General features: G+C 46.7%; 8 protein-coding genes and 1 long non-coding RNA gene across 12 annotated transcripts; 6 read left to right on the top strand and 3 right to left on the bottom strand.

The window, feature by feature from the left end:
- Positions 1-2,755: 2,755 nt before the first annotated feature.
- Positions 2,756-10,178, bottom strand: CSN7 (COP9 signalosome subunit 7). Its single transcript, XM_001360258.4, has 5 exons — positions 9,879-10,178; positions 9,559-9,811; positions 3,392-3,612; positions 3,170-3,323; positions 2,756-3,024 (listed from the first exon to the last, which is right to left on the bottom strand). The coding sequence occupies exons 1-5, from the start codon at positions 10,062-10,064 to the stop codon at positions 3,002-3,004; spliced, it is 837 nt and encodes a 278-aa protein (XP_001360295.2). The 5' UTR covers positions 10,065-10,178; the 3' UTR covers positions 2,756-3,001.
- Positions 10,179-21,274: 11,096 nt separating this feature from the next.
- On the top strand, positions 21,275-32,461 carry LOC4803598 (UNC93-like protein). Its single transcript, XM_015183713.2, has 6 exons — positions 21,275-21,456; positions 29,221-29,596; positions 30,384-30,926; positions 30,993-31,420; positions 31,478-31,640; positions 31,718-32,461. Exons 2-6 carry the CDS (start codon positions 29,238-29,240, stop codon positions 31,782-31,784), a joined length of 1,560 nt encoding a protein of 519 aa, XP_015039199.1. The 5' UTR covers positions 21,275-21,456; positions 29,221-29,237; the 3' UTR covers positions 31,785-32,461.
- A 661-nt stretch (positions 32,462-33,122) lies between these two features.
- On the top strand, positions 33,123-35,203 carry LOC117183492 (uncharacterized). The gene is made up of 2 exons (XR_004468579.1): positions 33,123-33,584; positions 34,975-35,203. It is a non-coding gene; the product is annotated as an uncharacterized lncRNA (long non-coding RNA).
- A 150-nt stretch (positions 35,204-35,353) lies between these two features.
- pdm3 (pou domain motif 3) lies at positions 35,354-100,077 on the bottom strand. 4 transcript variants are annotated; one of them, XM_033377318.1, is made up of 11 exons: positions 99,523-100,077; positions 79,595-80,497; positions 43,011-43,479; positions 41,966-42,610; positions 40,408-41,719; positions 40,113-40,348; positions 37,824-38,004; positions 37,176-37,232; positions 36,638-36,721; positions 36,395-36,543; positions 35,354-36,313 (listed from the first exon to the last, which is right to left on the bottom strand). In XM_033377318.1, the coding sequence occupies exons 2-11, from the start codon at positions 80,459-80,461 to the stop codon at positions 36,189-36,191; spliced, it is 4,125 nt and encodes a 1,374-aa protein (XP_033233209.1). In that variant the 5' UTR covers positions 80,462-80,497; positions 99,523-100,077; the 3' UTR covers positions 35,354-36,188. The 4 variants fall into 4 exon arrangements, with proteins under 4 accessions (XP_033233209.1, XP_033233210.1, XP_002138223.3 ...); XM_002138187.3 differs by having other exon boundaries at positions 35,395-36,313; positions 37,176-37,229; positions 99,523-100,076; XM_033377319.1 differs by lacking the exon at positions 37,176-37,232.
- Positions 59,331-60,310, bottom strand: LOC4803594 (uncharacterized). The gene has a single exon (XM_001360256.4). It carries the CDS (start codon positions 60,164-60,166, stop codon positions 59,435-59,437), a length of 732 nt encoding a protein of 243 aa, XP_001360293.2. The 5' UTR covers positions 60,167-60,310; the 3' UTR covers positions 59,331-59,434.
- On the top strand, positions 60,448-61,428 carry LOC4803591 (uncharacterized). The gene has a single exon (XM_001360255.4). The coding sequence runs from the start codon at positions 60,571-60,573 to the stop codon at positions 61,348-61,350; it is 780 nt and encodes a 259-aa protein (XP_001360292.2). The 5' UTR covers positions 60,448-60,570; the 3' UTR covers positions 61,351-61,428.
- Positions 63,403-64,448, top strand: boly (borrelly). Its single transcript, XM_001360254.4, has one exon. It carries the CDS (start codon positions 63,575-63,577, stop codon positions 64,379-64,381), a length of 807 nt encoding a protein of 268 aa, XP_001360291.3. The 5' UTR covers positions 63,403-63,574; the 3' UTR covers positions 64,382-64,448.
- hubl (hug-bell) lies at positions 66,290-67,164 on the top strand. The gene has a single exon (XM_001360253.4). The coding sequence runs from the start codon at positions 66,326-66,328 to the stop codon at positions 67,025-67,027; it is 702 nt and encodes a 233-aa protein (XP_001360290.4). The 5' UTR covers positions 66,290-66,325; the 3' UTR covers positions 67,028-67,164.
- Positions 67,248-69,144, top strand: spaw (spacewatch). The gene has a single exon (XM_033377321.1). It carries the CDS (start codon positions 67,352-67,354, stop codon positions 69,044-69,046), a length of 1,695 nt encoding a protein of 564 aa, XP_033233212.1. The 5' UTR covers positions 67,248-67,351; the 3' UTR covers positions 69,047-69,144.
- Positions 100,078-129,896: the final 29,819 nt, after the last annotated feature.

The raw sequence follows: 129,896 nt of genomic DNA, 5'->3' as shown, positions 1-129,896 counted from the left end.
CGAGTCGATTGAGCCCTGTCTGTCTGTCCGTCCGTCCGTTCGTCCGTCTGTACGTCTGTCCGTCCCCTTCAGCGCTTAGTGCTCAAAGACTATAAGAGCTGGAGCAACGATGTTTCGGATCCAGACTTCTGTGATATGTCACTGCTACAAAAATATTTCAAAACTTCGCCCCGCCCACTTCCGACCCCGCAAAAGACGAAAATCTGTGGCATTCACATTTTTAAAGAAACGATAAAACCAAAAACGCAGAATCGTAGAGTATGGCTATATCTTCTATCGTGCAAAATCTGAACCAGATCATGTAATTATTATAGCCAGAATCAAGAAATCAATTTTATTCTTTCTCGCTCTGTCTCTCTCTAACACACAGGTTTCATGGTCGGTTTTGGCAATTGCAAAATATGAGTTCAAGGATCTCAGAACCCATAAGAGGTAGAGCAATTAAATTTGGGTTCCACACTCCTGTGATATCGGACCTTGACCGTTTTGTGTCAAAATTTCGCCACACCCCCTTCCGCCCCCGCAAAGGACGAAAATCTAGGGTATCCACAAATCTTAGAGACTATTAACGCTAGAGTAACCAAATTTGGTATCCGCACTTCTGTTAGATCTCACTATAAAACGTATATCTCAAAATTTCGCCCCACCCCCTTCCACCCCCACAAAGGACGAAAATCAGTTGCATCCACAATATTGCAGATTCGAGAAAACAAAAAACAGAGAATCATAGATAACGACCATATCTATCAGATATGTCGTTTTTACTATTGCAACGAGAGGGCGAATACCAAATCTTTGCCTTTTGATAAATATGATTCCAAAGTTTTCTTTTCATAGTATAATTGTGGTAGAAAATTGAAAAACATATATTATTGTGCAAAAGTGTAAACCCTAGCGGTATTGGACAGAAATGTACATGAAGATGAAGAGGTTAACATCGTGTTTGAGGATATTTCTTTTAGAGAGAGAGAGGGAGTCTGAGAGGTTAGATGGAGGGATATAATACAGCGATGTACTCAGGAGAGTACCGCTTAGAGTCTTGGCTCATTTCTGTTCGTCTGATGGCAAAATCATTCTCGTAGGCCGTATTTCTCTCTTAAATCCTTAGGATAAAGGGTAGCACCTGCAAAGTGTTTCAACTAATAAGGCAAAAGAGAAGCGTTATCAGCTTCTCATTCGATATTTGAAAGTGTCAAGAAACTACCTTGACCTTTTTGGGAATTATTATTAGCCAAATTTGTATAATTCATATTTATCTTCTCAATAGGGGCTAGAAGCAAGCTGGTCTGGGTGGAAAGTTTGATTCTGAGAAACGAGTTCACCTTATACAGCTTAAATTGAATATGCCCTAGATTTGAATAGAGCATGTTGTGGACGCAATTTTGAGCAATTTATCTCCTAACAAACCAGATTTGTTGTGCAGCTTAAAAGAGAAAAGAAATTAAGAATTGAATGCCAAAGGCGCCAAGATGCAAATTTAAAATCCATAAACTCGGCATTTGTCGTCATGCTGTTAGTACTACATTAATTTAACTGTTCTTATTTCGTTTCATGATAAAAACAATGAAACCAGTTATGGCCAAGAAACCGAATATTATGTGAACATGATGCCCCAGAGTCCCGTAAGTTTAAAAAGGGAGCTACTCTCTGGGTCAAAGAACTAGGGCCAACCTATAGTGTTATATAGTCATATTTATGAGACAGTTATCTACCATTACCATTGAAAATCTGTCAATCGAATGCATCGAGCTTATTGGAATAAGCTGAATGCAGATACATGCCTTCGAGCTGTTTTCATATTCATAAGAGATGTAGAGCCCAGAGAAAATTCCATTTAAAGTTTGTAAGGTTTCACAATTCATGTGGTGCATACACATACATATATGTACATACATCTATGTACATGTTGTTTACTCATAAAATGCAATTAAGTAAATGTGGGCAAATGGGAATCCTGATGAGATGAGAAATTGTTGGGGAATTGTGTTCGTGCTCTGCTTTTTGGAGTGCAAGTGAATGTGGTCTGGGGTGGTTCTAGAAGGGTTTTAGGGTGCATCTAGATGGGTTTGGGGGAGCAAATGCAAAACGAACTCGCTGAAGTTTGAATAGTCGAAGATATGTTCAAGTTCTGCTTAGGATTAATGAGCAAAGCTCTTCTGTTTGCAGCTTGTACATACTCGTATGTTGGTTTTAGTCAGAAATACTGTCAATACTTGTTGAAATATATATTCTAGCTTGATTCTGAAATGTTCTAAGTAAATATGACCATGTATGCATAAATTTTTGGGAGCGTGGAGATTCGTAGGCTATAAATTTAAAAATCTTTTCCATTACTAGAGAACATACATATTAAAATAAAGAAACATTTATAACAATGCTAATCAATGTTTAATACAAATTAGAGTCTGAAATAGAGAGAACAATAGTCGGATAAACAGAGCATAAAATAGGAAAAAGAATGGCATTCAGAGGTATCAGAAAATAATTCAACTCGCCTCAGTTAATTAGCCCACAAATAACGTCAAAGGTAAAATGTGCTGGCCAAGTGCGAGGATACCGCAAACACGCACAATTTAGATTTGTATTGATGTGATGGATAAACATTTGTCTAAAATCGAATTTGGACATTAATTAAATGCCCATTTGCGGCGGAATAGATAGATGGCACTGATGGATAAACGAATTACATGGAAACGAGCCTGGAAGCACGCAGATGAGTGTGAATTTCCGCACTAATTAACGTGCGCTTTGATACGTTTGGTTATTATTATATTTTATTGGTACGTTTGATGCTAAATGATGGTTTCCAGACCGCGGACAGCCCACTGTTATGTGAATCAAAATGAGTTCTGTTTAGGTTTTGGTTTCGTCCTTCTGCTTGCCGAGTGGTATCCGGTTCTCAAGTGCTGCGCGGCGTTGCATCCGACCTTGAGCTGGTGCTGCCCACTCCCCCGAGGCTTAGCTCCGAGTCCACACCAACACCCCCTCGGCTGGCCTGCACTCACTTGCTGAACTTCAGACCAACTGCAAGGAAAGGGGGTAAAAGTGTGACAAAATAATTAATGGCAAAGTTCCTACTTAATGAGAAAGTCATTAAAGTTGTGCCATGGAAAGTAGGCGTTCTGTAAAGCGATTTCGCTGAGAATTTGCATTTGTTTGAATTACCAACCTCCAGCATTTCGCTGGGCCTTCATCTTGGAGGGCTTCTTGCGAAGGTCCGCCAAACTCAAGCCGCCGCTGCCGCTGGGTCCATGAGTGTCGATCTGCATGTTCTCATCACTGTCCGAGGCCTGACTCTTCAGCATTTTCTTCAAATTAATCAGCTGGAAATGAGGGAGTAAGCATAAGCCTCGGATCAATAGGAGGTTCCAATCTGAGATAGTGTACTCACATCTTGCTCTACACGATCCTTGTTGAACAGTCGCTTGGATTTCTCGGAATTGGCGTACTTAATCTGGTTTTCAATGCAGCTGGAGACGCCGTCGCAGGAGTTGACCCAGGCCTGGAGAGTCTCGACAATCTTGCCAGTGTTTCCGGGTGGTATGTCCCGACCCTGGGCGTACTCCACCTCAAGAATGCGTGTGTTCTGGAACAGTTTGCCATGAATGATGTCTGAAAACGGAACATAAAAACGGAAATTTAATAAGTTTTCCTCGGCTTTTCCGTCGCATATATAAGTAGTCCCCTAAGCGTCTTGTCAACTTTTCTCTGACTAATTGCCCAGAACGAACACTGTCTGAAGTTGGCAAGAGTGTGAAGCCTGAAGTGGCAGCATTAGAGTGCAGTGAAAACGCCCAGCGACAAGCCAACGCCATGGCCAGGATTACAGAGTCCCTTCGACATTCACAACAAGTGGGCACTCGTTGACGCGCCCCAGCCCCAGTCGAAGAGTTGTTTGGTGAAACCGGAACTGCAAACTTTTTCATTCAACTGGAACTTTAACTACCTATCCACCTGCCTGTCGAGCCTGTTGAGTGCTCAAAACCAGCGTTTCACAAACGCATTTGAGACTTGTTCGTTTAAAAACCATAGGGGGATTTATTCGTAAAGGCGATTTTTGGTTTGGGTAAACCTTTTAGAAATGCCTTTTACAGATGACATTGCAGATGGAAATTCGGTGAAAAATGTTCTCGGACTGGATGGTTGTAGTTTTTGTTTACCAGCCACACATAGAGCCCTTCATATACTGTACAAATTCGGTTACAAATAAAACTCTTCGTGCAAGGTCTCGAATTTCCAAAAAGTGTTATTTAAGCTGTCACAGAATCCTTAACTAATTAAACAATGGGATTAGCCCGAGTGCTCCCATATTTGCCAAGCACTCAATCAATCTCTCCTCTCCTTCCCAAATGGGAGGAATCCCACCAGGCTACCCCAAATCAATTATACTGATTAGGAAGCTGCTTCCACAGACTGCAGCCCCCATATAATAAATAATCAAACAACGGCATTGAATCCAAACCGAAGCGAAAATGCCGAATACTGGAAAGTGGAGACACGTATTCAATATACGTTATCCGGGCAATCAAATACAAGTGCTTTCACTTTTCCTTTGGATATTTTAAGGCTACGTCTAGTGTAGCGATTAGCTGTGTCAAATTACTGTTTCTGTTGGTCAACTCTATTGCCAAACACCACTCCAGGGGACGAAATCCGGCAAATGCACTCTGAGGCATTGCAACAAGAGTGTAATTAATTTGAAATTGAAATTGTTTGCTGCCTGTTTCAAATTTGTTTTAAAGAGGAAATTAAGTTTATATCTGGCAGATTAGGCGGAGATCTTCGTCAGTCAAGCTCACAGGATTCGGTGATTGTGCTTTGTGAACCGATTCATAAAACTACAGCATCAACTTCCCAAGTCATGGAAAATGGTTGGCTTTCCTTCTATAACTGTTTCCTGTTTCGGCCATATCTAAGCCGAAGCTAAGCCCTTAAGCGCTTTTTCCCCCAGCTGACTTTACGACCACTTGTCCTGGAACGGGTACACAGGACCAGAACTTGCACTCGGACCAGGACCAAGTTTTTGTCTTTATGGCCGAGACTTGTGACATAAATATTCAATGAAATATGCTAAAAATTCGCACGCTGATTCAATTCAATTTCGCTTACACTCTTTAAGTGATTTGGTTTGACAAATTGTCAAACATATTTTTAATTAGCTTGAGAGCAAATTTAATTTGATGCCACAAGTAGGCGACGAATAATTGAAAAACATGAGCAGACGAGCAGATGGAAGTCGGATTGGATATGATTGGAATGAAGATGGGAATGGGGATGGGTTGGACTGCGCTGTATGGGGGAAGGGGGAATGGGAGCCACAAAAGCTGTAAAATTTTTGAGTCATTTTCGCGTTGACATGTGTCTTGTCTCGCCTGCTGGCGCCTCTCCCTAGCCAGCGCCGGAGGCTCCGTGCATGTCACAGAATGCGGGCTGTAGGCTGTGGGCTGCGGCCTGCGAATTTGCGGTTTTTTTCCTGTTGCGTGGCACGAAACGCGAAGCGAATACAATCAATCATGCTTACTGCTGGGCCCACAAATTCTGGAAAAAAACCGTTGACGGACAGCGAAATGAATCGCCTGAGTGGGCCGTCGACGGCTGTCGTTGTGGCTGGGGCTGTAGCTGCCGTTGCGGTTGCGGCTGTTGATACAGTTTTGAGGGATATAAAATTGTTAAAGCCTCCACCCTTATACGAGTATTGTATTCATAATTGGCAGCAGGCCCGTGCAGGCCTATGTACTATAGTCAAAACCTCTCTCTGTGTCTCTGGCTAAGGCCACGTTAAATAACAGTGCAATCTCCGGAGTGCGCAAATATCTCTCAGGTCGCGCACCTGTCGCCGACAGCTTTGCATTCTCCTCGGGTGCGCCGTCGTCTCCGCACCTGGCGCAATAAAACAGAACTTATTAATTGAAATTTTACACAAAGACCAGGAGCGGGTGGCAGTGTCAGTAGGGCGTAGGACAAAGTCGACAGATAAATTTAACAACGCCTAACCTCAAGGCGGGAGCTAACGGGAAACTTCTGCCATCAATATGAAGTCGCGGGAACTATGGCAAAGTTTTCACCTAAAACTGACTGAAAGTGCTCGGCGATGACGACGACGACCTCACAGAGAGCTTAGCATCCTCCGAAAAAAGTTTCGCCCGTCAAGTAACAGGCATATGCCGGAGGCATCCGAAACTAAGAAATTCAGGAATGGAGTAATCAGAAACAGCTGCGCAATCAAAGTACACCACTTTTAAGAAGGGGCGGTGCCAGGAGAATGGGTAAGGGGATGTAGCCGCCAAATGGAGCCTGTAACGAGGGACAAACTTGCAATCAGCAGGAAGACAGCTTGGATCTGGGAATAGACAATGCACTTTGGGAAACACCCAGAAACTCTTGCAGATCCTAAACGGATCCGAGTCCTTCATTGGGTTTTTGTGTTTCATGGATATGTTTTCCCTTCGATAGACTCGAATTAATAATCCGTTTTTGCATTCAATTTTCATTGAATGCAGGTGAAATTTGAATTGCTTTTTCGACAGATAATATACAGATTACGAAACGGTGCAAGCCGATTGAAATTTGTTGGTTGAAACAAGTGTAAAGTGCTCTCTTGCGTCAGTAAAACATATGAATGTTTTCAGGGTTTCTATTTTTTTGTTTTGTTTCTTTTCTGCTTTTCTGAATTGCAAATCCCTATAGAACCACAAAGCACAAGAAAACAACAAAAATAGAGGTAGAACTTGAGGCCATCTCAAATAGACGCTCTTGAGCACCTAGAATTATGCGGAACTTTTCTTTGACATAAAGGCTTTCAAAAGAAATTAAAGCCTGCGCCCCACCAAGAGGAGAACCATGCCCGAAAACTACTCACAGGCCCAAGGCTCAGGCCCAGACCATTCCACACAGTAGACTGCAGACTGCAGCCACACACGCAATACTCGTATGTCAGAAACAGCGCGCAGTGCTCTGAGCAAAGGATGATGCCGGAGGCGGAAACCACTTTTGTGGCATGTAGCACGGTGCAATGGAATTCCCGAGTTTACAAGCATTTTCGCCTATTTTAGAGCCGCTGTTCGGATTCTGATGCAGCTGATGCAGGCGGTATTGCGCCATGATGAGTTATTCTTCGCTGGGAAAACATTTTCAAATTTGCGCGGATATTAAAAACCGCTCAACTGTCTGCTGATGCTGATACCCTAAAGCGTTGGCATGCTGCATATTCCTTAATGGAGTGTTTCTAGAGCAGTCGTAGTGTTCTGCTACAAATCGAAGTCGATTTCTGAATTAGATTTCTTGTGAAGCGATTTTCACATGTACTCTTTCGCTTTGAGACGAAAAATTAATGTTTAAATCAGGAGCCAACCAAACAAAGTCCACTAATAGATCAAGGACCAACGGTCCAACGGCTTTCAAGTGAATTTCAATTATAGAAAGCATTTAGTTACCATATTCTCCTCCTGCCCCTGCCCCTGCCCCCTGCCCATCCAGCATTCCAGGCCTCCCTCCCCAAGATAAATGCTTCGCTAATGCCAGACGGAGCAGCATTAATGAGAACGCAAACAAAGAGCCACCTGCCCTGCAGCCAGGGGCGGGCCGCTTCCCGTTCTCCATTCTCTCCAACTACATTAAATTGCGATGTCAGATTACAACGTCTAATGCTATGGCACTGATTTCGCATTTGGAATTTCAGCTAGCATCTTCCCCTTGCCCTGCCCTGGTGGATGGCTGATGGCCCAATGATGGCTATCATATTATAAATCTCAGACGCCCACTCACACTGCGTCCATTCAGGTCGAGGGGCCCGACCAGATCGAGATACAGATTCAGATACCTGGGAAATGTTATTTATGAGACAGTTGGCCTTGAGGGATAAGGCGTTGATTTGTCACTTTGTTTGCTCGGATAATGGACAGCGAAAGATTCCATTAAAAATTTTTAGCATGTTATTTGCTTTGCTTTGACCACCCTCTGGGCAGGCAGTGCTCTCCGGCGCTCTCTCCTCACTCTGGCTTACCCGGATTCTATTACGAGTATTTGGCAACGTTTTCATAGTTCTGGTCAGGCACCCATGGCTCTGGCCATGCTCGAATTCCGGCGGCAAATCAACTGCACTAGCCATCGTGTCGAAGACCGAAGTGCTTGAAACACAGCACTTGCCACAAGCCTCTTCCCCATTCCGATGCAGTCCATTCCGACGCTTCGACTGACCAACATTGCTGCAGCTTAGACTAGTGTCGGTTTATTTTTGTTTCGGTACACATACTCTATGGTCGCCAAGCTGAAAGATCAACACCACCAACAAGTTTTGCAACAGAGCTTGCATGGCGCATTATGTATGTAAATATGAATGTGTGGGGTCCGGGACTCGAGGGCTTTACAACTAACCATCCAACAGTTTGGTTGTTGTTTTTGATTTACGGCCTTTAGCAAACAGTTGCAGTGTGGTAGAAAACAAAGTGGCAACTATGTAAACTGCGGATTTTTGAGAGGCGCAAAGATTTATTGAAGCTGTCATGTGGAGGAGCACAGCCCAACCACCGCACATTCAGTTTAATAAATGTAGAAAACAGGAAAACAAAATAAAAAATTGCACTGAGGGAATTCGAAGTTGATAGTTGAATCGGATGCGAATTTGGAGCTGTATAGATGACACATACATTCAATCTCAATTAGAGCTGGTACAACAAACCCTTGGCTGTTCCATAGTAAATTCATCAAACTTAAATATTCTGCTTTCCGGTTTGAATACCTTTCAAAATACAAATTCTACAAATACGAAACATGAACATCAATTGACTGTAGTTTAAATCCATTCGTTTTTGAACAAAACAGATTGAATCACCATCAGTACCGACATGCTGCGAGGCATAAGCTCCAACGAGCAATCATTGAGGCAAAAGTGTTCATCCAGCTGTCGTTGCTGAAACGTCGTAAAAACTTCTCTGCATAGTGGGAGGATGAAGCGAGGAGCCAGCAACTGGTGTCAGGTGGCTGCGGCCTATCTCTCCACGTCACTTAATGAATCCGGCAAAAGAAAGCACCCGCCACAGCCCAGTCGACGGCAGAGCCATCTATTTTTTTAAACTGGGGCGCCAGGACGCGTCAGCTGTCCGGCTAATCAAGCGCACTGCTCCTGGGAGCAGGGGCGGACTGGAAATTTATGTGATGATTGCCTTCAAAAATGCTAACTAAGGCTCCTCCGCCATTTGTTAGTTACTGTGTTTCTCGTGAAAAAATTAGCATTTGATTCAATTATGCAAAATATGAAGAGAAAATATACTGCCAGCCACCAGACAAGGTTGCCATTGAGAAGGAGAATTTCTCGTCTGTGCGTCAGGTTTCCGTGAACTATGAGAGCAGTTAAGACAATAGCCCGCCCGCATAAACGTGACCAAGGTTAAGAACAAGTTGAAGGCTCCTAATTGCACCTGATGTCTAGGCAGACAAGCCAAATGTCTGCTGCCGCCGTCTGAGCTAATGTTTGCGTAAACTTTTTCAATTAACTTTCAACTGAAAGCGTCTCTGCAGAAGTTCTGCTGTTGACCGACTCGACGGCAAGCCTTTGCTTACCCGCATAAATTGCCTCGATGATGATGTCTTCCAGATGACGCACATTATCGATTTCCAGTTCGCTCTGGAGCAGGGCGTACGGAATGCTCTTCGTCTTGATGGCCAGCGACACGATGGTCAGGTGCTGCAGCTTCTTCTGCATGGCTGGGTTCAGTTCGATGTAATCTCCGGGGTTGGCGCGATATTCCTTGTATGTGCCATAGGCGAACAGGTTCAGAGTGTTGTAGTATTTTGCGTCGGGACCATCTTTAAGCTGTGCAAGCAAACAAAGTTATCAAAGGTCAGAGATACTTTCCGCAAGGTGCAAATCAATCACAAACCTCCGCCACATTGGGCTCCACGAGCAGCTCCCCGAAAACGAAGACATTCGGTGCCTCCAGCACCTGCTTGAGCACGTCCAGCAGCGCGGGGCCAGTGGCGTTCTTGGCCAGCACGCAGAACTTCTCCAGGAAAGTCTCCTTGCTCTTGCTCGGTTCCTCAGTTCCAAGAAGCATGTCTTGCGTCATTTTAATGGTTTAATTCTATGGTTTTTTAGGTAAAACAAACCCGGGATATTTGTGTTTTATTTTAGTTAGAGAAGTGCGGGATATCGATAGGTCTGACTGTCAAAAATATACTGAAATATACCATATAATTTTCGAAATATACTGTAAACATACCGATGAAAAAACGAACTTAGCCCACCTAAGCCCCCTATATTAAAGCAGTTCAACGACTTGACGTAAATGTCGGAAAATATTACTGTTTGTAAATTCTTCTTGTAGCTCCATGCCATCTTTCCTCTGAACTTACAAAAACTACGATAATTTTCACCATATCTGCGCTAAAGTTGTTAAATTTTTATAATTTTCGGTGATATATGAAACTACCCCTTGGTCTACAATGGGTTAATCGTTCTCCGTCAAGAATCTTACGATTTTTTCGTCGATGTTGCTATTTAATTTGAGATTTCTAGCTAGCTAGGGCTTCCATTCCTGAAAACAAAATTGTATGCAATTGATAGATAAACTTTCTTCATGAAATGCTAATTTTAACTAATATCAAAAAAAGTTATAGAAAAAAAGGTCAAACAAATACACATCCTTTGACCTGACCATGACTACAGTAACCAAGGAAAGTGCTACGCGAGCTATTGGATAGATTTCAATTTCAACTTTAAAATATACAGAAAAGAATACATATAATCACTAACCATACAGTATTACCGTATATAATCCTCCTGAGTTTTATCTCGCGAATAAAAAATTTAAAAAAGCAGCGTAGTTCTCAGAACTCTTAACTGAAATAAAAGCAAATACTTTCTGGCCTACTTTCCATTTATATTTTATATTTTTATGTGATTTTCCCTCTCTTGTAGCCCTTTTTATAATATCCTGAGCACATTTGGTCTCATTATTTCCCCTACTTTCATTCCATTATGTTTAAAGCTTAGCCTCTTTATTTGAAAACACTTTGCATACAATTCGGCCCACTCACAGACAAACACGCCCCTTGGGGAGCTATAAGGAAGGTGGACGAGAGGTTGGGAGGGGAAAAAAATATTCTTTAGGCCACTTTCGGCTGCCAAAACTTTGCTCCTGCCGCCACACTTGTTATTATTGTAAAGGGGATGGAGAATATGAAAAAAGGTGCAGGGTTAAAGTTGAAAACCCTTTATTTTGTCTCCCAGGAGGGGATGCGGGGAAGCGGCTTTTCTATATGGGATTTGCCTGCTCATCGATTATGAAAAGTTAACTAAAGGTCAGGGCCCCTTAGGACAACACGCAGAGATCATGACCAAACAAAGAGAAGAACAAAAACTTTAAAATGCTACAACAAAATACGAGTATCCATCCATTAGTTAAACATATTGTCTGCCATTCTCTCTGCTCTCGGCTCTGTGTACCTTTCACCATCCCGTCTCCCATACTCGAATAAGTACATATACTGGTCTGGTCTGGTCGATTGAAAGTACCAACGGGTACGGACACAACACTTGACCAGAAATTGACCAGGCTGTTTCCAATTTTTCCAATTGGATTGGCACGTCTGCCCAGTGTCCAGTGCCCACTGCCAGCCCCTCACCAGCCAGCGGTCATGGGTAGCTCTCGTTGGTGGTACATTTTTATTCGATTTTCCGAGTTTTGGATTTGCGCTGCCATTACAAAATTGTAACTGTAACTGCCTCTGTTACGGCCTCTCTCGGCATTTTCTGCTCTGTGGTGTGGTTGAGCAAAGTGCAGCCGTGATTAGTTTCCCGTGTGTGCGTTGGAAATGTTTTTGAAATAATTTGGAAATGTTTCACTTTGGCATTCTGTGGGGAAAAAGTTAGTTCCGGTGCGGAGTTTTTGCTACCAACCACAGTGATGTGTAATCAGATAGTTTCGGCACAGAGCAAATCAAGTATCTATATAGAAGACCAATGGATAAAAACTGGACAAAACCAGTGCTATAAAGGACACAGGGTACCAAATAGTTGTGCACTTTTTCTCGCCTTTTCTCAATGCTATTTCATGCTGGAAAACTTTCTTCGTTCCGTATTTGTTCTTTTCTTCATTTTTGTTGTTGTTGAGATTTTACTTTGTCATTAATTTGACACACAATGAATCGGCAGTTGGAAGTTTGTTTCGGTTTTTCCGTTGAGTTCAATTGTTTCGGCTTGCTTTCGAGATTATAGAACGAAGGCTTTCAATTTAATTTGCGATTTGCGGCAAGGCAAGCCATTTCGTCATTTGCCACACGACATCTCGAGAAGAGAATGCCACGCCACGCCATGCCAGTTGACAACTAAGCTCTAAAATTAATTACACTTTTTCACTTTCGAATCCATCATCAGGATTCAAATCTTCAGTACTGAATGCCCCCTCGAGTCGGCTCTAATCTCTGCTACGCCCCCAATGCTGTTTTCGTATTAGCCACGCGCCCAACAATTTGCTTACCAGGCCATAAAAATATATGAAAACAAAATATCAAAACAGTTTCATGCCGCCTCAATGGCCGCATAAAAAATGCGAGCACTGCGAACGCGTTCGGCATGCAAATCGCGGAGTTAGCATTAACAGAGACTTATTAGACAGGCTGCTGTACAGGATAACAGTGGATAACGTAGTATAACAGTGTTCTAAAAGCAGACTTCAACTTCCCCTGCGTATCCTTTCGGGTAGCAGCTGCTTTCCCTGTCGTCTTGGGCTTATCATTTTTTTTTATCAGCCAGCCGGACAAGGAATTGACCTTGCTCGCAGTTTTACGCTCTGCTCATTAGAACCTAAATTGCTTTCCCCGGCTCTCAGTGTGTGCTTCTGTGCTTGTGTGCCCGCGATTATTTGGCTTACTTTGTGTATTGTTATGGTTATGGTTGTTGGCGGACTTATCGATGGAAATGACAGGAAAACCAGAAAAGTTATATTCAGACTTTTCCGTCGTGAACTTTTTCAAGAGTGGATTATTGTGGGATTCACCAGAAAACGAGCCAAAAGTGAATAAAGAACTCGACTCGGGAATTAAATTTGCAATAAGTGGACAGCGGAAATTTCAAATATGCAACAAAAGGTTGTACAAAGGGCCTTGATGAAAATTCTCATCCGCTTGCCCTTTATGACAATTTATCAGGCATTTCGTTTTTTATTATTTTTTTGGTGTTGTTTAGCAGCAAACTATGTAGCCGATGGCGAAGTGAACGAAAAAATAAAAGAACGACATTAATTAAAATGCCATTTGTTTCTCGTATCGCAGACGGAGAATGAGAGAAAGAGAGAGAGAGAGACAAAAAAAAATAGTCGTTCTCTGTTCGTGGGAATTCTCAGGCATTCATATTTGCCAAAACTAGACAAAGACTTCGTTCAAAACCAATCGAAAAACCTCAATTAGTTGTGACAATACACACGGGGTGTGAGGGTTGTGCTTCTGCGAGAGCGGTAACAACGTCAAATCCAATTTTGGTAGGGTCCCAGCCACTGCCACCCACCCAAACAGACCCCCAGGCCACGCCACTAAGAACCCACCTACTCCGACACACACACACACACATGATGGGAAATATTCGGATATGGAAATGCTTCATCCACATGGAACCTAGTCAAGCATTGCATATTATTATAACGATTTTTTGTTGTTTTTGTTGTTTGCACTGTTGGCGGGCAGAATCAAGGCGAAACTACTCGTATCGCATGGGGTGGGGTCACACCCGGGGCTATAACAAATGTTGACATGTGCAGGATTCCAAGGATAACACGCCAGTAGTGGGGGAAACAATCAGGGAGACAATTTGAGCCATTCCGGATTTGGTTGCCACTTGTTGACATCGGAATAGGATCAATAGATTAGAGAGAAATGGAATGGATTGGATTGGATTGATGGGTCTTCATTCCGTAACAAAAAGTCATTTCAAAAAAAATGTACGACTTAAATACCATTCTCCATGCACCATGCATCTAAACAGACATCAGGAATTCTTTGTGCAGAAATAATTGAAATGTTGACAACTTTAATGGCTCTCACAGACACTCGAAAATCACAGAAACTAGCCCGAGGTAAATCAATGAAGGCATCTCAAAGCCATGTGCCACAATACAAGTCAATCCTTAATCTTCTAAACTACTAATTGAAGTGTCCTTGAGCATTTTACCCTCCAATCAATTGCTGTCATTCCTTTAGCTATTCTCCTTTTTAAAGTTTAGACCAGGAACTGGCCCTACCGACATTTCGACTAAGCATAGGTGGAGGAGGGACTTTCCCTGCGTGCCTCGCTCTTTGCCATCCTTTCTTGCCCTCCTTCTGTTGCCTTCGAGCTAAATGGTGAAAAGCGGCTTTTGTCTTGTAATCGAGAACTTAAACATTTAACAAGTGGCTAGGGGTCTAAGCCGTCATCCGACATCCGACAGCAGGGGCCATCAATTTCAATCTGCATTTGTCTATTCTTAGCCCCATGTAAGCACCTGCGAATGGGTGCCGGAATGGGTGCTTTACTTGGATCCCACATACTGGAATGTTGTACGGAGCTGTTGTACGGAGTAGTCAGGGATAACAAAATTGATGAATGTTTTTAGCATGACTCGTTTCCAGTTACCCAAAACAACAAACAGCAAACAGAAAACAACAACTCGACTTTAGAAAAAACAGCAAAAAAAATGGTGCGAGGATGGAGGGCACAAGGCAAAAAGCCAGCGTGTGTGGAGTATTATCGCCATCATCCCATCGAGGGGAAGCACAGAAAAAACCTATCAAAACAAACGATAATGTGGTCCCTCTGCTGGCAGGGTCGCCTGATGATGTGCAGGATGGATAATCAGGATGTCGATGCCATTAAGCGATGCGAGGGCGACTGGCCCCCAGCCCCGCTCCCTCTAGCTCCCTGTGCGATGATGTGCTGATTGCCCCGAGGCGAGCCAAGTCAATTGGTCAGTCAGCAATAAAATCAAGAAGAAATAAGAATCAGCGCAATTCCGGCTACTTGCTACTGTCTGTGGGTACCGGTGTCCCCTCGTACTCGACTATAAATCGAATTAAATCACGTTTAAATAGGGCAGCGAAATGGCGTGTCGGGTGTTTAGTGGGGGCCATCGCTTGAATGGCATAATGAATCGGCAGTAAAGTGAGTTTTTCTTAAGTCTCGAGAAGCGAAGGATTCACTCGAATTTGTTTGCGGAATCGGATAAGGCGAGAGCGATCAATTTCCCTGCCAACCTTCATTATTCCGATATTGCTGGATAGAATATACCCATTAACGTTAATTAGTCGAAATTGTATATTTGTTGTCGAAGTTTTAAGCTTCCGGGCATTCCGAGTGTCATTTCATTATTCAGGATGTTGGGCCAGCAGCAGCAGCGGGAGAATGAGCAGGAGCAGCAGCAGCAGCAGCAGCCCTTTGGCAGTTCCTGTTTTAGTACCAGCTTTGACTCGACTGCTGCTCAGAGAATTTGCCCTGGTTAATTTCCATTCATCGCAGCTCATTAGGCCACGCCCGCAATATGTTGCCTTCGCTTGGGGGTCGGTCGCCGGCAAATTAAACTGGCCAACAATGAGCCCAGCAGACCGCAATTCATCTTCGTTTTATTATGTTCCTCTGTGGTAGTCATTGGTGGTAAAGCTAAAGCTTTGAGGCAGCCACTATCTTGCCACTTTCCATTTTCATTGACGAATTTATTTATTAACATTCGAGTTCATTAAACCAAAAATTCAGTCCGCTGGAGGAGCTCAATTCAGCTCGGCACCGCTCCATCCAGAGACCATCGGGGTTTCACACGCCTCGATGGAAGCTTTTGGCCAAACGCATAAATCACTGCCCCGTCGATGTCGATGCTGCTGGGTGTCTAGTCCAACCACCAACAACACCGACACCAACACCGACCCCTCCCATCCACACTCAAGCTTCTGTGCACCATCTCATCCTGAGTTCCTATCAATTCGGGTTTCCTTCGCATTGCGCGCCGCCCTTGTCGCTGGAAAAGTTTCCCGGCGGTCTGGGCAACAAAGTAGTTTTTAAAGCTTTTCCAAAATATCTTTTGTTAAGCCGTAATGGGGAGGAGGCTGTGCTGGGGCAGGGGCGGAAGTATGGACTGTGGCACAACAATATCAACACAAGGAGCGCGCTTAATCCATAAAGATTTATTTGCAAACAAATTTCCCCCTTGTTCTCCCTGATTGGCCAAAAGTTTTTTAATTAATTTTCCCCAAAATGCTGTATACATAAGCGAAATATGTTAAAGTTTCTGCCACATTTAAGAGGCTCTTAATTATCTAATTAAAGAAGAATGCCCTTGTCAACCTATCGGGATGATTTTCGGTGGGAGCTGAATGCAACGATTGCCAAAAACGTTTCGGTCCTAATGGAATTTGTAATTAGTTTTGGGACCACTTAATTGCATTTAGCGTGTAGGGCTAAAAATGCATCAGACACAGGACTAAAAGCAAAATGCTGTAACGCAACGCAACGCAACCGATACTGCAGTTTAAATTAAATATTTCTCCATAGCTGCATGCGAATTCAATTTTAATATGGATACGGGATGCAGGTGTGTCCAATAATCGAGTCGCCTGCGGTACGGTATTAAATCAACCAAATTAATTAATTGGTTATAATTCCATTGTAGTTAGCTTCCTGTCGGGAATAATTACACCATATACGAGTATTTGCCTCTCAGAAGGAAAGGCTGTAAGTTGTGGGCTAATAAGTTATGCGTGGGAAGTGGCAGCTTGCATGTTGCATGTTGCATGTGGCACATTGCGTAGTCCAGGAGAGACAGAAGCTCAACCAGGGATGCTATCTCTGTTCTGCTCACAGAAATTAGTATTGTATAAATTAGTATGCTGTTGAGTATACAGTTATATACAGTTACATGAATAGACAAATTGGGGATGGACATTTTAATAGATGTATGAATGCCCAGGTTAATGGACCTTATGGCCGATGGAAACTGAAGAAGTGGTAGATGGCTAAGTGAAGTAATTGATATACTTGAACTATGCTAATTGTTATCCAAACCTGAAATTTATTCAATGGCTTTCCATCTCTTAGTGAATATTTTGCCAGTACTTGCTTGCTTTGTTGCTTGAATTATTCTGAAAAGCCCACATAATGCGATTCCAATTAAACTGATTGTGAAAATATTTATTTTACCCATAATTCACGTAATATTTCTAGCTGCCTATGAAATTTTCCCCGCACTCGATTTTCTGATAGTTCGCACGTTTAGTTTGTGTTTGTTAGCCGCTCTGATATTTGTTGTTTTGGCTTTGAATTTGAATAACATGCGAATACATTATTACCTAAGTGATTCATTTACCAACAGCATCAGAAGCTTGTATTTATATTTTCTGACGGTCTTTGTGTGGAATTTAAATATTTTGTGGCTCAGTTTACAAGAATACAGATACAACGAGGGGGAACGTTGTGAGTTGCTGCGGACACCGCAACTCTACATTTATACCCGATAATAAGTCAGTATGGCTCTCCTCCAGCAGACGCCGCTAATATTAAACGACACGACAAAGAGTGCGTGCAAGAGAGACAGAAAATCAGTCTGAGCGTGACGTCGGGCGCTGCGTAGCCAGTGCAAATTGATTTGTTCCTTTTGGCTATAAAAATGATCCGATCTGATCCAGATTTAGCAATCTGATAGATGTGGTCATTATCTATGATTCTGCGTTTTTAGTTTTCTCGTATCCTCGATATTGTGGATGAAACAGTTCTTCGTCCTTTGTGGGGGCGTAAGGGGGTGGGGCGAAATTTTGAGATATACGTTTTATAGTGAGATCTAACAGGAGTGCGGATACTAAATTTGGTTACTCTGGAGGTGTGGCAAAATTTTGAAACAAACTCGTCTCGGTCCAAAATCTTAGGAGTGTGGATACCAAATTTGGTTGCTCTAGCTTTTATAGTCTCTGAGATCTAGGCGCTAATGTTTTACTCTAAGCAAAGCCGCCTATGCTACCTGTGTGTTAGAGAGAGACAGGGCGAGAAAAAATGAAATTGTTTTCTCAATGCTGGCTATAATAATAATACGATCCAATTCAGATTCTGCAGATTCTAAAAGATATGGCCATTCTCTACGATTCTGCGTTTTTGGTTTTATCGTATCTTTAAAAATGTGGATGCCACAGATTTTCGTCTTTTGCGGGGTCGGAAGTGGGCGGGGCGAAGTTTTGAAATATTTTTGTAGCAGTGACATATCACAGAAGTCTGGATACAAAACATCGTTGCTCTAGCTCTTATAGTCTTTGAGCACTAGGCGCTGAAGGGGATGGACAGACGGACGGACGGACGGACGGACAGACAGACATGGCTCAATCGACTCGGCAATTGATGCTGATCATGAATATATATACTTTATGGGGTCGGAAACGATTCCTTCTGGACGTTACACACATCCACTTTTACCACAAATCTAATATACCCCAATACTCATTTTGAGTATCGGGTATAAAAATATATTTCTACTCGTTTGTCATTACTATATAAACATGATACGATTATTGTCACTATATTGCATTCAATAAAAACGTTGGCTATTTTGTTGTGATTTCATTAAAATTTTTTTAATTACTTGAAAATATTTTCTGTTGTATTTGGCAACGAATATGAAAAATAACAAAGGTAATTGAGATTAATTGGTATTCATTAAAGACAGTAAATGTGTCTGGTTGCAACGCAGAAATAAATGTTAAAAATAAATCAATTTTATTTCATTAAATTAAAGCACTGATTATTATTATCATTAATAAATTGAAGAGGGTGTTGATTGTGTTTAAAATTTTGTGCATTGTACGATCGATAGAACTGTTGGACTAATAAAAACATGTAATACAAAAAAGCGGTATTTCGTGATTATGTTTAATAATAAACGATCAGATTTCATTTATCTCAACATTTCAGACCACATTTCTGCCGATAGCCTGAGATATTTGTCGTATATTTATCAAAATCAACCAGGCGGATTCTCAATTAAATTTTCATTTTGGGGTGAAGAGCTTTTTTAGCTTTGTTTTTAACAATTTATTCATACAATTTAAAAACAATTCTCTATAAGAAAGGAAACATTTTCATTGTAAGGGAATGACTACCGATCAATCAGCTCCGCATGATCTTGGGATTCTTTTCGATGAATTTATGTACTTACATGTATTTTACATGTTTATCTGTTAAATAGCATGCCATTTGCTAAATATTATGTTATTGAGTTTGAACAATAGGCTGGTTCGTGTATTGGCTAAAGTAAAGCTCTGCTAGAGTGGAAGCTATGTTAAGGCCTTGTTTAACATTAAACTGTTACGGTTACCCTTGATGGTTGCTCTTAAAAAACAAAAAGCTAAAGGTCCACCGTCAATGCGGACTACAAAAAGAGTGCTGAGAAGGGTATATAAAATGCAATACACTAGTTTTCTAATAAACTAAATTACAATTCAAATCTAATTAAAATTATCTCCTTTAGCAATCCGTTTGTGTCCAGCAAATTACTTGAAAAAAAGACAAACAAATAAATAATAAGCTAATTAGTTTCCTCGCTCCTTGCCTTATTATCCACAACAGTCCAACAATGCCCTGATGTGTATTAATAAGATAATAATCTTTATTGAAATGTCAATATGTTGAGTTAAGTTAGCATTAAGTTCTTTGTTTCTATCGATGCCACCACAGATTGTAAAGCATGTATGTATGTATGTCCGTAGAGGAGGCACTGATTGCATTGCAGGAATTCAATGTCCTTGCTTTATGTGTACTGCAAAATGCCTTTAATGGGAAAAGTTCAGCCCTAAATGTTGCATTTCTTGTTGAAGCAGTCTAGCACATCATCAATGCCGAATGCCAAGCGAATCTCAATCTCGTATTAGGTGTCCGGGCTTTGGCCTCTCACGCGCGGACAGCTAATGACGTGAGACACATATTCGAGTGGCAAAATTGTCAAGCGAAATAAGAGCAAACCTGCATGACCCTGGGCCAGATTTATGGCCAAAGATCCAGAGAGCCAGCAGCTGAAATCGAGTGAAAGGCGTCAGCAGCTGAATTCCAAGTACTTGGTACTTCACGAAATCGCCACAGGCGCCACAGTCCACATTGATGTTTGGATTTCGGCTTCGCTCTCCTGCTCTCCGGAGCGTAACTCATAAGCGGATTATGCAAAATGCTGGACAGGCGGGATGGAGAGGATCGGAGCTTTTGGTAATAGCCAATTTGAGTGCCCCCGACTGGTGGTATGTAACGCCAATGCCAAGAACAGAACCAACAAAAGCACACTCAAGACCTGTTTCCACAGCTGACGCATCGAGGGAATTACCTGCTGAACTTCCCCCGATCCGCCTGGCTGATGCGCGATGTGATTCCGATGTCATTTTGGGAATCAACTAATTGTTGTGTGTAATTAGCACCGCTTAGAGAGCTGCACTAGAGTCGTGAATAATAACAAAAGTACATACATACAAAGGTGCGAGCATTGTCATTTATCAGTCCCAATTGCTTTCCATGTCTGACATCGTCATATCTCGGGTCCCTCTTACGACATTGCGTTTTGTTATCTAACCTTATCTAATGAACAAATTCAACGTAATTGCCCATCTATCTATCCAGAGAAAGGTTCATTGCATCCCCCAATGACTTCGAGTCAACTTTGGAGCGGAACGTTGTTCATTTCGCCTGTCAGTCGCACTTGTTCAACGTTTGTCACAATTGCACTCAACAAGTCGAGTCGCTGTCTGGTAATGAATGTTCCTGCTTAAATGCGACCGACCTCCCACTATCGAGCAATCTAAATCAGCTGACAGCGTTCATTACACTTCCTCGACGGGTTCGGAACGTGTTGGCAAGTGTTTGTGCGTCAGGTAATGTGGTTAGCAGCACTCTGGGCTCTAGATGAATCAGTGGGTAAAGGTGGGAGGAGCGCAGCATCGCAGCATGATTGCTAAAGTTGCCATCAACTGGCGCACCTGACGGTCAACCGCAGATTTGTGGTAAATTAGAGCCTTGACACGCCTTCGTCTTCGTCTCCGTCTCCGTCGCCGTCTCCGCTGGAGTCACGTTTCTTGTAAGTTCTCTCAAGGGAATGGAATGAAATGTCAGACAAATCAATATTTGCATCGGAATACACGTTTGAATTATGCAAATGAATCGGCAATAATCGAAGAGCGGAGAGCTGAAACCTGTTGCCTCTACGGTCGCTGCTGGTGCTGGTGCTGGTGCTGGTGCTGGTGCTGCTGTCGCATTCAGTTCATTTCCATTCCACTTCATATTTAGAAGTCGACGATCGAGATATTAGTTTAGTTTTAATTGCGCTCGAAAACGGTTCAGTTCGCTTCGATTTGGTTTGGGAATCGTATCGTCTCGCCCTTCGCAGAACAGATCCGGGACGCAACTCTCGTCGGACGGTCACCTTTTTGGGGCATCGATAGAAGGAGTGGAATTTTAATTGTAAAACCAATTCCCATCCACAGGTAATTTTAGTAGAATCACGTTGGCTGAAATAATTTAATTAACTTCGGACTATTTCCATGGAATATCATCAGAATGTGTCGCAGATATTTTCACAATTTCATTACTTGTGTTACTCACATTTCAATGTTTAATTTACATACAAATCTGCAGCTGACACTTCAGTAAAGATAATAAAAACTTAACGATAGGCCTTAATTAAAAACCATCAAGTGAACTATTAAACAAATTTAAAAAATCGTCATTCTCGTATATCAACACCAGAAAACAAACATCAGCAATCGTAAATATTGTTAAATGAACAGAAACTTCTAGCGTTCAATAGTCGACTAGACAGATACTCACAGATGCAAAAACAATTCACCTTTCGTTGTTCGGACAGTCCTTTCATCATTTCTGACTTACATGGTTTTTGGTACCTTTTTTTAGCTTCCGAGAGGGGTCTGTGGCCCCCATCCACATTTACGAAAACGAAAAGATATAACATACCAAAGATGCGGGCGAAACAATGGGCACGTGTCCTTGTGGTTCAGGTGCAGACTTCAATCTCACATACCTCGATGACAACAATGTGAACGAATGGGTGGAAAAAAGATGGAGCTCCGAACTTAATTGAATTATTCTCTTTCTTTGTGGCTGTCAGTCTGGTGGTGGCTGCTCAATAATGAAGTGCATATGGGCCTGCATACGAATACGTAATCACATTCCTTGTTCGAGTAGCATATCCTGGCCCAATCCCAATGCCATCATTTACTATCCGAGTCTTGGTTCCGCTTCTCCGCTGAAGCCACTGAAAAGTTGCGCCCGGACAGAAGAAATGGGAAATGGAAACGGATTTTATGCTAATTAAAATGTACTTGGGTACGCCTTCGTCGATGCCTCGACCTTCCGCCAGCGTAAAGTTTATTTGACTTCGCAGCAACTATGTAGCCACAAGGAAAAAGTAAAGTTTTTATTTTACAGAGCGAAAAGTGACCGAGAGAGAAAACTCTTTCGATTTTCAAGGGGCCAAAGTGTGCAAAATTGCACTTGATCACTCCAATTTCACTTTTCACTTTAATCAAGCGAACTATTGATTGAAAGCCACTCCGATCAGTTAATGGAGCGGTTCTTTATATGTATAAAGAGAGCTTGTAGGCCTACCCATCCGTGGCAACTACCGTACGGACTGGAACACTACAAATCCAATAAATACAGTCAACGCTAGTCCTCTTTGTATCATGCCGAATAAAGAGGTCATCGCCACAACGCATCCCACCCACCGAACCCGAACCACACAGCACACATATTCAAATTGCCCCGCCATGGCTTTTGTGCCTGCTCCGGACACGAGGTCGGAAAAACTTATTAAAAAGCGAAGCGGAAACGCGAAATTGTAGGGCCATCAAACCACGCACACGTGAGTGGGTGAGCGGTGAGTGGGCGAGTGGGTGACTGCCGAGTGCCCATACCATTCATTGCTGCAGTTGATTGTCAGCGTAAGCAGACCCTGTCGCTTGTCTCATCAACATTTTTCGCGTGCAGCATGTGGCAAATGTTTTCGTTGCTTTTTTTTGTATATTAAATAAGTTATTATGATAGCGAGGCGAGAGACCCTCCGTGTTTGTGGCTGCTGCTCATTTGGCATAAATTACATTTGCAAGCACGATGGAGACATAATTTTGTATTTAACTTGCGACAACAGAGAGACGGAGAGAGACAGAGAGAGAGCGAGAGAGATAGTGAGATAGAGAGAAGAGAGTGGGTTGGAAATTGTTGGGGAAATTGCATCAGCCATAACGAACAGTTTCCACACTTTATTGCATATTTCACAATTAATGTTCAACAAAGCCCTGAGCCGTGGGTATGGCTATTCGGAGTCTGAATGGAATTTGCATTCTCAATCCCTTCACTCGATTAAGTTAAAGGTGTGGGGCATGACTCTACCAAAGGGCATGACTCTCTAAAAAGGGCAAAGCATAGGCACTGAAAAGTGGCAGTGATTTACAAGATCTAAAAGATGGAATGCATTCAGCAGGATGAAAGGAAATGTTCACCATGCTAACTGACGCCAATCCAAGTAATCTGTAAGCTCACTCATTTCCTGGGAAAGTGTCAACCGTGCACAGTGTGTGCATTCAATCGAGGGAGTCAAGTATTTGTCCTTCTGTCCTCCAATGTTTCTGTGCTTATAGCTGCCGAGTTGTAGAGTAAATGGAGACGACAACAAGTACATAAAATGCAGTAAGCAAATGAAAACCAAACCGAAATTCCATTGAATTTTCCGCACTCACTCACGCACTCACCCACAAACACTCACTGGCAGCCATACACCCACGCTCCCACATTCAGTAGTCTAACGTTCAACGTCAACGAGACCGACGAGTAGGAGGTCGCCGTGTTGAAAATAAGCAGCATAAAGGGCGGCAAAGCGGAAGTACTCGGCAAATACACAACTGCAAGAGTGGCTTCTTCCCCTGTCTGTTTTCGGGAGCGGACTGAGAGAATGGCAGTGAAAAGTGAATAAATATTTAAAGATTCGCTCGGGTTCGAGGTGGAGGATGTGCTATTTCAAGGCGTTCTCATGCAACGATTTTTTCTGGTGTTCTCCCTCCCAGGAGATGTCGATTCAGATTCTGCAGCAGGAACCTTATTGGCCATTTGGAAGTCGGAGCATCTGTGTGTGTTTGCCACTTTCATTTCCGTTTCCGTGAATTTCAGCTTTGCATTGGAGTCCACAGTTCATAGCTAACTTGGATTAAGGCTTACCTTAGCTTTTGCACTGCTACCCTTTGGGTTTCCTCAAATATAGTGCAGCATTGTTGCTCCGTTTGATGGAGTCTGGCAGTAAAACGTGCAAATTAGTTGGGGGCATCGACAGCCAGGGTGAGTTTCGCCCATGTGCATAAACGTAGCCACAATGTTGCACGTAAGCCGAAGGATGTGGATGTGTGGGAATCAAGTTTAAAGAGAACAGCTTTATTTCCGAAAATTTTGGGAAAATTTGAGAGATCTAACCAAAGGTTAAACTCTATAACATTCATGTGCTTTTCCATTCTATCAAAATATTTCAAATGATATTTCTGCATTATTTTTTCCAATTATTTCCTTCATATTTATATCGCCGATTGATTTGCGTATCCCCAGCAGAAATGTATGTAGATAACAGACTCTGTTAAATAAAAACTCTCTTAAGCTGTTCGTTTTAGCAGAGAGGGAAATTTCAACAGCCACCTGTTAACAGTAACAGAGAAGAGCAGCTGACTGTTGACTGGACAAATAACAGCGGGAAAATGTTATGTTCAGACATTAAAGTGCCAGTTGAAATGATTTGATTGAACAGGCTTTGATATACGAGGGCCGGCTGATAAGTAATTAGCCTTGACAGAGGAACACATGTCTAACCAACTAATAAATATTTGATTCGATTAGTGTTTTCTATCAGCTATCTAAAAATTAGAAAAAATCGTGTTTTCTTTGGTAGCTCAACTATTTATCAGCCCACCCTCGTACTTATGGGGGAATAAACATCGCCGCGCCGTATTCGGCGGGACTCACATTCATCCCCCTCCATTCATATTATTGTCATTTTTATTGGCCTTGAGCTTCCGCGGGAGTAATGAAAACGTTTACGTTTGCATTACGCTTCTGCGCTTTTTTTTTATATGGCCCAATTTTAGGCCAAACTTTTGACGCACCCGTCCACATAAAACCCAATGTCGCGTCAAAATAACTGGGGCAACCGGAAGTGGTGTCAGGGAGGGGCAAACATTTTGACATCCAAAATAAAACTCGTATTGCTTCTGATGACATTATAAATTTATGATTGGCTGCGTGACGAGGCCTTCTTCGAATTGATTTCTGTCTTAATCAAATTTAAATAAAACTCTGGGACCACAGCTTGCTCTGCATTTTGTTCGAACTCAGACGCAAAGCCCATGGGCCATTAGACAAGAGCTTAAAAAGACATTATCTTAATTCCGGCAAAGTCGAAATCCGGTGTGCGGACCGTGAGGGGGGGCACCGACAGGTACTGCAGGCTTTCATGCAAAGTGCTCCCACAATCGGCTCGGTCCATTCTACACAGTGCAGGGGAACAATGAAGAGATCAACTGAATCATGTGAACAATGGGAAGCAATTGGGGAACCCACCGCAGAGAACAAAGACAGAGAGGGGTCAAGGAAGGATTAGGAAGTGATTGCTTTATGGGAAAAAGCATGCGTAATTTTCCAGATAGTGCGGATACATAATTTTCTGCGTCGGTATGCAAATCGGTTACACATACTATACATACCTTCATATATGACCATGGATTTTATTGAGTTTCCCTGCTTTGTAAGGCATGAGAACCCAACATATTCCATAATACTTCCTTGGATTAGGAAATGAGAAACCTCTTCTTGTGCAGCTTCTGTCGCACTTAAATCCTTAAATATAGTTCGAGTTAGAGCTCGCGTGCTGGGCTCCATAAAGTAAGCTTATTCGCCACCCCTGAGTGTCCAATAAAAATATTTCCTGGCTCTAGGCGCTGCAGAGGCGCCTATGATTTACGAGTGTACGAGTATACCGTCCGCTGTCTAGGCCTTAAAAATGTATTTCGTTTTCGGTAAAAGGGAAATATGCTTTGTGTCGTGTTCTTCTATTCCATTTTTTTGTTTTTTTTTAACTTTCCCCTATGCTATTATTTGTTGTGTTCTTTGTTGCCAACTGCAGGGGGCAAGTGATGTGACATGAAACACAGTTCTTTTCACACAAAGGACGATGGCAGACATTCATGCGCTTTCGGGGACGCTGTGTTTCGGGGCTTTGATACATTTGCAATCACAGAGTAATCGAAATCCACACAGTTCAACATCGAATCAAAGACTGAAACGCCGCCAGATACCCACATGCCCCCCAGTTCATTTGTCTCTGTTGCAGGATGCTCCTGTCCTCCCACAGTCATTTCCTTTGCGGAACGCTTACATTGTCATTCGGCTGAGCTGGTTCCTTTAGCAAAATCTCGGCTTGCGGCACGGAATCGTTAAGTTAATGTGGATTCAATTGGGTGCAACATCTACAGCTACTGGCCGCCCAGTAACTCCGACCAATATTTGCCATCGTCTGCATGCAAATACCGTTAAACACATACACAAACAAATCTCCATGCAAAGCGTTTCGGTTTCCAAACTTGTTGCACTTCAAAAAAACGTTTCAAATGAATAGAGAATCCATGGAAAAGGGGAAATTATGAGGATAAGCCTCTTTTAAGATATTTTTACAGATAAAGATTCCTCTAAATCTGCATACAGAAACTGGATACCCAATGTGGTCTTGTTTCTCTCAGTGTTCCTGCGGTGGTGCTCTTTGACCTCGATTGGCTCCCCACTCATTTGTGTGTTTTGCCTGGTTTGTTGGCTAATTAACGGCCAGATGCTGAGGTCCAGCCTTGGTCGCCGATATAATTGATCTAAAGTTAATTGTAGGACATTAATGCCTGCCGTTCGCCACATGTGCCGCCAGGAGCCAAGTTGTTCCGCCCAATAGGGCATCCAGAATCCAGCATCCAGCATCAAGTGCGAATGTTGAAAGTATTTGCCTTCTGTCAGCGCCATAAGTCAATGTTTTTGCGTGCCTCACTTTTTATTTGGCAGTGATTGATTAGAGTGTGTGTCTGTGCGCGTGGGGGCGATGGTTGGTTTAGGATGGCTGTTGCTCCTTTTTCTGGCCTACAGCCAAATGTGTAAACAAGCATCTCAACATATGCCGAAGTCCATTTATCAAATCCAAACAAATGTAAAACAAAGTTGAAGGAATACAAATTGAAGTTTTGAGTGAGAGATTTATTACAATACACATTCGTATATGTTCCTCAAAACATTCCCACAAAGCAAACACCAAACCTCACAGATTGGTAAAGTTTCACATTCTCTGACAGACAGACTGACGGACTAACGGACTGACAAAAGGACGGACAATAATTTAACTAAATTACTGGTCAACCAGTGTGAGGCACATAGCACATAAAACCAGAAGTCCAGCCCCAGTTGAATCATTGTTATCAGTTCCTCGCCAGTAGACTCTCTCGTATTTTATATAAAGCCAAAATGTTCTTTAACGAGCCAACGTTGTGTCGAGCCTCGGGCTCTGCTTTGTTTAATGCCCGGGAAGTGGCCGAGGCAGAGACAGGGCACGGCATGGATGGGGAAAAGGGTATGTGAGTGTGGGTGGTGGCTGGTGGGTGGTTTTTTGTACATAAAAAACAAATGGTTGGCCATTTGGGTTTCGCCCATTCTGATGATTATGCCAGATTTTCATTTAGATGATGAACGATGATGCTCCCAACTGCTGACCCAACATTACACTGAATTTTCTATCGGAACAAACACCTCCTGTGCTACTCCCCCCCCGCCCATCCATCCCTTATACTTGTCGCTTTATATGGGCTGTCAACTATCCATTACAGGATATCCTTTTGTGGTCAAACATGCTTCAAAGTTGAAGACTGCCCAACGTACGTATTCGAGTTAAACTTGATGATATTTCTCATGCGGGTCTCTCGGCATATTTGAAGCGTTCCCATTGATGAATGTGGCTGCATTTGACGCCATCTAATTAGTTGAATTCCCACAATATACAATATACATGCATACACCACTGCGTATGATGAATGTTGGTACCAGGTAATAGCCAATAAAATTGATTTACAGCTTTGATTTTAATGCAATTAATTGCCCATAAGCATCCACACGGCAGGTTGGCTAGAGGCTTTGACGGCGAATCGCTGACGAATCCCTGTTAATGAGGAATTCTACTTTTTGGGCAATTAATTCCACAGCGCTTAATGTAACGCCTCCAGGTATTCAGAATCAATTTTCAACTTTAACCCTCCCGGAGAACGGCGGGAACTGGCAGGGCCAACATTTCAATTCAATCAGGTTGTATATAGCCAGCGATTTACATTAAATCAAGACAACAGAGGAAAAAGGCTTTATAAGGGAAATAAGGGGGATGGAAAGGGGGAGGAGCTGTGAAGCCACTCAGAAGATGGTAAACAGGCCTTTAACATTTTATCAAAGGTGTAAAATTTCATAAAGTGTCGTTGGCACGGCCCAAAATCAAATGCAAACAGAGTTGAGCAAACGTTTTTAGGCCAGAGCCCACGATACACACCCCTACAACTCCCCCCTCAACTCTCCCTCTCTCACCACTCTGAGCCACTGAGCATGGTGTAGACAGGCATAAATTGTAGGCTGCCAGACGGAGTTCGTGCTGTGAGGCTGCCTAAAGGATTATAAGTTGGCGACAATGTGCTTGAGACTGAAGCAGGACCAAAGCCTATATCTTTCGGGATATGTGTGCGTGTATGTATGTGTGTGGGCGTGGCATTGGAGGCGAGCTTATTCTCAAAAGCGAAAGCGAAATATACCCCGAAACCCCATGGATAGTGTCTGTGGCTTGGGCTTAGGGCCGGGAATGTAGGAAGGTAGGAAGCCACATGAATAACTTAAAGCTGCTCTTGTGATGTTCATGGCCAATAAACAGCACGAAACGGAACCTTTTAATGCTGCAAATTTTAGATTAAAAAAAATCTATTTTGACTGTCCAACAACTGTGTTTTTCCTATCTCAGCCACACGACACCTGCTTTAACTACGACTGAGTTTTTTTTCTTGCAACCGAGGAAACTCCATTTTAATTAAATCACACCGGCTACAGCTGCAGCTGCCGTTTGGCCTGTGCATTCACAGAGATTACATTATAGGTAAAGCAAATAAAAGCAAGCAAAATGTATTCCGTATTTACAGAGCTCTCTTCTATCGGCATGGCACCGCCGAACAGCACATCGGACAGCAACAACGAGGAACTCGCTTTGGACACAAGTGCTGCACATGGCAATGGCACAATCACAGCTCCAACGGGAGCGCCTGCCACTGGGTCGACACTGGCCACCGGCGACAACAAAGTCAATCAGTGGCGGTACGAGCCACGAGAACGTTTCATTATCACCCGAAATGTCGTTGTGATTGGCCTCGCGTTTATGATACATTTCACGGCCTTCCATGGCACATCGAACCTCCAGAGCTCGGTGAATGCGGACAAGGCCCTGGGCACCACCACACTGGCCGTCATCTACGGCTCCCTGATTTTGTCGAATGTGTTTCTGCCCATGACTGTGATTAGGTAAGTGTCTGTTTAGTGCCTATAAGTTTAGAACTGGGATATAAATGTGCAGAACCTTTAGATTGATCAGAAATCCGAAAGCTATCCTTTCTTTGATTTCTTTCCTGTTCAAGTCAAATTGAAACCAGACAGAGACACAGGTCGCATCATTTTCATTGGCATACCCAAGTCTTGCCACTCAAAAATAATTGCCAATTTATGTTGGTCTGCCGCTCTGCTGTCTCTCCTGAGGGAGGCCACATTCTTCCATGTGGGGCATTCCATAAAAGTTTCGGTAATTGTCTGGTGGCATTTTTTATGTGGGATTTATGTAGATGTGACATGGCCAAAAGCGCAGTCAGAATAATGGGCTGCGAGCGCATTTGACTGTTAAAATGTCAACAGGAAGTCCCAGGATTAGAGTCGATGCGGAACCCCTCCCATAGCCAATGGAAAGGTCTGTCCCCACATCATGGCAGCCGGCCGCCAGCGTCCACGCCCGCTATGCCATTTTGTTTGGTCTGACATTTAAACAAATCGCTAATTTATAGCAACCCTAGCTGCCGCCGCCCCGCCTCGCTTGACTTATTCGGGGCACGCGCGATGGCTAGAACGGGTCTCTGTTGTGCTGGCTTGGCCAACTTTAATCAGTTAACTCGATTTATTTAGATTTATGGCCCCCAGGCACGGTGTCCTTGGCACGTCATTGGGGCCCCAAAATAAATGACCGCCTGCTAAGCATGTGCCATGTCCCACTTGCCACTTGCCACTTGCCAAAACACTCTCCACATTCCACTATAATCAACAGTTGGTTCGGCTGCCGCTTGACCATGGCCCTCGCTCTGTTCGCCTACATGCCCTACATCGCCGCCCAGTTCTATCCCCGGTTCGAGACACTGATTCCCGCAGCTCTAATGGTGGGCTTCGGCGGCGGACCTCTGTGGTGCTCCAAGTGCACGTACCTATCCACCGTATCGGAGGCGCTGACTCAAGTGCGCGGCAACAAGTCACGGAAGGATGTCAACACGGTCAAGTTCTTCGGTCTGTTCTTCATCTTCTACCAGATGGCTCAGGTCTGGGGTAACCTTATCTCCTCCTCGGTGCTCACCCTGAGTGGTCCGGCCAAGACCGCGAGCAATGGCAGCCTGGAAATGGAAGAGGATAGCAGCCCAAGCCTCAGCAAAGTGGGCGAGTTGTGTGGCGCACGCTTTTGTCCGGGTGTGGGGGCCGAGGCCAATCCCAATCTGGTGCCTCCGGCTCCGGAGCAGATTCAGCTGCTGAACTCGATTTTCCTGGCTTGCATGGCTGCTGCCGTCGTCATGATGATCTTTGGCGTAAGTTCCCTAAAGCGGTAAGTAGAAGGATGGCTACAAATATTATTGTTGATATCACATTACATATATATACTCTTCCACAGCTATGGCGTCAAGCGTGGCGACACAGGAGACGGAATTTCTGGCCTAAAGTTGCTGACGGTGACCATTAACCTGCTGCGCAAGCGCCGCCAGATCCTGATGCTGCCCATTACCATGTTCATTGGACTGGAGGAGGCTTTCCTGGCCGTGGATTTCACCCGCTCGTTTGTGGCCTGCGGCTGGGGCATTTCGAAGATCGGTTTCGCCATGATTTGCTTTGGCATCGCCAATGCCATAGCAGCTGGCATTGCGGGTGCTCTGGTGGAGCGCATTGGACGCATCACCTTGGCCGGACTCTGTGCTGTCCTGAATCTCTGCCTCCTGGCGTACATGTACACGTGGGAGGCGCGAGAGGGCGACTACATCCGGTATTGCGCCTTTGCCGCCGTTTGGGGCATCTGCGATGGCGTCTGGTTGGTTGTGGTAAACGGTAAGTGAGAGCTTTGTTAGCTACTAACTAATTAAACTGAAGCTTTTCTGCTTGCAGCTTTTTATGGAATCTTGTTCCCGAACCATTTGATTGCGGCTTATAGCAACTTTCGGCTGTGGGAAAGCACGGGTTCGGTTATTGGATACGTGATAAGCTCGCAGCTTTGCACCTCCACCAAATTGGTGATTCTGATGTGCGTCATGCTGGTGGGTTGTGTGGGGTGAGTTTCCAATTTGAATTTCGATTTGAATTTGATTCTTTGAACCGTTTATTCATGATTGACGTTTCTCCTTCTAGCTACGGTCTCATCGAATACCGCGTCTGGCAAAAACAAAAGAATCTCGAGATCATGCTGAGCGATTGACCAGTAGATGATTGATTGATGGAGTCATTCCCTTGCCATGAAATTGTTGCCTTTTGTGATATTGCCAATAATAGATTTTAAGATACCATAGTTTAATAAATAATAGCTTAACAAAAAGTACTATTTACACCAGATCCAGTGTTGAAGAAAATATTAATATTGCGGAAAATTCTCAAAATTGAAAGCGACGCGCATCTGTTCACTTAACTATTTAGCCTTATATTTTTTTTGGGGTTCATTTGGGTCCACATGTGTGGCCTGACTGATTCTACCAAAGGTCTGACTTCTGACCATAAATGCGACAAGACAACATTAAAATAAATTATAAATATAAATTTCATTATATTGTACACTGCTGTGACGCTTATCAGCTTATCAGCTCGGAATGCTATAAAAACCCAGCTGCATTTTGTGTACTGACAACAGATCCTAGTTTGCGGTAAACAGCATGCAAACTCTAATTAATTTATGTCTAGCAGTTAGCCGAAAGCTGCAAAAATTACGGAAACTGGCAGAATAGAGACCTGCCTATGAGAAGAGGCTGCTTCTTCATCAGACTTTTTGCCGGAACGATCAGAGCAGGATAAATAACAGCACCTGGTTCTGTTGGATACTAAAATTACTGGAGATATTTATGCTTAATGTGATGCCAAATATAATAATAATAATATAATAAATATTAAACTTGCTTTCTAATTTGCTCTTTCATTTATTCTTTGGTTTGTTTGTTTAAAAAAAATCAATGCAAATCAAATTCCAAAGACTTGGCGGTAAATCGATACTCAATCGATAAGTCCGTTACGTTACATTACGATTCAGTCGATGCTATCGCTATCCAATATTCAATATTCAACAGGAATGCGCCACATTTTGGACACGACTTTTTTTGTACTGCATGGTAATTTGGAGACCCTGTGAGTGTGTGTGCCAGTGCAGGCATTATCGAGTATCGCGCCCTTGCCCTTTCCACCCGCCACCCGCAACCCGCAAATCGTCCACCGATTACCGATCTAATCCGGCCGACCGTAACGTTCTGGAAGCTTTCGACAAGCGATCCGATCGGTAACCAAAAAACGCGTGGTCTCCGTCAAACTGTATGAAATAATCAGCAGCAAAAAATACAGCGAAGCAAAAAAAGGTAACACGAAAAAAAGTGAAATTGAAATTCAAAGTTAAAATCAAAATCAAAAGTTTTTGGAGTTTTCTCTCTTTCTCTGTGTGCATGAGTGTGTGTACGTGTGTGAGATTGCAACGGTAATCAGAGAGAAGAAGAAGAGTATCGGCTCAAAGCGAGTGGGGGATTTACTTTGACAGTAGCTGTTTTTTACGTTCACGTAATATTCCAAAAATAAACACATATTTTATATGTAGAAAGATACAAAACTGGGCAGCATCAATTCCCATTATCGCCATCGCCATTAAGTTATAGTTGTTTCGGATAACTACCACCATCCATCCACTGCCACTCGACAGTATTCGCTATCCGATTCAAAGAAAGTGCTCCCCCCTTTTTATGTCGATCAGTTTTGCTGTTTTACTTTTAATAGAAATTGTTTCGCTTCTGTGTGATCAAATCGTTTCGGCTATATACAAAATAGACTCTAAAGCTGTATGAAAACAAATACATAGACATTTACAAGCTATGTATATAGACGACAGAGACGGCCGTGATTGCACTCATTGGGCTCGTTCTCTTCTTCGGTGCCACCCCCACGGTCTACGTGAGTCTGGCCCATGCAGTGCGAATTGCGTGGATTTTGGATAAAGACCACCCAAGCACGATCTGTCCGAATTTTACAGGTAAATAGGGTCAGCATGATTGATAATAGTTACATACATATGTATGGAGATACATACATAGGTGAGACCTACATACATATGTACATATGTATGTATGTATATGGCTACGTGACTGCTTTGCAATCTGGTGATCTAGCGCATCGTCTCGTGTTTTGGGTGTCGGATAGGTTGCTAGTATAAATGAAAAGCAAACCAGAAATGCGGATAAGGTCTACACGCAGATGAATCCACCACCCAGTCTCCCTCCCTCTTCTCACTCTTTCCCACTCACACGGTCATTTAGCTTTGGCATTTGGTATTTCCGGTTTTTGTTTTCGGTCGGGTTTATGGGCGATATTGTAGATAGCAACAGAAACACCTTCAAATACTTTATTCCCTGGCACATTGGATCTCGTGCTAGATTTCGTCAGCTTCCTTTGCAGCGATCCGATCCTCTGGGAACTGTAGAATATGCTCTATATTGCTCTATTATGTCAGTCACTTATCGTGGGCCAAACTAATAGACTTGCTCATTAGGATCATTAGCGCGAACTGCTGCCTCTATCATCTATCATATGCGGTTCAAGATCGGTTAATGTTCGACAGTAATTAGCGCTTAAAACGTTGCTTTAAAGGAAAGGAAGATCATGCAAAGCTGGAGTAAATTCATAGCAATGATTTCTTCTATTCTTTTAAAGGGTTTTTAGGGAGTCTCGCCGCTTGATTCATCTATGTTTTAATATTAATAATTTCAAGGAATTCGTAAAACGAAAATGTCCCTAACCTATTAAATATGCACGTATGTACATTAATGGAAAGTTTCTGAATATAAAATAACTAACTTGTTTTACGAATTCTCAAATACACTAAATCGTGTGCAATAATAAAGAGACTTAATCAACAAATTAACGAAGGCATTTTACGAGACTCCCCAACAAGATCAATAACAGTTTCTGTTCGCACACACACACACACACAATCGAATGTATAGGATGGCAAAAAAGTGTACAAAATAATGAAAACATTCCTATACAAAAACTTACATCATCGTATTAAGCAGAGAGGAATAAAGAGAGAAGAGGGAGAGAGAAAAGTGCCCGCCAAATGGCAGCCCACACAAACATCCATACATATGTATGTATGACATACATACACACACTACAATGTATGTACATGTATATGTTCTTGTTTTTTTTTTGGGTAAACGCAAAAAAGTAACGCAAATTGCGCGTTTCACAACGGTACTAATTCTTCGCAGTTCCTTTAAACGCACCACAGGGGAGACACAGAAAGAAAAAAGCGCGCAACTCAATGTGCAAAATGAAATGTTTAAAAAAAACTAAGCAAAGACCAAGGTGCATGAATCTACATATGTACATAAGGTGCGGTGTTTCTGCACGCACCGAAACAGCTCTCTCTTTTCAGAAATTTGCATAGCTTAAGGGCTTTCAGAGAGAGCAAGAGAGCGAAAGAGGGAGAGCAAGAGAGCGAGAGAGAGAGAGAGAAAGAAAGACTAATGGACTAATAGCGATCAAAATGAGAGAGAGAAGGAGAGCGCAGCGGTCGAAGTCGTGTTCATATTTTTGACAAAATTTTCTACCAAAAACAACCAATAAAATACATAATTTTGTTTCCTGGCATTTCTTCTCTTTTTGCATGTGTGTGGCGTCGGGCGACTGACTGTTTTAAGCCTTTTAAGTCGATCGCGAGGCTTTCTCAGAATCCATCCATGAACAATGATTCGTAAATCAAATAAATTTATAAACCTTTTTATAATAATTTTTCTTTTATTACAATCATTTAAATATTTGTTCAGTTGTGGTTGTTGTTGTTTTTTTTTTGCTGTGTACCATTTTAATTTCGTAGTTGAAATATGTTTTTTCTCGTTATTTTTTTGTTTCTTTTCATTCATAATTTTAGATCGCTAGACGAATTTTCTTAGTCTAAACTGTTGCTGGGTTTCCTTCTAGTAAACTGCCATTAAATTTTCATAGTGTTTTTCTTTTTGGGACTGAGTTGACTAATTGCTAGGATCTATAATTTTCTTATGAATGGTTATCGAAATAAAATGGACTTCGTATACGATATTTCTGTAGATAACGCATTAAATGCAAGTATTTTACTCATCTAAAGAGTTCTTTATGTAGATCCATTCAATTTTGGTTGAAATTGTTCAAACATTTAATATCTAATTGAATCTTTTATGCGTACGATCGTGTCTTTTTTGTATGTTTTGTTGTTTGTGGTTTGTTCTGTTTTCTGGAATGGCACATCAATAAAATTTGGCCTAAAAACTGCGCAAGTCTGTTCGGGGACTTTCGACTACCTTTAGGCTATTTGGGATATGATTAAGATTAGATTATAGTATGCTTAAATATTCAATTCGATTGGGTTCTCGGGTGTGGTGAGGGGTGGGGTGTGTGGGATCGTATGGTAAATGCGATGACACATCATTACTTTACATGGCCTATGCTAAAGTCTAAGGGGTATGTAAGGTTTACAACTATCACGCACACATTTTCACACAATTAAACACATACAAACAGTCGTACGCATATACATATACATATAGCTATATACAGGGGCCTCCTATTTACACGGGCCTCTCCTTCTCCCACTCTCCGCCTAGACCATGCCCTTGGACATCATGCGCACGGTGTTCTTGAGGGCCTGTCGCTTGTTGCAGAACCAGATGCGGATAACCTCACGCTCGTAGCCGAGCTGATGGGCCAGGCCGGTGATCTCCGTGCCTATTGATGGATGGATATACATATCGTTAGTGAACGCTCGACAGTGGCAAATGGTCTTCTGCAATGAAAGTTACCACTCACCCGATGGATGCGTGTTGCGCTCAAAGTGCGCATTGAGCAGCTCCAGGGCCTGGGGCGTGAAGGAGGTGCGCCTCTTCCGCTTCTTCGACGGCTCCACGCCGATGTAGTCCGTGAGGTGGTTCTGGCCGGACTTGTAGCGGTTCCAGTGACTGCTTGAGGGCGAAACAAGAGAGAAATGCTGTTTAGTTGGGCCTCGTCCATCGTGGGCGTTAACGGCGCGTGGAACTGCCTCCATACTCTCACCTCTCTTCGGCCTCCTTCATCCAGCGCTCCAGCACAGGCTTGATCTTCTGCGCGCTCTTTGGTGTGATGTCCAGCTTCTCGAACCTGCGTGGTGGTTGAATTAGTAGGGATGTCAGGGCGAGCGGCTCTCGTGCGTGCTCGATCGGTGTGCGCATTGCGCAAGTACAAATAACGTAAAAGAAACGTAACTAAAGTGCCAGGACATTGTCAATTAGCATTCTTTTGGTTTGGGAGAGGCTCTGCTCTCCCTCCCGATCTTTAGCTTTGTTCAATTCAATTCTGAAACTCATTTCAGCTGCTCGAATACCCTGCTCGTTGGCAATGCCCTGGGCCAATTTCGAAGCGCACTCTTTTTGCAAATTAAGCGGTAATCAAACGAAATGCAATATATGGCAAAATGAATAGATAATAATGAGCGCCTGGGCACTTCGATGCTGCTCGGGCACTTTAGTTAGGTTTCTCTTTACACACACACACACACGCTCAGCACACACTCAGCACACACACACTCAGAGCGCTCAGGGGGCATCACACATACATGTTCTGTTGCTGCGTCGATAGTTGGGCGGCGTACATCTGCGCAGCGAGTGCACTGCTTGCATTTGATAGTTGACATTCGATAGGCGGCAGGCGACAATCGACATTCGATTTAAGTCGCGTCGTTTTGGTGGCGGTGAGAGAGAGAGAGTTAGATAGAGTTGGGTTGGCGTTTGATTCAGAAAAAAATAAACAAATAAAATAATGAAAATTAATTTAGCGTTAAATTTGTCTTGGTTCTGTTTTACTTCAATTTTTTTTAGTTAATTTCGCATTTAATTATGTTAGCCTTTTCGCTCGCTGTTAGCTCGCTCGGTTAGAAAATGTCCTGGCACTCTGAGAAAAATTTTTCCAGAAAAAATTACAAAAAAACAATAACGGTAACAGATAATCGTTTTGAATAAAATGATAAACAACTATATTGATACAGGGGAAGAAAGTGTTCCAAAAATAGTATTGACTCGTCGGTCTCTTCACTCATTTCTGATCTGATCTCTTCTTTAAGTACACTTAAAATAAATTAACCTTGACAGAAACAATTGAAACAACAGATCACTTTTGTAAATGTTGGGTACTTGAAAAACTTCATGTTTTGGGTAAATCTGTGTGAAATGCTACTTGGCATTCTCCTCGTCCTTGCATAGCTCACCTGCATATGGCACTCTGACTGTAGGCGGGTCCCTCGGTCACCGACAGCGCCTGTCCCACCTGGGTCTGGGTGAGGCCCAGCGACAGGCGCCGCAGCTTGAAGGCCTTGGCGAACTCCTTGATTTCGTCCAGGTCGATGCCGTCGACCACATTGGTGGTGGCCTGGTTGATGGTCGGCTCATCTGGGGAGTAGCACGAAAAGAGACACCAATTAGAGCATCTGCATTCGACCAGCACCCGTCGTGGGTGGGAGAGGTGAGTGCACTTAGGTCTAGCTACTAAACGGGAAATCTACAGCTACGTCCTCCTCCTTGGCTGGGTAGAGGTGGAGGGGAATGCAAATGACAGCATAAATTGCTGCCGTGTCGGGGGTCGGGGGTCGGGTCTTACGAGTAATTACAGTTAATTGCGGTAATTGCAAAATATTATTACACTGAAATTGGCCCCTGCCAGGCCAGGACCAGGCTCTCGGCGACAGGTAAATTGATAAAACTCATTTTCCTTTTCCCCTTGCCAAGGGTGAGCAAACGTACACTCTTGCCAGGTTGTTCTTGTCTATTAGGAAAGTGCGAAACTTATTGCCTTTATCTGCTTAATTTGTTTGCCGGGAGAACGGGTAGCACGATGGCAACGGGAGCAGTACTGGAGGCGACTCCAGCGAACAAACTACTCGACTAGAATTTTGATTTATTTATTAATGATATGCAAGAAGCAAGAGACAACGATGCCATGTGTCTGAAAGAGCTAGGAAGGGACGACAACGGCAGCAGTAGCAGCAGAAGCGGCAGCAGCAGCCGGTTGCAACGAGAGCCTGGTGCTTTAGCGGTAATTAAGATGCGAGAATGGATTGAAGGAGGAGGCAGCATTGGAGGCAGCAGCCAGGAAGCATCCTTCGCCGGGCGGGCGGGTCGTAACTCAAGCTGTCGTCGCAGCTTTGTTGCTTTGTTTGCCCCGGCTCTGTGCTCCTTGTTGTTTGGCTTCGAGAGTGAAATATGTCATTAAATGCGGAAAACATCTTAAGTTTTTGTATGCATCAATTAGTAGTAATTAAGCCGCATATTGTCTGCAATTTGTATGCGCAAACGATCCGTTGTAGCAATCGAGACAGCTCTAGGTAGTAGCTATTCCAGTCCATCCCCCCCCCCATCGCACCATCCTGATGGCTTGTCTCTAATGGGTGCCTGGGGTTTGACTTGTTTCTTGTTGTTTCTACTGATGCTGCCTCTGATGCCTCTGACGCTTGTGCCGATTGCATTTTTAATGCAGCCAAAAGTTTCAATTAAGGCTTGCCGAGCAGGGGGAGCCTCCGACGAGGCTTGGATTGGTTTGCTGATGGGGCTCCAATCTAATCAATTCAATATTCTCAGCACCAAGAGACTCTCCTTTTTCTTGCTAGCCATAATCCTTGCCCAATCTAATCCCATCATTCTGGCCCAAATGCATCCTGACAGGAGCCTGACTCAACCAGCGTCTCCGTCCCCATCCCCATCTCCGTCTCCGTCTCAGTGTCAGTCTCAGCCTTTGTCTCAGTGTTCGTATCAACCTAATCCAATGCCAGATACAGAGCGTGACAACGTCAACGCTGCTGCTAATTTGCCTAACACTTCCGGCTGACATCTCCCAACTTTGGGCCATGCCATGCTTTCACGCAAGTTTTGTTTAGTCGCTCACCTAATCCCCGGCTCCAGTCTCCAGTCTCCCGGCTGCCGTCTCCCAGCTCCCAGCTCCCAGCTCCCTGCTGCATCAATTATGAATCCCGACCGTCTTGAGAAGTCGTGTAAATGCACAGCAAAACTTTTGCACTCACACGCGGAAAAGGGGGTGGTGCGGCAATTGAAGTTGATTTTCTTTTGGAAAATTACATAATATTCAGTCAACTTGTTAGGGCTTTTCGCCACCGCCTGAAACTCAGCTACAAAGTTCGCCTTTTTCCCCGAAATTTCGTTAATTAATGTTGGCCAACAATTTGGCTCTGCTCATATCACCCATACGCAACGTTGCACACAGCGAGTGCAGCTCTTCAAACGTCAAATCATCTCAGCCCGATTCCGACCCCAATTATACGGACTGCAGGACCTGACCTCCAATTCATTCCAACTTCAACACTCGAATTTCTGGAAATGTTTAGGGCCATTCACGAGAGCAATGGTAGCTGAAGGATGCAGACATGGAACAGCCGACCGCATGATTAATTGGTTCTGGGCCTGGCCCAAATTATTGCTAAGCTAACTTATGAATACATTTGAATGCATGCAGCAGGATTGCAAAGAAAGAGTCGATCTTTACTCACTCGGTGAATCCATCAGCAGGTCGTTGTCGTTGTCGTTGCCATTGGGCGACAGTTGTGGCGGCTCGCTGCGCGACGATGGACTCAGCTTGAGGGGCTGCATCAGAGAGGCACTCGACGTGGATGGACCCGGACCGGGCGAATCCTCTCGGGGCGAGGCCGACGAGGCTCGCGTGGCCGTGGCCGTGGGCGGACCCAGCGACTTGGTGATGGTCAGCTCTCCATTGGAGGCATTGAGTCTGCATTGGATGGAAATGTTTTAGCTATGGAACTCCTTTGAAGCGGTCCGTTCTCTCACCTGCTGATGCTGCTAAGTACGTTGCCCGTGGAGCTCGAGGCGGCCGCGGATGCAGCCGGCCCACAGGTGGTCGAGGTGGCTCCAACAGAGCCAGCACTCAGGCTTGGTCCGTTGCCCAGATAGTCCCGCTCCAGGCGCGGCGAGGTGCCCATGTTTAGGGCGTGTCCGGGCGGCGAATGCGTCCGGAACAGTGGTGATGTGTAGCCTCTATCGTTGGTGCTGTTTGCGGAGCTCGCCGATGTGGAGGTCGGCGGCGTCAGTCTGCCCGGGGGCATGCTCCCACCGCCCCTCTCGTGCGGCAGATGATGCACTGCACCCGAGCTGGATGAGACGCTGGCCCGCGTGGCCGTAGCCGTGGGCGTGTGCGAGCGCCTCTCATGTCTGCCTTCGTGTCTGTCGTGGCGGTCGTGTCGGTCGTGCCGATCTTGCCTCTCGTGTCGATCGTGCCTCTCGTGGTGGTGGCTGAGATTCATGCCGCTCGAAGATGCGCCACTGGCGGACATACGACCCGGACTGTGCTTGGGGGAGACTACGCGCAGACTGTGGCCGAAATGATGACGTGCCAGGGCGGCGGTTGGCGGTGGTATCGGCGGCGAGGTGCTGCTACTCAGCTCCAGGGGCTTCAGATCCATCTGAGGGGCAGTCAACTCGTCCGGATGCCTCAGGCTGATCTGCGGATGCGTAGATGAGACCGCTGCTGATCCCTGCGGCGGCAGGTGATGATGCAGATGCGTCTGCGTCTCCGGTTTTATGTGGAGCTGCTGCTGCAGCAGGAACGCGGCGCCTGGCGGTGGTGGAGGCGGACCCTTTGAAGGCAGCCCCGGACTTCCGCCGCCTGGCGATCCTGCTGGGGGTGTACGCTCCGCTGATCGTCGCAGATCGGCGGCGAGATGGGAATGTGGCAGGTGACCAATGGCCGCCGCAGCCATCTGGTGTTCCCGCTCCCTCTCCCTTTCTCTCTCCCTTTCCCGATGCTGTTGTGCCTGCTGTTGCTGCTGCTGATGATTGGCGGCCGCTGCGGCAAAGAGCTCCGGATGCAGGGCCGTCAGCAGCTGCTGGACGCCGGTCGAAAAGAGATTGGGCTTGAGTAAATTCGTGGGTGTCTGGGCCAGTTGGGGCAGCGCTGTGGCATGCTGCAGGGCAGCCAGCGACGGCGGCAACAAGTCCCTCTGTTGCTGTTGTTGCTGCTGCTGCTGCTGCTGTTGTTGCTGCTGGTAGGTCGCATAGGCTCCAAATGCATTGGGCAGGAACTGCTCTGTGGTGGGTATCTGCGGACTCACGGGAATCGTGAGAATGGTCTGCACGGCGATGCCTGTGGATGGGGATAATGTATTAGATATTGTGCAATGTAAATGTTTCCCGGCTTATGTCGGAGCCCAAATGAGAGGAAATTGAAAGTTTCCCTAATCGCTTTACAAGCTTTGGTGTCCCGCCAAGAGTCAAATCAAGTCAACTATGATATTGATAGCCACACCGATGGATAGACCGACGGGCGGACAGACAGACGGACTGACTGACTGACTGACAACTATAACTAATCCCAGACAAAAGTCCTTACCTTGCGCCGTTGGGATGAGCAGCTGGGCCCCCTGTACGCCCTGCACCAGCTGCCCGGAGGCGAGTATGAGTTGCGGCATCTGGGCGCTTGCTGGTGGCGCCTGAAGGGCTGGCGGTGGCGATGCGGTCGCCGCAGCCAGAACATTGGCCAGCGATGTGGCATTGAGGGCGTGGGGGGAGCTGCTGCTGCTAGGATTATCCGGATGCTGGCTGGAGGAGGCGTTGCCGCCGCCGGAGCCAGAGCCCGAACCCGAAACGGAGCCACACCCGGAGTTGGAGCTATTGTGTGCATTGGTGTTGCCGCCGCCGTTAGCCTTTGACGTCTTGTTCTTGCTGCCAGTGTGGCAACTGCTGTGGGGTGGTGAGACTCTCGCAGCCGATGTGGATGCCGCACCAACTGCTGCCGCAGGCTCAGCACCGACGCTTAGATTCAACGGCGAATTGAATACGGAGGCAGCTAAGCCCTGAAGACTTGCCAGTGCAGCGGCCGTGGCAGGATGGTGATGATGATGCCCGTGATGTGGATGTGTATGTGGATGAGGATGCGGATGTGGATGCGGATGCGGATGTTGCTGCTGCTGTTGCTGCTGCTGCTGCTGCAGCGTGGCCAAATTTTGTAATTTTTGCAAATTTATCATGTCTTGCACTGTGGAGGGATTTAAGCAAAAGTCACACAAAATGTTGTCATTAGTTTTTGCAGCCAAAACTCTTTGCCAAATTAGTGGAACTGGCGCAGGGGAAGGGTTGGGGGCTGGGGGCTGTGGGTTGTGGGTTGTGGGCTGGGGTGAACACTAATTGCCAGTTTACTCTTGGTTGGCTTTTTCGGGTTTAGAGGGGATATAAATGATTGCGTCAGGGGATGGAAAGCAGCTTTTCAGGGGTCTTGGATAAATTACTAGTACAATAGCAGAAACAAGAATAAATTGTCTAAACAAAAATGTCAAAGGAGAACTGAAAGTGTCTTCGCAGCTCAGAATTCTATAAGTATCCGATGTGCATTCCATTCCCGACTGGTGGTTCTGTTTTGGCTTTCGATATGTACTCACTAGTTCCGTTCAGATGCGCTGCAAAGGCCTTGGCCTGGGCCTGCTCCTCCTGCCGGAGACGCAGTGCCTCCGCTGCATCGTCGCCATCGGCCTCGTCCTCGTCCGCATCCGCATCCGCGTCCGCGTCGATCTGCATGGGCATCGGCATGGGCAGAGGCATGGCCAACGGCGAAGCGGGCTGCTGGTTGGCCAGGGAGGCAGCCTTGGCAGCCAGATTCTTGTAGAACTCCAGCTCCTTGACGTGGTCCTTGGTGTCGTAGGGGGAGTGCGAGTGCGAGTGGGAGTGGGAGCGGGAGTGTGGCGGGGGCGAGAGCAGGCCGTGAACGTCCGTGATTTCCATATCATCATCGATATTGTTGTTGTTGTTGGTGTGGTTGCTGCCACTGTTGCTGTGGTGGTGCAGGGAGTGGGCGAGGCTGCTGCCGCTCGGCGAGTGGATCTTGTGGCCACTGATCTCCTTGTCAAAGTCCTGCAATCGAGCGAAAAATATGTGTTAATACACTTGACACCTTCTGGAATGGCATTTAATATGTTTCACATTTCCATCCCAGATTCCATTGAGCAACTGAAACTGCAAATCACGAAAATTCCCCACTGGCTAAAATTCAATTATATATTTTCCACAATTAATGCATTGTCAATTGTTTGCCACGCCCCCTCCGAATGAGTCCTGAGTCCTGAATCCCCGCTCATTGTTTGCTGATTGGATTATACGAGTACATACAGTATTTAAGCGCCAGTGGATGGCATATTCGGAATCGGAATCGGACTCCAACTCGCAGTCGTATTACATTTCATTTGTGTCAATTGGGGGGACAATTACATGTTTGTGCAACAGCAACACACACACACACTGCACTGTGAGAGACGGGAGACGGGAGACGAGAGACGTTAATAAGTTAATTTAATTTCTGTTGTAATTGTCAGCGCACATTTATTGTTTGGCATTCTGATCCCCTCCACGGGGATGAGCTGGGCAATTTATGCAAATTTAATTGGTTGCAACTGCTCGCTCCAAGGGAATTATCAAGTATTTGGCCACAACTGACATCAATATTAGAATGGTTAGTCCTTTCCGGTGTCCTCCTCCAAGTGAAATGTCTCTGCTATACAGACTCGCGAGCTTAAACCCTCTGCTGCACTTTCCATTTAAAGAATCGTTGGGCTGTTGGGTAAACAGTGAAAAAAGGGAAGATACTCGTACTCGTACTCGGACAAAAAAAATACGTGGAAAGGTAAACCAATATAATTATTGGCAATTAATGCTGGCGACGGCCAATGTGCTTAGCGCGGAGTGGAGGAAACGAGCCACATTAATGCCAGGACGAGCCCAGCTGTCCCAGCGGCGGTCCTTGGACTAGGACCCTGGTTCCTCGCACCGTGGCTGAGCTTCAATTAAATTTTATTTGCATAGGAAATTAACATAATTGTAGTGCAAAATACCAACCCAAAAAAAATGGAAGGGAAAAAACAGGAAAATGGAAAAATCGGAAATAGAAAGAACCGAAGAAAAGCAATAAAAGTAAGCAGCAAACGTGTCAGCAGCGCAGGAAAAGTGTTGAAAAAGTATTTATGCAAATAAATATAAATGTTTGGTGGGTGTTTCGAGTGCGGTAATTAAATGGAATTCCGAAAGGGCAGACAACGAGGATGGCATCGCATCGAAAACCTACGGCAATTACTCCGCCATCTACCGCATCGATTCCTGGGGCAAATCATTCACACTCTCACACACGACACTCAATCATCACCGCTACATCTAGTCACTGTCTAACATACATATCTGCCGACACGGGAGACAAGCAGCCACATTAATTAAAGCACTTGATTAATTTCATTTGCAACGTGCAGTAAATACATTAAAAATTGACATTTACTGGCGCCGTCAGGTGCACAACAGCCACTACTTAAACAGTGGTCACTCGGCCACTACGTGGGAGGGGGGGGGGGATGAGAAATAGGAGCAGGACCATGGCAGGACTCGAGGCTAGCTGCTCCTGCTGCCGGTGAAGCAAGTTAATGTCATTGCACAGCAAATCGAACTAAATTTATGACACGCCGAGAACGAAAGAGTGCATAAAAAATGGAAAAAGAAAAGAAAGCCACGTTAATGTCCTCTGTGGCAGTGACTGTGCATGTGTGTGGGTCTGTGTGTGTGTGTGTGTGTGCATGTCCTTTATGCAAACAGGCGGCAAACAGACGGCCGCTGACAGTCACTATATGTGGCACATCCATAGTTGCCGCCAAGTGGAGTGGAGAGTGTAGTGCAGTGGCGCCCACTGATGTGCAATGAATTAACTTTTCAACATATTTACCCACGCTCAATTGAATGGGACTTTCCAGGCTTTCCCCCATGGGGAGATGGGGCTGTGTGTTTCCTACGGCAGCAGCAACAGTGGCAGCACTGCCGCTAAAAGTTGAGAAACAAAACGTTGCAACCATAATGAGGCGCTGACGCTGTCGCTTGGCTTTTGTCTCTCAGTGCCGTCCTCCTTCTGTAGACTCGCAAATGAGCGGAAATTAAAAACTGATTTGGCATTGAGGAAGCTCTGCCGAGGAGGGTTGGGTATTGGGTATTCGGTATTGGGTGTGTGCAGAGGAATGAGGTAGTTTTTATAAAATTGATTCTTTACTCCAATGGGAGGGCAAACAAAGAAGCAAAAACTTTCAAAAAGTCAGGGAATATGTATACAAAAACTGTTACCAATTAGAAGCAGAAAGCAAATACATTTTAGAATTCCACGATTGGTTTTATTGCCATGAAATCATTCGATCCACATATCTGCCCTTCAGTTTTGCCGCTTCAAGTACAGTTTTTGACTGCATATCATTATTTCCTCAGCGGCATCCGATGCGCAGATCAATACAAAAACTGCTGCCCCAAAAGGGTGGCATGCACTGGCAGTCGTGGTCAGCCTGCACAATTGTATGCATGCCACATACCAAACACTCCGGGGCACCCCTTGCCACCCAAACGGACAGTCGAACGGACAGCAAGGCTTCTTACTTCGTTTTTTACTCGATTTGCGCCGCGCCGTCAAATAAAAATGAGCCAAAAAATAGAAAATGAATTGAATTATTGCACGGAGCAGGAGGATGCCCACCAATGCCGTGGGAGGTAGTGTCGGGGGTGGCACTTGACAGCCTCGAATGTGATAAGCAAAAGCCCCTGCACGAAATGGAAAATGCGATGGCAGCTTTTGCTTTCTTCTTATTATGCTTCAGCAGCTCTGTCCGCTCTCTGCCCCATTCGTTACTCTTTTACTCTCGCGCTTCCCCCGTGGATCCACCACCCTCCATCGTGCTGCTGCTGCTGCTGCTGCTACTCCTGTGTCTGTGTTTTTATGTAGCATGCTTTTGAGTGCGACGCGAAATTATAATTCACACATGTGCCATACCACAGGGGAGTGGGACCTGCCACTGCTCCAGCTCCTGCTCCTGCTCCTGCTCCTGCCCGTGCCCGTGCCACTGGGGTGCTTGGCCATTTGCATGGATGGCATGGAGGGGGGACTGGGTATGGGGCGACTGTAAAAAAATGCAATTGCCAAAAAGTAGCCGGCAAAAAGAAAGCGAAAACGGCAACGACGACGGCGTCGGCCTCGGCATCGGCATCGGCGAACGGTTGCGCTGCTTGTTTGCTTTAATTGCAAATGGCATTTTTTCCAACGGGACTCGCGGCATGGAGGCTACGGGAAGGACATCCACGTTACAAGCTGACCAGCAGCACCCCACCGGCAGGAGCACCACCACCGATTCCAGGCAGGCAGGCGGGCAGGAGGAGGCAAGCAAGGCTCATAAATTGTCGAAAAATATTTGTCTTGTTCTATTTTTGGTCAACCAACGGTCGGGCGGCAAGCAGTGCCTGCTGCAGCCAGCAATATGCTTTTTGTGCCCCCACCAGCCCGGCCCGTGCCACGCCCCAGCCGCCTTTTCTGTTCGTTGTGTTGCAAGCAAACATTTATGAGTGGGGCGTGCAGGAAAGGGGCTCGATGGGGAAGGCTCTGGCTCCCTGCTTGCACTTTTGCATATTTAATGTTTTGTTTAACGCAAATGCACATAATTTCATCACTGACTGTGTGCGTGTGCGTGTGCGTGGGTGTTGTTCTGGGTGTGGGTGTAGTTTTCGTTTTTCCGCCCGACCCCTTCTGCAACTGGTCGTAGCCGTAGTCGTAGAGATGTGAAAATGAATTTCAATTAATATTTATGTTGCTTTATGCGAATTCTCGCAAGCCTGAATTGATAATGTCCCCTTGGTCTATGCTCTACGAAGTATAACCAAATTTCTAGGCTCATAATGCTTGGTAGTTGAGCGTGTTTGCAGATAGATTGGTCTGATCTGATCTGATCTCTGGCAGTTAACAATTAGCGACTCTGCCATCGATCCATCCACTTACCGTCCATCCCTCGGTCCACATTCTGAATAGAAATCATTGTGTAACGATGCAATTTCTTGCGCCATTTCATCGGCACAGCCGGACACACAGTGTCGATAAAAACGTAAGCATCAGTTTCAGTCGATGCCCGAAAAGTGAGCGTCCAGCCCGCCCAATATGCCACCCAATGCACCACCCAGTAGTGACAAACAAAAGCTGAAAGCTGCAGACGTTGCAATTTCGACGAGAATATATAGCAGTAAATCTATATACGCATACGCCGTATATGTATGTGGGCGCATGTATGTACCATATACTGCCACCGATATATAGAAGGAGGAGACGCAGCTGACAGCCGCATGGCGAATGAGCGAATGAAAACAAAAAACGAAACAAAACAACAGCGAAGCACAAAAACCAAAACAAAAATGTGTAAAAAATGAAAGAGAAGCAGAAGGGGCAAAAATACATTACATTAAAGCGTGAGGATGGGTGGACGGGGAGACGGGGGGAGTTGAACGGCTATAAAGAGAGCGAAGCGAATTGGAACAAAACCAAAAAAAAAGGAAAAGGAAAACGAAATACGAAAGGACACAAGGAGAAAGGAGAAAAGGGACAGGGGACAGGCATGGTCCATCAGCGGCAGCAGAGGCAGAGCCAGAGCCCGACATCAATGGGCGCGCCACTCAATCAACCCCACTTGGGTGGCGGGGTGGCGGGGTGGACGGAGTGGGTGGTGTGGGTGGTGTGGGTGGCCCAGCGAGCCGCTGCTTGACAACAATGAAGGCCAAGCATTGTCCAGGACTCCCAGGCCTCTTCTCTCTTCAACCCCCACTGGTGGTCGCCTCACTCTCCTCGTTCTGCATTGTGTGTGTGTGTGTGTGTGTGTGTGCCTGAGCCTGTCCCAATTTTTTTACGTTTTTCCCGCTTACTCTATTTTTTTCACTTTTTATGCCTTTAATTTTGCTGTTCGGGCTTTCTCCTCCTCTTCGGCTCTCTCTTACTCTCTCTGTCTCTTTCTCTCTTTCTCTCTCTGTCTCTCTGTTTGGTGCTGCTTGGGTGGGCATCTTTTTTATGGAAGCATCGCCTGCTGCAGCTTTCTGACTGCTTGGTCGCTGGTCAGCCGCAGTTATTCTTTGGGGGCGACCTGCCTGGACGTGGCCCCCGATGCGGGGCCACTGGTCACTTCTCTGGTCAAATAAATGCAATTTTAACCCCCTTCTATTCAGCATCCTACAAGCCATCGGGAGTGCCTACCATTTCCTCTCTCAACATAAATCCTGAAACCTCTCAGAAGCCAACGCCATCCTGGACAACGCCCACTTTCACGCCCACCTCACGGAGGTGGGCACCTCCCATCGCCTCGTGGCGTGGTCTTGCTTTTCACTTTTGGCGGCACACTTCTTTTTTTGCCGTTTCTCGGCGCCCAAAAATAAAAAGTAAAAGTTGCGCTTCACCTCACCTCACCTCACCACACCTCAGCACCCACCACCCAATCTCACACATCCCTCATCCCCTGCCCTCATTTCCCTCCCTGCTACCTCCTTCGGCTGGTCAGTCCTTTGGCTACGTACGGGATGGGTGTCTGTCGCAGCATTTATTGCCGCACTGTAGCCCCGGGGAGCTGATTCCTTTCGTGCCTCTCCGCTGCTCATTTGCATCAGTATTTTTAATTGGAATTGGCGCTGGAGCTGGAGCTGGAGATGGAGATGGACAACATCGAGTGGTCGAGGGTTATGGAAACAAAGAAAACGAGAGAGAATCAGCTTAGAATCCCTGTCAATTGATGGGTCGATTCTGGAACAGCCGATCGATTTGATAGCAAAACAGAATCTCTGATTGAGAACGTAGCAAAAAAGCAATTATACTCGTATCTCATTGGGTAATTATTATTTGAGCAGAAGCGATAGAAAAGTCAAACGATACAATAAAAGAAATCAGTTGCCTTATCTGTTTGCTGTCGCTCTATCCTTGGGGTTTTTTCAAAACACTACCTTGTCGTGGCTCAGTCGGGGCTTTGTTTTTGTCTCCTTCCTCTAGTCCTTTTTTTCCCCAGAGAGTTACTGATGCTTCTGCCTTTTCACCTTTGGCGGCACATTCGGTTGCTCCCTTTGAGCGCCCCGATTCCCCTCGATTCAACGCACCAACCCACTCAGAACATGGCCATTACGCACCTCCTGCCACCCCCTACAGCAGACCCGGACGCCGCTTTTGCCAGTTGCCTTCTTCTGCTATTTTTAACAATTTTTTCATGTTCAGATCGTTGTGTTGTTGTCTTTTTAGTTTTGCCCCTTTGTGCCCCATCTGCCACCTCCCACCCTCTTCGTTTGTTGTTTGTCGGCTGCTGCTGCCGCCGCTGCTGCAGCTCCTGTTGTCTTATTTCCTGGCCTTCTTATTGGTTGCCTCTGCCCCTGTCTCTGCCTCATGCTGCCGCCAGCTCGTGTTATTCTTATTTTAGGCAACCGTCGTGGCAACACACACAAGTTATCCACTTTTATGGCAACTCTTCTTTTTTTGGCGGCGCACACACGGTCGCGAGCAAACACCCACGAATCCTGCCACGTCCGTCTCTGGGTCTACGCTTTTCCTCTACATTTCTCATTCGTTGCCGTTGCTGTCGCTGTGTTCTCATCAAGAAAACGAAAAAGTAACATTTTTTCGGCTCTCGCTGATTGGTTGCACCCCTCGGCCCATGTGTGTGCCCCGGTTGCTGCCCCAACTGCTGTTGCAACAATAAGAATTTTTGTTTTAGCCGTAGACCAACACACCCATTTTATTGTGTCCTCTCGCTGTTGGCGGCTGGTTGGGGATGGGCTGCCGAGGGCTGAGGGCCGGCGATGGGCCCTTGGAATGTTTGATGCAGCAGCGGAGAGAGCCACTCAGCGACAGGTCCCTAGTGTGTATCCAACGATTGGGGCGATCGAATGCGTGCTTCAGTAATGGGGACACGAGTTTTTCCAGTTGTGAAAGTAATTCATTTCGTATAGAATGGCTTTGCATTCGAGCTTTTTAGAAAGATCGCAACACATGGTTACATTTGGCGAAGTAATTAAGCCCCTGCCTGACAAATGTCTGGCAACAACTTTATGGCCACAGTTTGTGTCTCCGTCGAAGGTAACTGAGAACTACTGGACATGGCCCGTTCGAGTGCCAAAATGTAATTACTTTACATATGTGCAGCGTGCCTCATGCCACACTCTCGTTATTAGCACTTTGAAATTAATATTCGTATTTTTCAATTACCGCTGACACTTGTCTGTGGCAGCCGAGCCCAAAGCCCCTTGCCCCTTGCCCGTTGCCCGTTGCCCCTGCCACTTGTCCATGACTCTGCCACTCCCACTCCCACTCCCATTGAGAGCCTACCAACATTGTTGTGGCTAGAGGACATGGCATACCATACCCGATAGCCCAGTTACATGGCCCATGCCCATCTCTCCATCCCAGTGCAGAATGTTAAATGTCATTGCCGCTGACATAAATGAATAGGTGCATCTATTGCATTTGACACTCGTCTGCCACACACTGAGCGAGAAAGAGAGAGGCAGACGAAGAGAAAGGAATGGCGAGTACAAAGTTGTGCCTTGGCTTCCATCTTAGTCAGAGGTAATACTGCATTATTGTTAATAAAAGCCAAGTAGCTATATACACACTCGACTGAGTAAAGCTCCACGTGAATGAATGCCACTAGCTGTGGCCCCAGAAAGGGAAGTTATCGATGGTCCTGCGAATGGTAGGTGAATGAATGCACATCTCTGTTTGAATCCAAGAGAAGAGTTTTTTTTATCGTGGTGTTCCTATCTTTTGCTCCGAGATTAGCATAATTTTTGGATTATAATACTTGTTAAGGTCTGCTCCCAACTTCTGAAAAATTAGCCCCATTCAACTGGAAAATGAGCACACCCTGATGGCTGGCTCATCTTCCAGCTTCCTCCTCCTGCCCATCTGGCCTCTGGTCCTCTGGCCGAGCGTTGCCATGCCTGCCATATGGATAGTCCGGGGAACGTGCAACTCGTATAACATTTCTAATTAAAATTTCGTACAGATCCCCAGCCTAAACCCCCGACAGAAGAAAGGTTATTAACATATTTACCATAACCAGAGGGAGACGAAAAGGAGGAGGAAGCACTACTCCCCCCCACATGTGTGTGTGTGTATGTTTGTGTGTTATTTGTCCAAGCTGTTGGCCATTAGTTTGGCATGCAATCGGGCAAGTTGTCCGAAAAAGTAAGTTGGAAATCGTTGCCGCAATCAGGGGGGCCCTCCCCCCGGCCAGAGAGGCGACATATACATATGCATGCACGGGTGCCGGTCCGGTGCCTAAGTAGCTGCGCTGTCTTCATTAAAAATTGTGCCACACACCCTGGCACCCTTGCCCCGTGTACCCTTCTACCCACACCCCATTTGCACCAGCGGTAACGTTAGAAGTTGCACTGGCTCTGGCACTGACGCTGGCGCTGGGTCTGGGTCTGGGTCTGGCCTCAGCAGTAGCTGTAACAACAACAAATCGGGCTTCATTCCTAATTTAAATGCAAATGAGATTCATTTGACGACGACGTCGTCCAGGCTGCAACCATGGCCCTGCTTCTGCTTGGGCCACCCCCACAAGCCACTCCCCACTCATGCACTTGGTCAATGCCACACACATACACACAGACCGCCCAGGCCCAAGCACATTAACACAGAGTCAGACACATGAGTCTGCCGAGCAAGGAACTCTCTCTCTCTCTCTCTTTCGCCATCTCTGTCCAAATCTCTACCTCCAGCGAGTGTGTTTCTTTTGGGTGTGCGCCTACATTATGCAAGTAGCTTAAATGGCTACAAAATGCGTTGCTTTGGCGAGATTTGTAGCATACATTAGGGCCGGCTCTGCAGGAGTGCGATTGCAATTGCTGCCTACGTTTAGGCGCAGCCTTAAGCTCAACAATGGCCGCCATGTCTGGCTCGGAGTTTCTCATTCTACCCCCACTCTTTCTCTCTCTCTCTCGCTTTCAGAGGGTGTCAGGTTGTCTGGACTGCAAATATAATCAGACTGGAAATATGCCATGCTTTTTGGATTTCTTGATTAGTGCTGTTCTCCGTGTGTGTGTGTATGTGTATGCTGTTAGGACACTCACCGACGCCACTAGGTAGGCAATGGATTCGGACATTGTGCAAGAAGGAGAGAAAACAGAGTGAGCGAGAGAGAGCGACAGAGAGGATAGAAGACTCTTATAATTTCAGAAACTTAAGCAATCCAATCAAACCGTCATCAATGTAAATATTTCCCCGCATCTGCTGTACATAGAAAAAGAAAAAACTTATTACTCATGCGCCACGTTGCACCGAGCACCAATCAATATGCAGGCCATCAAATATTTAAACTAAAACTACAAAATAACAAAAATGGCTACGAAAACTTAACACACACATCGACGTGTGTGAGCGAGGGAGACAGGGATAGAGAGTAAATGGGATAGCAAGATATAGCTAGAGAGAGAGCGAGAGAGCAGAGCCTCACAAAAGGATTTTAATTGAGTGCAATGGCATGTGAGCGATATGCAGAGCGAAGGCAATGCAGCAATGCAGAACGAGACAGCCGATAGGGGAAGACAAGGACAAAATCCAAGCAACAAATTCACCTCAACATCACGCCACCCCTCCCCGCCCCCCCACAGTCAGCCGCCCACTCACTCATCGTACTCGTCTACAGCCAATTCTTGTGGTCAAAATGCATTTTGAAGTTATGCACATATCCTGTTGATTTTTCAAATTATCAAGTCTTAAAACACACACACAACTGCATCGCATACATTTAGTCTGAAACTGAAGCAGGAGCTGGCGGAAGGGGATGGGGGGGGGAGGGGCAATAGCTCTAGGCAGGGGCTGGCTGTGGGGCCGACCCTTCTCTTTGCCATTTGTTTCCGACCGTTTTTGCATGAATTATTAAATGCTATGTAATTTATTTGATTGTGTTTGTGCCAGTGTTGGCCCATGCACTTCCTTCTCTGTGTCTGTGTCTGTGGCTGTGTCCGTGCCTCTGTGTGTGTGAGTGCTTGTTGGTATTTATTGCACTTAACTGCTTTTGGGGTTACATGTAACAAGGCCTCCCCCTCCTGCGGCCTCCTTCGGCCTGTCTCCAGACCCTCCTTCCTCCCCTTCGTATTGTTGAAATCTTATGCATTTGTCATGAATCTGAAATATTTTCGGTTCGTTTGGTTTCTGTTCATGTATGTGTACTGTGAGAGATGCGTTTCTATGTATTATATTATCCTTTTCGTGTGTTTGTGTGTATATTATGGGCGGGTGTCCATCAACCCACCTACCAACTGCATCTACTGCTTGCCACAGACACAAACACACACACACACACAAGCAGACATTAGTTTGTGGTTTAAGCTATTTTCGTTGCAGCAATTTATTGATCAATATTTCAGCTTAGGCGTTGGTCATTAGTTAGTCTGCAGAGGACATCAAGGAACAATCGAAAGAAGAGTGTTGAGGGAACGGAACGAATGGCACCCAAAGTGGGCATTATACTCGAAAGTTATCCATATCGCTTCCTTCGATAATAATCTAGTATGCATAGCCCATAGGATATGTACCATGCGGTTAGCCTGCTGCGACTCGAAATGATGAAATTCCCATCAATCTAAGCTGCAATTTTAAAGGTTAACGAGAGACAGCTGAAGCACCATCCCGCACCCCATGCACCACTACCCACATTATCGAAGATATCGATCGTTGGTATCGTATAGTATATCCCAGTATTCAGAGCAACAGAGACCCAGTCAATTAGACAAACTTCTAATATTTGCCGCAGCAACTATCACACCTGAATATTATGCTCGCCTTTCCCACCCTATCTATGGCCCTATCCATATCCCTTCTGCAATCTAATTAACTGTCACTGTGTTAAAAAGACGCCAAACTGGCAACCAAAACTCGCGTCTACACCGCCCTCAGCGCTCTCCTGTGGCCTGCCAGTTGAACAATGACAGCAGCTCCTTGCCCCTCCCTGTGGCACTCTTGGCTTGCGTGTCGGGCCAACACCACGCCACCCTCACCACTTTCCCCTCACCATCCGCGACTTTGGTGGCGCGCAAACACTAATGCGTTGGCAATAACAAAGGTTGCACATGCCTGCCTCCACACACATCCTCGTAACAGCAACGCGGCCGCGAAGAGTCGAGTTCTTGGCAACTAATCAATAGAGCAGAATTTTACGTTTAATTAAAAATGTCTGCGTGTGTAAACCAGGGCAGGTGGCATGTGGCAGGTGGGAGATAGAGAGCCATGCAAAATGGAGGCCTGCTCGGGCTGGTTAGTTCTTCGCGGCCTGGCATTAACCCAACTGTCGGAATGGTAATTGCCATTGCTTAATATGCAATTAGTCCGACGCAGCCGACGCAAAACAGAATCAATTGAAACGCACCTTCGGGAGGTTATCCAGAGATGGTTGACCAACCATCTAAGATCTTTTCATCTTTCCCGCCATTCGTTCTTCCTGCTTCCCTATTTCCAAGGAGATATTATAATTTATCGGCATTGAAATGTTTTACATACTGCTTTGGACTCCCCCTTCCACTCCCACTCCCACTCCCATTCGTTCTTCAGTCTTCCCGGGGGGCACCGAAGACAAGTCCGAATGATGCCGAATGTAATTAGAAATCCTTAGCAAATATACACAGATTTCTACATACAAATATAGACGTACACATAGGATAGACATGGGCAATGGGTGGCTGCGGCTGCATTTGGTTTGATGTGCAAAATGAAGACATTTGAGAGTTTGCGGCTTGGGGTTCGAGCACCGTAGGCTATAGATTTTCTTACGACACACAGACATTTCCATCTACATATACACACATGTAGTATATGCAGGTGCTGTACCTGGGGTTGGAGTGGACTTAGGGGGGACTTAGGTCTATATAATGCACACACACACACACACACACATATCTACACACGCCAACACCTGCTTTTGGTCTTTGTCTGCCCGCTGGCCATGCAAAGGGGGAGGCATCTCAATATAAACTGCCTTCAACATTTAATTAGTGTGTTTTCCCAGACCCGTGTTCTATGTGTACGGGTCTCCGTGTGTGTATGCAAATGTCGAATGGGCGCAACTGTACATGCTCACATACATGCTCTCTCACTCGCTCTCTCTCTCACTCTCTCTCGCTCTCTGGCCGAAGACATTGACGTTTCGTTGGTTATGCAAATTCCATGCCAACACCTTTTCGGCCAAAGACTAAGACAAACTTAAGTGGGGAATTGCTTGTGGGGGGGGGTAACTATAAGACCCCCACATATACACACATATGCACACACACACACACACAGGCATATACACAATTGCCTTTTATAATTAATTTTACAGTTAAGTGTATTTCAAGAAAGTTAAATTTACGTAAATTCGAAAATTTTGAAAGGCCATTGCCTTGGCCAGAAAACTTCACACACACACACACAGACACACATTTAGTCATAAGGGTTAAGGCGGAGAAGTGGGTGGGGGTGTGGAATGGCTTATGAGAACGTATGCCTGTGTGTCTGCGTCTGTGTCTGTGTCTGTGTGTGCGTTGGCCCGAGACGTTGCTGTGGCTTGGGCCCTGAGACATTTGACTGCTTTTTCGGGCGGCTAAAGCCTCCTCTTCCTGCTTCCATGGCTAGCACAAATTTTATTGAAATTGCCTGGGTCTGGGGGGACACTGAGGTCTGGGCTGGGCAACACTTACATTATGCAATCTAATTATCTCTTATGTTTCTCCGTATGTGTTTGCATGTATGTGTGCAAGACAAAATGGCGTCTCAGCTCTAATGATAAGAGGGGGGAAGAGGCAGGTCCATTCAAGTTATCTTGGGACAAAGTTCTGTTGCAAGTGCAGGATGGAAAATGCAAAGAAAATGGAATAAAAGTTGTAAATATTTAATTGCAAAATAATTGCCACATTTTCTGTATACTCTGACACAAAGAATCCTCAGAGATGAGACCCACTAAATGGGCTCTTCTTCTGAGATCAATTTTCAAATGAACAACAGCCCCAAAACCCCCAAAAAGGTTCATTCTCTTCGACTCTTCCATGTCCGATATCTCTTCTATTCGTTTTAATGGAAAATCAATCTAAAATTTTCCTCATTAAACTGCCCGTTGTTCGACTAATGAAATCATTAAAATTGTTTAAAAGCAAATTTTGCGTTGGGCAAGCCAGAGGACACAAGTGGGGAGGGGGGCATGCAAAATTTATGTGGCAACTCGAAACTATGTTTTGGCAACACACACGCACACAGAGAGGTACATACATACATGTATACCAGCTAGGGTACACGACCAAAGGACATTGCCTTGAGCCGGGATCGAGACCGAGACCGAGGACGAGGACGGGGACGAGGACGCGGACGAGAGGAAAGCAGACGGACAGACAGCAAAAGTTGCCAGTTGAAGGCAGAGGCAAATCCTTAGCAGAGACACCGAGCAACCCCCTCTGACCAGAAACCACTGCCACCCCTTCCCCCATTCCGCAACTGTCAGCCGCGTGTGCTACTTAAACCCTTGCCCAAAAACTATCCTCGCAGAGGAGAGGAAGAGGACGAGGGGAATGGGGCTTTGGACTTTGGGCTTTGGGTGAGGAAGGGTGGCCAGACATCGAAAACATGATTTTAGTGTTTCCAAATTTGAATTTTAAACAAGTCATAATATAATTTGGCTAAGCAGCAACAGTAACCGGCGAAAACCAGCCGGATAGGCAAAGACCCGTCCCATCCCATGCCTTATCCTTGGGCCAGGCAGGCACTTGGCCCATGTCTGTGTCCACTTGCCGGGCTTTAATCCGGCCAACCATTCCCCGGGATCCGATCCGATTCGAAGCCCCAGTCCCAGCCCATTCGAGGCGGCATCTAGGAAATTAGTTCAAGCAGAAGGCGGCCCGAGCTCATTTTTCTCTCATTTTCCACTGTTTGGCGTTTTTCTTTGCCAGCCAAAATTGTGAAATTCAAATTAGACACAAAGTATCTATGGCCCGCCGAAGGGGTGTGGGTGTGGATGTGTGCGTGCAAACTATCTCACACGAAATATTGTAATTTTCTTGCAACTAAAGACGTAAACGGATATTAGCAGCAAATTAAGCTCCTTCAATCCCCCGCCCTGTTCCCTCACGCTCTATCGTCGTCCTCTCTTCGGCTTATGTACCGCTTTGATATACCTAGAGATGGGAAAAAGTGCGCTAACGATAGCTAACGGTGTGTACTTATACTAGGCTCACTCGCCACTCGCTACGTTAGAGAGATACTTCGAGAGACTTCGTTCGAGACTTCTTAAGACTCTATTTGACTATTTAATCTCGCTAATCGACTAATCGACTAATCGATAGTTGGGAATCAGCACATCTGTCATCACCAGCGGTACCGAGCAGCAGATGGAAACCCCACCAACCCGGGGAGCCACTTCGATTCGGGTTGCGTTGCTGCTGCTGTCGTCTTGGGCTGTGGTCTGCTAAGGGGACGAAGCAAATAGCTTAAATCATACTCCTGTGCTGCTACATTTTAAATATGCTCCTTTGACCCTCTCTTCGACAAGGGGTTGTAAGGAAGTTCACTTGGGTTCAGTCTGTATGTGTGTGTGTGGGTGGGCAGGAGGAGGCGGGCATTTCTAGGTCGTTGTTATCGTCAACTTGGCTGGCAAGCATTTTCCATTCTAATTTCTAATTATTTCCATGCGAGGGTGTGAGTGTGGGAGAGTGTGCACTATATGTGTGTGTGTGTGTGTGTCTGACCAACTAGGTGGGCGGACTGCCCCGGACCCTGCCCCGCCCGGACGTCCACCCTTGTGTCTATCTGTCTGTCTATGCGAATTAATTAAGTGTTTTCGTGCGCGGGCAAAATCCTTTTGCGGTTCAACTCCGCTCTGCTCCGTGCTGTTGTTCTCGATTCGGCCCTGAATATGGGTTGGGCTTAGAACTTTTGAGGTTTAGCCAAGGCGCATACACATATCGTTGGGGTGGGGGAGAAAATCAATTATAAATTAAACATTTATTAAAGAAAGCGCACACATTGCCTGGAGGCAGCCGTAGAAGGCTTACCCTCGCCCCCTCCCCTCCCCACCCCCCCTCTGCTTAACCTTTCTGCATTTGCCTATGCAAATCAGCAGCGGCATAAATAATGCGACATCATTATTTAGGCAGAGGTAAGCCATGGAATATGCGACATGCTCCTCCATGCTCCCTACTCCATATCCGTACTCTCCAGAGAACATTTTTGTCGTCAACTGCCAGCCAGGCTTCGATCCATTCCATCCATCCATCCATCAATTATGTCTGCAGCTGAAGAAACGCTCCATCAGGGCACCGGCCCCGGGCCCGGCCCCGGCCCCGGCTTTGTCTCATTTCGATTGTCTTCAGAGAGAGGGAGAGACAGACTGGGGATCGATCCTCCGCTCCCCTTTTGATTATGCAGGCGGGAAGGGGACATCAAACTCGAAACCCGAATAAATGTGACGGCCTGCATGTATACTATACGACTGTACGACAGTACGACTATAGGACTATAAGACCGCGTATATGTATGTGTATACGACTTGCTTGGAATATGCTGATAGATGCGCCGGGTATAACTGATTTGTGTGTACTCGTACTCGTATATATCTGAATTGGTAATTTGCTATAAAGCGACTTTAATATGGCACGCAGTCCCGCAGCCTCCTTCTCTCTCCCTTTGGAAGACACTTTGCATACTCATCGCCGGGTATCGGGGAATATGTTTCGAATCTGCATGGCTAAGTGGGCAGGGCTGCGGACAGGCCGCTTAAAGATACAAATTTATACGCAGAGTGCAGATGTCTAGCAGCGTCGACTGGTAGGTGCCACATCGGTGGAGATCGGTGGTCATGCATGGAGCACTTCAAACTATCAGACTATCGTCTGAAATATCTGTCAAAATTCACTTTTAAAAATGAAAGAGACAAACGAAAATGTATTTGTATTTTTTTAATTTGTTTTTCGACTCTTTGGATTCATTAGATGACATCGGCGGTATGGGCTGAAGGATGACAGAATCTGGCCGAGATCTGCATGGGAATCATTTCTTTGGCGGCGGGCAATCTCCAGCCGTTTTGCCCTGCCTCTCGAGCTTGGCCATTTCCTTGAAGACTATGCACATGGGCGGAACGTCCAGGCAGTGGCACTCGACTCTGGGCCTGCGACGCGGCTTGGGTCGTCGGCACTCGGAGTAGGCCGGATAGGGGGCCTTCACCTTGACGCAGTCTGTTTTGACGCGTGTGAGTTCGCAGCGCGTGGGATTCCTAACCGGCCGACATCCGGGACTTTCTATCTTTGGGCACGGTCCCTCCGAGGGGCAGGGCTTGTCCTCGACGCACTCGTCCTTCACCTTGCGCTTGCGACGGGCAATGGGCGGCCGCTTCCCCGGCTCGTAGCAGCAGATCTTCTTGGGCTTGATCTGAATGGGGGGGCACTCTACCCAGGTGACCTGGTAGTTGCGCTTGGCCTTGTCCGACTCCTTGTAGAGGCACTCGTCGAAGCGCGGAAAGGCGCCGATGCACTCATTCAGACAGCACTCCGGCGGCAGCTTGATGAGATGGTGGAACTGAAACTTGCTTTTCGCCGGTGCCTTGTCGCTCTTCACGAAGTTTGAGTTGTCGCAGTCCTTGATCTGCGAGCAGGGATCCGCCCCCTCGCACTTCGGCGTCGGCCTGTGGTCCTTCGAGTACAGGCGGTGCTTGTTCAGGACGCCCAGGAACCTGGGCCAATGCTGGGCCCTGGTCCTGCTCCCAACACAGTGCCACACGGACATTTTAGTTGATTTCAAAACAAAACCGGAATATCACGAATTTGTTGAGAAATTTTGAGAAACTTACAACCAAAAAACAACTGAAAATATTCAACCCAAACCGAAACCGAAGTGCCTCCAATGAATTCCTAAGCCAGACTGAATTTCCTAGACGCCGACATTTCTCGAGCCCAGCGCAAAACTTTTGTCGAGGCCTCCTGTATAAGCAAAAAAGTTTTACATTTCCGTCTGATCCAGGTAGTCCTTGATCCTTCAGTTGGGCGCCTAGGCTTGGCCTCGTCTCCATTTCGTCAGTCTCAAACACACTCTCGGCCTAGTCGTACCAAAATTGTCGGTTCTTTTTTGGAAAAAAAACAATCCAATTTTTTATCTTTGGCTGTGGAAAAAATTCAAAACAGAGATCCAAAATGTTCCGGCTTTTGAGGCAACCGATGCAGCAGGTCGCAAAAGGCGGACTAATGTGCTTGCAGCGGGCTACGGCGCTGAGAGCTCCAGTGCGCAGCTTCGGGGATGACGATTGCAAGCCGGACGTCTGTGTGGATAAGCCGGTGGAAACCAGGTGCGGACCCCCATCCCTGCGGAAGCCGTGTGGGATCACGCCGAAAAAGAAGGAGGAGCCGAAGGATCTTCCCAAGCCGCCCAAGCCCTTTAAGTCGATGTGGGATATTGAGGGCTGCCCACCGATTGTCTGCCTGCTTCCTGCCCGATACGACATCAAGTACTATCGAGTATCGGACAAGGAAAAACGCAAGTACCAGGTCACCTGGAACGACTGCCCCCGCATGGTGGTGAAGCCCAGGAAGGTCTGTCTCTACGAGACGATGGTCCGCCCGAAGCCCTGTCGGCGCAAGCGCAAGGTGAATCCCAAGGACGGTGCACCCCCGATGCAGAACCCCATGGAGTGCATCAAGAAGGCGGACAGCAACTGCCGCCGAATTACGATGCCCTGCTGCAAGCCAGCCCGCATTCCGCCCACATGCAAGGCCGCATTCAAGGGGCTGTCCGGCTGCAAGAAGCGAAATGCTCCGTACCCCAGCTTCTCCGAGTGCAAGAAGGGCGATCTGCTTGAACTACCTCCCACCGAGTGCAAATGCCTCGAGTCCTTCGCCATGTGCGAGGCCTGGGCCGTTCTGAGGCGTCGCCTAGCCCTTGGTAAAGGACCTGCTAAGAAGTGCGGGGAGGCCTAACCACTGAGGAGTGTGGCTTGAGACTAGGACAACTTTTTCGAACTATAGCTGAAATAAATACAAACTCAGCCTCATTGACATTTCACTCATTCAGGGCGGAGAGGGGGCTCAAAATCTCAAAAAATGCTGCAATTATTCGGGGCAAATCTGAGCAGGAAACTGCCCCCTCTAGCGGTACTCTCGTGCCGCCTGCTGGCCAAGAGTGCGGGCAGCTGCGGAGGCGACGATGACTCCGCCGCATCAAAGTGCGGCAACTCCAAGGCCAAGGCAGAGCCCAGCTGCAAGCGCAGTCGCAAGAAGGCGCAGTGCTCCAAGCAACCGACACCCTTTCCCAGCTACTCGGAGTGCAAGAGGAAGCCCACCGCCGCGAAGCCAGCCAAAGAATGCGACTGCTGGCAAGTGGATAAGTGAGACCAGGGCACTTGATCTTGGAATAGCTTGTCAAAATTCAAAATCATAACCAAAACCAAAATCCCAAGCACATTTTCGGCCCACATCAAAATGCTGAGGTCGGTACTCAGGCTGCGGCCCAAGATGCAGTCCAACCAACGGAGACAACGCCTCTACGATGTGGCCTTGTGGCGGCATTCTAGCTGCCACCTTCCGGTGGTAAGGCGAGCGAGGAAGCGCCGCATGGAGGACCTGCAGAGGCTGCCAGTACCGACCAGATGCGGAAAACTATCCAGACCGCTCGACATGGAGCCCGTACCGCCATTGCCGGCCATGCCCAACCCGAGGGCCCAACGAGGGGGAATCGGTGCCTCGGATTGGCTGTACAGCGAACAATGGCAGGCTGGGTTCCACGATCTGGTCATCGAGGATAACAAAATGTTCATAGTCCACACTGCTTTTCATTAAATAAACTTTAGAGCACAGCTTTATTGAATATGAGTAGATCTAGTAGTCCTGGAGTCTAAATTCCCAAGAATTTGCTGTAACCTAGAAAACTTTATCGAAATTTCTCATAAGTAAATCAGTTGCAATCCAAGCGGTACGGATTGTTTTTTAGTCTAAATTTTATCGGAATTTTCACATTTTCATATTTGGATTTTAGTATCTAAATTAAAAGCAATCAGAATGCATTCTTCGTGGGCAGCTCTTAGAGCCAAGGTCGTTGGACCTGGCATGGCCACCGGGACGAAAGTGCCGGGATTCGTGAGGGCCATGCACATGTCGGACAACCCTGGGCTGGTGAACCACAGGACTAGGATGCTGAAGAGCCAGCCCCGGGAGACGTCCCAGTCGCAGGCGCTGAACCGTCCAGCCCGATACGATGATACATTCTACAAGCCTGTTTGCTACCGGAAGCGGGTCTACGAGCGGACTTGGCCCGAGTACGAGCTAGAGGAAGAGATCGAAGAGCCCCCAAAGCCGGCCACGGACCGTCGCGACATCGAGGGACTCGACCGGAAGGAGCAGCATCGTCGGACCAATTCTTCGTTGAACCATCCAGGCCAGCAACGATTTGACGATACCAAATACACTCCACGCCGCTGGTCCGAGCAATCCTATCAAGCCACCTGGCAGGAGCCTCAGCAGCCAAAGGCCCCCAAGCGCCACCACAGTCAGCGCCGTGGAGAAGGATGGACCGAGACTCGCAATTGGAGCCGCTAGGAAAGGACTCGCCTAAGAATACGCACAGGCGTACGCTAAGCGATCGCTGAAGAGTTATAGAAAATCCCTTAAATTCCGAAATTAAATCTCTATTAAACAAAAAAAGTTTTGGGTCACGAGAGAAGCGAGTGTGCAGGGGGGCTGTCCTCAGTATATTTATATATATTTTTGACAGTTTCCTGCATCACGTAAGGGATTCTTCAGGCGGGGAGACTTGTGAGAAAATCTTTGTCAAATCTTTGGACAAAAGATCTCTTAAGATCGAAATGATTAGGGAGGTTTCCTATAGCAGACATCTCTACTAAGGGATCTTTCTAAGGCGCCTGTGTTATTCAACCTCTCCCACGTCCGGGCGTGTCGAAATACAAAATTTCGGAAAGCAAAAGACAAGGCCTCATTTGCTTTCGAAAATTTTCGTATTGCTTGGAAACTAGAAAGAATCTCCATTCTGTCTCTGCCTTCACCCCGTCCGGACGAAATCAAAATTGCGTTCCGAAATAAATTTCTCGAAAAAAAAAACAGTAAATTTTTGTTCAAACATTTTCGATTGATAAAAAATTATACAAATCGGCTTTAAACTTGTGCAACCAATTCGACACGGGCTACGACCATGTTTCTCTTAAAGAATACCATGAGGAGGGCGACAACGGTGATGCAGGTCCTGAGCAGGCCGACCCCCGGCTTGTTCTCGGTTTGCAACGCCATTAGGAAAATGGACACACTGTACGGGCGCGAAGGCTGCGAGGATTGCGTGGATAGCTACCCCGTGCTGTCGGTGCGGAAGGACCTCAAGCGGATGGATCCCCCCGACAACACGAGGGTGCCCGAGGCCTGCTGGCAGTCTCTGCGCCGCACCGAGTACAAGTGTCGTACCGATCCGGAGTTCACAGTCGACTCTTTCATCACCGAGAGAATGAAGTGCCTGGCGGACCGGTGTGCCTTTGCCTTTCCCCCCAGGGACCTGAAGTACTACCGGCCTGGCGACAAGCTGCGTCGCAAGTACCAGCGCACTTGGGTCGAGTGTGTGCTGAAGCGTCGCAAGCGTAAGGCCAAGTGCATCCTGAAGCCAATGAACATCAAGCGGCGCAAGCGCAGGAAGCCCAAGTCCTCGACCGTTTGCAAAATGGTTCCCTGCAACGCCGGGGCGCCCAAGCTGGACCTGATGACCTGCACCAAGTCGATGGGCGGGCCGTGCCCGAAAATAACGATGCCCTTCTGCAAGGAGGTACATAGTTCAACCAGGTGCAAGATTGGCGCACGCGGCCCGAGCAAGTGCCGCAAGCGTTTGACCAAGTATCCGAGCTTCTCCGAGTGCTTGATCGATCCCTTGCCGGAGGCGCCACCCACCGAGTGCAACTGCCTTAAGCGACCGTCCATGTGCTCCGTCTGGGAGTACTATCGTCACAGGAAGTCCTAGGCTGTCGATTCTATCGCTGATTAAACAATAGCCCAAACTAGTGCAATTACAGAGCAAACAAACAAAAGTCCATCGTCTTTTTTGTCAGATTCCTTTTGGGACTGAACTTTCCTGGCTCTCATTCCATTTGTCAAAGAATCGTCGTTCGAAGTCCTTTGCTTTTTAAAATTCAATGTTGTAAAATCTACCACCAAAAGGGAACCCACCGGAGCCATGCAGATGAAGCAGTTCAGTCCGCTCTTAAAGCTTCGATCGGTCTACAGACAGGCTCGCTCCATGGCGAGGCTTCCCGATCCGCCATGTGAGTCTGTGCTCTGCTGCTCTACACCCCAGAGGCAGTTTCCATACCAACTGCCTTACGAGAAGCTGATGGCCGTGTACCGTGAGCTGGAGACAAAGTGCAGCGTCCTGCGCGAGGCCCTCCACCAAACCGGCAACAAATGGCAGACCCAGAGGCCCGGCCCCAAGCCGCCGAGTCCGGAGAAGTGCCGCTACCATCAGTGGACCACGGTGGAGTGTCCGCCGGGGAAACTGCGCATGAAGAAGATTCAGCCGCCAGGGTATCGGGCAACCCTTAAAGAGTCTCACCACCGTTACACAGTTTTCCTGTCCAAAGATCTGTCAAAAGGGCTGCGGCAAGGAAACTGTGGACTGGACAGCACTAGGTTCTGTTTTCCGGGGCCAACCAATGAAACATTTCCAAATTGCGTCCGTTGCGGGCCTCGGAAAACAGAATTTTTGCAATCCATGATTCTTTTGAAGAAATAAAGATATTTCGAAGCAACCTTAGAAAATATAGCCAGAACTTGTGTAGCTCCCGTTGGGAGGATCCAGTTGGCATTGACTTTCGATTCACATTCACAGACACATCACATATCAAAGTACATTTTATTTTTTGCTCAAACCGTCTTCCAAATCGCTTGTTCGCATTACTCGTATATAGTTCTTCGCTTTAGTGTTCACAATCGAGACCAAGAAAACGCCGAAAATAGTCATGGCAGGAACCTCTATTTTGGCCTCCATTTGCGCGGGTCGTTTGACAAAATTCTTCGTTAACCAGTCGAAATCCCAGTCGCATCTCATCAGGAGCAAGGCTCAGTGGACTGCCCAGGTGCTGTCCCCGCAGCCGAAGGCCGCTGAGCGATTTGACTACTTGAGGCCCTACGCCGCCTCGCACCAGATCCCGGCATCCCGTAGAATGGCGAAGGCGATGAACTACGATTTTACCTCGACGTGGACCTCATTCATATCCGGCTGCCAGCGATCGCCGATGAAGAAACAGCCCAACGACTTCAGTCCGACGCTGCCGAAGGGTGCATCGGGGGACAAGATGCTGCCGGTCCCGGCCACGGTCCCTGTCCTCGGAGAAATGGCCCCCAAGTTGCAGACTCTCCGGATGTTTGAGCTATTGGAAGCCTCCCGCAAGGGCCTCAGCTTGTTCAAGGCGCCGCCCACACCAAAGCTGCCCCTCCATCTGGGCAAGATGTCGGGGGGAATGGCCCAGATGTCTCCCACTCTGCTCATGGGCAGACAATACGCCATGGGACGCGGCCTGGGCTCCTGCGTCAATAACCAGAGTCTTTGATCGCATCAAAATGACACGTAAATGTTTCTAAATTGACACATAGTGGTCTGTGATGGGTGCAGTCCTGGCCATCTGCCGCCCCATTCAGCTACAGCTAGAACACAACACTACCGCAGGGATATTGTGCTGTGGCCGAGTTGTACTTGATGGTGGCTCCGGTTCTCCATGGCTACTCTCTCAAAACCAAACTATTAAAGTTATTAAAGCTATTAAAGTTAAGTTATTAATGTTTCGGATCAAAAGTAGTCTTTTTTCATTGGAGTATGGGGCAGGCAATGCCGTTTCCTTCCAACTTTTGGCCTAAAATCCCCTAAAAATTCATATAAGCCCACTTAAGTGCCCCTTGAAAGAATCGTACCATGATGCTAATGGGTTCGGCCTGGCAGATGCTCCAAATGATCTCCACTTCCAGCAGATGCTTCCATCGAGTCGCTGAGATCAAAAAAATCAACCCCCTTGACCATCGCAGTTCAATCGATTGCAGATCCAAGCCATTCATGGAGCACATTTGCAGTCGACCCTCCAACGAGTTCTGTGTAGGGAGGAGCATCTCCGCGTTTGTGTGTGACCAATTCAAGAAGATGTCGGGGGTCGAGTCACCGCCACCGAAGTGCCGCACAGAGCTCATGTGGAAAACTCTGCCCAAGTCCTGCAAAAAGTGCGACGACCGCTTCGACGTATTGTTCTACCAGGCGTCGGATAAGTTCCGCCCTTTCCAGCGCACCTGGTGGGAGTGTTGTCCCCGCCTGGTGCCCAAGCTAGTCTGCGGCTGGTCCGATGCCATTCCGCCACAAGTGAAGCGCCGCAAGAACAAGGCGTCTAAGAGCTGTAGCAGCCTAGCGATGCCAAGCTGTAGGGCGCGACTGGTGCCGCCCAAGTGCTCGTCTTGGAGGCCGTGCAAGAAGATCAAATGTCCGTTTCCCAGTTACTCAGAGTGCGTACGCGATGGTCTCATACCGGAGCGTCCACACGAGTGCCGCTGCCTGGAGCGTTACCCGATCTGCTTTGATAATCTGTTCGACAGGAAGCCAAAGAGCATCTATCCGTGCCAGCGATCGTAACCGAAGATGGTGTACACATGTGTCCTGTGAGCTCTGACAGAAGCTGTGCACTCTAGCTGCAGAGATCCTGTCAGAGCCCACGGGACCATCAGAAAACATCAAAGAAATAATCATAAATAGAATGGGGACGAAAGTGAGTTGCTCTTCTTTTTGCCCAACTCCCTGACCCTTTACACCTACGGAGCACTCTCAGACCAATCTGTCTTGTTCCTGCCTGGGAATAGACTTTAGTTTGGACAGTCCATTACACAGTTCCCAAGCTAGAACACATATCGAAATTTCTCTTTTCAAAAATACAAATTCTGTTTAGCTTTCGCCGGCACTATGATCTCTCGTTCGTCCACGATGCTGATATGTGCGCGAATGGCCAATCGCTGCGTCACGCACTGCCTGGCCGCCAAGCCCTCGGAGGCGAGGCTCGAGCTGAGTCGACGATTCAGTCAGGCGTGTCTCTTGTGCCCGGAGAGGGACGCCAAAAAGACGCAATCCCTGTGTGAGATCCGTACGATTGGCACCGTGGAGCCGACTTCCGAAGACGAATTTTTCAGCGAGGACTCGGAGATCGATGCCAGCTCTGCGGCTGAAGGGCTGCATGGACAGGCGCTGGACATGGACAGCAGCGCCAGACTCATGGCAGACAATGATGATCAGTGGGATCAGCTGAAGAAGCTGGCACCAGAAGAAATCAATCAGAACACTTGTCAGGCGGAGGACACTATTAGTGTGAAGACCTTAACTGCTCGCGACAAGGGCGCGTCATCGATTGCGTATCAATCGAGGAAAGGTTACCACGACATCCGTCGAAGAAGGTTTAGCAGAAGATCCAGCGGTAGATTTGGTGAGGATAAGGACTCTACGAGTGCCCCTGGAACCACAGATGACTACGACCATTGCATTAGTCTAGCAGTGGACGATATCCTCGCTGGCTGCCCCGTCTCCGAAGCTGGCTGGTTCCACGAAAGCTGGATCACCAATGAAGCAAACAGTCCATTGGCAGAGGATGAGAGAACGGGTCCAGCGGTGCGGTATAACAATGAGTCATACGATCTAGCCGACTTCACGGACTTCTTGGAATCAATTGAGGAAACAAAGAGCTTCGCAGCGTCCGAAATAGAGGCCTTGTTCAAGGAATATGTGGCCAGCACTAATACTCAATTGGAAGCGGATCGAACTGTCTACGACGAGTGCATGAATCAGGCCGTACAGGCGGCAAATATCTTTAATGATGCAGAGGACCCGGAGTTCAGGGCAAACACACTCTCTCCAAATCTATCTGTCTACAAGGCGTGCATGAGGTGGAAAGTAAGGGGGAAAGGGGGGCTCAGAACGAGGTCCAAAGAGGAGCGGGTTCCGGCACCAACGAATCTATCGGGATCGAAAAAGGGTGCCAACCAGGTCTACCTCGACGAAATGCAGAGCGTGTGGTACCGTGACCGCGTGGCCACATCCACAGACGCATTGAACGCAGACCAGGAGACAGACATGGCCGATGCGTTCAACACTGAGATTGCCAGCAAGATCTTCTTTGACAAAATGCAAAGTATGTGGGACCATAACCGAGCGGATTCCTCCACCTCCACCTCCAGGAAAGACCAGGACTTGGCCAGCACAACCGATGCCGACTCGGACTTTGGCGAGTTCCTTCGCTGCGAGTCCGAGGCTCCAGAGGCCAATAATACCATAAAGCCCTACAGGCCCTTCAAAACCATACAAGTTCCAGCTGATTCGAAGGCCACCCGAAGTAAGATTTCCACAGGACTTGACAAATCTCTGAAGAGTCTGCGCCCTGCAGCGCCAAAGGCACCTGCCAAACCGGGAAAGGGTATTCGGAAACTGCCAGCGGATAAGCTCGCTGTAAGCAAGGGGGACGCCAAGGGGCGCCGCCTCCACACCAACCTAACGGAGACGCAGTCACACACACAAGTGGTTCTTGCCGTTCTGCAGCAGGCCCTTGACGAACTGAAGTCCGGAAAAAGCCGTCTCAAGACCACGATCAAAATTACCAAGCCTGAAAAGTAGTAGACGGAGCAGCTGGGCATTTATTTAATTTGTTTGGATAATCAAAATTATTATATTGAAAAGCAATAATGGAATAATTATTTTAAATATGAGTTACACGCAGATATTGTTTACTGATTTCTATATATTCCACCCTCACCCACCCTCAAGGGGATTGGAGTTGGGTTTCGTAGGAGGAGGGTCGTCCGATTGCACATTCACTTTGCCATCGATGCCAGTGCGGAAAAGCTCATCGCAACGACAGCAAACACACAAAATGCGAACAGCAGACTGCGCATGTTTAAATTTAATTGAACATTTAGCCAAATTAAAATGCATTTTATTACGCAGACTCGGCCGGACTGGACTGACTTTGGCATGGAAATGGCAATGGAAATGGAAATGGAAATGCAAAACAACGCGCGCCCAATCAGCCAGGCGGAGGCAGAGTCAGAGTCAGAGTCAGTTGCAGTTGCAGACAGACTCCCAGATAGATAGAGAGACTGGAGACAGAAGACAAAGTCTCTGGCGGAGTGCAGGCTGTTGGCTCTGACTGGGCCTAGGCACGCAACGGTTATTCGGTTTGCTTGGTTTTGTTGGCTTTGTTGGTGTTGTATTTCGGCTTTGAATTGTTGGCAGTGTTTATGCGAAATTTGGCACAGATTCGCCAGGCAAAGATTCGATCTTGAGGCGGAACTGGGCGAGAGGAGCGACACAGGCACAAGCACACAGGCAAACTGGTTGGCTAACATGCGTTCCAGCAATTGTTTAATAGCCTAATTAAAATTTGCGAGGGAACAGGTTGGTTGGGAAAGTCGGGCATTGGCTCGTATGCAAAAACCATGGCCTGAGCCGTGGCCAGCAGCAGCAGCAGCAGCTGGCATGACTGTCATGCATCACCATCTGTGCTGTGACGTGATGTGACATGACTGCGGTGCAGGACGAGGACGAGGACGAGGACAGGACAGGACCGTGCTGTACTGTCATGCGGGTGGTTTGTCAGCAGCTAATGCTCGACTACTCTCTGCTTTCTGCTCTCCGTCTCTCCATCTCTCACTCTTCCATCTTCCCATCTCCCCATCGCCCTGATTTTTCTCTGTTTTTTCTTATTTCTTGCAATTACATTTGGCTGTTAATTGCATTATGCATATTTATGGAAACACCCCAGCAGCAGCAGCAGCAACAGCCTCCACCTCCTAACTCCTACTGCTACTCCTACTCCTGTCCAGCAGTTGAGTCAGCAGAGGGTACAATGCCGGCTCATTAGCATACATCAGCGCGTTAAGCTCGTCCAGAGTCTGAACGAGTTATGAGCATAACAGGCATAACGCTTGTCAGACAGCGTCAGACCCATCCCCATCCCAATCCACATCCACATCCACGCCCATCCACTGAACAGCAGCCCTGAGTAGCCCTGGCATGGCTTCCCCCTCTAATTTAAATTAAAATGTGAAAAACACTCTCGCCGGACAGGGAAAGGGACTGGGACTGGGACTGGGATAAAAAACAACACAACGAGGGAAAACTGAAAACTGAAAATGTGCATGGAAAATCAAATCTAAAATAGCTGCCGGACATGGCATAATCAAATTGTAGGGCCGAAACACTAGCCAGCACAGCGCAGTAGTGGACGTTTCAGGGAGCAGAGAAAATATGATTCTGTGGCCATGTGAGAGCGGTGCGATGCGGTGAGTAAATTTCAAGATTCCAAATGAAATGTAGTTTTATATTTTTATAGAATTTTCTCGAGTGAGCTGCAATGCCCACAGCTGGGACTATCTCTCGTTTGAAAACCTCTTAAGTTCCGTCGTACTCTCTCCTCTCTTCTAGCTGCTGAGCAAACTCGCCTCCTGGCACACTCTCTTTTCGAGGCACAAGCAAACACCTAAGAAATGTCCAGCTCTCTGCTTGAGGCTCTTTTTTGTTCTTAGGGGTTCCATTCACACTCCTCTCCGAGAAAGGCTGCTGCTGCTGCTGCTGCTGCTGCCCTTGCTGTGCGCCTGTTAAGCTCAGCCATGGATTTCCAGAGAAGAGAGGAAGACAGGCATATACAGGGAAAGAGAGAGAGAGAGTAAGAGAGGCATTCATGCCACCAAATGGCTGCAATAAATAATTGTGCCCACTCTCTCCATCCCTCCCGCACTCCGAAAACGTTGCATGCACAGGCATGAAATATGCCAGAGAAATATCAATAAGAGAGCGGACGAAAACTTTCTAATCGCACTATAATTGCAGGAGAAAAAAGATACAGAAATTAAGAAGAAAAGAGGAAACGTTGGCAACAAAAATGGCCAACAGTAAACTATATGTTTGGCCAGCAACAATGTTGTTGCAATTGAATGTCGTACATCCATAATTCACAATCAAATTTGCATCCATTCGGAATTGAGAGACAAACAGCGACTAATAAGTACACGCCATTAACACCGCCAAGTGCTGGCTGTATTGGGCCATAAGCCAGTGTACGAGTATGTGCCGTGATTAGGCCAGATCGACGGAATACAATTTACGGCAATGACACTCGCACGACACTTTCATAATTAAGTGGGGCCCGCAGCAAGAAGAGTGGAACTGGTTTCTGCATGATCTGCTGATTTGCTGATCTGCAGATGGATGTGCCCTACTACTAGTATATTGCGATCCCGTCTCACATAGATTCAGGGTATCAATGATCGGGCAGGCGAAATGCCAATTAGGCCGAACTTAATTCCGCTCCTGCCCCACCCAATTAAGCGAAAGAGAACGAGAAGGCACAACTCAGGACCCCGCATCGGTGGAATACATATCGTTTAATTGAAATAATTACACATTAAGTGCATTAATTATTTTCACTTGCATGCAAACTGGGGACGACAGCGCCGAGGACAGAGCCGGAGCCGGAGTTGGAGTTGGAGCCAGAGCCAGCCCGAAAGGCGCCTGAGACGAGGCTTCGTGGCTTCGTGGCCTGCGCCTTCTGCCTTTTCGCGTAATTATTAATTTAAACCATTCGACGACTCCGCTGGGTATCGTAGGCTATTACGGCTTGCAACAGCAAACAGCAACAACTTGCAACAACTCGTTTTGTTGCTGCCGTTAGCTTAGGTCATAATTATTAACGCAAAATCATAATTAAAAATGTATTTAGCCAGACTTTGAAATATGTTTTGGACGCGCCCAAAGCCTGTCCGCACTGTCCAGGGCGAGACGCGTGCAAAGGACGATGGTCCGAACGGAGTCAGTGCGGAGCGTGTATAATTAGCTGGAAATAAAGCGTCTAATGTTGGGGGTGTGCTATCGTCTATGCCCCAAGGGGACTGGGATTAGTTGTGGCATGAATTGCAACCCTTGGCATCGATTAGAAGTCACTCCACTTTGCTTGTCGGGCAGCGAGAAACGGAAAAGTGTCTTTGAATGGTTCCAAAATTCAAACTCAGTTTCCATCGAGAACTGTTGATTAGGCGACTCCAAGGCGGGATATATGTATTCTCTTTGGCGACACAAAGTACATAGTCGCGACTGGCTGCCATCAGACGCCCCTCTTTTGACGCTGTTTCCAGTGCTCTATGGCTGCTGTTGTCTCTCTTAAACTAATTAAAACGTACAATACCCAAATTAATTACTAAAACAGGTTAAGTTGGGCGCAATAATAGCCTTCTATCCCCGGTATCCCAGTGTGTGCTGCTGCTGCTGTTGCTGCTGCTGTTCCTGTCGATGAGAATGAGGATGATGTCGCTCCTGCACCTGCACCTGCACCTGCTGTGGCAGTGTCTGTGTCTATGGATGGTGTTGTGGCCCTTAGTGTTTGGCGCTTGAATAATTATTGCAGTCAACTACGGTTCGGTTCAGTTCGGTTCGGATATCAACTGGCTTTCGGGCGCCCTTACAGCACGTCAATTGTTTTATTAGTGGCCCTCGGGCCGAAGTTTGTGCCGTGGACACCGCGGCGTATGTGCGATGTGTGGTGTGTTTTTGGCCGTGCGATGTGTGGTGTGTGGGAGGGGATATCTATGCAAATATAGTGCTGAATATATTTACTAATAACTATTTTACCTTAGCGACATGTGTCGCGCTTACCCACCAACTAAAAGCCACTTTTCCGTCGTGTTGTCCTTTTTGGCCAAAAGTTTTGCCCCGCATTGGCCACGGCGTCCGTTGCTCCTCCTTCTTCTTTTTTGTGACTATTTTTTCTGTGTACTCTGTAGCATCTGTCAGCTGCGGCACTCATAATTTATTGAAGCACATAAATTTCACTTAATTGGCACTGCCAATAATGCAGCAGCAACAACAACCGCCACAAAGGCCACTAACGATGACACAAGCAAACTATTGAAAGGTCCTTTGGCCTCCTTCCCACCCCACACGTATCTCCTTGTCACACACCATCCCACACACTCATGGACATGCACATTAGTTGCAATTAGTCAGCAGACTAATTACTCTCTTTAGACGATGGTCGCTGTTCGTCGTACTATTTTTGCTCTCATTTTGGACGGCACTCGTGTGTATCATATGGGTGTTTGGGGGATACTGGTATCTTTTGACAAATTCAATGCTGTCTTAATGTTCCCCTGCTCCTAAGCTCACCTGAGTCTGAGTCTTTCTTTTAATCCAGTCCTCAGGCTTCTCTCCATCAACTCCATCGTGTGGTCTCTATTTTCTTCCAGTACAGTCGTAACCTTTCTTGCCAACAGTTTTCCTCGTCTTGCTCCAATATCATGTTTCGTTCCTCCCACTCTCTTGAACTCATTAAGCAAACAAAATCGGCCTGCAAACTTGTTCTTGCCATTGTTATTTCTCTTCCTTTATTATTTGTGCCACACCCAACGCAAAAGACGGAAAAATTATGCATTTTTCTTGAGCATTTTCCATGCCATCTGCGGAGTGGCTCTGGCCGCATACTTTATCCTCCTGCCGGTGTCCCCCTCTCCTCCTTCTCCACCCCTCAGAGCTCATAATAAACGAATTAGCGCCTTTGGCTAAATGGAAGTAGAATGCAATTTCATTGCAATTATCGAGTGGAGGAGAGCTCCAGTCTGACCCTCTTGGACCCCGGTCCCAGGTCCCAGGTCCCAGTACCGTATAGCCTCCTTTGCATGGCTTGGCTAAATAAACAACTGACTCAGAGACAGAGCTACAGCCAGAGTTCCTCTGCGACTTGGTCTTCGGCTTGGACTTGGTCTTGGTCTTGGACTTGGCCCCCACAATGAGCACATAAAAAAATTAATGCTCTCTCGCTCGCTTTAAGCCATAAAGGTATGTCGGTCTCTGCCTCATGGCCAATTTCTTTTGGGGCCAAAACGCAATGCTAACAAATAGAAAAATTATCGCAATTGTGGCATCTCTTTTTTATGCCTTTTCGCTTTTCGCTTTCCTCTTTCCTCTGCGGTGGGTTTTTCCTGAAGCCAGAGCGAATGTGCATTTAATTTGTGACGCACTCAAACAAATGCACTGAGAGAAATGGGATTAACGATCGAATGAAGTGTGGATAGTTGTGGCTTCTACAGAGCATACAAGCATTCCCCACAGAATTCCACAATAAAGTGATTGGAGAATGTACAATTTTAAACGATATCCCATAATCCTTGCATTGGGCTGTGTCAGTGTAAGCCGAATTGTCCCGCTGATGCATAAAACATCAACAATGCGAGGCGATGCGATGGCCAAAACCAAAACACAGACCCCGATCCCGACCCCTTCCCCCTGGGTAAGGCCCGCAAAAGAAGCGCAAAATAAATGCCAAAAAACAACAGCAATAACAGCAAGAGGTAACAAGAATAAAAGCAACAAATATTATGCCTTTTGGCAACGTTTTTCATACTCGAACTCGAACTCCACTTTCAGCCGGCAGCGGCAGGCGGCAGCGGCAGGCGGCAGCGGCAGGCAGCAGGCAGCGGCAGGCAGAAACGACGCCACGAACTCATAGTCGGAGTGCGGTACGAGTGCGCTTACAAACATGGTCATAATCACGCGTTAAATTAATGAGTTTAAATGCTATTTTTGGCCTTAACTATTGCAGCCACACACAAGCACACAGACACGTTTAATTGAAGCCAAGCGGAGGCAGCCACAGCCGCAGCCACAGCCACACAACGTCTGTGCCTCAGTTGCAGCCACTCCGATTCCGATTCCGAATCCGACTACGACTACGACTTCAACTGCAACTTGGCCAAGCGACTTCGTCTCTTTTCGCAAATTATGAGAGACTCGACTCGGCAGCCAAGTTCAGGCTCAGTCTCAGGCTCAGGCTCAGGCTCTGACTCGGGCTTTGGGCCAACCGGCTCAGAGCTTGGCTATATTAAATTTATTTTAATGCCAAACTCCAGCTCCAACTGCAGTCCTCGCACATGGCCAGTGGGCATGGATTTTCTCTCCCATGGAGGCCAGACCTGGCCCAAATCGCGTTTCGCTAATTATTAACCCATCTGCCATCCGCTACCCCGCCACCCCCCCTCCATAACCGATCCTCATCGAGTGGTATCCATCGATGGTCTGTGCGGTCAATCCAGATGTGGAAGGAACCGTTTCTGGTGGGAAGGAAGCCATGTGGCATATGGCATGTGGCCTATGACTAAGGAAAGGTCAACAGAGCCTACAATGGGCCTCGGCTTAGGTGTTGCACTGTGATTCACACGAGTATGTGGCATACCGACCAGATAAATATTATATGGGCAACCAGATAAATGATTCAGATGCAGATTGAAAGAGATAGATACAAATGGTAGCCGGCCAGGCGCACTTCAAATTATGAATAATGGCTGCCAATTATTGGCTTGTCATAATACAGTTGTCTAGTCCAGTCCAGTCTAGTCTAGTCTAGTCTATTCTAGTGGGAGAAGTATGGAAGTGGCCAACAGATGGTGCCATGTCGCTGCTGCCACTTCTCATGTCGATTATCACGCAATAGAAAATTTCCTCTAATTTATGATATCGAAAAACTGCAACCCCAAGAGGACGCCTGATCTGGACACGGCCACAACCAGTTCATGTTATTGTCGGCAACATTGTTAATAATTTTTTAATGCCACCATAATTAAGACGAAGGCAATTTGCCATTTTGCAGTCTGTTGTTGCTGTTTTTTTTTTGCCGGCTTTGCGTAAATGAAATGAAATTAAGGCAAGTAGCACGAGGAGGAAGGTGCAAGGGGGATGTCGGGTAGTTAGAGCCAGTCCCAGATGATTATTGGCATTACGTGGACGTGCATAAGTCGTACTTACTCGGCGATACAATTAATTTATACTTAAACACACACACACACACAGACACACAGACACATGCAACAGCACACACCGACAATTTCAATGTTGCATGCAGCTGGTGCGGGTCTCTCTCGCCATCTCGACACACAAATTGCTTGGTAATTTATTTGCAATTAATTTTGAATTAATATCAACGAAATGTCTGCAAAGGAATTTGGGTCTTGTCTCGGGTCTGGGAATACTTTTGGAGTATACAAAAAGGAAAAGCTGAATACAGAATGTAGAAGGGCGCCCGTGGCACAGAAAAAAAGGAATATACGAATATGGAACCTGTAAAAGGATCAAAACATAATATTATAAATATTCTTTCACTTACGGCCTTTCTCATCACGAAAGTTCTGGCAAGTAATTTATCAATTTGTTCACCATTTAAATTACCCTCTCGTGGGGCCTCTCCAGGCCCCCCTTTTGTGGCCGACAATGGGCCGTCTTCATCTTTTGGCTCATTTGCAGTCAATTTAGCACTCACGTGGTTAGTCATAAAAATATCTGCACAGAACATTCATTTAATAAGCAATTATTGTCTGCTCCTCTTTTAAAATCTTTCTGCCGGCCTGCCTGCCTGCCCGCCTGCTGCCTGTTGCTGTTGCACATACGCGTCAAGACTTTCAACTAATTACAAACGATTTACATGCAACACAGCTGGGAGTGCGAGTACGCTAACCAGGGCCACAAAGAACATTGGTAACAAGAACCAGGCCACGGGACGGGGATTGAGACGGGACGGGACGGGACGGGACACGGACACCGGCGCAGAGCAGGCATCGTAGCATGGATAATCCCGCTTAAATATTTGCAACATTTAAAGTAAAATGCAGAAACCGGTTCGGGCAAACGCCACGATCATGATGATGATGACACTGCAGATGCGAGTCCATACTCATACACTCACTCACGCACTCATTCACTCACTCACTCACTCACTCACTCAAACACTCACTCACACACCCACGAGCACAGCTGAACAGGCAAATCAAATCCGCTTGGCACGCACGTAGAACCACCTCCTTCCTCTGGCCAGGCCACAGACTGATTGCCCCAGTCCATTGCGCATGCGTGGCATGTTCGTCTCCAACAGCAGCAGCGGCAGCAGCAACAAGGAGACTCGTAGCCGTACAAGACCAACAGAAGGAGTACAATTTGCGATCAGCTTATAATTAGTAAGACTAAATTAGAGTACAAAACGGGTGGCGGTGGCGGTGGCGGTGGCGGTGTCGGTGGTGCACACCCCGTACTTTCACCGGCCACAGCCAGAGCCGGCCAAAAGGCTTGGCCAACAGCGGCAGCCGCCGACAGCAGACTGTGGCTCATTAGACGCCTATGACTCACACAGCGGGTTGGCAGCTTTCAAGTGCTGCCGCCTTGGCCCCAAAATACTGCTGTACAGCTGCGTAGTCAATGGGTCCGTGCGCCACTCAGTCCCCTCATAATTAGCTGTAATATATCTTTAGAGTCAAGTCAAGTCAGCCTCTCCTTCAACCTACTCTACCTCCTGCTAGAGCCAGTGCTAGTGCTTCTGGTTAGGGTATTCTGGTGGGTATCACAGCTTATTCGTCGAGGGATCTTAGGTACTCGCTTCCTCCATATTCGATTCCCTCCTGCCTAGAAATATCCTCCACTTGGCATCGCACTTCTGCGAGTATCTGCCCATCCAGAAAGTGTATCACTGCCTCCCGCTTAGCACATTAATTTTCCTATGGATTATAGTTGTATCTTTATTTTATTTTATTTTTTCTATGGCCTCTAATTCGATTTTTATTGCACCTGGATTTTCTTGTTTTCCACTGCGCCAATATACAATTTATTTCTCAGTTAGACATATTTCTCCCTCAACCGCTCGTATCCGCTCTCTGTTGTTGTGTGTGTGTGTGTGTGTGTGTGTGCTGATTATTTTGCGCTTATTATTTGTTGCCTTTGGAGCCGTTGGTGCCCGGTTTTGTCTTTATTTTTTTTTTTACTTAATTTTCAATAAATGTTGCGGCTTTGTTGCTGCTTGTCTCCCCGTTGCAGTCGATTACTCATTTGACTGCATGCACACATAAATTGTATGCACTTTTTACTATTTTTTCCTTATTTTTTTGTGTATATTTTGATTGCTTTATTTTTTTATTAATTGCTTTTTACAACAGCTTTGCCAGTGCCTCCAAAGAGGGGGAGTCCGAGTGCGTGCTGCTGTGTCGTGTGAGCTGATTGTGTCATTACTTATAGAGTGGATCGGATCCGATCGGACAGAGACAAAGCGCCCAAAAAAAACCAAACCACAGAATGCCAACGAGGAGATACTTGAGACCAGAAATGGACCTGAATTGATTTGCAGCTAGAATTGGGTCAACAATTTGCAACTGTTGGGATCCCGGGGTTTCACTGAGAATTTGAATGGGAATCGAGAGACCATTGAGACTGCTGCGAGTTCTTTAGATTTTCCAAATATTTCACAACTTTTTGTAAATTTATTCAATTGAAAAGTTTACCATAATATGCCTGTATTGGTTTAGATATCGTAGACACGCTTCTTCGGCCTCTTGCCTCGTCTGCTGATCCCGAATTTGTCAGACCCATAATTTAGGCATTTTTACGAGCAACGACAACAATCGCCCAAAGCCCAAAGACCAAGTCCGAAAGACCAATGCCAGCCAGAAATTAAACCAAAATAAACTTGAAAATAGAAGTCGCCTTGATCAGCAGATCAGAGTCTGTGCTGGAGCTGGAGCTGGAGCTGCAGCAGGCTGATTCGCTGCTTAACTATGTGCCTGCCACAAGGCAACAAGCTGCCGCAACAAAAAAGAACCAACGAAAATACCACGAGAACCAGAGGACATGCGAAATTTTTATTTATTGCTGACAATTGCACAAAAGTTCGGCCCCCCCGTCCCATGTCCCCCGTCTGTCCGTCTTCGATCAGTATTTTTATGGTCATTAAAATTGGGACAAAAATATTTTGACCGAACTCTGGGTCTCAGTTTGTTTCTGGTTTTTGTGTGTGCCCGCTGAGCGATTCTAGAGCACGACTCCAACGGAGAGACGACGGCCCGGGGCAAGAGCTTGAGCTGTGCCCTTGATTGGCGGAGTTGCAACATTCTGCTGGCCTGCTGGCAGATTGAACTGATTAGGCGACTCCAAAGCGGCGTCTAATTAATGATCCGTCGCCCGGGCACTGTGCATGCTAATTAAATGTAAGCGCAACAATGTCGCCTTAGCCGCAGCGGTGGCCGTGCAACACGTGAGTGCACCTATGAGAGAGATATATCCCAAATCTGGGGCAAATCTCGGGAGTACTCTACCAAACAGTTGCTCAATTCGGGAAGGTGGAAATGCAAATTCTCAGCGACTCACCGACTCGGTCTTGATGTTGAGGGTCAGCACATGCGACGAGCTGTTCGACGAGGCCGATGGCGGGGAGCCGGGCGCCACCGCACCGCCGCTGCAGGGCGATTGGGCGGCTGCTGTGGCATGCATCAATGGCGATCGACTGCGGCTGGCAAGCGGACTGGCCTCCCGCAGCGGACTCGCACCAGTGCCGCTCCCGCTCCCGACACCGATGCCGATGCCGATGTCCATGCCGATGCCCATGCCGATGCCCATCTGGGAGTAGGGCGATCCGGGCGACTTGTTGGCATTTGTGGAGCAGTTCGATGGCACTACGGCGGCGGTGGTTGTGCAGCTGGTGTGGGTGCTGGCGGCAGAGGCGGAGGCAGAGCTGGAGGAGGATGAGCTCGAGGAGCACGACGACGATGACGAGGATGAGCTGCTGCTGTTGTTCTTTTTGCTATTGCTATTGCTACTGCTATTGTTGTTGTTGTTGTTGCTTCCAGTGCAAATCAGTGACTGAATTTTGGTATTGTTTTTGTTGTTATTGTTGCTGTTGTTGTTGTTGTTATTGTTGTTGTTGTTGGTTGTACTATTGTTGTTGTTAGCACTTTCCCCAGCACCTGGCATCAAGCTGCCATCGCAAAACTCCCGCTTCACGATATTGTTTGCATTGCTGATGCTGCCGCTGCCACTGCTGCTGCCACCGCCGCTGGTGTTTGAGTTGACACTGCCACCACTGCCACTGGCACTGGCACTGCCACTGCCACCAGGAGTGGCACCGATTGCCGCCTCGCACGGCAACACCGTACCCAGCATCTTGTCTAGCGTCGTTGTGTACTGTGACGTTGTCGATTCAGCGGCGCCGGCAGAGTCCTCGCAGCCCTCGGCCATGTCACTGCTGCACCGCTCGCATCATGGGCGCCACGCCTGCAACAACAAGAAGGTGTCACACGACATAAAAGATGGGGCATAAGCATAAACGTAAAGGTTCTTCTAGACAGAAAGCACACACATATCCCATGGACTACGCCTATCTGCCGCCTGACTGTACTTATTACCCTGTACCCGGTGCTCCTTCAATACATACAGCGACATAATTCATTCAATTGTAATAGATTGCAATTTGAGGGCACTACCCCGCCTCTCTGCTGCCTCCTTTCCCTGGCGCATCGCTCCTGCTGTGCCCCTCATAATTTAGAATTTACATTTATCGAATATATTTCGTGCACTTAAAACCCCCACCAACCGTCGCATTAATTTCATTAATTATCCCTGTTGCACCACACTCACACACACACACACAAAAACAAACAACAACAATGGCGGGCAACTTTGGCAGGGGTTTGGGGTATGCCACACATGCCACATAATTTTGCAAATGCAAAACGCAACCCGAGTCTGAAGCTGAAGCTGAGGCGGAGGCGGAGACGGAGGCCGTGGCCGAGAGCCTGCAGTCCAGGCATGTCCGTGTCCATGTCCCTGTCCCTGCCAGGCCACGACGACGACGACGTCGACGCTCTGCTCTGGACATGGAACGACTCCTGCCCAAAGTAGCATGATAAAGGGGGCCCAATGGTATGATGGACACAAAAGCCCAAGCATACGGGTGGCTGCAGCAGCGAGAAGAGCAGGATGCGGGGCCAGGATGTGGGGGCAGTCTGCACAGTCGTAATCGAACATTTTACACCTACTCTGCATTATAATTTATACGCCGGGCGGCACAACTGGCCAAAGAAGGAGTCGGCTCTTGTATGGTGGCCGGTGGCTGTCTGGCAAGAAAGTTTTCCTTATGTACAAGAAGAACCAGAAGGAAATGAGCAGGGAGAGAGCATTTATACATGGAAAGCTTTGTCCAGACTGGAAAATTAATCGAGAGAAGATAAAGACTAGCAGAAAGAGTAATGTTTTCGGCATAGATAGGCACGAGCCAAAAGCTTGAGCAATCGGCTTTAAAGATTTGTGCCCAACTCAAAAATGCAATGCAAAATCATCTCTCGGCTCGAACACATTCCATTAACTGTCAGCTCTATTACCTTCCAAAGGCAGAGCTGGAGCCCAGGGAAGAACCGGTTCTAAGCCCAGCCCAAAGGCGCCTAAATTGTGCCAACAATTCGTACCAAAGGGCTCCTAGAATACCTGCACGGACTGCATCGAATCCCCTGTAAGCCCGTCTTCCACCTCCCGTCTCCCGTCTCCCATCTGGCATCTGGAAACAAAGGACACATCAATGGCCATGCCTTGACATTACACACAGAAGCCAGCCCGAAAATTGGGCCTCCACGTGTGTTTTTGTGTTTTTGTGTTTCCTTGCCGACGAGATGGGATTGGAAAGGAAAAGTCCTGGCTGTGTCTTCGGCTCTCCGTTGCATTGTCTGCAGGTCTACACAAAACGGGCGTTGATTTTAATGCATAATGCATATGGGCTCTGGCTTATTGCTGCTGCTCTCGGCTCCTCTCCTGTCAGGAGCCAGGGCCAGCGTGTGGCTGTGTGTTGCATACGCAGTACTGTTACTGAGATCCTGTCTGCAGTTGTAATAATGCAAGCCACTGCATTCGGAACTGAGTTGGACTCGGCCTCGGACTTGGACTCAGGGTCCTAGTCCCCGTCCCCGTCACCGTCCCCGTCCGAGTCCGAGGCAGCGTCGTACCCAAAGTTCCGTAGCTCGGATTCGCACTCTCTGTTTGGGGGTGGGGTGGTGGCAGTGGGTGGCAGTGGGTGGCTTTGCATGTGTCGACGACGACACTGGCCAGCCGGCAGCAGTCAACGAACGCACTTTTCCGGCCACACTGCCGCACAGCCATCGCCGTAATGAGCCGGGAAGCATTCGGGGTGGCGGGCGAGGAATGTCAGGACTGTGCCTTGAAAGTTGGAATGTTGCACTACTCGTACATGCAATGCCAATGCCACTGTCTGAGGCAGAGGCAGAAGCAGAGTCACAGGCAGAGTAGTGGCCAAAGCCAGAGGCAAATCCATAGCCATAGCCGCAGCCCAAGCTACGCTTCGTGTTGTGGATTTTGGCCAGGAAGCAGCAGGCCGAGGGGGAGGGTGGGGGGGAGTGTAATAATTAATTTTGTACGTTGCATGCAAATGTCTGGCCATGGCTGGTTCTGGGCTCTTCCCTCCACCATGAGGCATATGCATAAGCAGCAAGAACAATTCATGAAAACAGCAAACAGACAACACCCCAAACACAGGGCTCCCGTCAATGCAACAAACAAAATTATTTCAAGTATGCATCAACAGCAAATGCCAAGCCCACGTGTGGCAGCCGGAGAACGACATGGCTTAGAGACGCTCCCAAAAGACAGCTGCCGCTGCTGCTGCTGCTGCTGCTGCTGCTGCTGCAACATGTTGTGAAAGTTTAGACGGGGGCCACATGGGCTGCCTGGCAACACACACGGCAAATTGCAGCGACAAAATGTGCAACCAAATTAAGTACAATTTGCGCATATTAAAAGTCTGGCAAAATTGCACAGGCACAGGCACATGCACTGGCAGCAGCAACATTTTGTCGCTTCCTGCGCTTGCAGCAGCATCGACTATGAAATCTAATCAATAACTAGGAAACTAGTAGAATTTCATGTAGCACACTAAATAGCACGATTAATTATCGCCATGCCGGCGACTATAATTCAAATCAAGCTCGCTTCATTTCCAGTGCAGCGTGCCCCATCCGCAACATGCGGCACGGCGCACGGCGCACACACACTGCAGCAGAACACACTGCAAACCGGTCTAATTATACTCATTTTCTTGGTGGCTGCAACATGTGGCACCACTGCCAGACCGCTGCCGGGCTATAAATTGCAATTTCCATGCAACTTTCTACTGGCCTGCGCGCCACAGAGAAGCGATCGCAAAAATTTATCATTCAAAGTCGCCTCGGATCGCCTTGGATCGCCACGGATCGGCACGGATCGCCGTGGATCCACGCCTGGGATCGTCCCAGAGATCGAGTTGCATGGCAGGCGTTTTGTCTTCGACAGCAATTCGTTGGCAATATTCAAATTAATAAAATCATCAATAATTTTTGCCTGGCATGGCCTGGGCAAACATGTAGAACATGTTGCTGCTACCGCTGCTGCCGCTGCCGCTGCTGCTGTTGCAACTTGTTGTAATTAATAGTCAAACTAAATTGTAGCACACTTGCCATCATTTAGAGTTAGGAGAGCCAAATGTGGCACAAAGCAATTTTTGATTAGAAACCAGTGCCCCGGCCACCGTCCGGACGCCGGACCCCGGACGCCGGACCCCGTCCGGACACCAAACAACTTCATTTTTATGGCCAACTCTTTGGCTATTAAATTTTTCCTTTGATTTGTAATTAGCGCAAAATGCATATTAAATAGCCAAACGACACAAAAACCGAATCTCCCGAGTGCCGCACAGCTGTGCCGTGGAGGAAGTGAATGGCGCAGATCTCTCTGTGTGTGTGTGTGTGTGTGTGGCGGTGGCAGTGGCAGAGACAGTGGGGCAAGGCTCGTTTTTCGGCTACTTTGGCAAAGCAAAAATAATCAATAATGCGGGTGGCAGCGGGGCAGAGTAGCCCCTGAAACATTAAGTCATTGAGTTGAAATTATTTATGCAACATTTATTACGCACACAAACACAAACACACACCACAGCACAGCACAGCACACTCTGCCGTGTTTGAAAACTTTTGCAAGTTGGTTGTTGCATTGTTTTAGGGTTGTTGCTGCTGCCTCCAGACTGACTCCTGCTGCCCCTTCTGCTTCCCCTTCTGCTGGGGGTGGTGTGCTGCAGAACGTGCAATTTTCTTAAAAATAACACACGATTACACATGAAAGTACAATGGCTGATATATTATGCACAGACCAAGGGTTAGGCCAGAGATAGAGAGAGAGGGAGTTGGGTGGGTGCCGGAGAGAGTACACCCGTACGCACAGAACTTTTAAGTTCTCGAGCTGCAGAGGCTCCCAACTACTTACCACGATTGCAGGGCCGCCTCCGATGGCACACAGAAGGACTGTCTTCAAGGAACGAAGCCTTTGATACACTTACAGATCGATCCAGCAATGGCATTTGCTCTACCGATCCGATCTTGGCAGTTTGGCAGCTTCGAAACGGAGAGACTGGTCCCAAGACGTCAGTTTCTGCACTTCCAAAATCAGATATACCCTCCCGAAAGGGTATAATGAGTTCTCGGAAGGCACTCAGCCAGTGCAGGGCTGAGAGCTAACTCGTCCCTGGTCCCTGGGCCACCGCCCACCTCCCCACCGAAGCCCTGTCCGTCCGCGAACAATGAGGCACTTGCAGTCCGGTCAGCGGACTATGGCCAACAGTCTTTTATGCTATTCGATTACTCGATTACTCACGTACGGCAGCCGGTTACGACCATTCAGTCGTCTGTATGTGTGTTTTCCACTCAAATCATTAAAAATATAATAATAATAATGAAATTTGCGTGATTCAAGCAGAGCACGCACTAGGCGATGCCAATAACAACAACAATTGCCATTGGCATGCCAGGGGCAACAACAATAAACATGTGCAACCAAACGCCCCCAGAGGATGAGAGCAAAGCAAAAAAAAAACCGGAAAGGAAGTCAAAGTCATGCCCACAGTCTGGAGCTGAAAAATCAACCCTCTCATAGCGTGAGTCCTGCGACCAGCACACACACACACACACACACACACACACACTCGCAGACATTGTCCTTAATGCGCCGCGTAATGAGTTATTCGCATTTTTTCCCCGTTGTGATGCCCCCCCTGCAACCCGCGAACCCTCCGCGATTTGGCGATTTTAATTCATTTAGAAAAGGAAATAATAACGAAGGCTGGACTTTTGCTGCTGAGTGAATGGAGAACCTCGAATGTGCTACCATCGTGCCATCGTATGGTATAAGTATCATGGATCTTTTTACAGACGTTACAGAATAGTCGTAGAGCCCGCTTCCCGAATCGCTCGAATATTGCATGACCCGCTCCGTGTTGCAGTTGTATAATCTAGCAGGAGGCAAGCACTAAATGGACTGGAGGACTGGCAAGGAGAGTGCAGCACGAACCGCACACGACATCTAGACATGAGAGAGCACAGAACATAATTTCGCTAAATTAGCGAAAAACAAAAGAAATGCTGTCCAATGAGGGAAGGGCAGTCAGTCCTGGGCCTGGGCCTGGGTTCGGCTTGAAAACTCCCCAATTGAGCACGCACCAAAATCATTTGCAATCCTCGCTCTGGGGTGACGCGGCGGCCTCAGCGCCCCATAATCAACGTCTAAATATTTGGTGGAAAAAACGTAGGAAAAGAGCGAATACAATTTTTGAATTGAAAACCTGCACTTTGGTGCCGGGCAACGGCCAACTAATTATAAAAAAATGCTTTCCAACCCCCGGGAATGGAAGGGTATGGAATGGAATGGAATGGAATTATGCGAGAAACCCTTTTTGCCAATTGCATGTTGGACTCGATGCAAGAGTTTGGGTCCTTGGCCATGTCCGGGGTAAGTGATTGTGTACGTGCTCATTATGGAAATTTCTTTGCTTCGTTTTTCGTGGCACTGCAGAAATTAATGCAAAGCTTAAAGCCGGGCAGCGTGGGTTGTTAATGACACGGCATAGGGGGATCGGCAGAGGGCAGGGCAGAGCAGGGCAGGGCACGGCAGGGCAGGGGTTACGGAGAGCTTAGCGAGGGAATCGCTTGACAAAGGTTTATTGGAGCTTTGGCACATGCGATACGCGATTATAATTAGAATTTGGCTGCGGGGTTTTTGCATTCAAAGCGCACAGACGGACGGACGGAAGGACGGACGGACGGACAGACCTCGCGGCATGACATGACCATTCAAGGGTGGTTCTTGCCTTATCTGGGGTTGCAAAGTGCTTTATATATTATTTGGGCACCGCGGGGAGGCAGTGCTAAAGTTTTGTGGTAATCGAATTTTGAATCGATTAACTGTGTGTTGGCTCTCAAGTTACCAGGACAGAGCCCTCCCCCCCACCTTCGTGATAGTTCTCCAAAGATGAAGTACGATCGAATCAAAGCTTTTTTTTATTAGTCAGTGGAATCAAGGCTCGCCGTAAAAACGATTTGAGCACTATAAAAAATCTTTGCCATAAATCGATTGATCAGTGATAATTATCGAATGCCATAACGATTTGCATACACGTACCCACACACACATGTGTACACTGTACATTGTACAGTCAGCGCTTGGCCGTGCCTCTAATGAGCTGCAAACTATGAAAATGCAACTAAATGGCCAGCAATCGCTGAATGCCAGACAGCCAGACAATCAGCCAATCCGTCAGCTAAGTTGCATTCAAATTGAGTCTTTAAAACGCTTAATTAACTCTCGATAAAGTAGGGCAGCGCGGAGGCAGGCGGAAGGGAAGGGAATCAAAAGTTGCACTTTGCATGCGCCCTTTTGTGGCAGAGCGGGGAGAATCGCTGGTGGGGGGAGGTAATTAGGGAGAGCGCGAAGGCAGTGGCATGCAGCGGGCACACATTGTATGGGACGATGACTGTACCTCGGCAGCAGTTTATAATTTATTTATTTATTATAATTATTTATTTGCCTGACGCGCGGGCGCTTATTAAAAGCTACTTAACTGCTCGGCAAACAGTATAGCTCCCTCGTTGGACTCCGCACTGCGAGAACGAACAATGACTAGGCCATTAGGCACCCCATCTCGAGGTGCCACCCACATACACATGTAAAAACGCCACATATGCCACAGAGCTCGTCATAATTACCACAAGTTTCAGCTTGCTTACGGCGACGGCGACGGCGAATAAGTACTACATTTCACTCGATATGCAGTCCACGTAGTGGCACGCACTGCACAACGCTGAATGGTGGGCGAGGGGGGCGGGGGGATGGCCTGGCGCTTGGTGGCATGGCATAACCCACGGCATAATCAAGAGAGGTTATAAATTTACTAGAATATAAGCTGATTATAAGCCGATTGTTTGTGTGTGTGTGTGTGTGGGGCTTTTTAATTAACCTGAGTTTAGGGGGAAAGTCAATGACTGGATAATGGTCGAGTGCAACTTAGATAAGGAACGTATGCACTTGGTCGTAAGGAAGGTTGGCCCTCAAAGGGCTCTTACAGCAGCACACACAAGGCCATATGGACAGCGAGAGTACTCGCGTTTCAGCCATTTCATGGCATTCAGCCGTTTGGAAGTGAAATTTTTGATTTCAATTGAAATAAATTCCCATTAATATTTGTTAATTGTTAGTTTAAGTGAAAGCGAGAGGGAGCGGGAGCGGGAGCGGGAGAGAGGGGCAGCCAGGGAGAGAGAAAGAAAGCAACAATCGTAATATTTGTTAATTGAGATTTGACCTGATGATATGATGGCGAAATGAGCACAAACAACAACAACAACAGCAACAAAAACAACAACAACAATAATAATTGCAAATGGCAAACGATGCGCAAAATTGACGTCAACGAAAAATGTTGCTGTTAGAAAGAAATTCTGTGAAAGTATGTTAATTAATGGAAGAAGCAAAAGCAGAACAGAACAGAGCAGAAAAATAATAAACGCGACTGTACTTGAACGTTTTGTGCACAGTGTTGTACAGCACTTAATGCATAAAAAGTGTTGCTAAATATGAAAAAAGCAAGAAACAAATTAACATAAAGGGGGAAAACAGTGTTGGATAATGTAATTATAATAAATGGCAGAGAAATTGCCAAAAGGAAAATCAGAGCAGCTGAAGGCATGATTGTGAGTTTTCAGTGCTGTAAAGAAAATAAAGTACATATATTTACAGTGTTGAACAGCCTCAGAACAGTTAAGCAGGGGCAGTGTTGGTAATTGAATTTGTATGCCCTCATTTCGGCGCCTAAGGGCCGCATGTCTAATGGCGTTATGGCAATCTGCGCTAAACGGCAAGTGATTGTCCCGAGATTTGCAGACAAGACGCCTTTCTATTATGCAAAGACCCATAACCAGGTGCCCACAAATCTGCGTAAGTATTGGAGCCTTGCGGCGCACGACACTTCACTCGGGAATGGAGTATGCGTCCCGTGGCAGCCCACAAAATCTACACAACGCCCAGCACTTGCAGCAATCTCAGGCACGATGCAGCCTTAGGACCGTCACACTTGCCTATAATTTGTGCCCAGAGTGGCAACAAAAATCAAATGGCACGCATGAAATTAAAGTTTAAGCGCGCAAACAATTTATATGTACGACGCCGTGTGCCAATTAATGTAAATTACGCGACGGCGACGACGGCGGCAACACGACACCAGCTACAACAGCAAGAGACCAGCAAGCGGCAAGCGGCAACCGGCAACAGCGTGTGGCAGCGATATGGCAACGCTGTCGGGCATCAAATGAGGCCCCCAAGGGGCTGCCGCACCACCACGCACCGTTTTTTGAAAGTGCGCACAATAACGCCTGCAAGAAATTAGCAAACTGCAAACACACATTGTAAAATATTATTAAATGCGTCAATTTGTTGCCGTCGCACGAATCCAGCTTCAGCTTCAACTGCAGCTCGAGCCCCCGAGCCCCCAGCCCCCAGCCATCAGCCTCCATCGCCGACTCAATCTCAGGCTCATTAAGTGCGTGACGGCCCCAACTTATGCATAAATGCATGAGACATGAGACAAACTAAGCCTGTCAGAGGCAACTGTACCTCGCAACGCGCCTGCGCAGCGGTATAGCGGGGACTTTCTATCTGGCATATCTGACGATATATGTATCTGCTACGAACGAAGAGGAATTTTTGGGCAGGAAAAGGAGCAGATGGCACTCGGGCAACTGTACTGCGGAAACTGTACCTCCCAGTCGATAATTTTCTATGGAGCACCGAGACGATTATCTAACATTCAGCTTATTAAAAGGTTAAATAACTTTGCATTGAACTCGTTATCGCAATTGCCGATGATAGACAGACCGAGAGACAGGGAGACAGGCCGATGGATAGAGGGATAGAGTAATAATGCAAAAGGCCAATCAACAAAAGAACGAGTATATTTATTTAAATGAGTCTAAATTACGGCTCATTGAAAACGAATTGTGAGGAGGCACGGCATCCATCTATGATTGGAAATCAATACGAAAACACAAGCGGAACCAATACGTAAATTAATAAAATCACTGAAATCAGTGAAAAACCGCCAGTAAATGTTCAATTTATGTGTCAATAATTGAAAGAGAGAGAACGAGAGAGAGAGAGTCGGGCATCGTGTGACGACAATGAGGCAAAGGCAAAGAAAAAGCAAAGAAAATAACCAATCAGGGCCATATTAATCAATTTTTAATGAAAGTCATTTAAATGTGTTAATTTTTTATGCAACGCTCAGCTATTCTGGGGGATACTCGAATTCTTTCTTCAACTGTTTGGCTGTGGTGTTGATTTTCTTGGAAATGGGGGCCCCGCCCCTCTAAATGCAAATGATCTCCAGTGACGCAATGAGGCCTCACTTTTGGTCTTCATTTATTCCAATTAATCGACCATAACAGCGCACAATGCATATTTATTAATAATCAGTGAAAATACGAGTAATTCAGCCAATTAACAGCCAACAGCCAACAGCATTCCAGCACAGCACAGAAATCACAGAAAACCCCAACTCGACTCGAATTGAAATCATAATTCTCTACACTTCAGTGTTTTTTTTTTTCGTTCGAGTGGCGGCACTTCAATGGAAAGACATTTCTGATGTCTGATTTAATTATTGTAAATAACAAAATAATAATAACAAAGTGGAAAAAGGGATGGGGAACGCCCATAAAATTCATTGGTTCTTTGATGGGACCACTGCCAATGGGTCTTGGCTTTGCGTTTCTGCCAAGAGGAAAGAAATGCAGAAGAATCTGTGCCATATTCAACGAAACGGTGAAAGGGTGAAACGGTAAAACGGTGAAGCGGTGTGCTTTTTTTTTTCCTATTTTCCACCTTTTAAATGCAGTTTTCTTCATCTGTTTATTTCGTTTATCCGTTTATCTAAAACTCTATAATTCATGGCCTTTATCTGACTGGGGAAATCCACGGTGAATTCCTATCTGACACATGTCCCCACTCCATGGGCCCCACTGTACCACTATTCTGTCGCGTCGCTCCGTTTGTTGCTGTTGTTCTGTTTTTGTCAGTCAATGGAAAATTGATCAGAAATTATTGCCAATTGAGCGCCAAAATCGCTCACATACGACTCACAGCTGTCCGTGTGTTGGTCGTGTAGCCGTGTATCTGTGTGTGAACACTGAAATTTGCGCTCATTTAGGCTCATAAATTGCAGTCAAGACATGGATATATGTATGTACCATATGTACGGACAGACAACGCGCGATAGGGGAACAGAGAGAGAGAGAGAGAGAGAGACAAAAGAGAATTGAGCCAACAAAAAGCGCTGGCTGCCTTTGGCATTCCTTTGCCAATAGAAATCTCGGCTTTGTTTGGCGCTTGGTTTTACCTACAGAATGTATCTGTATCTGTGGCTGTTACCATTTATTAATTATACCAGTTACCGGTGGGGGGCCGGTGGGGACCTGCTGCTGGCCTGGGTCGTGCCTCTCTGTGGCAGCTATTCTGTGGCGCTGCCTTGCATTTCAAATTATGCTAAATTACATATGCAAGTGTTGATGCAGGTAATGAAAAGTCGGTCGGAAAAGGCTTCGGATTGGCTCCAATCGCATTGCAATTACACACACACACACACACACAAGCACACGCACATAGACCGATCTATAATTGCCGGCAATAAAGTCGGGGCTCATTTAGATAACTTCTTATTCCTAGGCCATAATCTGCAAGAGTCCCTGCCCGAATGGCCTGAATGGGGGCATGATGGGGCAAGGCGGAATCGCAGCACACACACACTCGCGGCGAAAGAGAGAGAGAGTGGAGTCGACGCGTAACAGAAGCTCAGCAAGTGGCAGCCAGCCGCAGACCCAAAACACCCCGCCACACGCCACACCGCGCGCACCCCGCGCACCGGCTGGCTCTGCCTCTGACGTCACAGACACATGTATCTCCGAAATGATGCGAGAAGCAAAAACGTGGCAACAACAACCACAACAATCATGACGCTGCCAACTTATAAAGTTGTAAAAGTCGCAGCCTCCGCGGAGCGTCGTCTTGGCCATGGCCGAGGCATTGGCAGCACACAAACACCAGGAGTGGCGGCAGAGGCCATACTTGAGCCAAAACAGAAAACACAAAAGCCCAAACAAAAAACGACTGAATCAACAGGCGGCGACAGCCACAACGACACCGACAGGCGGCGCCTCCGTTCTGGCTAACAGCAGCAGGCGCTCAGCACTCGAAGAGCAGCTGCCACGCGCCGCAAAGCGTGCGCGTCGTCTCAGGGCTAGAAAAAAGCTCACACAAAGAAAAGCCCAACAGAGAAACCGCCTCCCCCTCCCACGGAGACAATGCGAAATGGGTAGTAGATGGGGGGAGGAGGAGGAGGGCCCACAGATTTGAGGCAAACTCAAATGTTTATTGGAAATCCAAGCAAATAGAGTTCATGTATCTTTGAAATACACTCCCTAGAGTCGATTATCGACTGAAATCAATCGCTGACCTTCTCTCGACACCTCCTGCCACTGCCCACTTCCCACCTCCATTCTTGACCTTCAGTCAAACAGCCACCTCAAACGGCAGCTTCTGGTCGCCATTCCACTTGGCTCTCCCCACCTAAGCGGCTATTAGAAGCACTTAAAACACCCATGCCACAAGAGCCAGCCAGAGGCACAGGCACAGTCACCCACCCACACACTCAAAGTATTTCCCCCTTGCTCACATTCAAAAAGGAAAAACTCTATTAGAAACACCCACTAAAAGAAAAATTACAGACACTTGGCAGACACCCGGCAAAGAGGCAGCAGGAAAACACACACCAGAAATAAAGAGAGAAAGAAACAAACAAATGGGGGAGTGCGAGGAGGAGAACAGATTTTTACCTTTTCAACTTTGGGGAAATCTTTTTAGGGAAATACTCGTACAACAAGTGAAGGAAGAGGGCTGAGATGGCCAGCAGGGGTAATGTGAGTGTTGATGTTTCAACATATAATTTTGGGCACGACCCGAGCTCAGAGGGCTACGAGTACGAAGAGTAAGATACCCTTGAAGATCACTCTGTTTGGCACCAAAAGGCTCTACTTATAGAGAACTGTTTCGGCGATTCTCAGCGGCTATGGCTTAGGGAATCCCAGCGACGATGGAGAAAGGAACATACGGCTATGAGTATTCGCATGTCCGTTCGGTTAGGTGAAACTGGTAGAACCAAAAATATCGTATATTTTATGGGGTCGCAAACATCGCCTCCAATGGAAGTATACCTCTCTAAAAGGGCATTCGAAAAATGAAAGAAATATAAGGAAACGGAGCAAAGTGTGGCACAATTACAGAAGAGTGGAGTGGAAGGGTGGCCTGGATGGATGGATGGACGGGAGGGTTCAACAGGTTGCTTCTGTCGACATCCTCAGAAAACTTCCTTTTTTCTATGGGTCTGTGTGTGCGTGTGTGTGTATGAGTGTGCTTTGGCCCTTTTTGTGAATGAGAGCTCATAAAACGTTTTTCTTTTCACATGGTACGGGTGTTGATGTCGTCGTCGTCGTCGTTGTCGTTGTCGTTGTGTCGCTCGTCGGCTCTCTGCCCGTCCATCCGCCCGTCTGGCGGCGTCCCTTTTTCCAGAATGAGACTGGAGACTGGCGTGCGCCCCAAGTTGCTCTTTAGTTTTCAATTTTTTGCCTTCAACAAACAGCAGCAGCAACTCCAGCACTGTATCTGCTTTGGCTTTTGTGCCACGTTTGGGACTTGAAGTGGGACATGGACTGTGAACTGGGGGAAGGGGAGTGGGGACTGTGGACCTTTGATAGCCTCCTGTGCCCAAGGTCCCAGTTCGCTGCTTATTTTGATTAAGTGCGAAACAATTAAGGCGGCTAGTAGCTGCTTCTGTAGTTAATCGTGATCCCAGAACGGGACGGAAGCCAAAAGAGGAGTATAGGCGGCTCTCGGGTGACCCCACATAGCAGCTCGGGGTCACCGTCCACCGTCCAATCGGTGGCTATGGATATGGGTATGATTCTGCGGTGGCGAGTGTTGGGAGACCAGAAAAAGGAAGTACACGGCACACAAATTGAACGATGAGTAGATCTATGAGCAGCTGCTCGTATATATGTAATATATGTGTATACAGACGATTCCCATTTCGAATATGAATCAAACAACTCCTAGTCCCAGGGGAAATTCTAGTCAAAAGTATGTACAAACATCAGGCGCAAAGAAGCTCCAAAGCCCAGCAGATTTCCTTGGTCTTAGCACACTTTTGGGGGGAGGAGGAGCTGCCCTCCCTCTCGAACCACCAGAACATGATTCCTTACAAGCCACAATCCAGCCCCTCCCCCTTCCCGGATAGCCCGCAAAACTGCTTAGCCACTTTAGCCATAAAAATATAACACCTGCTTATCTCTCCATTGGCAGCAACCCCCTCAGAGAGCAAGAGCAAGGCCGCATGCCCCAAAGCAACCGAAAAACATTTCTCAAAACAGCAGAACGAACAGAGGGGGACGTATGCGGGGTGGGGGTTGCTGCTTGAATGGCAGCACTGACCTAACTCCATCCGGAAAAATACTTGTGCCAACAGAAATACCGTAAAAACACTTTTTCGGAATTCCTCGACGCCTGGTAGACCAGGGACGGGGCGTTAAATCAACCCCAGAGCCCAACAGAAAAAAAGGAACAGAAACCCAAAGCAAAGTTTGGGGAAACGTCGGAAAAGAGGAAATGTAGACGTTGCCTGCCCTGCCACACTGCCACTCTGCCAACCAGCCAACCAGCCACCGTGCCACATCCTCCTCCTTTGAATCTTTATAAACATTTAACGGATTTTCTCGGGGAGGCGTTGGTCGTTTTACATGCATTATCCTGGTCCAAAAAAAAAAGTGTTGACATTAAAATAATAATTTTAATTGCCTCAAAAAACACAAAAGTCCATTGTGGCCTCCTGGAACAAGGATGCCGTAGCCCAGAGGGTTGTGGGGGTGTGGTCTCTTTAAACACAAAGGGTAATTAACATTTTTCTTTTCGGCCAAACCAGGGTCTGCCCTGGAAGGATAAGCAGCTTGTTTGGTCCTGGCCCAAAGTCAAATGAGCAAAAAAAAACAAAAAAAGGCAACAGGAAAAAAGGACCTGCCGCACACATAACGTGGGTTAGGATTCGGGACTCGAGTACGAGTTCGGGTGCGGGGTTCAGGGCTCGTGTGGGAGTTCCTTTTTTGCGGTTTTTGCATTTGGTTTGACTTAACTGTTAAGTACCCTCAGCTACTCTGCAACCCCTTGGGGCAGCTTCTTGGGCGACTGTGTGTGGCAGGATCCAGGATTCAGTCGTCCGACCGCCTTTCAACACCTTCAACAAAGCGTGAATTAAGTGCTCGAGATTTTCTACACTTAATACAACTGCCCCATGCCCCATGCCCCTGCCACAGCACTGCGGCTGCTATCCCATTCAACATGTGGCATGTGGCAGGGCCCAGTTCTGCCACTCTCCTCACGCTCCCCAGTTAATTGCACAATTAGCTGGTTGTGGTGGAACATCTGGACAACTGTGTCGCGTCTCATTAGCTCCGATCTGACAACTGACGACGACTGGTGTGGCGAGCGCGGATACATTTTTAATTGCACTTAATCAACAAAAATTAAACGAAAAACTCTTAAACACGATATAAAATTAGTTAAAATTAAAGCGAAAAATTCCTGAGAGAAGTGAAAGAAATGCCATCATTTTGGGTTCTTTTAAGTGGAAGAGCTGCCGAAAATGTGATCTAATATGCTCCTACAATTTTTAAAGATTTAATACCGAGGAGAATAATCAGTTAAAAGCGCAAATAGGCTTTGGCTTCAATTGATTTCCCAATGAAATGGTAGGAACAACTCTACCAGTCGACTTTCGAACATAATTGCCACAAAACGAAGTGCATTTACTTGTATCTTTTGCATCTTGTACATATCTTTGACAATCCATCCATCCATCTTTCCATCCATCAAGCATGATTGGGGGGACCTGTGTAACCTACCCCCGAAACAGTGGGCTTTACATCTTTTGCGATGCACGCAACGTACTAGTACGGGGCACTGTTTTTAATTGCTAATTGAGCAAAATACTTGATGGAATAGAATTAATTATGGTTTCATGTTTTTGGGCAGCACAAAAATTCAACCTATTTCATTTTGTTTCTCGTTTTTCTTCTCTCTGAATGCCTCACGCGAAAGCATAAATTGTTTAATTACTAATTAAGAATAGGAAACGGCACAATGGCTATATGGCACGGGGCACGGGGCAGGGGGCAGGGCAGGGGCAGGGGCAGTGGCAACAAACGATAAATGTACAATAATGAATTAGAAGGCGAATCGAAGCCATTTGAGACATTATTTCGCCAGAGAGGCTCCCGTTCTCTTGGTTCTCTTTTTAGCGTGTGACAATTCGCATTAATTACGAGAAATGCTCCAAAAAAGAACCCATTACAGTGGCGGGGAGTGGCAGGGGACTGATCCCCGGAGGGGCAGTGTGGCGCACTTTCATTTCGCCACAGCCGGGGGATCCCCATTCCCTTTCCGAGCTGCCACTGCCCCACTTGGCGTGTTTTAGGCTGCTGCTGCTTGGACACTTGTGACATTTTCTTAATTGAAATGATGCGCGTTCGTTGATAAAATTTCGTTGCCTCCTATAAAGCATTCCCCTCTGCATTGCCTCTGTATCTTCTCTTTTTGCATAGTATCTGTGTGGACCACTCTCTTTGCACGTTTTTGCTGATGATTATTATTACTCTTCATTATTGTTCATTATTAAATGAGCCAGTATCTCTCCCGCTCTCTCTCTCTCTCTCTCTCTATCTCTCTCTGTTGCGTGTCGATCTGTTTTTGTGTAGGCTTTGTGGCATGTGCGACATGCAAGTATTTGGTGGCCTGAAAAAAGAGTAAAAGTATATGCCACGATCATCTCCAAATGGAAATGGACCCTCGGAAATGTACGAATAATGCCACAGATGAAATTTAAAGAAATTATAGATTTAAGGAAAGTTAATGAAGTAATTTCTTAAGTAAAAAACTGGGAGGCAAAGAGACATTTCAAAAGATACATATTTATTAATCATCGCATTCAGTTATGAATCTCGCAGTTAAATGTTATCTTAATAAATGCAAACTGAATAAAAATAGCAATTACGAGAATTAGCAATAGTTAAGATATTTCTTTAAGTATCAATTTATTATTTAATGTGCACAAAAATACCAGTTCCAATTTGTAAAAAACCACAGTAGATGGATGGTTCGTTTAGAGTAATATGTATGTATATAGGGAAACATTTGGGCCATTTTCCTTTGCCGCTAACTAGTTTCCACTTTCGGCAAATGATTTTCTTTTGATTTTCCTGCTGGTCCTTCTGATAGCATTAAAATTTCGATGGCTTTTTGCCTTTCACAGAGACGTTCGTACGTGCCTCACTCCCTCCATTTTGGCCATAAAAGTGCAGTTAAATGTGTTGCACAAGTTGCAAATTGGCCACACATCAAAAACACAGAGCAGACAGAGAGAGAGGGAGAGAGAGAGAGACAGAGAGAAATCCTTTCAAGACGAATGTCCCCGCCTTCTCCGGACCTCCTCCGATTTGCAGAATGCAGAATGCACTTATGGGGCATAAGTATTACTTTAATTATTCCTAATTAAAAGGCCGCCTACCTGGGGGCGTGGCCGTGCAGCTGCAGCTATTCCGAGTGTATGCCCCGACGGCACATAATTAAACATTTTGCCTTTGCCGATTTTCCTTTTTCTTTAACGATTTTTACGATTTCTTTGCCTACGTAAAGAGTGACAACGTGACGCGCAACGACCCAAGAGAGGTGGGGGGGCATGCAACGGGGGAACTGCAATTTGCCGCCGGCTTTTGGTTTATTTTTAAGGCTTGTTTGCCGCTGCATTTTATGCATTTTTATGCGTTCGTCATCCGTTTGTCATAAAAAAACACACAACAGAGACAGAGAGAAACAGAGAGAGAGAGACAGACACTCGCAGACATTCTTAATTTATAAATTAATATCTAATCATTTTCGTGGTTGTTTTCCATTTTCACAACTACTTATTTTTCGCATTAAAAGTTGTCGCAATGCGAATTTAATGGACTTCTCTGATGTGCGGAAGATGTGCCACTCAAAATGAAACACTCAAATGGACATCAGACATCTCGGACATCAAAAAGTCACTGCAGAGGGTTGTGAATGGAAAATATAGCCAAAACTCATGGCTAATTGTATTTAAAGTCGGAGAAAATTAGATAAAAACTAAATATTTATCTAGAAAAAACAACACTCTATGCTGAAAGGGCTGTAAGTAAGCCGACGGATTTTCGTAAGTCATTTAAAGATGCCTCCAAAGAGACCTCCAAAATGGTGTTTAGATCAGTTGAGAAGATCAGTTAGTTAAGACTTGGGTACTTGTAGTTGCAGTGCGATCCATCCCGGCTTTAGTCCCTATAAAAACTAAGTTAATATGTTACAGTTCTTACTCTTAAGTATTCTATTATTTGCCATGGATTACGTTAACACTTCCACTGAAAGTCTCTGGAACAGCAACAGCTGCCAATTGGCTTCCTTTAAACAGAGTTACCAGAACTAATAAACTCCTAGAAAATATCTATAAAATCTGCATTTATGGGCTATAATTACACGGCTGTAATAAGCCGTGGAGAGCAAGTGGCAGGCAGCCAACCGGCCGTACCGTCGAGCCGTGGAACCGTCGAAAAGTCTCTGCCTGGCAACGACAATGAAAAGCGACTCAACAAAGAGACTAAACTCTGTATTAATTTGCAATTAATGCAGCTAATTATATTTAATTAAATGAGCGAGTCGAGCGGCAGGGCTAACAATGCACCGCACTGAGGTGCAGGTACGGATACAGATACGGCTACTGGCCCCGTGGCAGGGGCAGAGGGGGCTCCACTGCTGCTCGTAGAACCTGTGCAAAGTGTGCAGTGGTGGCACTGGGAAAAATGTATCGCGCAGGTTGGTCTGGCTTTGAAATGAAACTGATTATTACAATTGTTGCTGTTGCTATTTGTTGCTGTGAATTGCTGTGCTGATGATGATGCTTATTGTATCTCATAGGTACGTAGATACGCTTACTCGCTTAGTTTTTTTTTTTTTTTTTTGCACAAATATGACACTGAGCCGCCGCAAGGCAATTGTAATAGATTTTTCGTAATTTTTTCGTGGGGTGGTTGGTGGCATTAAACTGTTTATGTGTAGAGTTTCATTCTGATTTAATTTCATTCGTGTATCTGGGAGATACGCCTGCCGCCTGCCGCCTGCTGCCTGCCGCGGCTTATTGTTGCAAATTGCCATCCAGCACTGTCCAGTGCCACATTATTAGTATTTATTGTATTACGAGTACATTTCGTTTTATTATTAGAACGAGGCGACTATTTTCGAGTGGCTCTCACACGTACAGCATTTGTGAGTGAGTCTGCGTCTGTTTGCCCCCCGGATCCGACGATAATGATGATGCCCATTTTTCATGCTACTTCTGATCGCAATTAACGTTAATTAAAGTTACTAACCGCCAGCGTCGAAGGCGCATCTGCTTACGGGTTGCACTGTTGCAGCATTAGGAATACTACCATGTCAAGGTTCGAGATTTACATGAAAATTGCATTTCGAATCTGATTCGCGAGTGAAGTGCGTGAGAGGCTTAAAAGGTTTTTATCTGTTTTTTTTTTTGCCTGGGTTTTTGAGAGCAGCAGGGAATCCTAATGAACTATGAAGATGATTATGGGGCCATAAAAAGTGCGGAATTATCGGAGCTAATCTATGAATTTTAATGTTTCTATTAAGTTTGATGTAAGCACTTCACTTTGATGGTCTGTCATCTGTTTTATGGACAGAAACTCCAATTTTAACCAATAACCAGACCCAAAAGTATGCTAGAAGTTCGCCAGAATATTCATTGATAATATGATAATATTATTTACCGTTTTCTTTAGGTGTTCTTCAGGCAGTAGCAAATGTTGATTATATTTTCTGGTTTTGCCAAAATTTGTTCACAATTTTCCTCGGGGATTCTTTAGATTTTTAGTCACAATCCAAATCCCAAGCATCCGTTAGATAACAATTCATTAAGAGTATCTTCTGGGAGATGGCTATCACACACGCGCACAGACAAGCACAAGCACAGACACAAGAGTCAAGATCAACCAAGGATCATCTGCCACACACGCGACGTTGCAAGCCGGGGCGCGATGCCTTTGTGGCGCCAATATCTCGAATCTCAAACGCGGATCTCGGAATTTCGGAATCTCTCAAGTGTGGGACACTGTTTCGCTGCAGTTGCAGTTGCAGTTGCATCTATTGAATGTTGCAGATAGTATTTCATGGCACGCGCTGCTCTCCAGAGTGCAGTTGTGTGTGGGAGAGAGAGTGTATGTTGATTTGTTTGGTTTGGTTTGGTTTGGTTCTTGCTTCCACGCGCCGTCCGCTTTCGTCGTCGTGCAACGTCGTCGACTGAATGAACGTGCGGCGCACCAGACGGGCGCTTGGACCCCCAGCAATCATCAGCATAAGTAGTCGTCGAGTCGAGTCGACTCGAATCGTGTCGTCGCGTGGAGCAGTCGGGTCTCGGCCAGGCCAGTCGACGAGTGCAACTTACGAGAAACAACAAAACACGAGCAAACCAGACCGTTCTTGCCGAAGCGCAAGCCGAATCATGCCCCCCAAGCGCCTGCAGGAGCAAGCGAGAGCGAGAGCGCGCCAGACTCGCGGCCAGAGCGAGAGAGCACGTCCCAGAGAGGGGGTGTGCGCAGGAGCAGCAACAGTATATGCACTTTTCCCTTCCACCCCCAACTCCCTCTGTCGCTGGCAGTTAAAATAAAAATAATGACGTCATTAAGCGCACAAATGAGCGCTGCTGCTGCTGCTGCTGATGCCGCTGCCGCTGCCGCTGCTGCCAGCCTCAATCGGCAGGAGAAGTTTAGTTTGAACGAACACTTGACGAAGCCCCAGCGAGCGAGAGAGTGCGATATAGAGGGTGGGAGAGAGAGAGAGCGACTGCGAGTGAGTGGTAGTTTGCGTTTTCACATGAGTGCTTATTGTGAGCGCAAAATTTGAGCATTTATTAGAGCAAATGTTTTTCCTGAGGAATGGGTCAGGGGAGCCGTTTTTGAAGGGAGTGAAAGACGGCTTGGAATACCTTTTTTTGGGCTTGTTTTAATTCATGCTAAAATTTCCAAAAATTCTGCATAGATAAGGGATTCAGATTTGGTTATCAAAAATGCTTATATAATGCGGATATGAATGCGGATTTCATTTGGAAGGATTGTTGGAGGTGCTTCTGTTCTTCTTTCAGAACAAATTCCTACTATACTGGATTAGAAATCGAACTCATCAAAAGGAGACAGAAAGGCTTCAACTATTTCCGCAAGTAAATTTGACCCCTTGAAAGAAGGAAGTTTGTAGTTGTTCAAGGGTCCTTGCTCCATTTGCCACTTGCCCTCCCCCTGACCCTGCCCCTGCTCAGTCCCAGTTCTGGTGGACAACTATTGCTGGAAATTAATAATTAAAATGCCAATCCACAGCAACAGCAACAGTCAATCCTATCATCTGCGAAAACCTCACTCGAGTTCCTCTCCCACGGAACCGCACTCATCCACCATCTCTCTCTCCCTCTCTTTCGCTCTCTCTCCATCTCTCACTTTGGACTCCCACAACAGACGAGTGTCCACTCCACCACCGGCACCAGCCACCCGCCCCCCTGAATAGCACCGCATTCAGAAAACCGAAAAGTGCCAATAAATATGGAAGCGTTTTGCGTTGTTCTGCCCACTTCCATCGACTCCCACTCTCCCACTTCTATTCCAGATCCCCACTCGCCATCAACACCCCCTCAACCCCACTGCTTCGTCTTGTGCTCCTTCTTCTTGGACTCTCATCCCCCTCATCCACCGATACCCGCTCCTCGACTACCTTTTGCACTAATTCACATTTGATGTTTTGTTGTCTGCGCCTGGTATACCCTTTGCAGAGGGCCCAATGACTTGGAGGATATCTTCACAACGACCGAAAGTTATAGGTTCTAGCCATATCTTGTGTGTTACCCATAGGAAACAGCGCTGATCAGATATCCCTCTGGGGATCAACTCTGTTTGTTTCTGAAGACACAACTCCACTTTCTGTTTTGTAATCTGTTGCTTAACAGCTCTTCCAAATCGTCTGTAAAGTGTAGCAGCGGTGTACCCTTTAAGAGTATCTACAGTTTCGACTCAAAAAGCTGGCCCTCCTTTGGTGTTGTGGCTGCTTGCATTTTTCTGGTCAATGAGGTTACAGTCAAGTCACTAGACAAGCTGCCCCCCTGCACCGCCGTGCCCCTGTGTCCCCTGCCACCGCCCCCACCCCGCACCCGCCCCTGTCCATGCCACAACCCTGGAGGCCAGGACAGGGCAGAAGATGCAGCCAGCAACTCGTGCGGTCCTCAACCGGTCGCTGTCGGTCAGTCCTAGACGGACGGATCCAAACTGGCTGCCGATACGTCCTCTGCAGCCACTGCTGTCTCTGTTGTGGCTTCCTCTGCTGCCGATTCTGCTGCTGCTGCTGCTGCTGCCGGCCACTGTCTAGCCACCCACCCGCCTCAGCTATCGGAGGTGTCGATGACGTCGTCGTCGCAGCAGTCCTCTAGCCCCCTGTTCGTGCCCTCCGATGACTTCAGGCCACACTCCTCCATCGAACCAGCAACCAAAACTGACTGCAACGGCCTACGCCATTCGAGGATTTTGTTGTTGTTTCGCTTAATGTGATTTGTTAGGGTATCTGGGAACGGCAATAGGGTATTCGATTTGTAATGCATATTTAAGGTTTAGACTACACCGATGGTGACCCCGATGGACTATATGGCGGCTCCAGTAACAATAGTCTATAGTCTATTCTTAGTCTTTTCGTTTATGGTAATTATGATATCTCCTTAAGATTCCACTAATGTGTTGTCCTGGCCAAGATAGTTCCTTGATGATTCCGATTTCGCTGAAAATGATTGGTAGTGTATATCCCAGAGAGTATCTAAGTGTCGCACATCTTGAGGATGCTTTAGTTTGCACATCGTTCATCTGGCCATCGATGGTTGTTGCCATTGCTGTTGTTTTTAGCCAATTTTGGTCAATATTTAAGTGCTGGCGAATGCCTTCCACTTCTACTTCGGCAGGCACTTCAGTGCTCTGTCTATGTCCCATGTCCCATGTCTACGTCTAGTTCCTGTCTCCTGCTCGTCCGCTCGTCCTCGCATCACCTCATCAGCTTAATTTTCGAAAATATTCACGTTGTCCATCTCGCTCTCCCGCTCTCTTTGGCACTCTCTGTCCTTGTCTTTTATGTCTAATTTCGGGCTGCATTTTACCGGCAGCTATAAAAGCGTATTACCGTTAAATGTTGCACTGTCGAGTCGTCGTCTAATTTACGTTACCCGGGAGCAGTGGGAAGGCTTCAGCAGGGGGGGGGTGCTAGTGGGATCAGGGGGACAGAATGGGAGCGTCAGTGGAGAGGTCTCTCTTTCTCTTTCTCTTTCTGGCTCTCTTTCACTCAGCCACTGCCCACTTTCCATCTTGGCTTGATTGTCATTGCAGGCAGTGCTCCAGTGCTCCGGCCTGGCCAGCAAACTGATTAAATTCAGCACGCGCCCTGCGGGCATCTTTGGGAAACTTCTTCCGCAGCGCATGACGGGGCAGGGGCAAGCAGGCAGGAAGGCAGCAGGCAGCAGGCAGGGGCTTGCAACATCATCAGCTTAGTCGGGGAGGAAACTCGACGCTCTACATAAATTTGAAATTAACGTTTTCTAGCATATTGTCTGCCCCCCATCCTGTCTGTCTCTTGACATGGCTGTCTGTCGCTCCCCCCCCCCCCCCCCCCCCTGCCCATCCCCGTGCCAGGAGTGCTCTTCCAAGAGCTTACATGCTTTCTGTAATTATCATTTGCCATTCCATTTGGCCTGGAACACACACGCAGACCAGGAGTCTCTCTCGACTTGATCTACACTTTGGCTTTTGGCTGGAGTTCACCCCCTCAGCCACTCTCCGCTCTCCACTCTCCACTCTCCACTCTCCACTCTCCGCTCAACGCTTGTAATTAAATGCAAATCTTTCGTCCCCGCGTCTGCATCTAATATATTGCCACGATGCTAGGGGCAAACTTTGGCCACATTTTCAGCTACGTTCCGAATCTTGTCAGCACTAGTGTGTGGCGGCCTACGAAAAAAAGAGCTGCTGAAATACATGTATAAAGCAAACAACATGGAAATTATCGCCTAGACATGCCATAAAGAACTGCGGCGGTTGATTCACAACCAGAAGAAGTAGAACCGCTACTGAGATACTCTTTTTAACGCATATAACTATTATCCGAACAGTATCTAACTTTTAAAGTAGATATATTTATTTGAATGGAGTCTTTCTGAAAATGTATTTCCTTTGGAGATACTCTTTTAAAGGTATCATAATGGATCTCAAGGCATCTTCTTTCTTTCTCCATGTTTTTAACTCGTTAGATCTCTCTTTAAACTTCATATCATAAGTGGTTATGGCATTGCACTATTTCATTAGAATAAATGGGATTATGATGCATATTTCATTAGAGATCTAATGGGATTGTATCTAAAAAGACAGCAGCAAAATTAGGGAGAGATAACACACTAACTCTATACAATACAATAGTACCTACAACATCTATACTTCTTCTTAGCATATTCCAAATATGATCCATAATCAGAGCATTATCTAAATGGCAGCCTGGGATCGTTTAATGTATTAATCCGAAACTAATATGCAAAATGATATAATGCCTGTTGAAATCTGTCCAAAGTGTGGATAGAAGAGGAGAGGAGTAGGCGGATGAGGAGGAGAGTTAGGGGTAGATAGGGAGGTGGAGATGGAGATGGGCTGAGTAATTAAGAGCGTCCAAACTTTGTAGCTTTTGGTGCACGGCTCTCGTCGCGATGGCTGCTAATTACAAAAGGCATCCTGGCCAACATCATTTGAGATATTTTCCATTAACCGACGACGGCATCGTCAGGGACATGGACAGGGACACGGGAGGGGGGCAGGGGCAGGGGCAGGGGGGCCCCACATACAAAACATATTAAAATTAACCTGATTACTCCGCAGGCGCTGCCAGGCCTCAGATTGTGGGACTGGCACCGGGACTGGTGCTGAAGCTGGAGCTGGAGCTGGAGCTGTGTGCAGCTTGGAGGAGTTTTGAAAGCCAGGCACAAACTAATTTCAAATAACATAATTCATTCGCTTAGCCAAAGGGGGAACGGGACAGCAGGGGACGGGGCAGGGTAGCACTTGGACTTGGCCAAGACTCAGACTCCGCTGACCGGTTTCTTGCGGAGCACCAAATTAGTTAAAGTTTAATCACAAACCAGAAAGAGATCACGAGAGAAAGAGAGAGAGAGAGAGAACTTGCAGGAGACTAAACAAAGACTGGGGCTGTCATAACAGAAAGAGAAGGAAATATTCCAGTAGAGAGATAGAGAGAGAGACGGCGAGAGTAGGGCTCGATCTGCAGAAGGTGCTAAATGACAAATGAACAGACTCCTGGGCTCTGAGCAAATGAATGCTAATTGTTATTGTACTTGAACCTCAAGTCCCAAGCCACTGATGAGGCCCACCCCTCTCCACTCCGCCAGCCCCGTATTCCCATTCCCATTCCCATGTCCGTGCCCATTCTCCATTCCCATCTCCGGCAGGGCATTCCGGACCCAAACATGTCCACGGCTATGCGCAGCCTGCAATAATTTCGCGCGCATAAAAATTTAATATTATTGAATTTTTATTATTGCTTTCTGATTTTTTGTTCCCCCAGAAACAATAATCAGAAGACGTACAACAAGAGCAACAGCAACTGCATTAACCCGAGCCCCAGAGGCAACACAGAAGCCTCGCGCGGCACCACAGTGGGGCAACAGCAGAAAGCAAAAGACAATATAAAGGCCAGAACATAAAAGATACAGTATTGCATTCTAAGATCTCAAAGTACTTGCCTCCAGTGCATACCATTGCCCCACTGTGCAAAGGCAGGCCAGCCCCAGTCCCTGCCTCAAGTGGCGTACTTAATGCCATTCGAATTATGCGCATGCGTCCCGTTTGCTGGCCTCGGCCTGGACTGCTGTCTTTCGAGAGGAGCATAGACCTGTCTGCCCTTGCCACCGCCCGGACTCGGCCCGCCCCCTCCGCAGAGAGCGGGCCACCGCCCTGTTACGTGGTAATTTTGTAATATCGTAAAGTATTTTTTAATTGAACGCACCACCTTCGTCGGCACACACTCGCCCAGAGAGAGAGAGAGAAAGAGAGAGAGAGAGAGACCACTTAACGATGTAGTGGTGGTCGTCGTGCGGGATTATCGTTTCCCCCAGTGCTTTGTCAACTCTAGGCTCGACTGCAACCCTAGAGCCAACACACTTTTATGACTCACTTCCTTTTGGGGGCCGTGGCTCCTGGCTCCCGGCTCTGACTCTGGCTTTTGGTGATTTATGCGAGAACGAATGCTCGGCGGCATTAAAATTAGCTCTAATTATGAGAGTGGATCGCGGAACGCAGCCAATTAAAGTTGCATTTCTCGAAAGCATAAATCAATAAAAGATTTATGTGACTCTGGTCTATATATATATAATTTTTTATGATTAGTTGAGCGTATTTTGAGTTTTGCATAACCTTTGGCAACCTTTTTTTTCGTGCACAGCTCTTCCTTCTGGTTCTTCTGTTCTGTTCTGTTCTGTTCTGTGCTGTTCGGGCCTGAACGTGGTCTGAGCCATTCATTCCGCATTCATTCATGGGCGAGTCAGATCAGCTCAGCCTCGGCTCAGCCCGGGCTGGGAGGGAGAGGGACCCCAACCTGTTCCTGGCCCAGACTCACGACTTTATAATTAGGCAGAGCTGCTGTTGCTGTTGCTGTTGCTCTTGCTCTGGGTTGTGCTTGTTCTTAGCCATGTTCTTCAGACTCTTCTCTGCTGCTGCTGCTGCTGGGTTAATGCATTCATAATAATATTTCTTTTTGCTGTTAAATTTATGTTTTCTGCCTCGTAGTCTTTCGTTGTGGCCCTCTTCTGGTGCTGCTGGTTCCTTTTTCTTTTCTTTTTATTTATTTTTGCCAGTTTTAATTTTCTCGCTTCCCCGCTCCATCGCCGCCTCCTTTGGCGAAATCGTTTTGCATTCTTAAACATAATTGCATGTGGGCGTGGTCACATATGAAATTTCTTTGATTAAAGTCGATTAAAATCGGGGCCTGTTTTGCCTGCTGTTTGTGGCCCGCTGTCGTTCAGCGGCCAAGTGGTATGCCACATAGCAGATGAGGCTGCAACCACGGAGCCCAGATGATCCGGAGTTTTATGGGTTCAAGGATTAACATTACAGCAGCATTTTGTCTGCAAAACTATGGAAATCTATCAATAAAGTCTTATTGATAGTTTTCTATCTTCCCTTCCACCTTTGTCCCACATATTTCCAGATCATTTAAAATACCCATAAATCCGTATTTAAGAAGTCTTCCAATTCCATAATTGATCTAACCAATGTGCAAAGTACCCGTACATGTTGATCATTGACGTCCAGGTGGACTCCTCTCCCTCCCAGCTCCGAGCATCCCCATCCCCATCCCCATCCCCATCATCATCATCATCATCATCATTGGCGGCTGCGTGGCCAGTTGGCCACTCCTTGCCCCAACTCGATTCCGCTCGCCGCATGCCCCTCCCCTGGGGATGGAGGACATGCCGCTTCTAATCTGCGTTCGAGTGAATTGCAAATTACGTGTCTTAAATTGAAGTTTTACGAGTTGCTACTCTAAATGTTTGCACCAAAGTGCTCGCCTAGATGTGTTTGCTCAGGGTTCGGCAGCTCCACCGTCAGGTCTTTCTCCGGCGTGGGGCTGGACGGTTCTAACCCGGCTACGTCTGCGCAGTTCTAGGCGATGTAGAGATGCTAGGGACTTGAACTGGGAATGGGACTGGGACTGGGACTGGACTCTGGGGGCATGCTGATGATGCTGCCGGTGCTGCGTGTTTAGACCCGAGTGTTGTATTTCATGTATCTTCTTCTGATTCTTCTGCTGTTGCTGCTGCTGCTGCTGCTGTTGCAAGTATCCTCCCCTTCCCATCCTGGTGTTGTCTTCTACTTTGGCTTGTTGTTTATGCGATGCAGGATATGATAATAATTACACCTTCCACGTTTGCTGCTCTCTGCCATCTCCATCTGGCCAGGAAGTTGCCAGGTCTGCTCTGCCACTATCCCTACTCCTCGGGGACTGTGCCTCTCTTCTACCACTCGACGATTAAAAATTGATCTCATTATAATTATTTTTTATAATTTATGAAGCCTTAAAACTGTGTGCTGTGTTTGGCATTGGCTCGCTTGCAACATGGCCACAAAGTAGTCATTATAAATGCCATAAATTTCGATCCCCTCCAGCACTCTCTGCCGCCGTTAATGATTGAAGAGTTTTGGAGGATCAGAGCTCCATTCGAGAGTTCCATTCCTTATGTTGGCAAATTATGACTGGAGGACTAGAGGACTGGAGGACTAGAGGACTGAAGGACTGGGGCGAGATTTTAATGGTCTGGGCATAAGGCTTTATCTGAATATGCTTAGACAGCCAACTCCTACACTCTCGCGCACTCCAACTTCCCAGAACCCAGAACTCAGAACCCACATATCTCAGATAGAATTCAGGCACACATTATGCATATTACACGGGCCGCTGGCTCTGGGTTCCTCGAGGTCTGGAACACGCACAGCGACATCTCCAGATAAACCAGGGGGAAGAGCCACAACTAGCTACAGAGACACCCACAAAGGCTGGGGATGGCGAGCGGGATGGATGGATGGGGGTGGTGGTGGTGGTGGGGGTGGGGGAGTCTCCTGCTCATTTTGCATTTTAGTTTGTAATTTAGTTTCATTTATTGCGATTTTACATTGACGCCTGACACGCAAATTCGTGTAATCCTTTCTGCCTCGCCAAGGAGGCAAGGAGTCTGAAGTTGCCACAGCCACAGCCACAGCTATAGCGAGGCATCGCCAATGCGCCACACAAAGTCCAATTAAATTATGAGGGTCCACACGCCAAGACAACGACGACAGCGACGACGACCACAGCCGACTCTGCTGCTGCTGCTGCTGCTGCCCCATTCCCGTGCCCCATCTAGACCAGTTACCTCTCCTCTACCTCCGCTCTCCGCCAGCGATTTCCAGAACTGCTTATGCCTCACTTGAGGATGTTGGACGTTTGCCTCATTTTGAGAGCCTCCTTTTTGGCCAGTTCCACTGGCAGTGGCATTGCCTTTGCCATTGCCATTGCCATTGGCTTTGACTTGGGCTTTGGCATTGGCAATGCGGTGTAAGAGTAATTAAAATCCCTTGATTAATATGTAAATTTAATGAGATTACGAATTCAGCGAACAAGATTAGGAATGCATGGTCTCCTCTCTCCGACTTCGACTTTGACTCTGACTTCGAGCAGAGCTGCAACTGAACAGACTACTCTCTCTCTCTCTCTCTCGCTCTTTCTGTCTCTCCCTCTCGTTTGCCCTCTTCCTCCTCTACGTATGTCTTGTAATTTTCACTTTGTTAACCCTTTACGGGCTTGGAAAAAGATAGTTTCCTCTTCGAAATAAAAAGATTATTAAGTGGAAACATATTTTCTATCTTATTTCCTTGCATTTTCCCCCATAAGAATACATTCAACGCTGTACATATTTTGGAGAACCAGCAAAGGAAAATAGTAAGCAATTTCCAATGGCCTTTGTGGGGTTAAACAGCAGCAGCAGCAGCATGCTCCACCAGGCCATGGCCGGGGCCAATCTAGACATCGACCAGGTCCTCATCCTCACACATGTCTGCCCCGAAGTAAGTGTATATATCTGTATGTGTGTGTGTGTGGTGGTCTACTCAATGCTTGTTAACATTTCTGTGGAAAGCCGCAGCTCGAGTCCACGTTCACGTCCAAGTCCAAGTCCCAACCGAAATGCTTGGAGCCACCCAAAAGGCAAATCGACATCGATGGAAAATTGGAAGCGCGAAATAAACTTGTACATAAATTGTGTGAAATGGATTTGCTTGTAGTTCAAAAGGTTTTCGATTTGCTGTTGCCGTTGTTTGGTTGGTCGCGCTTTTTTCTACAATACTCGTATATTGGGGTCTGTGGTCTCATTTGGTTAATCTGTCAGAATCTGGCGTGTTGCAGTTTTTGATCTACCAGTGATAAATTTTCATTAAATCTGAATGTTTGTCGGTTGTTGGTGGATGTCGGATGTAACGGATGGAAAGATTAAAGATTACTCTATTTACAAAACGTATTTCAATTCGTTAAAGTCATATCCATCTTTATGAATATCACTTTGTTTCCTCTCAACTCCTCTGTGCAGAAACTCAGTGAAACTCCCCGTACAATAGCTACAATGAATTTCCGTTTTATTTTCCTATTTGCTTGCCATTTTCATCCCCCGCTTGGCTTTCCTTCCACTGATTAGCCAGCTCTGCTCGGTTTTTCCTCAACTTTTTGCTCATTATCCGAAAAACGCGAGCGCGCTTTCTGCCACGCCAATTGGAGGCACTTGGCCAACTGTGTCTGCCATTGGCCTGGCCTGCTGATTGGATGCCAGAGCTCTTGAGGGGCCAAATCGGGTCCGTTGCCCTGCGAGGGCAGGGGCATCAGTAAAAGGAAGAACTACAATGTACTCCAGTGAAAGACCGAAGAGTGTATCTAGCTGTTCCTTTCAGCACTAACCCAAGCTGTTTCTTTGTGTTAATGCGGTTTTATTGACAGAAAGATACAGAATGCCATTCGGAAGGAATATGCCTTCCACACTGCCTTGTTCAAAGGTCATCCGAAGGCGTTGCTGAGAAATCAGAGCCAGAAAAAAGAAAAGTATGAAAAATAGAGTGCAGAAGTGAAAAGTGTTGAGTGCTCGATCAGAGCAGGGGCAGGGACAGGGCCAGGGGAAGAAAAGTGGTGGCAGTTATGAGCTCAATGGCCAAATACCAAGCAAAAGGCTTCAATGAATGAAAGTGAGTCAGAGTCCGGGTCGGGGTCCGGGTCCAGGGCCAGGGCCAGGCAGACAGACGGCCAAACAGAGAGATACCCTAAAAGACAGACGGGTACCGACGAGCGACGGCCAGACGGCCAGACGGCCAGACAGAGGACACACGCAGACAGGCGACAATAGTGTCCATGTCCGTGTCCATGTCCTTGTCCTGGGCCATGTTCATGTCCATGACTGGGTCTCGCAGCCGGAACGTTGCACGAGGAGAGCCAAAAACTGCAGCAACTGCAACGCATGGGTCGGCCATGGCAGGGAGTGCGAAAAATGCAGTTTCCCATGCCCCGAAAAATTGGGCATACAAGCTGTAGTGGTGTGCTAAACATGCCTGGGCCTGTGGTCGAAAATGATTCGCTGAAATGTGCAGGACAAGTTCTCAGTTTCTCCCAGTGCCCCAATCCCCAGGCCCACTCTCAGTCAAGGTCGTGTGGGTTCAACTTAAAGCGAGAAAATCTGAAAAAAAAACGTGAAACGCCCGGAAACACCAGTCAAGGACATGCAACAGGAAATAAAAGAACAAAAAAATAACCGAGACAAACAGAGACACACCAGAGAAGAGAAAGAAAAGGAAAGAGGGTACGGATAAGGAGAAGGAGAAGGAGAGAGAATATTCAGATATAGAAGAAGTATCAACACGACAGACGTTCGTTCGGCTTAGACACTGTGCCCCCTCCCAGAGTGCCGGGTGGAAGGATGGGGAATGCTTTTTCAAGGACTGCCACCCACACACAGTCGCAGGCACACACATAGAGGGAGAAAAAACGTAGCATACTTTTTCGAGCGAGTCGCATGAGTTTTTCCACGTTGCTGGCTGTCTTCCTGGTCGGCAACTGGCTGTGGTCCTGCTCCTGCTGGCCTTACCACTTGTTCTTTGCCGCCTTTTGGCTTTTCAAAGTCTGGATACCCCACCCAGATTCTCCTTTATGTGTGTGTGTGTGTGTTTGTGTGTGTGCTTGTGGGGCAGTAACTTCAGTTAGGAGGTACGAGTATGCTACATATTTTCGGGTCTAGCTGGAGATGTCTGCAACTCGTTTTCAGAATCCAACTCAGTTTGGCAAAGAAGAGGGTCCTACTGCCCGCTGGCTCGACCCCCCCGCCCCCGCCCCTATCATGCCGTGCTCCACCCACCATTCAAATGTGTCAAGGTCGTCTGACCGGATCCCCACTTTAAACAAAAAATGTCTGACTTTAAAAACAGTTGTCTGGCCAACTGTTGCTGGTTCCAAAAACGGAAATGCATAAAGCGTTGCGTGAATGCCGGCCGTGCCACACCCCCATCACTGGCTTGGTGCCACAAGCCCCCTGACTCTCTCTTTCTGTCTTGTTAACACATAACAAATAACAGATTTTCGTTGTGCGTCGTGTGTGTGGGGTGAGTTTTGTGTGTGTTTTGCGAGTGCGTGTGTGTGTGTGCTGGTTTGTGTGGCACACTTTTTGGCCCCTGCAACAGCCTAACTATAAAATCGAGTGCCTTCCCTGGCCCCGCGGCCAGACCGGACCACTTGTCGTTATGATGATTCATGTGGCCTGCCACCGCACCACCGCACCTCCGCCTTCCCATTCCCGTTCCCATTTCCCCCATTCCAGGCACAAAACACATCGCGTTGCGAAACCTTTGTTAAAAGCTGCTCAATTGGAATGCCATTCCTATTTGGCAGGCTGCATCTGCCTGGCTTTGTGTCCTTCGGAAGGATGATTGCATTACGACTAGGAAGAAAGTTTTATATAATAGCATCAAATACTTGGCGATCCCATTTGGATCGCTAGCCAATTTCCAGAGCTAACTGGGCAGACCATGTGGGTGCAATGGTCACTGATATTGAGGGAATTGAGAAAGTTTCCCAGTCATTTCGCAACTAATCTCCAGCATTACCTTCCTCGTCATCTGTCAACTTTGTTGCCGCTGCTGCCATCAATGTTTATCAATGCAAAAATGCATTCAGAAGGCGGACAAATAAAAGACAAATAACAAGGAAATACTGGGAAATTCTTGCCAAAACAAAAAGCAAAATCATAAAGCACACAGCATACACCCACACCCACACAGACACAGAGGAACACACGCACACCCACATGTGCACTCTTGGACGCGTATGAAAATAAAGCTCAAAAAGTCAATGCAAAAAAAATTGTCAAAAATCGAGTACTGCGAGCGTTTTTGTTGGCTTTTGCTGCTGCTGCTGCTGCCGCCGCCGCGGCGGTTCTGCCGCGTCCAACGTCGGCGTCGCGCGGCGTCGCGTGGCGTCGGTGGGCGGAGTCTTGTGTGAGTTGCTGCTTCTGTTACCGCTGCCGATGCCGCGTTTTTTCCTACCGATTCGCCATTGCGTAGTTTTTTGCTGGCATTTGGTGGCAGCTCTTCTTGTTTTTTAGCAATGGGCGTGTGTGTAGGCAGGCGGCTGGATTGGGTGCCCAGCGGCCCCGGCAGAGGGTACAGCGGGGAGGGGTGAAAGCTGCCCAAAAAGAGAGCCTCTGCAGAGGTGGTGGCACAAGGAAAGAGCCAGGGGGGGGGGCGCACAAGTAAATATGGGAAACTGTTTAAGCAAAAGCGAACACCGAAAATATTATTCGTGTTATTCGTATGTACATGAAATTATGCAGAGTACTCAACGGTAAATATAAATACGATATGTACAGTTTCGATAGCCGTTATCTGTGCGCCGCCTGCGGATAGCAGCTGGTGTTTGGGCCTCCAAATCGGTTCGCCATCGGAATATCTGCCCTGAATACCGGTGCATCCAACTGCTTAACAATACCTCACTTTACCATCAAAAACACTTAATTTTTGATCATGTCATGGATATATGTATGTACATATAGGAAGTGTCCATTTCCACAGGCCATAGGCCCTCTGCTCTCCTACTTATGGCCCTTTACGCACATCGCTGGTGATGCGCCCTTGATGCCTCGCATATTGCGGTCACCGCTTCACGGCTCTTTGCTTTACGGTTAATGATTCACCAAATTATGCAGCCGCAAATGTAAAATACACGACAGAAGAGCCTCCAGAGCCAGGCCTGTGCGGACATCGGCATCTCGTATCCTCGTCCAGTCCCGCTCCCGCTCCCACCCCATTCCCACCCCGTCCCGCCGCAGCCATAACCGGAGTCAGTCGCCAAATGTTTATTAATTGAAAATGTAAAATTGCATTTTTGGATTGAGGACCGTGTCGCATAGCACCGCGTTGCCGGGCTGCCGGGCTGCTGAATTGTTGGGATGCCACTGCCGTGATTTCGATAATGCGGTTGCAGCTGGCCGCAAAAACAGTATGTCGCTGTCAGCGCTAGGAGGTTGGCTCCAGGGAAGCAGAGCCAGTGGCAGTGGCAGTGGCAACCAGGCTGCTGGAACGGGGCTGATAATTGGCATCGGGTCAATTGCAGTCGGCGGTCAGGATTGTGTGCCCGGATGAAGGAGAGCAATAAGGCCAATCAAATTAAATATTACTTTTGCATCACATTAAACGTAGGCCCAGCTTTTCCAACGGTATCTGTTATTTAAACTATAAGAAGGGTGAATATCAGATCAAGATTTTTCCGAGCAAGTATTTTCATAAATTTTAGCCCGAGACTAGTTGGAAATGAAAAGGCAAAACTTTAATCAACATTTTCATTTGGTTTATTGCATAAAACATTTCTCTTAATTTCAAGTCACTCCTACCCAAGACTTGGATACGCTTTCGATGCAGCAAATTTTCACATTTTCAATTCATTGGCCACAAACACAGACACACAACACAGACACGCACACACAGACACACCCCTGCTGGCCAGAAGGGGAGACGGGTGGTCGAGAAGTAGGCTCATAAATTTGGCATTATGTGCTTGAGATGACTATCGGATATTTATATACAAATCAACCATGTATCACATGTGGGTTTGTCTGTCTGGCTGGGGGCATGTTTGCACTTTGGCACTAACACTGACGCGCACACACACACACACACACACGCACACACCCAAAGACTAACAAAATTAAGAAAAATTAGATGCATGTACGCATTCTATGTGCAACAATCTCTGTGGTTGTGGGTGTGCACACACCTGACCCTGCGGCCTGCAGTAAACTTCAACATGACTTTCAACATTCTATGCAAGATTTTTGGGGCAGGCGTTGGGATTATGTCACATGCCTGTCCCGCAATTCAGTTAAAACGAGATGACCATACTGTCAGCCAGAGAGAGAGACAACGATATCGTTTCTTGGGAGCTGATTTTTTGGGGAAAATGCAACGCATGATAATTTCTTATTACACACATTTTCCAGCTCCTTCCGAAGGCAGCAGCATGTTCTGCTGGTTTTCATATGCAAATTAGTCGAAATGAGTAGGTACCAGAATTTCAAATTGTACTCAGAGAAGGCCCTCCTGTGCCCCTCGTGCTAAGTGCTGCAAAACTATTGTTGCAGTCACAAACTGCATGTGGAAATAGACGGGCAGAGACGACAACTTACTTAGAACGCTTAATTAGTAGGAAACAGTAGATGCAACAGCGGCAACAAAGCCAACTGGCAACAACAGCAGCCCCATCAGTGGGTAGGAGACGAGTGTGTGTGCTCACTTCCGCTGACAATTGGGTCCTCGTCGAGTCGTTGTCGTCCTCGTCCTCGTCCTCGACACGGCCGTCCCTCAGAGGCTTCCCTGCTTCCTTTGGCCGGGGCTAATGATGTCAAATTACTTGCGGGCATTTTTATGTCATAATTAAACTGACAACGAGAGAGGCCCCTGTGCTCGGCTGGGTCTCTGTGGCCCTTGAGGAGGCTGCAGCTGGAACTGGGGCTCGGGAATGTATGCTACGCTGTTTTTTTTTTTTATTCAGATGCACAATTGTTGCAATTGCAGTTCCCCATCCCCTTCCGCATTCGACGATGCTTGTTAACATACTTAACTGCATAGAGAGGGGCATATAGCAGAGGCCTGTGCACAAAAATAAACACACTAGAGAGGGAGAGGGAGAGGCAGCGACTGGGCCTGGGTCGAGTGCCTGCAAGTATGCAATGAAATTGTTTTGCCATTGCCACTAATTACAAGCAGCCGCGCTCTATCTCTCCGAGTGGCATGTTGTTCTAGGGTCGTCCTGAACAAGTCCACTTTGTTTGTCGACGCTAATTTGTTTAGGAGGCTGATCTCTATGGGACAGAGCCTGATAAGGGTGGAAAGGGAGCCCCAAGAGCCCTAATATTATGAAACTTATCTGATGAGCTCTTGTAGTTCCCAAATGCATGGAAAAAAGCATTGGCAAATAGTTCTGAGCCTTCACATCTCATATATTATTTAGGACAGAATCTTATGTACATTATATTTCCCTGTACCGAACCTATGTTGATACAAATTGAGACTTAAAATGTTTATTACGCGACCGCAATGGATTTTTGCGGTAACGAAGTGCAGCGAAGGAATATTCCTCCACCTATTCAGCGATGACGATGACTATGTCCCCCACGAAAAAAGAAATCTTTGGTGGTTACATCCTTTATCCGTTTGAGGCTTGTGCCTGCTTGCACCGGATATGCGTGGCCATTAAAACCTGATCCCCCCAACGGTTCAAAAATTGTGACTGGCGTCGATGTCAATTTTAAAAAAATGTTTCAATGCTACCTGGCGAGCTTCTCCAACAGCGCAAGGATATATTCTTTTTTTTCTGTGCGACCATATATATACATATGTATATATTTTATTGCTCTGGTAGTTGAAAGGAAATGAAAATTGTTTTATGCGGTTACGCCAAAAAGTATGCAACGTATTTTATTTCCATTTTTATTCACCCTTTTTCGCACTGGCCATCAGCCATCAGGACATCAGGTCCTGGCAAACGGGGCCGCAAAAGTTTAAATAAATGTTTGATGAAATGCACAATTTTACGGGCGACCCCCCCTTGTTCAGTTAAATGTTAATCGCCCCCCACCCCACCGATCAGCCATCGTCGAAATTTTTATTTATTTCTGTTTTCAGTTGTGGTGGGGGACGAGGGGAGGGGTGGGGCGAGCTGCAGCTGCCACCACATCCGCCGGGGGCTGCCTTCATACAATTAAACTAATTTCCGAGGATGGCAAGACAACTTATTTTGCATCGGCAATAAGTCGAGACGACTGCCCTCTGCCTGCACATGTCAATCGTTGGGGGCCATCGATTTCATTTCGCGACGATTCCACCGCTTCTCCGCTCCTCCATTCGACAGCTGCCACCGCCCCTGATGATGGCACAGCCACTGATCAGCCCTGGTCTCCCCTGCTTCTGCTTCTGCTTCTGCTCATCAGTTTCTTATTTACAAAAGAAATCATGCAATTTGCATTTGTCTCTTTGCAAGCTGCTGATGCTGATGTTTTGTGCTGTTTTGCCTTTGGTTTATTTCGCTTTTGTTGCCCTTATTTCGTGGAGACGTCAAGTACAGGGATTGGGTGTCGGCCAAACTGACATAGTGGGGCAAAATCTGGCAGCTTGGTGAATCCACTGGAGAACTCCTAAGGTATCTATGGGCTCATTGTTACACTCAGGAAGTCCAAACCGACTGAAATAGATACATATTTTGGGCAATGTAAAGACTTTTAAACCCTGGCACCATGTTGGGAGCTCATTAAACCAGTTTGTACCTATGCCCAACCGCCTTTCGGCCACTGTGCCGACTTGGTCAACTGTCGGGCAGCAGCTGATTTGCATCGAAACGAAGCCGAAGCCAAAGCCACCAACAGTCAAATTGCCAGCGCTGCGAGGATTAATTCATTACACAAACCCGTTCAGCGCAAGAAATAATAACAACAATCAGCGGATGTGCCACAGGACAGAGTCGGTTGCAGGTCGCTGGATGGCCATCAGGAGCTGTCCTACCCATCGCTTCTTCTCCTCCACCACTCCACCACTCTCCCCTCGACTCTCCTGCCTGTCTGGGGGTCTGTCCTCTTAATGCCACCGAAAACTCATTTGAATTTAGTTTTCATTTAATTTAATTTAATTCGCCTTTGCCTGCGCTTCCGATTTGCTGCTCTTTCGCTTCGATTTGCCTTCGTTGCTTTCGGTTTTCCTTCATTACACTTCTGCTATTTCTTATTCTGCTTTTGCTGATTCGGTGCTGCTGCTGGCTGCTGGCTGCTCGCTGCTGGTTGTGGCATGATGATGTTGCCTGATTTTCATTAGTTTTTTCCATATAAGTTTCAAATCGATAACGAGCATTCGTCGAAATCATATACATATATGAGTGGATGCCACAGCAGAAGCAGAAGCAGGACCAGAAGCTAAAGCTGAACCTCCTGCTGGAGTGCAAGTCGGATTGGGCTGCCTGAGCTGGTGGGTCCGGCATGCGCACTGGCCACTGGCCACTGGCCACTGGCCACTGGGCACCAGAACGCTTAGCCCATGGGCTAAACAGCCAAGCCAAGCCGAGCCGGGCCAGGCCAAAACCCAGCTGGGCTGAGCGGCCTGTGAGTTATGTAAAGCGGCGATGCTATGACATAAATTGTTTGCTTTTGTCATGAGGACCAGCAGACCACCAGACCACCAGAGCAGGAGTCGATTGTGATACGGAATAGCGAAGGGCATGAATTCTTGGCACATAGCACTATTCGTACATGGAAGAAGATGGATAATCTAAAGTTCTGTTTGGTTATTTTAAAAAAGGGTACTAGAAACCAGAAAAGAACCATCTTTTCATAAGGTACAGTCATAAGATATAGTCATCAGATATTTATTAGCAGTAGATCTATAAGGCTATGGATCCTTACATAAAACTGTAACAAGAGAAGTTTCTGTGGTGTTGATCTATTACCTTCTTGGGTAATCTTTCTTTCGCTGTGTTTACTACTCTCCCTCTACTACTATTTTGTCTGCCCATCTCTCAAACTAAAGACTACCATAAGTCATACTTATAAATACTTATAGCACCCACAATTAAACGTTTTAAAGCATCCATCTTATTTCGTTATATAGAGAGATTCCGAGTCTATCTGTTCCCAATCATAATTCACTTTCCGGAGGTTAAATATAACTTCGTAATCATTAGGTATGCAATATCTCAGCATAAGCAAAGGACAACCAATCTATCCCTCGGCAACGTGTCCAGAGCCATCCTACCAATGGTTTTTCATCCACTTATTGCTCAGGCATCATCTTACATCGACAAATTTACCAATTTTAAGCAGGAGACTCAAATGATAAATTAGCATACGTTTAGACCAAGCCCGCAGTCCGCCCCCGCCCTCGACCATATGCAAACACGCCAAAGTTTAACCCTTTGTTGGAGGAGCCAGTCTGGTGGACTGGCAGCCCTGGCGTCTTCGTCGAGATAATTAAAATGCATAATTATGACGAAAATGCGACAACATTTTCCGGGCAGCAGCAAATTACGACAAATGCCGACATCGCATTTAGAAATGCAAATCAATCGGTGATGGGGACGGGATCCGTCTCAAGTAGGAAAGACCCAAAAGTCCGAGACCGAGGCATTATCATTTGGATACGCTTTTGTGTGTGGCGTGGCGGGGTGTGGGTGGTGTGGCGGGTACCAAAAAATCAACTTCTAATTAGCATAAAATTTCATTCGACAAAAGTTTATTGAGTTCTGCATTAATTGCGTAGCGTGGCCCGTTCTGACGAATAACCCTTTAAGATCTGCCCAGGAATGGGACTGTAGATGGGAGTGGGAAAGGGGTACACGGTCCACGGTCCAGGGTTTGAGGGTTTGAGGGCCTGGGCTTGGGCGTTCGTAAGGTGCGTAGACAATTAATCTCGAAATTGGGCAATATTTGACTTTTGTAGTCGCTGTCGTCTGTCTGTCCTGCCGCCTCCTTTCTGCTGGCTTTTTAATGGGCAAATTTGAATTGCTAATATCTGGGGGAGGCACAGTTTTTTGGGGTTTTTGATGTTGACATATCGAGCCATATAGCATAATGAACGCTTTGGCCACAGTTTTGCATATTTTCCCCATTAATTTTTGCAATGGCCAAGAGATTCTAATTAGTACTAGATCGTCTAACGGATAAACTGAACTTTTTATGGATTTCTGTAATTGAAAAAACCAATCGGATTGGTTTTTAGTAAAACGGAAAATATTCAAACGATTTGGAGATAAGAATTATTTGTTTTTCACCGGGAAATTAAATATCTCTAAGGAGTAGTGGGGAACATGCAGCAGGCCGGAGAGAAACTTTTGTGAAATTTATTCACTTAGGATGCACTCAGCGACGACAAAATTTAGCTAATAAGATAATTACATTTTGCTGGCTTCCGCTCGGGCTGTAGTCTTTATAATTTCAGGCAAACTCACACAGAGGAAGAGGCAGTGCTGGTGGCAGTGGCACTGGCGGATGCTGCAGCATCAGGGTCTGCAGCAGAGTCAGCTAGTGGCCCCCGGCTACCTGGGTGCCAGCTCCTGGCCGGGACACAATCTAATTGCATACTTTCAGGCGCATAACTTTGCACTTAAATTAACCTGTAACCTATTTTACGTCGCCTCCTGCCAGCGGCCCATAATGAAGGACCCGGCCCCGGCCCCGGTCCCGGCCATCCATCCTCGCACCGGATGCAAATGAAAAAGCGCTGCATGAAGATGCCACAAGGGCCACGACCACGACCGCCAAAGCGCGCGATAGAGTGGCTGTGACCGCCAAGAAGGAAGGTGGCAACGTCATCATCGCTATCATCGCCAGAAACTAGTGCCTTGCCTTAATTGCACGAATTTCATTCGGTCTAAATTAACGCCAATTTACTGTGGAGGTCACCAGTGAAGGAGCGCCGCGGTGTGTGTACAGCTAACAAGGCTCCCCATTGAGGGGGGAGAGGGAGAGCCGAAAGTTGTGTGAAACCCGCCGTGCCAGAGGTCAAAGCCAACCTTAATCAAGGGTCTGTCTATGAATCCAGATTTATATAGTATTTTTGAGATATTTTTAGTTCAATATTAATTTCGAATAGAGTTCTCTTTGTTGTTCTTTTCCTGTAGTAAAACTGCACTTTAATCAATTCCTCTGCTCAACTTGGCCCCAATCCAGCCCCGACCCCAGCCCCTGCTAAGCTAACACTTTCCCTTCCACTTGGCAGCATAATTGACATCATTTTCGGTATAATTATGACAATATTCAAGGCTCTATTCGAGTCCATGGCTGATTTTAATGTGCACACAAAACATGCATTATCATGCGCGTCATCAGTGCCTCCGTGTGTGTGCGTGTGTATCTATGTGCCATGTGTTTCCCTGTGTTTGTGATTCAAGTAAGCCAAAGACGTGATTTGAATTCTAATATTTGCTCATTGAAAGAGTCAAAAGGGCTCTGCGCTGTGTATGTATGTCAGGGCAGGTCAACAGCAGAATGCTCCATATACTAGATCCGTAATGAGAATAAATTGAAAAGTTGAGTACGCTGTTGGGTCTCTGCGATTTGTGATTACTTTCCGAAGAAATAAACTAGTTTTCCCATATGTCTCCACTGGTTTCTCGTCCATCAGCCATCAGTCCACGAGCCTTTTCTCTATACCCGTTTCCTATACATCCTTTTGTATGGCTACCCTTTCAGGGACCACCGCCCACTCCTCATTTGTGTATCGGCGTTGTCTTCTTGCCTGCTGCTTAACAATCCAAACCTGTCTGCCCATTCCGTTGCAAATTTTTAATTTATTACGTCTGTCGATGATTTTTCTACTACTTTTTTGGCGATTTAAGCCACATTTTTTATTTGGCCCAGTCATCCCCCAAGCATGCCACACCACACCACACCACACCACCCATAACATATCCACATGGACGATGGACGATGGACGATACAGACGGGCTCTCGGACAATACGAAACTCGCGAAATTCGTAATTTTGCATTTTTATACAAATTCCGCGAGCTTGTTCTTATTTTTATTTTTGGCTGAAAGAGTGCGAGAAAACGAGAGGGTGGAGAAGGTGGAGAGAGATTCCCCCTTCTCAGCAGCAGGAGCATTGTTTTCCTTAATTAATGTTTAATCAGCAGGACTCGAACCAACGGCAAGAGCCGAGCATCAGCAGCACCGCGTCCCTGGCTGCTGACCAAAGCAACGAACCACATGCGATAATGGTCAAAATAATAAAAATGAACAGCTGAGCAGCAGCAGCAGCAGCAACAGAGGAAGCACCAGATCCAGCCCCAGCCCCAGCACCAGCCCCAACCCACCCGGCGGTTGAGTGGTTTGTACACGGGTGGCTCGTGTGAGGCATGGAGACGGTGGCTGGCCTGGACTGGGGTTTGGTTTTTAACGCTCGGGTGTGCGGCTTAAGGTGGCGCTGGCGATTGCGAGTGCGAATGCGAATACGAGTCCTGCATCCTCTGGTCCCGTCTTCGTGGGTATCGTTTTTTACCAATTTCCAGTGAACCGAAACCCGCGCGTTGTTTTCGCCCACAAACACACACACACACACAACCCTAGGGGGCAGGGGCGAGGGTAGGGTAGCTAGGGCGATGCAAAAACGTAAATGAAAACAAATTCGCGGCCAAGAAAAAATTAACAAAACACAAAACAAACTTTTGGGCGCATGTGAAGAGAGAGAGAGAGAGAGGGAGAGAGAGAGAGCACAAGGAGTCGTGGATGAGGAGGGGACTGTCAGGGACTGGGGGCAACATGGGACTGTCGCTGCACATTTTTCCAGCGTGCACGTACCCATAATCAGTCCAAAGGGTAGGTACATTGTTGGTGTCCGTCTCGGGGGCAGTTGGGTGGCGACCATTTGGTCAAGCGACAGTTGCCCCACCAGCCCCACCGCTCTCCGCCGCTGCGAACAGAAAAAAATGTATGAGAAAGTTCTGAATTTACGCGAAATAAAAGTATTTTGGAGAACGGGGCTTGAAGCTGGAGTTGGAGATGGAGATGGAGTTGGGACCTGGAGAAGGGGAAGCGCTAAAAATGGCAATGCAAAAAATTGTTGGTAGCCTCAGCCCCAAGAGTTGCAGGTGGTGTGAGCGAGGGCTGGCCAGACGACAACCGAATGGGTGTTCTTCTCCAGCCGCCCAAACAAGCCATACATACAGATCGGATCGCCATTCCCATACAGAGTTGGCCACAATGGGGGGGCTGGAGAGATGGTCCATTGCTAGCCACGTTACTTTTTTAATGGTATGAGATACAGTCTCCGTAGGCCTTCGGATGGTTGGACGCTGCCTTGGGGATTAATGTTAGTTTGCTAAGCCAACATCATCTCTATAGGCACTCAAATATGCTATTCCTTCCGTTAGTTTACTTAACTGCAATAAGTTCACCGACCAGCTACCTGCCAAAAACGGTTGGCATCCCCAAAATCAATAATCGATACCCGGAACTCCTCTAATCAAGGCTTGTACGGTTACCTCTTGTACATTTCGGATGTATGTATGTGCTTGGGTGCATACCTGGATCAGCATACCATGTGGCTGAAATTCTAATTTACTTAAATTACATTTTATTCCATTCAATAACTTAGAATGACTTTTGAATACACACACACACACACACATACACCGAGGAGAGAGCTTGCACGTAACCGAAAACTTACATGAACAAACTGCCACAGAGAGAGAGAGAGAGAGAGGGGGAGAGAGAGAGAAAGGGACGGAGACGGCGATACGACGGAGAGAATTGAGAACTTTTGCGACGTAATGAAAACCTCCTAAATGTATGCAATGAAATGCATTTCGAGGCGTACCCACCCAACCAGAAAGCCAGTCCCTCCCACACCACACCACACCACACCACACCACACCACACCACCCAACCGCCTTGCATGCCCGCCTGCCCGCCTGCCACCCAGATACACGACTGCAACTTGTACTAATAATAATGCAAATGTCTGCCTGTCATTTCTGTTCATTTACTTAAAGTTCCTTCGGCCCCACACCGCAGCCATGCACCACCGAGGGCCGAGAGTTTGGCTCTGGCGTCAGAACTTAACTACGCATACTAATACATGCAGAGGGAAACCCGGCCAGCACCAGACCCACCAGACCCACCAATACCACCCCGTCCATTTGTATAGCCGAAAATGCACACCAGACTTTTTGGGTCCTTTAACTGAATTAACTTGTACGGCATGGCCATGGCCACCCCCCAGGATACCCAGCCAAGTCCTGCCATGCCCTGCCCTGCCCCAAACCCAGCAGAGCTCTCTGCCTGCTACACTAACCAACTATTGTGCGTCACACGACGAAGGAGCAGAAGGGAGACGCAGACAGAAACAGAGACGATGAGGGAAAATCCTTGCCCAAGCTACGTTCTCATAACATTTTCGTTTGTAAATTTTGAATTTTCGTAATTCCAAATGAGAATGCAAGACCCAACACGAAGAGAGGCATGCCGCCCCTCCTCATGCCCCAGATACCCTCTGCCTCCGTACATTTCCCATGCCCCGCACTGCGGCAGACTTAGACTTGGTCATTTTATGCGTTTGATGCTAATTTTCCAAGGCGGTTTTGGCAGCGTTGGCAAGGACATTGCATCGGTGTTGGTGTGGTGTTGTCAGGCACTCTGGCAATGTGCTGGTATGCGTCGTGTAAGAGAGTGTGTGCTTCTGTGTGTGTGGGTTTCCGGTCTGTTTCGATGCGGCCCGTGAAGAGAGGGGCTGTGGGTAGTCGGGTGTGGCTGGTAGCTTTGTTAATGCCAAAAACTTAAGCAGCCGTATCCCCGCTCCCATTCTCCTTCCCAACATCATCATCATCATCATCATCATCGTCATCGGCGTCCATGTCCCACAAAGGGGGCTAGCTCTTACTGTGTGTGTGTGTGTGTGTGTGTGTTTATGTGGACAGATTTATAATTGTGCGTTGTTGTTGCTGTCTCTGTTTGCTATATACAAAACGTAGACGGAAGCGTCGGAGAGGCAGCAGCGGTGGCAGCGGCGGCAGCAGCAAGTCATCTACATGAGTGCAAGTAGCTGGCTGCATGTCCTGCCACTTCCTAACGCTTCCTGTCCAACACAACCAACTGGCCGTACTGTTGCTGTTGTTGTTGCTGCTGCTCCTGCTGGTGCTGCTGTTGCAGCTGTGTTTGTTGTGTTTGCAGTTATCGGTGCGGAATAGGCTTTTGTATTTGGCCAAAATAAGGAAAATGAAGGAGCAGCAGAGAAGCAGCCAGAAGAGGACAGCCACAGTGGCAGCTTTTAATGTATGCAGACAAGTGCTTAATTAAGGCAGTGACGGGGTCAAAAGGGACTGCCAGGAGGAGTTCAAAAGGTAGGATGATACGAAATTCTCCTATATTCTCTGAAGATTAGCTTGGGCTAACAAAGGATCTCAAAAGGCTTCACAAAATGCTCTAAAATATATATAAATTCCACTCTTTCCGATCTATATTCTACAACCAGAAGGGAAGATCGGAATTGATCCCTTCTTGCTTACTTTTGGGATGTACTATTAATACCCACTCTAGGCACTCCCTAGGCCCGCTCTAGGCCTCCTCTAGGCCCCTCCAGGCCCGCTCTAGGCCCCCCTTAGATATATAATTTCGCACACAACGTCCCTGGTCATCGGACTAATTCATTTACACTGCAATAGTTCATTTATATATGAGAGCCGGGCGGCACACACGCACTCACTCGCCACGAAGGAGAGACAAACTCGGAGTCAACTTATGTATTAAATGCGGGAGAGGGGTGGATAGGGGCGGAGAGGGGGTGCTTAGGTATGTACCGAAGTACAACATGCAACTAAATACATGCACAGACCAATGTCTAATTGTACATACACATACACACACACACTCTCTCAGACATTATCAAATTCCACACACACACACACATACACAGTGGAATAGCTGTGCGAGCGCAAGACATGGACATGGACAAAGTATGTTGGTGTCGTCGTCAAATGAATCTCATTTGCATTTAAATTAGGAACCTCGAAGAAGGAGAACAGCACAAGCCGAAGCCGAAGCCCAAGCAGCAGGACCAGGAGAAGGAGACTGGTATCATTGGGGCTGGGGCTGGGGGATCCCCACGTTGCCCACAGTTTTGTCCATGTCCCTCTGCCCCGCCTCGCCTCGCCTCGTCTCGTCCCTCCAGCCTGTCAGCCAGCTCCACCTCAGTTCGAGTTGCTGCCTCGCCTACCCGACAACGACGACGACGACGACGACGACTTTGCTGCATAAAATCTGTTTCAACATTTCGATAAATTTTCTTAAGGGGCGATTTCTGGGGGCATGCAGCGCTGCAATGTCTTCCCAATTCGGCTTAGTGCGTCCGAGTGTTTGCGTCTGCTTAGAGTGCTGGTATGGGTGACTTCTGAATGCATAAATGTTGATAATAATGTTGAGTAAAACTTGATTTGTTTAGTGCTCTCAATACATAGATGCTCGTAGATATACATGCGCACAGACCTCTCGCATAGCTGCCCCTCTCTTTCGCTCACAGCCCCACCCACTCGGGCAATACATAATGCATATAATGAGTATGCAGATGGAGTTGCGTTGCAGATGCCTCCGATGCAGTTGTGGTCGGGTCAGCACAGTAGCCTGGGGGCCGGCCGGCCAGCAGCTGGAGGGAAGACGTTCAACCATGCTGATGGCAATACATTTGATTTTGGGCAATACATTCAAAGCAGGGCCAGGTATTGGGAATGCGAGAGCACAATTCTTGGAAATCTTTCGGGGTAATCGAATGTGAGGAGAATCTGAAGGTACCTCTGAAGGCACCCTTCCTTGGATTTCTAAATGAGACCAACTTCTGAAGGGTTTTCCGTCACGTCAAGGCCCACTGTGCAAATAAACACCAAACTACACTCAACACTCATCTGCATATTGACCATTAGTTCTAATCATTTTATATGCCTAAAGAGACAACAGCAGCAGGAGCGTCAGCAGAGAGACAGAGCAGACATTTCGGTCCTTGTCGTCTCAGCATACACACAGATATACATAGACACACACACACAGTCGGACGTTTTGGAAAAGGGTAATGTTTCAGGGGGAGCTTTTGGGGGAGGGGATTGTGCAATGGACAGGCTCTTCAGCTGCACATACCTGCATATAAAATAATCTGTTTACTATAAATATCATTTCATATGCAACGTAAATACATAAAAGCCGTCTCACACACACACACACACACGGCATACGCCTCATGACACCGACTGGACACACACACACACACACACAGGCATCAAGTAAATTTGCAGCACATCAAAGTTATACGAAATATGCATTAAACAGGGGAAATCTGGAGGAGGAGGAGGTGTCGCCCCAGGCCTGATGTCGTTGTCCTGCTCATGGCTGTTGTTGTCTGCTGCATATCCTTAGCAGGCTCCTTCCGTGTGCGTGTGCGTGTGCGTCTGTGTGAGCCCTGTGTGCCTTGTGCATTTTTGAGTTTCTAATTATAAGTGATACTCAATGTCCACGTATAAACACCCTGAGACGACAAGCAATATACATATGTGTATATGTTTGTACAGCCATCCACTCGTATGCATGTATGTATGTACACCCACACAAACGGATAATTTGGCAGCATTCTCCAAGGCGGCTGGAAGGATGCGATGCAATGCAATGCAATTTATCCCCTTACGAGCACGAGAAAGCACTGCAGCTGCTGTAAATTCGATTATTACACAACATTCTTACATATATGTACATATGTACATAAAAGACAACTACTATATACTCGTACTGGTACTCGAAGAGTACTCATCGCCCCGATGAATAATCCATAGCCGGATAAGCTCTTTAGATGTTCTTGCAGTGGCCCTAGATCCACAATTTCGATTATAATAATTTTAATTAAAAATGTTCCTTAACTCTGGCACACACAAAAATAATTTACCACAAGGAAAAACTACAACTTGAATGGTTTTAAGCATAAGCGAATTATGCAAAAGTTTTGGTGTTTTCCAAAAGTCTCGCCTCCCCCCCGCCCCGCCCTGTCACGCACTTTGGGGGCAAAAAAAGAATACACATTTCTGATTTTTAGTTTCCATTATGGCCAGCAAGAGGACGAGCATTTACCACGAGCATGGTAATCCTCCCAAGGGGAGCGTCCACACAATCCCCATACCATACCATACCATACCATACCATTCCATACCCTCTACCTATACAAATCCCAGTTGCTTAGCACTGTCATCCATTTGCTTACTTTGCATATTCATAATTTCATTTTACGTATTTCAATTAGAATATCATCATCATGGAACACTTGGAACAATGGAACTAGTTGAGTGGCTCGCCGGACGCGGGGCTACAGATGGGGCTGCTAGAGACGAGAGGACGGAGGATGGAGGGAAAAGTTCTGTTATCCTTCGGCAAGGATAATAGTACAAAATTGTTGAGTAGTTTTGTCTACGGCATTAACTGATTTACATTGCGAATAAAAATGGGAGCAATTTCCATTATGAATTATTCTCTTTATTATTTCAAAAGACGCTTGAAATTCTTGAAAGTGCAGTAGGATGCACCTGGAATATTAGCTCGAAAATAATTAAGAAGCTGTTTAGCTTAAACTTTAATCTAGAAGCCTTTCCTAAAATTCAGTTCAAAATTCGAATATTTCCCTTGCTTATTTTGGCCTCAATGAAATCTCTCAATGACATTGACGGCACAAAGTCAAATGGCAAAGTAAGAGCCATAATATATTGATTATAAATATGAATGGGTGAGGCAGCAGGCAGCCAGCAGCAGGCAGCACAGGCCTGGCCTGGCCCTTGCCGCAAGCCCAACAAAGTGCGTCTGGCCCTGTCAAAGACGAGGACGACGACGAGGACGACTACGACGACGACGTTGAGGATATGTCGTCATATATGTGGTTGCCTTTTGTCAGAGCCACAATAACTTACTCATTTTGCTCAATAATAAATGCAATTATGTGCCTGGAAGCCCCAGCCCCAGACCCATGCCATACCGTGCCGTGCTGTGCCCTCTTCAGCCGCAGTGCAGCCAGGAACAAGACCAGGACCAGGACCACGACGACGATGAAGAAGTCGAGGACGAACAACAACCAAATTAATTTAGACACAAAGCCTGGCCAAAAGGGCATTGCGGGCAACGGGTAACGGGTAACGGCGCTGTCAGTCTTTGGCCCCAAAAATTTGCATTTTGGCGCAGCTTCACGAAAATGCCTTTGTTTAGATTTCCTTGTGAATTTAATTTATTGGAAAATTAGCGCATGACACACAAGCTGCAAAACTAATTGAAAAGGCTGGTGCAGATAACAGGAAGGGGCCCAGGAGGCACCCCACGGGGGGGCAAGTGAAGGAAAGCCGCATGCAACATGATATTCGCATAATTTTTACATATTTAATGGACTGCTTTAATGAATCGTCGGCCAGCCAATTACCAAACAATTAGCCCCGGTCGCTCAGCGGCTAGTGGTCTCGCACTAAGTAGTGGCAGCTCTTTACTTTCTATAATTAGCACATTCTTATGTTGCCGGTGTTAACAGGCGCTTGGCACGAAGATTGCCGATGATCCATGGGAACAATGCCACAATTATAGTTATGTTTATGTGGAAAATCCTCGCGACCAATGGCAATTGTAGTTGGAATTGTAGAAATGAAGAGGGGAGGTCGTGGGAAGAAATAAATTGGTACTAACCGAAGAGAGGGGAAAGAAGAGAACACCAGTACGCCCCTTGCTCTACTCGAATAACTAGGGCGTTCTGGAAATCAGGAAACACAAATAATTACGTACACCCCCTGCATCGGGGGTGTACCCTTCTGGTTATTCATTATGAAAAGAAAATTGTAAATTCGTCGCATATCCTGCTGTCGCGCCCATTCCTTGTCACCTTGTAATTAACTTAAATGATAATAAATAACTTTTAATATTTTATTAATTAACTTCCGTTGGGAGTGCGTGTGCTCTCCAGACAGGGACCTGGACCAGGACCAGGACCAGGACACCGAGAGTGCTCTGGCCCGTGGATGGAACGCATTAAAAACGCATGGAAAATTAAACCCCGACACAAAACACAACTTCGTTCGGGTGTGCCATTGCTTCGATTATTTTTTGTTGTGTTTTTTGGCCAAGTCCTTCATTAAAATGTCATTCGGCACAGGAAATTAAAACATTTCGCATTGCAAATGGCAAATGGCAAATGGCAGTCGCCCCATAATGTACGTACAATGTGGATGCAAAAAAGTGCGTTCCATATATTGAATGTGTTGCAAATTGTTTTCATTATTTTGCAGAGCTTTACACAATTTTTCGCTAGTTGTATGGGACCCGAACTCGTCTGTGGATTAGTTGGACCATTTCCTGCGTCACAATCGCATTTGGTTTGCAAATCCCCACTCCAATCCCCAATCATTCAAAATGTAGTCTAATTTTGCATTACGCAAAAGTCGGAAATGGGGACTGCCAGCGTATGGCCTGGCCACTGCCTCGGGGG

Source organism: Drosophila pseudoobscura, chromosome 3 (assembly GCF_009870125.1).
Source record: "Drosophila pseudoobscura strain MV-25-SWS-2005 chromosome 3, UCI_Dpse_MV25, whole genome shotgun sequence".
Taxonomy (NCBI): Eukaryota; Metazoa; Arthropoda; class Insecta; order Diptera; family Drosophilidae; genus Drosophila; species Drosophila pseudoobscura.
The sequence above is the reverse complement of the archived record's forward strand: the minus strand, read 5'-3'. Positions and strand labels throughout refer to the sequence as shown.

What these genes read in the sequence shown, in the direction of transcription:
- CSN7 (XM_001360258.4), bottom strand. Translation starts at nt 10,064, where the DNA reads ATGACGCAAGACATGCTTCTTGGAACTGAGGAACCGAGCAAGAGCAAG. An exon ending in CATCGAGGCAATTTATGCGG is followed by an intron (nt 3,613 to 9,558) that starts GTAAGCAAAGGC and finishes TTCCGTTTTCAG; the next exon opens with ACATCATTCATGGCAAACTG. An exon ending in AGGATCGTGTAGAGCAAGAT is followed by an intron (nt 3,324 to 3,391) that starts GTGAGTACACTA and finishes CCTCATTTCCAG; the next exon opens with CTGATTAATTTGAAGAAAAT.
- LOC4803598 (XM_015183713.2), top strand. Translation starts at nt 29,238, where the DNA reads ATGGCACCGCCGAACAGCACATCGGACAGCAACAACGAGGAACTCGCT. An exon ending in GGCGTAAGTTCCCTAAAGCG is followed by an intron (nt 30,927 to 30,992) that starts GTAAGTAGAAGG and finishes ACTCTTCCACAG; the next exon opens with CTATGGCGTCAAGCGTGGCG. An exon ending in ATGCTGGTGGGTTGTGTGGG is followed by an intron (nt 31,641 to 31,717) that starts GTGAGTTTCCAA and finishes TTCTCCTTCTAG; the next exon opens with CTACGGTCTCATCGAATACC.
- LOC4803594 (XM_001360256.4), bottom strand. Translation starts at nt 60,166, where the DNA reads ATGTCCGTGTGGCACTGTGTTGGGAGCAGGACCAGGGCCCAGCATTGG.
- LOC4803591 (XM_001360255.4), top strand. Translation starts at nt 60,571, where the DNA reads ATGTTCCGGCTTTTGAGGCAACCGATGCAGCAGGTCGCAAAAGGCGGA.
- boly (XM_001360254.4), top strand. Translation starts at nt 63,575, where the DNA reads ATGTTTCTCTTAAAGAATACCATGAGGAGGGCGACAACGGTGATGCAG.
- hubl (XM_001360253.4), top strand. Translation starts at nt 66,326, where the DNA reads ATGATGCTAATGGGTTCGGCCTGGCAGATGCTCCAAATGATCTCCACT.
- spaw (XM_033377321.1), top strand. Translation starts at nt 67,352, where the DNA reads ATGATCTCTCGTTCGTCCACGATGCTGATATGTGCGCGAATGGCCAAT.
- pdm3 (XM_033377318.1), bottom strand. Translation starts at nt 80,461, where the DNA reads ATGGCCGAGGGCTGCGAGGACTCTGCCGGCGCCGCTGAATCGACAACG. An exon ending in GTACTTAGCAGCATCAGCAG is followed by an intron (nt 40,349 to 40,407) that starts GTGAGAGAACGG and finishes CATCCAATGCAG; the next exon opens with ACTCAATGCCTCCAATGGAG. An exon ending in CCTGCTGATGGATTCACCGA is followed by an intron (nt 38,005 to 40,112) that starts GTGAGTAAAGAT and finishes GCTACTCCCCAG; the next exon opens with ATGAGCCGACCATCAACCAG.